Genomic DNA, 111,567 nt, shown 5'->3' on the forward strand with positions numbered 1-111,567 from the left:
TAAGATGCAAGTGGCTAATTAATGATGGAAAAGTATGTGATTTAAAGGATGCAAAGTGAATGAATCATGAATCATTGTGGATGAAAGGTGGAAGTGCATGTGTTGATGACTAGGTTAGTGGGTGGAAATATGAAAATGGCATATAGGAATGGGAGCTCATGGTTTGAATGTGTAAAGTGTGTGTGAATGCATGTGAAGATGCAATAAATAATGCATGTAGGGTTTAGGAAATAATGAAGAAATGCATGTGAGATGTTTGGAAAGGAATAAAGAATGAATGGTGGAAATGTGAGTGAATGATGTGCATGTGTGAGAATGCATGTGAGATGTTTGGAAAGGAATAAAGAATGAATGGTGGAAATGTGAGTGAATGATGTGCATGTGTGAGAATGCATGTGGAATTAAGAGGAGTATGGAAGTGAAATAAATGAATGATATGTTAAGTGATAAGTGAATGATATGTGGTGAGTGATAAGTGAATGGTTTGATAAGTGATCAATGAATTAGTTTAAAGGGCTAGGGTTTAAGTACATAGAATGGGCCTAAAATAGGTTGGTTTGTATGGCATAATGTGTTTGATTGGGCTAGAGCCATTGTTTTGTGTCTTCAAGTGCATACAAGGCCTTCAAATTCGTCCATCCTCTTGGCTCCATGGATAAGCTATCCAATCCATGCCCAAAAATGCTCCAAATGGCCTCAAAATGCACTTTCTTGCTCCCTAGGCCCTTAGAACCTGAAAACACACAAAAGAAGCATAAAGGACTAAAATAACGAGAGAAACATAACGTAAATGCACGAGAACAAGCCATTTAAGTCGCATGAATATGCTCCTATCAGGTTTCCAAAGAATTATGAACTTCAGGTTCATATGTTCTTGTAGACAAACACAAATCTATATACAGAAATATGCAACACGAAAAATATGCAAATAGATCTTCAGGGTCTATTATAATAATTGAATTAATTATTTGACCTTTGGGCCAAAATTAAAGTGTGGGTAAAAAAAATTATAAAACCCATAAGGCCTAAAAAATATAGGCAATTAAACTTGGGGCCCAAAAATATGGACCAAAGTCCACTGGTGGGCTGAGAAAATTTAGGTCGTGTAGCATAAGCCCAAGAATTGGGTTAGGGTAAACATATGTGGGCTGCAGGCCCAATATACCAAAGACACAAATGGGTGTGGTTTGAATGTGACACGGTGCAAGTGCACCGATACACCAGCTACAGGTTGGGATCGAGTGCTTGTGGGTACATGGATGCACCAACCAAAGGTTGGGATCCAATGTGTCGTGGTGCAGGTGCACCTATGCACAAGGGGCTTTAGCTGCAGGTAGAGACCTGGTGCGGCGTTATGCACGAGGACACTAAAGCTCAATGTGTTGGTATCACATGGGCTTAGGGTGAGTAGCAGGGGCCTAGGTTCATAGGCCCATGGAATTTTTTATTTTTTTTTAGATTATTGCTACAAGTTAAATGAGTCCAGGCCCAAAGGGATGTGGGTCAGACCAAACATTAATCCCAGCTATGCTAGGTGTATGCATCGGAGGAGATGATCGGTGCTGCTGCTTTTGGCGGCCGTGTTGTGGTTCAGAGAACTCGGGGCAAGTCACATGGGTCGACGATGACCAAGGTGGTGAACGGAGAAGGTTAATCTCGACGTTCAAGAACCAAAACCTAGAAATTTTAAATCGGATTTTCAAGAAATTCTGATGAGATTCAAGTAACTCTCGATCCAATTTTCATCAGACGATGACAGTGACCAAAGGCTCGACGTGTTGGCTGCATGCTATGCCTGCAATGGTCGTGGACAAGGATGCCATTAATGACGTCAGGTTATTCTGGGTTGCAAAGCCTAGAGCTTTCGACTCCGTGGATTGGTTCACTCAGGAAGCCCGACGACCTGGCTTCCAGCCGTCACACTCGGGGTTCCCAACGAAACCCTAATATTTTTTTTTTCAATTTCCAGATTATAATTCAATGCATATTCAACATATAATTCAATGCATGAGCAGATATTTGATGCAATTCATGGCAATATCAACTCACATAATTCAACATTTATGGATATAATGCATACACACTTTATGTAGAATCTAAAATTCAAAAAACGTAAAGTTGGGTCATGCATTATGGTGAATGTTCATGCTATCAAGGGTGCAAAAATATCGAGATAAAAACCGTTGTTTTGGAAGAACTTGATTGCGTGATGATATTGATGAATCGGTTTGATGTAGAAAGCTTTCACGTCAGATTCCTAAGCGCAACGGTATGAGTGTGCTAATAACGTGCTGTGGCTTATTTTAATCTGATAGGGAGAGAGGGGCGAGAGAGAGAGAGAGAGAGAGAGAGAGTAAAGAGAGATGTGTGTTTGTAGGGTTGTGTAGAGGATGTGTTATTCCCCTTACGCAGTGCTTTTATAACAAGGGAGGAAAGAATCCTTCTACTCCAAGGAATACAAGTCATAATATAGAAGAATAACTAGTATAAAATATAATTTAGAATTTACACAATCATACTTAAATACAAAGTTTATAACAGTTTTTATTTTATTTGATGTTGCTTGTCATAAAAATGATATATAAATATAAGGAAATTTTCTTAGCGCTGCTTTAATTTAATGGATAAATAAAAGCGATTGGCTCCAATTATTTTTAAGGTAAATCGGTCTAGTTATGCGTAAAACAAATTAACATTCGGGTGCTTTCGAATCCCGATGAGAAAAATTGTATTAGGCGGGGCTTTTTTTTCCAAATAATTAGAATCACCTATAACATTTGTTTTTGGTAAACACGACAAAGTGTCTTTCAAGGATGAGCAACAGTTATGGCGGACGGGTAACCGTGATTATTTATCCATAACTGTTTATATTTGTACTAGCATAATCGTTTATAAACAGTTAACTATACTCATAATCGCATATCTATTTAACCGTAACCGTTTAATACCTGTTTACCCATTTACCATTTTCAACCAGTTTATCTCTTTTGTTTTTTTTTTTTTAACCATTACTCCTTTTTCATTCGTCTACATGTTTTTTAACAACTTGAAAATTGAAAAAAAATTGTCATAATTTTCTCTTCTTTTTTTTTTTACAATTAAACATCGTTATAGGTAACATTCATCATACATTTCCGTATTTTAATTTTTTAAGTCCTTATACCATTCCAATAATTGAAATAATAGTTTATGGATGATATTTTTAACTGTTATCAATGTAGGTAATATAATATTTGCTAAGTATTCTTAGGTTATGAAAACTGTTTAGAAGATGGTATTCTTGGGTTATTTTACCCATAATGTAAAGTATTAACATAATATATACAATGAGCTACATTATATTATAATTAGCTATATAAACCATGCACTATAGTCAATAGCATTGATTTAAGTTTTGTCCGATAGAGAAAATGGTTAATAGAAGGATTACACTTGTTGACCGTGAATCATGTCTTTTCGGCAACAATCAAAAGATGCAACATTCAAATTGAAGAGATGTGATTGTTCGGTTAATAACACAACTTCCCATCCCTTGTCAAACAGCCGCATATATATATAAATTTATTTTTAAAATATTCTACATTACATATATAAAATAAATGGGTAAACGGTTACCCGTTTATAACCTCGGTTAATAGCCATAACCATCCATTTAAATTTCACGGGTAAATGATTATACCCATAACTGTTTATTTATGTAAACGGTTAGTCATAACCATAACCGTAAAATTTAAATAGGCGGGTAACCGCAGTTACCTATAACCGCGGGTATTTTACCCATTCCTAGTGTCTCCATACTTAAAGGGTGGGTCTAATCTCTGCTCGAGATTCGGCTTGCCTCTAGCCACAAAGTGCTCTCAACTGGTTCCGAATTCCTGCCAGAAACGCACCAGGAAATCGCCAACTGAAGGTGCCAATTTGTAAATTGGACCACATCTTGTGGTTAGTCACCTACAACTTGTGGTTAGTCATATAGAGTTTAAATTGATATTTGAATCCACATGGCAAGAAATAAATTAAAAAGGTAAGTAGAGAAAGGTAAAAGGGACGGGTAGCTAACATCCCTCTAAACATAATATTGAACCCCAAGCAAAACAAAGTCCAAATAGACAACCCAGACAAAAAAAACAAAGCACAAAACAGCTCGCAGCAGCCTGCACCACAATCGCCATCGAAGCACTGCAACCGGCTACCGTGCACCACCATCTCCAGCAAATGCCAGAGATCTAGCCAACCGACACCCCAAAAGTGATGGAAAAGAAAATGCCAAACGTCCTCCATCCAGCACCAAATTGATCTGAGCCACATATTGAAAAAACTAGTGGTCTGAGCCACAAATTGAAAGAAACCAGGGAGAAAGAGATCCCACCAGTAACATTGCCAATAAAGGCATACACAAGGAAGGTGATGTTGTGATCACCGGAGCCAAAGCTATACGCACCTTTCCAAGGGTTCGCAACAATTCGCGTGAAGACAAAGTGACTGCAGATCTGGAATGATGCGAGATCGAGGAAGGCCAGAGCCAGGTGGGGAGGATAGGATGGGGAATGAAGAGAAACATGGAGGTCAACAGGAAACATAGATTGGATGAAGAGGGGATCATAACTTAGGGCAAAAGACGAGGTAGATTGGGGCAAAACAACAAAAAAGCATTTTCCCACTAAGTGAGGTCGGCTATATGAATTCTAGAACGTCATTGCATTCGGTTCTGTGTAGATTGGGGCAAAACAACGGGGACAAAATGCAGGGCAACGAGCACACAGAAAAAAAAAAAAAGCAGGAAACGGCCACCGACTTTTGACAAGGGTCAGCGACGGAAGAGGGAGGAAGAATTTGACAAGAGACTCTCACAAAGGGGGAGCTTTAATTTGTTGTTAGATTAAACCTGTTTAGATAGGTTCACAAATGAACACAAACTTTGGAAATAAAAATTATAAAAAACTTTCTATTTGGACCATATCAAAACCATTCTACAATCGGAGTGGAAATGTGAACCGAGACTCGTATATGAATATGTGTCAACAAGTGTATCAGTTTTGTGTGTCCAAGTAACATTATCTTTGAGAAAAAGATTAGCTTCTAATGGACCTAATATATAAATAGGTATTTTTGAAGAACTCCCATATACCAACTAAAACCATGACATTTCAAGGTGTAGGTCAATGTATTTGAAAACTAAGAACCAAAATAGTATAAACTTTTCATAACTTGTTACACAGAAAACGTATTTGAAATAATCTATGAGGTTCATCCTGTGTTAAAATAGACGATAACAAGAACCAAGCAGTTCAAACCCGATTGTATGCAACCGATTTGCTGAAAAGTTTGCGAATGTAAACGACTTGCAAGGCACTCGCAGCAGCTAGCGCAAGATACTCTCCCACTGTATACAACACAACCCGCCTCCTTGTGCTCTCATTTGCTGCGACAGACACAAAAAAGCATGTGATCAGAATCATAAGATGGTGCCAGGTTCTAAAACATGAAAGATCTACCACATTATTTTGTTACTTAGTACTGAGACGAGCTAAAAAGAAGCAGGTTAGCTATGGACAAATAGTTGTGAGAATCCGTTAACCCTAATAATGTAGTTTTGCAACCCAATATGCCGCATGTCCATGGCAGCAGTGACACCATGGAATCAATTCATGACCCTCATTTTGCTGTTACTGAGAGTTTTTGACTTCATAAGACGTGCACACAATCAAAAAGTTGAATATCACAGAAGTACCTAAGCAGGTTAATGATAGATTGATGTTTTAAAATGTTCTCAATGACGTGCTGCCAATATGTTTTCATACGCTGAATTAAGACTTGAAACTTTTAGCTAACACACATGTTGAACCTACTGCGCACAAATTCTTCAGTTTTGAACACTCAGTACATACTTATTCAGCACTTGATAATTCCAAGATAACCCTTTCAATCCTATCAAAAATCACCCAGAAGACATTTGACAAGAGGACATCCTAGATATTAAAATTCAGGAAATACACAAATGTCTCACAAAAGAGAGAGGATCCCATTAACAAATAAGGCATAAACCTAACTGCCAGTAGGATACGCTGATATAGCATGACTCTATCATTGTTAACTTTCTTTGGTAAAGAGAGAAAGAAAACTTACTATGACGATGTCGAACATCACGTGCTTTCAAGTACTTCTGCTCTAATGTAACTGACTCCAATGCTTCTCTAAGCTCAGCAATTTTAACATTTATTGGGTCTAGATGTTCTGCAACAAACCAACATCTAATGGTTAAAAAAACCGAAGGATGGAGATACTATTGAAAGTCTAGAACATGTTACTGAGATCAACACACTTCAACAAGCAATTCAGAGTACTTGACATTCAAAGGCAAAAGCTATTTTCTTTTTGATTGTCAAGGCAACAAATTACTTCAAATTGCAGCACCACAATTGAAAACGGAAACGAAAATAACATAACGAAAACTTATTGACAAAGCTTTTCACAAACCATCTTTGGCAATATTGTGCTCGTTGGGAATATGACCAACATGTATGTTAAAAGAAACAGTCTCTGGTGTTGAGTAAGGATTGTGAAAACAAAATTTGTACATTCCGCTTCTTGGGGCTTTAAACTCAAACTTATCACCAGATGTTCCCTTTGAAGTGTGCACCGTATTATCCCCAGGAGATGTCACCTGCACAAAATACCAACATCAGTCTTTTTTTCATCATTGGAAAAGTTTACTTGCAAGAAAAAGCACCTACTGGCTACTGGTACAGCCTATGAAACAAGTAGCATACTATAACAAAAACTCGTGGATGTTAAGAAAACAAAATTTCTAGAATAGTTATAAAAGATGGACAGCCTTTCTTGGTCCATTTACAGAAAGATAGTTGCATGCCTTCAAATGCTTAGTGATTCCTCTCAACCTACAAACTCTAAGAAAAAGATACGGAAACTGTTTTCCAAAGACCAACATCACGAATAGTCTACTAATCAAACTCCAATCTAGCCAGATAAACCATTTCCTATGCTCTTAGGCAACACCCAACCAACACTAAGCCATGGGAAAACAGATTCCCAAGCTACAGCGTAGAGAATAAGCATGTATTGAACTGACTCTTCTGAATTCTTACAAACAAAAAGCTGACCCCTTTTTGTCCACCAATGTCAAAGTTTATTTATTTGAACAAGAACCTAAACCCATTTTGCTTACAAGGAAACATGGGGCGACATAAATATTAAGTAAAGTATACCCAACAGTGAAACATAGTAAGATCAAAATTACTTGCAGCTGAAAACTAATAATTCTAATAACCAACATTAGGAATTTGGTAGGGCTAGGCCCCCAGGTGGTTCAAAGCCCTACACACCACATCTAAATTTAAAGTTTATAAACCAAAGCCTCACAACCATATGTTGACTGCAGTACTATTATAAATGTCCTATCTTGCTTATAGTTGAATAAATCTAACATTACTTTGAAGGTTAGAACAATAAAATTTGACATAAATTTCAACTCAAATGCCATAATTCAAACTGAAATTTAACTTACCACTTTCATGAAATTACCACAGATTATCCCTACTAAGCACACCTGTAGGGATTACTACGTGTAGCCATCTGCATTGTGATCCACTACTCAATTGATTTGGAGAATTAGACTATAGCGATACAGGCAGACAGCCAGTGTAGCCCTAATTTCAAAAGTACTCCAAGACCTTCCCCCGGTTCTCATAGTTTCCTAGCTACTTGAACTATTCCTACTCGAACTATTCCCTACTTCATGGATGATGCTACAAAGACTTAAAAAAGATCAAACCTTTGATCAATAGTCTTATCAGTTATCCATATTTTTCGATTCAGGGCTTGAAATTCGATACAATAAACTATGAATATCAAAGAATCTTCACAATTGGCGTTGGACTTACAAGCATCAAGATTGCAGCTTCAACTACCGCATTAGTTAAAAAATCAACACTTTCAAAAAGTTCTAACAAATTTTAATACCAAACAATTTGAAAACTACAATCTAAACTCAGATCCTTTCCACACCAAACAAAACCCCCGAAAATTATTCCCTTCCATAAACCCTAAAATCCCAAATTGGCTAAATTTCGATGCATTTGCGGTGTAGCGATAACAAAAAAAAAAAAAAAAAAAAAAAAAAAAAAGATCTCACGATTAAATCGAGGCCGGGATGATCGGCGCCCCAGAAAATATCGTGATCGACGACCACGAAGTTGCCCGAAACGGTATCGCCTTCGTAAAGCACGTACTCGTACACGCATTCAACGTCGTTCACTGTCACCGATAGCGATGCGATCTTTCCGACGAAGCTCACCAAAAGAAGGCCAATCAGCGTCAAACCCCTCGCCCTTCCCTCCATTTTTTTTTTTTTTTTTTTGTCTTTTCTGTTTTCGGGTCTGAAATATTCGAACTCCAAGACGACAGCTTGAAGTTGGAGGAGGAGAGGGGAAGGTGGTCTATGCGTAGGTTTTCAAACCATTCGCGTTTTTGGTTTACTGACGTCCGTGAAAACGCAGACTGATACGTGGCGTTCGACTATACGTCCTTGACACGTCGCTCGTTCCACGTAAGCAGACGAATCAACTTAGTAGGAAAGATGGGATCCAATTCCAACTTGGAAAAGGATCCTCTCCGGATCCATTTTGTGAAGATCATAGGGATTCTTACATTTTAGAAATTCATCGTGCAGTCAGTTTTCGTCAGATATTATTTGTGTTTAATTTTAAATAAAAAAGTTAAATGATTTTTGACCACACGATACACGATGAATGATTAAGATATGAGGATCTCTAGGATTCCTATAAAGTGGATCCAGAAGGGATCCAATTCCAACTTGGTATTATTTAGCCTGTTGGGTTTTTTTTTGGTAAATTACACAAATTACCTTAATTATTGGGTCAATCATAGTTTCATATCTCACTTTTAAAACATTTTAATGTCATACCGCATCTTACGAATTTGTTACAATATCAGACATTCGTTAGGTTTTCTGTCAATCTCTCTATTAAATTCTGACGTGGTATGAGACGGAGCCCACTTCATATTCCAATTAGATCAAAAAATTAACTAAATATTAAAAAATTAAAAATCAAATCATTTAAATATGACTTTTTTTATTAGCACCCCACATAATGTTGAATACACCTCACATTGAAATTTAATATTAAAGGATTTATATACTTTACTATGCAATGACAATTTTGACCTTATAAGATTTTTAAAAAATAAGAAATTTCTAAATACACACCAAACCACTTTTAAAGTATTATTTATCTTCTTCAATTCTCAAAACCCCCTTCACCCTCCATTGTGAAATAAAATTTTAACCACTGAAACTAATTGAGAAAAAATATTTTTTACGAATGAAACATGAAATCGATGTTTTGGAAACATCTCATGAGGTAAGACTCTATATTTTTTATTTTTTTTAGTGATTTCAATGACATATATTTTGTTGTGTTCAAGCTCTTAGAAGGAATTTAAGGTTGTATGTCATCTCATTCCAAGTGCCTGCAGTCATGGGTTGTATCTGCACCATGGTCATGCAGAACCCTCCCAACAATTTCAAGAGAAAATAATCAGCATAAGACATTTGTGATTATTTTTCTCCTTCGTTTCCCCTTTTTATTGGGTTTTCTCATACCCTCCATACTTTATGCATGGTATTTTCATGCATTCTCATTTTTGAGGTCCGAGTTATCTGAATATATGAACGGGGAAGTCTTCTGTAGTGAGTCTTTATATACAGTGAGTATTTTGTAGTCAAAATCCTTGACAGTTGAACACTTTGAGATGCAGACACCAATTTGCTCCTTAACTTACTTATATCTCTTAGTTGATCGTTTGAGTACCTAATTTAGAATGCCGATAAATTCCTACAGGCCATCAAACCTTAGTTACTCATCCCACTCCCTTATTCTTCTCTTCTCTACCCAGAAACAAACAAATTTTGAAACAAAAAAAAACCCAGAATTTTTTTTGTAGGTGATCGATTCCGTCGATTCTCTCCCCACTCGTCTCTTCTCTGTTGGCCGATTTTGCCGTCACTTCCCCCCCCCCCCCCGGCGCCGCCGCCGGGGGCACGTCAACATCACTCCCTACCTCCTCTTCCGATCCCTAAACCAAAACCCAGAAAAATCTAATCGAATCCGTTCTTCTTCGACCCCAGAACCCAAGCATAGCTGTCTCCCATCCCCTGAGCCAAAACCCACAAACCCTTGAGCAAAGTCCAAAGCTTTCTCGGAAACAGGCAAAGTCGAAATTTAGGACTGGGGGCGAGGTAGATACTGGGACCGTGGACAATGGCAGTAATGGTAGAAACTGAGGCTGTGGGAGACGGTGGTGATGGTGTCGTGGACATTGCTATGGAGATGATTAATGCTAAGAATTTGAAATTTAGGGTTAAGGTTTGGGTGGAATTGGGGTGCTTTGTTTGAAATTGGTTACAGGGATTAATTTGGTTAGGGTGATGGATGTGTAGGAGGAGGGGGATGGGGAAGGGGAGGAGCGTCATGGGAGGGAGGTGGAGATGGAGGAAGAGAGGGCATGGGGTTCTGGTTTTGGCGGTGAAGGGAGGTTGGGGGGACACAGATGGATGGGGAAGAAGGGGTGTAAAAAATTAACTAAACATTTAGTTTTTAATATTTAATTACTTTTTAATATTTTATTAATTTTTAATAAGGAGTGAGCACCGCCTCAAGCCATGTCAGCATTTAACAGAAGAATTGACTGACAAACTGACGGAAAGTATGATATTGCAACAAATTCGAAGATAAGGTATGACATTGAAATATTTTAAAGATGGGATACAAGACAAAAAGGGAATACCCAAGCTATCTTAAAAAAGCCCAACCCAAAGCCCAAATTTTGATACAAAGCTCCAGAATGTTCCAGATTGCTCCCACTATCGTAACAATTTTTCCCGATCAACCAAAACTGATTTCCCAAATCGACACCACAACTCCCACCAAGCAACATTGTAGAGATGAAATGAAGTGATACCTCGTATCCCAGCCATGAACTCCACACCGATCTCGGTCAAAAATTGAAAAAAAACACGTGGGATTACCACAGACAACACTACAAACAAAGGCAGACAGAAAGAAGGAGGTGGTCGTGTAAACACTCGACCCGACGTCATCGAAACTCTACACACCTTCTAAAAAAAACGCATCAAAATGTGTTGAAAGCTGAATGCAAATTGGATCAAAAGAGGTCCAAGAAGATGGACGCCCATAAAGTATAACGGACTAGTTAAAACGGTAAAGATAGATATGGAGAAAGGAAGCAAAAGAAACCAAAGGAGGAAGCAGAAAGAAAGCATCCAGATCTTCCACCGACCCTCGCTACGGCAAGGGCTGGCAGCAACAGAATCGACAGGTTGGAAGCTACTCACACTAATGGTGGGAAGGACTCTAAAAAAAAAAAAGAGAAAACCTCTCACACTAGTAGAGAACAGAAAAAAAAAAAAAGTTGACATTTAGGGCCTATTGGGTTTTCATTGTGGGATTGGCCTTTGGTTGGAACTTTTGGGCCAGTTTAGATGTTGTTTGTCATCTGGAGACGGTTTATATGACTCAAACTTGGGTTGGGCTAACTCGAATTTAGTTGAACTCAATCCAAGTTCAAGTTGAGTTAAGGTAATCTCTATGGGTCAGGTTGAGGTTTTGCTCAACTGAACACAACTCAGACCATAAATTCTATACTACGAACACTTAAATTAATTGTTACATAGATAAAAAGAGGTTATTTTAATCCGCCTAATACTCGTTTCAAACAATGAGCTTAGATTGTGAAGGCGAGAAGGTCAAGGTAGGGTTTAATGGTTCAAACCCGTCCAATAGCCCGAGTTGCATGCATCCCTATTTTGTGCCTATGGATTCACTTGTTTTTCCAATTTACATAGTGTGGCCATACGCGTTCTCTTTCGTCATGCATGCAAAATGTTTCATTATGTGATGGTCATGTGAGCAAATTTCTTGGTGTACAAAGAACCATTTCTCTCTCTATATATATGTTTTCAAAGTCAACGGTTGGATCTCAGTAAAACAACAAAGTATGTAGTGCAATAATATATTGAATAGAAGTCTCTTCTTGTTTCCACTGACGGAGCCACGTTAAGGGCTACCCTGGGTTATAACCTAGGTAGCGTTCGGTGAAAAATAAAAGGGTTTTTGAACATTAGTCCTTGCAAAAGATTTAAATTTAAAACAAAACCTGGTGCTAGATTACATATTCAATTTAATCCCTTGAAGGTACTTTTATCAAAATTTATATTCAATTTTTGTTATTTAATGTGTATTTTTATTTAATCTCTCTACATTAAATTTTAATTTTATTAATATGCACATATTTAGTTCTTTAATTATAAAAGAACATAAATGAGAAAATATTAAAAGAAATTTGTGATACAAAATATATAAATACATGATTGTACTGTGCCGAAATATATATAATTGACTTTTTTTGTACCTACATGATTGTACTGAAATATGTTATAATGAACCTAAATGTATTATATTGAATTAATGTACCTAAATATCAATACCGAAATGTATGTACTAAACTGTATGTACCGAAAAGTATGTATCGAAATATATGTACCAAAATATATGTATCGAAATATACGTACTGAAATATATGTACCGAAATATATGTACCGAAATGTATGTATCGAAATATACGTACCAAAATGTACGTACCAAAATATAGGTACTGAAATGTATGTACTGAAATATACGTATCGAAATGTACGTACCCAAATATACGTACCAAAATGTACGTACCGAAATATATGTACCGAAATGTACGTACCAAAATATATTATATTGAATTAATGTACATAAATGTCAATACGAAATGTATGTACCAAAATGTACGTACTGAAATGTATGTACCAAAATATAGTATATTGAATTAATGTACCTAAAAGTCAATACTCAAATGAGAGGTATTAGGTTTGAATTTCGTGGATGACAATTTCGATACCAAATTAAGTTGTCCATTGTGTGGTTTAGCCGAACCACCTTCGCCTTAATGTAAAAATATATCGTTGTACTAAAAAAAAAATAAAAAAAAATAAAAAAAATAAAAAACCTCCAATGTGTGTATCAAAATGTATGTACCGAAATGCATATATATGTTTGTATCGATGAATTAATGTACCTATATGTTTGTATCAATAGATATACCGAAATATTCAAATATATTAATGTACCTAAATGAAGAACATACAAAATTGTTATCAGACTATATATTATAAAAAAAATTAGTTGCCTAAATGTAGACATTAAAATATTATGATAAATGAAATGAAAATTAAATTTAAATGTAATTAATACATTAAAATATGAATAAAAAGATAAATAAAACATCAAAATATAACTAATAAATGAGATGATTAAATGTACTAGGGACTAAAATTGATTTTAATCTTACACAAGGTCATAGTCTAAAACTTATCTTTTTTAAGGATTAAAATTAAGTTTTCTAAAAAATAAAATTTGACATGTAGTTTTTATTGATTTTTTATTCTAGCCCACTATATATATTTAGTCATTGATTCAAAATCTCTCGGTTTGATTATATAAAATTATGTAATACAGTTTACAGACCATTTCTTTTTCTTACATTCTTTTTTTCTCATCGATTTTTGTATATGTACAAATTTGGATTTGTTTGAATTTAAACACGTTTTTGTTTAATAACGAAAATTATTGGCTCATCTTGTCAAAATTTTCTTTAGCTAGTTGATAATGTGAAAATACAGTATCATGTTTATTATTATTATAATGATTTAAATCTTTAAGCTGGCCCACCTAGTGAAAAATTTCTGGTTTCGCCATTACTTGCTTATTTAGTGAAGTCGATCTCTGAAGAATAAAGAAGAATTAAAGTTCAAGAGGAAGAAAAATAGACTCATAAATTGCAGGAACAAGTTAAAGAGCTCATGAAAGAATTGCAACAGACCGAGTTGAAATTGTATGAATTGGAGTCTGATTTGATGACGTTGAATGAGTTGATGGCTGCGGAGAAGAAACAGAAGAGGATTGTGAAATCATTGAGGGAAGTGGGCAAGCCAACAGAAGCACTAGGGCGGCTGCTGCATTTGCCAAGCTGCTTGTTAACTTGTATAGTTTCCTATAATTTAGGATTCCGTAGTTTATGATGGATCCCGTGTAATCTGGGAGAAATCTCTTTGTAATCTCTTGTAATTATTCTTCCTTATTTGATTAGGATTAAGGCTGTATATTATACCTCACCTTGAGATGAATGAAAATAACTTCAAAGCATTCTCTTGCGGGCGGTGTGATAACTGCGCTATGCTTCTATGCATATTATGGAAGCAAAAATTGGTAGGCATTTGTGGCTAAACTGGTCAGCATGTCAGCATCTCTTGCATTGTATGCATTGTTTTTCTGTACGAAAGTATAGCAGAGAGAGTTTGCACATAGATTCGGTCATAGTTTGGATCATATTTTCGTTATCTTTTGTTTCGAAATTGGTAATATCGGTGTTTGTATTTCCACAAAACTGGAGAAAAAATTGTAGTAGATGCAACGTGAACACTTGAAACAAATATAAAGCTTGTGTCTTTGTATTTTGGGGAGCTTTCTATTTTTCATAAATATATTACTTACCTGAAATCTTTAAGTATGATTAGTAAACGCTAAATAGCTTGTCCTCACATGAGACAGTTATTTTAACTTATAATAACAACATTTAAGAACAGCTGTCTTGAGATTATTATTATTTTTTAATCATGTTTCACATCTTTGCTTACATTGCAAGTTTATGAATTGGACATTTTCAACATAAAATATAGAAAGTTGGGTTTTTATAGTCTATTTCTCTCTCTCTCCCATAAATCAAGAAAAATAAATAAAATCATATACTGCAAGTTGCTTCCAATAAATCAAGAAAAAAAAAGTAAACAAATCATTTAAAGTGGTTGTATCTGGTGTCTGCACTGCATAGTGGTGCCCTCCAGTTAGTTCTTCTCTTTTACATGTAAGCAGCAACCAGCAATAACCCAATTTTTCATTACAGAAGTACCTCTCTGGGTTCGTTGAGAATGGAGGACAAGTCACAGATTCAAATCCCACTAGTTAAACTAGGTAGTCAGGGCTTGGAGGTAAGTGATTAAGGTTTTTTTTTGTTGTCTCGTATTAGTTTCTGTCAAGTCAACTACTTACATAATCAAAGGCTAATTGCAGATATAATCAAGTGAACTAGTTACATAATCAATGGAAATTGGTCTTTAGTTGTAGTGATTAAGCAAAAAAAAAAACTTACTATTAATTCATTTCTCCTCGTTGGGTTTCATTTTTTTCCTGCACTGCAGGTTTCTAGACTGGGTTATGGATGTGGGGGACTATCTGGGACATACAATGGCAACAAAGCTCCGCTCTCTGATGAAGCTGGATGTACAATTATTAAGGAAGCATTTGATAGGGGCATCACCTTCTTTGATACTTCAGATCTTTACGGCCTTAATCATCACAACGAAATCTTGCTTGGAGCCGTAATATTCTTTCTTTATTTTTTTTTCTTTCCATATTTGAATGAAAGATGAGATTTGATGAGCTCTAGCACTAGGACATGCCATCTAAAAGCGATATAAGTTTGTTAGAAAAATACTTTTCAGATCATTTACTCTTCTTGTACTTTTAGGCTTTGAAACGGCTTCCTAGAGAGAAAGTTCAATTGGCTACAAAATTTGGCATTGCCATGTCAGGAAACTATGACTTTCGGGTGAATGGGAACCCGGAATATGTGAGGTCATGCTGTGAAGCTAGTCTTAAGCGGCTGGATGTCAGCTACATCGATCTCTACTATCAGCACCGCGTTGATGTTTCAGTGCCAATTGAGGATACTGTAAGCATCCAGAGACTTTTCGCCGTTCCATTTTTCATCCTTTCTATCCAAATATCTTTATATGTTGATGGATATCTGTTTGGAACGAATTATCTTTTTGGGAGGAAAGATGGGGGAGCTTAAGAAGCTGGTAAATGAAGGAAAAATCCGATACATTGGTCTGTCAGAAGCTAGTGCTGACACAATAACTAGAGCTCATGCTGTTCATCCCATCACTGCTGTGCAAATGGAGTATTCTCTGTGGAGTCGTGAAATCGAAAATGAGATTATTCCCCTTTGCCGGTTTGTTACCTTTCACCTATCTGAGTTTTACAATGTCAAGTACCACAAGTTTATTTTCCTAGCTAGGTGAAGATTGATGTTTTCAAAATCTGAGGGGAAAAAAATTAATATTAATCTGTATCACACCTTACAGGAAACTTGGAATCGGGATAGTGTCATATAGTCCACTTGGTCGTGGATTCTTCGGTGGGAAGGCAATTGTAGAGAGCTTGCCTGAAGAGAGTTTGCTGGTATGTATGACTTCACTTGTATATAGAGATATAAATACACACACACACACACACACACACACACACACACACACACATATATATATATATAGAGAGAGAGAGAGAGAGCAACAAAAAAAATGTATATATATATATATATATATATCAACATAGGTTTGGGATACTTATTTTGTTAGAGCAATCACCCTTAACTCCGAACTCACTTTATTGTGGTGGTGTCCCAGTATACACATCCGAGGTTCAATGGCGAGAATTTGGAAAAGAACAAACTACTGTATGGCAAATTTGCCAGCCTTGCAACACAGCATGCCTGCACTGCTCCTCAATTAGCTCTAGCATGGCTTCTTCATCAGGACAATTATAATGTCCCAATCCCTGGTATGATTACATCTTACAGTACTCTCTCTTAAACATAATGCTGTTCTCTTACTCTTTGTTATTGATTATGGATTTTAAACACTACAGTACAGATATTTCAAGTGAATCATAAAATTAAAAAAAATACTCAAGTTCGATTTTGATTATATGCAGGGACAACTCAAGTTAAGAACCTTGATATCAACATTGGATCGTTGAATGTGAAGCTTACGGATGAGGACTTGAAAGAAATTTCTGATGGTGTGCCCAGTGATGAAGTTGGTGGTGACCGAGAATTTGAACTTTTTGCAAAATATGTCTGGAACTATGCAAATACCCCATCAAAGTAATCAAGTTCTCTGTGCCAAAAATGAAGAAAGTACTCAAATTTATCTTTCTGGTTTGCATAATTGCACTTGCACCAGTGGAGATGGAGATCCCTCGGTCTCGCTTCTTTTCTTGTGTTGGCAATTTTTTATGTCTTCTGCTTCATCTTCTTCAAGTAATTAACTTTTAACCCTGAGTGTATGATCTATATATCAATCGGTCATCGTTTGCTATTTCTATTTGCATGCTAGCAATGATGTTAGCACTTCCTCTGTACGCCAATCTCCTTGTCTCTTTTTCTAAAGTCAATCTATCTCCTTACGTTATGTCTCCTCTATGAAAGGTGGGGTTTTTCCTCTGAATATAATGCCCTTGCCGTTATGTTTCTTATCAACCTACCCCATCCTAATCGAACTTTTTCTATCAAAATTTCATCTTAGGGATCTAACAAGCTTGAATGCATTAATACGATGATCTTATGGTTTAGAACTGAACATAATTGGAATAGGAAATTCGATTTGGACTGAAGTTGAATATGCCCACTTGGATGATTTATACAATTCCATCTAACAGAGCATTTCAATGGTCAATGCTTTCGCCATTCGCTTCTCAGCAGTAGTTATGTAACAGCAGACCTGGAGTCGCCTCTTTTTAAGAAACAGTGAAGTTGGTTGGTGAGAACTGAGAAGTAAACATGTTAGGTCATCTCCAATCGAAGGGTTCAGAGGGTCAGAGGGTCGAAAATAGCCCAACAACAGTCTTCAACCGAGGGCTAGGCCAGAGGACTGTGGAATCTGAGAGGGCCCCACGGAATCGGAAAAGGGTAGAGGGCTGGCCAGAAAATTCAATTTTCCTGTCGGTTAACCAACAAGAATGCTTAAGAAAAAAATTCAAATGCAACGGCTAGCTGACGTTAGCTAGACGTTGCATTTGAATTTTATTTTATTTTTTTATAGTTTTATTATTATTTTTTATTTACAAAATTTTTCCTATAATTTCTATTTTTAATATTTTTTTAAATTCTATTTTTTTTCCTATAACTTTTATTGTACAAAATTTGTTTCTTTATTTTTTTTAAATTCCATTTTTTCCTATAACTTCTATTTCACAAAATTGCTTTATTTTATTTTAAATTCTATTTTTATCCTATAACTTCTATTTCACAAAATTTGTTTCATATTTTTTTTTAAATTATATTTTTTTCCTATAACTTCCTAAGCCATTATACAACATTAAATTAAATTAAGTAACATGAAACAACATTAAACAATGTGAAATAATATTAAATAACATTAACCAACATACAAATTATAAAACATAAAAAAAACATTTAACAACATGAAACTTAAACAACATTTGAAAAAACATTTAACAACATAAAACTTAAACGCCTACTTCATGCTTTTTTTGGCCTAAAGATGTGCAACAAGATCATGTTGTAGGTACTTGTTTGTGGCACGAGAACGTATCATTCTATAGCGCCTCATGTACTCATTTATAGAGATAATACTAGTTCTTGGATTGAAAGGCAAATTAGGCCCATCATATATTTTTGCACGAGCCATTCTTGACCTATTTGGATCTTCTTAGTCGTCATTGGACTCTCCATCAATATACCCATCTCGTTCATCCTCCACTATCATATTGTGTAATATGATGCAAGACATCATGATGGAGTCCAAATTTTCTCGACTCCACCCTCTTGCTGGTTTGCTAATAATTTTCCACCGTGCTTGTAGAATACCGAAAGCTCTCTCAACATCTTTCTGGTATGCCTCTTGGTGTAAGGTAAACAACTTTTCTGTGTCATTCCTAGGGTTTGGAATTGCTTGGACAAGTGTCGCCTATTTTGGGTAGATGTCATCTGCCAAGTAATACCCTATATTGTATTGACGGTTGTAGATGTAGTAGTGAAGTTGAGGTGCTTTACCTTTCATCAAGTTATTGAAGAGGGGTGAACGCCCAAGAACTGTAATGTCATTTTAGGATCCAGGGACTCCAAAGAAAGTATGCCAAATCCATGTGTCATATGAGGCAGCCGCCTCTAATACAACAGTTGGCTTTCTCGACTTTCCACTAAAGCCTCCTTGCCATCCAGTGGGATAATTTTTCCAATCCCAATGCATGCAGTCTAATGACCCTATCATGCCCGGAAATGCACGGTCTTCAGCTTTGCGAATGAGCCGATTCAGATCTTCTTGATTTGGCTCGCGGAGGTACTCGTCTTTGTAAACCTGAAGAATTATGTCACAGAATTGTTGAAGAGTATCAAGGCATGTAGACTTAGACATACCATGGGTTTCATCCATCGAATCAGCTGGGGAGCCATAGGCTATCATTCGGAATGCAACAGTAACCTTCTGATAAGGTGAGAAATCAGGGCGGCCTGCTCTGCCCCGCTTTTGTAGAAAGTATGGATTGACTTGCTGGACATCATGAAGTAAACGCTCAAAGACATGACGCCTCATCCGGAAGCGACGCATGATATCCTCTTCTGTGTACACCGAGTTGGGGTTGAAGTAGCTGTTCATCAGATTGGCATGCGACATCGCTCTGTTTCGTGGTTTGTAAGAGCGACCAGCAATAGAGCCACCCCATTAAGGTTGTTCCTCAGTTGGCTGACACACCATGGCCACAGCCATGGCTGTTGCTATATTTTATTTGTTGCGTTTTACTTAAACTTCTTCATCAGACTCCTCATCTTCTCGTCTCATTTGCTCCCATTTTTCTTCTAATTTGGAATTGGATGAAAACCCCCAATTGGAATCCAAAGAGGATCCAAAGTTGGAATTCATTACAAACTTGAATTGAAAAAGATTGAATTGAAAGAGATTGAATTGAAATAAATTGAATTCAAAGTTGTGTGAATTATAGCCCAATATCCACCCTATTTATAGCAAAAGAAAAATTCAAATCCAACGACTAGCTGACGTCACTTAGCCGTTGGATTTGAATTTAAGTTGTAGTTTTTAAATAATAAATTATGTTTGGCCTTATGGCCCTTTGGGCCTCGGTTGGAGGGCGTTTTTTGTGGTAGGGCTAAAATGAGACCTCTGGCCCTCTGGCTATCGGTTGGAGACGGAGGCAAATATGGCCATGTACTGTTCATTAAAATATTAATATCTTGGAGAATCTTGGAGGGCCAGGAGACGAAGACAAATATGGTCTTGTACTGTTCATTAAAATATTAATATCTTGGAGAATCTTGGAGGGCCAGATGGCTAAAACGAGCCTCTGGCCAGCCCTCGGTTGGAGATGCCTTTAGGCCATCTCTAACCGAAGGGTCCAGAGGGTCAAAGGACCGAAAATAGCCCGAAAACTGTTTCCAACCGAGGGCTAGGCCAGAGGACTGGCCCCACGAAATCGGAGAGGGCTGGAGGGCTGGCTGCATTTTTTTTTTGCTTATGTTGGATTTCCTGTCGGTTATAACCGACAGGAATTCTTTGAATATTTTTTTAATAGTTTTATTATTATTTTTTATTTACAAAAATTTTCCTATAACTTCTATTTTTCATATATTTTTTTTCCTATAACTTTTATTTTACAAATTTGTTTCATATTTTTTTTTTTAAATTTCATTTTTTCCTATAACTTCTATTTCACAAAATTTGTTTCATTTTATTTAAAAAAAAATTTCCTATAATTTCTATTTCACAAAATTTGTTTCATATTTTTTTAATTCTATTTTTTTTTCTATAACCTCCTAAGCCATTATGCAACATTAAATTAAATTAAATAACATGAAACAACATTAAACAATATTAATAACATTAACCAACATTAAAATTATACAACATAAAAAAAAACATTTAACAACATGAAACTTAATCAACATTTAAGTTGTAGTTTTTAAATAATAAATTATGTTTGGCCCTATCGCCATTTGGCCCTCGGTTGGAGACGGTTTTTTGTGACAAGGCTAAAACGAGCCATCTGGCCCTCTGGCCCTCTAGCCATCGGTTGGAGACGGAGGTAAATATGGCCCTGTATTGTTCATTAAAATATTAATATCTTGGAGAATCTTGGAGGGCTAGAGGGCTTAAACGAGCCCTCTGGCCAGCCCTCGGTTGGAGATGGTCTTAGCGGCCGGAACACATACGTGAGCTAGTTTATCATTTAAGAACATCATCCAACTGTGCTTTGGAAGTACTATTTTCATTACATTGTTTAATTAGTTTGTTCAATAAGCGATAATTTCTTTTCTTTTCGTCTCATTTTTTTCTCTGTAAATGAATATTTTTGAAGGATTACAAATAACACAAATCATCGGATGAAACATCATACGTAATTTTCATGCCCCAATTCTAATCTGGACCTGGAATTTTCAATTAAGAACAAAACTAAAGATTTCTATACAAAAATTGGAGAGAACACAATATTCTTACAAGTGCCTTGTAATCTTCAATATATTATGATAAATAAAATAAAAATGAAAATTATATCAAAATTAATTAATAAATAAAATAATTAATATATTAAGCGACTAAAATTAAATTTGGATTTTACTCTTGATTTTAATATCAAAGTCAAGTTTCGATTTAAATTACACCGGACCACTTGCCCAACAGATCAAAGAGGTGTATGCCCCAAAAATATAAGATAAAAAAGAAAGCGAAGACCTTGAACAAATCTGGCCTCAGAAATTACTGACTGCTACATAGTGGTGTCTGCAGACGCCACGTCTCTCTTTCCACCATGTGTCGACAACAAAATCCACGTGGCCAGTTAATAGTGGGAATGGCAATTGAATGACGTCGTGCCAAAATATCAACCGTTCATGAGCTTCCCCCACTTTGGCCATTGCACTATAAAACGCCGCTCAAGGCATGCAAAATTAATACACGAACTTCTTCAAACTAATTAAGCATTCAAAAGTTTCCGATCTCCTCTGTGTTGATCTTTGATTAGGTTATTTTAATTGTATTACATATAATGGCTGCATCAGCTACCATGCAATCACTTCTAGCTAACTCAGTGGTTTATGGAGCTGGAAAGAGCAGATCAGCGAGAGTCATCCACCTTGTTCCTGCTAATAGGTACCGCCACATGGTCGTACGCTCCACGGCCGAGGTAATTAGTAATTAATTCTTCAATTAACATCTGAATACTATATTGTACAATATCGTATCTATTCACGTGCGAAGTTAATTTGATTAATTTTCTTTGATTTGCAGAATGGTCAGGAGGAGCAACCGTCTTCTACAATACCAGAGGCATCCAAAACCCCACCACCACCTCCTACACCTACTCCTTCTCCTCGTCCTCCCAAGAAGGTTAGCACTAAGTTTTCAGATGTGTTTGCATTCAGTGGGCCAGCTCCGGAGAGAATCAACGGCAGACTTGCAATGGTAGGGTTTGTTTCAGCTCTGGCAGTGGAACTGTCCAAGGGCCAGGATGTGTTTACTCAGATCTCCGATGGTGGAGTTTCATTGTTCCTTGCCACTAGTATCTTGCTCTCAGTCGCATCCGTGATTCCTCTTTTCAAAGGAGTCAGCGTGGAGTCGAAATCAAACGGGATCATGACGTCTGATGCCGAGCTCTGGAATGGAAGGTTGGCTATGTTAGGTTTGGTTGCTTTGGCCTTCACCGAGTATGTGAAGGGAGGGACTCTTGTTTGATCAGGTCCTAATTAATACGGGTGTTATGTAACTTAATTACTCCTTGGAATAGCTTTCCGCATATGTAATTAGTGTTTACCAATTTTTATAAGAATGTCAAATTTTCAACCCATAGACATAATCTAATCGATAATATTAGAGAGAAAATTTACAAATTAAATTATTTTACTAATAAAAATAAATACATTAATCGATATTTATTTAATAAATTAATCAGTAATATTCATATTTGGTTTGTAAATTTAATTTGAAATTTTAGTATTATTTTTATTTTTGTGGACGTTGTATCATTGGGTATAAAGATAATATTATCAATTTGTTTCAATGAGAAAATTTAAGATTACTAAGGGATTTTATAATAATAGAAGTTTATTATCTAGAATTTGTGAATTTTTTTCTTTATTTAACTTAGAAGAACAATAAAATTGAAACGGAATTTGTTACTTTTATTTTCATGGAAATTTAAAAATGACGTATTTACATGAAAATTAAACTTGAGACTTGGGAGTTCCAAATTTCAAGTTTTTTTACGCGAAAATTTTAAATTTTTATGTGTGAAAATTTAAATAATAAATTTTATGCATGTCAATTTATAAATTTTGATTTTTAATAAAATTTCAAGTAATTTTTTTTTTCATTCAAACATAATGTAAGGCTCTAGCTTAATTTTGGGAAATTAATTTGGATAGAAATTTGTCTCTTATCAAAAATCAAATGCGGATGAAAAAAGCAAAATACATATTTCCTATGAGTTTCAAATTACTTTTTCTTGACAAGTTAATTAATAGTGACTTAGAAAAGTCCTACCATTATATGTTAGGAAACAGATTTTCTTGGGATTTTTTCCATTAAAACCATCAGATTTAGTAATCTGAACTTTTGAAATTTCATCAAACGACTAAAAATTATTATAACTTTTAAGAGATCAAAACAAATAGACCGTTGAATGAAATTTTAAAGATTTGAATCACTTGATCCAATAATCTTGATGGATGAAATCCGGAGAGGATCTCTTTCCATATGTTAAAGGCCAGTTTGCGTCAAGAATCGTCAATAATACGGTTTTCAAAAAAGGAATCGCCAATAATATTGTTATATTTGTGTGACTAATGTATAGACCTAAAAATTATTGATCCGCATGGGAACAGCACATGGGCATCTAAAGAGTACTACCGGTGTGAACGTGACATTGACCTAACACTTAAAGAGACAGCTCATGGTCATGTACAAAGTACTGGTGTGAAGTTGGCCTAATTGCCTTCTCTTTGTTATTATCCTACTCCTATCATCAAAGAGGGTTGTGGAAAGTTTGAGTAATTGTGACGAGTTTTAGTATGTAGACAAGGAAATAAAGAGAAAATTGTCGTACTAATTTTTTAATTTTAATTCAATTAAAGTAATGGTTTTTCAATTAAAATTCATGATTATTAATCCCTTAACTCATCAAAATTTGTAATTATGGTCATTTTCATCAACCCAGTCAGAATTTTGTTAAAATAAAGTATATTAGAAGGACCATTACGGTAGTACCAATCAATGTAATATAGAAATATGTCACATTAGCTCTCTCTCACCAAAATCCATGAAACTAATAAAATCAAAGCTAAAAAATGCGATACCAGCATGACATCCCTTAGTTAAACTTTTATGTCTGCAACTCGTTACATCGTAAAATTTGAACGTAATTCCTTCTGTTGTGCATGCAACTTGTGCCTTGCTGCAATATTACACTGAAAATATAAATAAATAAAAAAGAAAGGAAGAAGACAGAAATTTAACGGGACCTCAGAATCCCAGCCGACTGAGACGATGTGGTGTGTGCAAGGAGCCACGTCCCTACCCTAACATACCACCGATTATGCCCACAGTGCTGTCGTTGCTATCAAACAAATGTAATTGTATGCAAGTGCAACTGACTGTATGTGAATAAGCAAGGTAGTATTTCGTATATACGTACATAATCATCCAACTTTTTCTGACGAAAATGAAGCAAAAGATTCGTTGACAAAGGGCAATTCAGTCTGCTCCTACAAATGTCCTCTAGCTAAAATTAAGCTTCAAAAGTGCTCCTCGACCGAAAAAAAAAAAGCTTCAAAAGTGCTCGCGTGGCCCCGTGAAACATCGGTCCTCCTTCTCAAAAGATCAAATAAAGCGAAGAACATGTGATAGACCCCGATGAACAGTAATAAGCCAAATACATTTCCACCTCTAAAAAATGCATTGGCACAAACGATCTCCACCTCTACCAAAAACGTTGGCACCCAGCCCATTTAAAATATTATTAAATTTTTTATAAAATAATAAATAAAAAAATAGTTTTAATTTCGGATATGATTTTTAACCAATCTCATCACACCATGTGTCATTATCATAATAAAATTATATAAACTCACCAAATAAACTTAACAAAAAACACTAAATAAACTAAGAACTTTATTGTTCCACCACAAGCTCCTTTTAATTATCTTGACCTTGTTGCAATTCCCATTGGTGCTCAGTCAAATCATTTTGACGGGTACAGTGCCAATATGGCTCTTGCAATGAAGTGTACCACTCACGATCAATTCATTGTAACGTCCATCCCGTTCCAATGGCTCGTGTTGCATGGGATCTTCGGTGGCGTCATGAACACTATAGATAAGTGTTGTTGAGTTGTTCATTGTGTCCGGCTCGTATTCGTCGACGACATCATAATCATACTCATCTTCCACAATCATGTTGTGGAGAATGATACACGTCATCATGATAGATCGAAGTGCCTCAACATCAAACATTCTGGCAGCTGACCGGACAATTGCCCAACAAGCTTGCAGGATACCAAAACAACATTCTACATCTTTCCTACACCCCTCTTGACATTTTGCAAAGTGTTTTTCTTTTTCACTTTGTGGATGTGAGACTGTTTTGACAAACGTTGTCCACCTTGGGTAAATGTCGTCTGCAAGGTAGTACGACATTTTGTATGTGTGGTCATTCACTGAATATATGACTCTGGGTGCTTTTCCTTGCAGCACTTCGCCGAAGACTGGAGATTAGGCAAGGACATTTAGGTCATTCTGATCTCCTGGAACACCAAAAAATGCATGCCATATTCATGTATCAAATGAAGCCACCGCTTCCAAAATGATACTTTTGGCTCATTTTCTGTCTCATACGCTCCTTGCCATGCAATTGGACAATTTTTCCAGGTCTAATGCATGCAGTTGATGCTTCTAATCAAGCCAGGGAAGCTTCACATCTCACCCTTCCTCAGAAGCCTTCGCATGTCCATTGGCGAGGGTTTCCGGAGGTACTCATTGGTGTAGAAGGCTTCAATTGCAGAGCAAAACCGCATCAGGGACACTAGTTTTTCCCATCCTCGCGATCCCATCCACTAAATCTACAGATGCTCCATATGCAAGCATTCGCAAGGCAGCTGTAATTTTTTGCTCAGGAATAAGACCTAGAACATGAAAAGCATCCTTTTTTTGCACAAAGTATGGATCATGGTTGCAAAGCACTCATGATTTTGTCGAACAAACTTCGTTGCATTTTAAAACGACGTCTAAAAATATGATCACGGAATACGCTGTTGGGAATAAAATAATCTTCCAAGAGATCTTTACCTCGCCTTTTCCTTTTTCTATCGAAGTTTGCGACACGTCTGAGTTTGGTTATCTGATCCATAACTTCTATGACACGGAGGGAATGTGAGGCCATTTGCCTTCTATGGTCATCTTCCTTATCCTCCTCCATTGTGAAAGCCTCATCTCCACCTCCATCTCCCTTGAGATTGACCAATTCTTCCTGCTGTGCCAACAATCTTTTCTGTTGCTCCTCAAACTGTTTATACACTCTCCTTGAAGAAAACATTGTAAGAACTCAAGATTTGAAAACGATGAAGATGGATATAGGGATGTAGGGTTTATATGGACAAAAAAAAAGAAAAAGGATGAGGTTCTTGGTATTTTTTTTCCACACAAAAAGTATATGAAAGCTTTGGTAATTGGGTGAGGGTTAGGTATTTATAAGAAAAAAATTAATTAATTATTTTTTAACATTTTTTAATTAATCTTTTTATAAATTTTAATTTAGTTTATTAATCTGGACCGTTGGATTTGAAAAAGATTCAAATCCAATAGCCTATACGTTGACACATGACCAACAGGCATAATTCTAACTGTTGTCCTTTTTTTTTAAAAAAAAAATTTATGGGGGAAAAACATGGACCGTTGATCTCTGGATCGGACGGTCCAGATCAAGCCAAGTCACTAGCTGTTGGATTTCAAATTCAAAATTTTTTGACCGTTGGAAATCCAACGATCCAGAAACTAGCCACTTAGTGCGCCTGCACAAGCGGGCCCGCCTCTGATTTCTTGTCGGTGACGTGCACTTGGTGCAAAAAAAAAACAAAAAAATGCCATCCAACGTCACGTTGGCGTCAACTTGACGTCAAATGACCCATCCTTTTACTATGTCAATTCTAGGCCAGCTTGTGGCCTGGCTTGGGCTAGGTGCCAGCCAATTAGGCTGGGATGGAGCAAAAAAAAGGGCATTTCGATCCATTTTTTGGCCTAGGTGCCAGCCTAAAGGGCTAGGGTGGAACTGCCTTTAGTAGTGCTTGGAAACAAATTATTTTTATAAATTATTTTGTTAAACAATGCGGTAACCAACTTGGATCGGAAGGGCATGTGTTAGTGTTACTTTGGGACTGATTTAAAAAACAATTTAGAGGTTACCTGGGCCAGTACGCCTCTCCATTTCAGATCACAGGGGCATGTGTTCCTTTTTCTAATCTAAAAACAAGTTTGCTGCAACTTAGTACTATGGTCTAATAGTTTTCCTCTTCACTTGTAAGTTAGAGGTCTTAGGTTTGATTATCATCAAAGGAAAATTTAAACCATATTATTGCTTGCTGATTGTACACAGTATCATTTTTTAAAAAATAAAAAAATAAAATAAGTTGCCAACTTAGGACATTGATGACTATCTAGATCATAGAATTTACCAAATCTCATTTTCACTTATTTATATTAAATAAAATTAATGCTAGATAGATTATCTATTTAAATCTTCATACTATGTAAATCATATGACGTGGTTGTTAATGCTTGAAAAATCATATGATGTTGTTGTTGATGATTAAATTATTACTTAAGTATTGATTAATGTATTTATTTTTTTATTGGTGACACATCACATGGTTTGCAAATTTGGTTTAAAAACTTGGTCTAACTAACATTACTTAAAAAAGAAATGCTAGCAACATTTTTTTTTAGATTTTCTCATTTTCATTTCTCATCCTCTAATATTTTATGATGATTTGAACCATCTATTTTTTTATATCACTCTATAAATATTTTTACAAAAAATTAACTAAATCCATAATCACATTTGTTGGTTAAACAATAAAATTATGATAATATTAATTAAAAATTTAGATTTATTTTTGACATAGTAGATCATTAAATGATGACAGTGAAAATATGATTTTCATTATTAACAATGCAAGAATTTAAAAATTATAAAGGACAAAGCAGAAAGAGAAGACCATCGTTTAATGATCTACTTATAAGGTGGAGATTGGTAACATCCCCTTATCAAATGCTTTATGCTTAAAGTTCATATATGTTAACACATGTACTAGTACCCAGAAGTTAATCGTCGTATAAAACAGTAAATAGTTTCAAAAGGCATACACGCATATTGCAATATAGAAATTAAACTTGGAGCTAATTCATATTAATTGTGTGCTTGTGCATATAGCTACACTACACTGAAAATACTAGAAAAGTAAGGGCTTGTTTGGTATCCTATTTGAAATTTTTTATAATTTCTCAAAACATTTCTTAAGAATTTTTCTTGAAAACAATTTTCTTTAAAACTTAAAAACTTGTTTGGTATGCGATTTAAAAATTTTAAATTTTACAACTTAAATTGGACAAAGAAATATAAAAATAGAGAGTTGAGAGAGAAAGAGGAGAGAGGAGGAAAGAAAGTAAAAGATGATTGGAGAAAAGAAAAAGAAGTGAGAGGATTGGAGGAGATAGAGAGGAAGAGGAAGAGGAGTAATAGAAAAAAAACGGAGAAAATAATGAGTGCGGATTGGAGGAGAGACGAAAAAGGTAAAAAAAAGAAAGAAGGGTAGAGAGAAAGAAGAAAAGAAAGAGATGGCTTTGGAGTGAGAGGGGAGGAGGGAGAGAAAAAAAAAGATTGAATTTAAGTTTAAAAACTCTAAAAACTCATTTTTTGTGTTTTTAAAGAATATACTATATTTTTGAGTTATTCTTGAGTTTAGTTTTTAAAAACAGTCATACCAAACAAGTTTTTAAGGCCTAAAACTTAAAAATTGTTTTTTAGTTTAAAAAATTAGATTCAAATAGAATACCAAACATGCTCTAAAAACCTTAAAAAATTAATGGGAGCAGAATTAATTCTTGACTTGTTCATTTTGCTGTGTTTGGGGAGCCACGTCGCTGAGATCACCATATATGGACTAGACAACAGATAAATTGCCCACAAAGCTCTCCAAAACTATCAGACAAATGCAAATGATGAGAGTAGTCATGATCCATGATGAACAAGCAAAGCAATACAACCATCCAACACCAAAACTAATCAAAAGCTTCGTTGTCTAGTGCAATTGTGTCTGCTATTACATATGTCCTCTAGTTGAAACCTTGAAACTAGTGCTCGTGGTCCCGTGCGGCATCAGTCGGTCCTTTTCCTCCCCTATACAAAACTTTGAACAAATGTAACCTCAGAAATCACTGCCTAGTACATTGTGATGCATACTTGTGGCACGTCTCTCAAACCACTATGCGTAGACGAGAGAATCCACGTGTCACAAAATTTACTGGAAAGACAAATTAATTAGAGACATGTTGCCAAAATATACACTGTTCATTTTGAATTTTCTACTCTCATACGTCTAATAAACTAAATCTGACCTCCTAATTTTGTACATATAGAGTATATCTATTAATTTATTCACTATAACAATATTGAGCCTAAAGATATAAACCTAAAGATACAACTAAAATGGCACAAAAGGTGGAGACGTACACTAAGCACACAATAATGAGTATGGATTAAGTGCTCGATAAAATGCCTCACTTAAAGTTGAAAAAATAGTTAGGGCATTTGGAATTTAACAATGACCTGTAGCCACCATTGCTTAGTTAAACCCCTCATGAACGCTATTTCTAGCTTGGCATCTTAAACGTGTTTGCATTATAATACCAACGTTGATGACCATGAACGTCTTATTAAAATGTAGACATAAATTATCACTAGCGTACGTCATGATAATATACAACATCTTAGTCCCTTATGTCCTCCTATCCTAAAGTATAACAATGTTTCAACATGATTTTAACATTCAAGGTGTGAGTTACAACATCGATAAGGTTACATATAATCCAGTAATTTAATTACACAAAATGACGTTAGTAATACTATAAAAACGTTAACATTTACCCTCTAGACGCTGCATTAATTTACTATAAATATAAGATATTATACTTGAACGTGATTGCATTGCACTATAAATGTTCAAATTTAATAATACATTTGGAGGCATAAATGGACTAAATCCAATAGGAGAAGGACATGTGAACTTTGAACTCAATACAAAGGTTTTATCTTCGACATTGTGAGCAAACCACATGGTACCTCAAAGGGCCTGGCATTTTTCGGCCCCATAGGTACTGGGCTTTCAAGTTAGTTACATATATATCAAGATACCCTTTGGGCCATGATATCCCAATCCTAACACCATGCCATACCCGACCTAAGGTGGCAAAAAGAAGACTCTTTTAAGTCTCCCTTGAGTGTCCTGCGATACAGGACAATTATCTACCAAAGACCTTTGAGACTATTTGTGAGTTGTCTGTGGAGAATGGTCTGTATCACACTAGCACAACACAGAGGTCTACCTATTATGGCATACAACCTCCCTTCCTAGCTGCATGTGAGGGTTTACTCTTATAAATGGTCAAGTTTCAACAGGAAAACCGATAATCGCCACTTACTACTCAGAATTCTCTTTGTTTTATTTTCTCTCAAACTATTCGCTGACTTAGCCATCGGAGACCCTTTGGTGGACACCTTCCCTTTTTTCTTGAGTATTCGTCAATGAAACTAACGGTGAGTCTTCTTTGGTACGTTGAGTTTCATCAATTCAACCTTGAACGAAATTTAGATTTAACAATACCAATAAACTTTTTTTTTTTTAATTAAAGAGTATTGTAGACTAACTCATCCCTATAAATTTGGTTGAATTAAATTTTTTTTTTAAGCTCGAGTATATTGTTGAACTAAAATAATCAAACAACAAACCAAACCCTGTGTGCGACGTTGTAGTGTGTGCAAGGAGCCACGTCTCTTATACGTACCATGCACCTTGTATATATGGGAAAGGGATCATCTCCAGGTCCTTTCCACCAAATCCACAAAATCCGTCAATCCGGGCTCTTGAAATTTGGTCAGGGGCCCGTTTTAAAAGTTATAATAACTTTAACCGTTAGATCAAATTTCAAGAGTCCGAATTGGTGGATTTGGTGGAAGGGATCCGTAGAGAATCCCTTTACGTATATATGGATAAGACCAAATGCACAAAGCTGTCCTAGCAATCAAACAAATACAATTATGCAAAGTGACTCAAAGAGTGAACCACCAAGTACTCATCTAACATTTTTCTTGCGGACGAAACTAAATGAAGCATAAAGATCCGTTCTCTAGTGCAATTGTGTCTGCTATTGCGATACAGTGTCCCCTAGCTGAAAGGAGTCGTGGTCCCGTGAGACATCTTTCCCTTGCTCAAAAGATCATAAAAATTTGAAGACCCGACAAATTAATGTGACCACAGGATGGTCACTATTGGCTTGATAGTAATGTTGTATGTTCTGCAGCCATGCATGTACATCGGCCTCTCATTCCTTCAAGAGAAGTATACTTCTTTTTATTCTCTTCTCTAGTCATATAATTACAGCTACACAATGCGTGTTTCAATTTTTTTTTCTTTTTTTTCTTTTTTTTTTTCTTCTCGCAGACGTGGTCAAGTGTCACTGGATAAGTAAAAAAGTGATGAGGTGCCAAACTATACACCGCTTAAGGAGCTTCCCCCACTAGGGCACCATTACCTTATAAAAAGCAACCAATCTAACTTTGATATCAAGAAGTAAGAACAAATTACATCTCCAAAAGCTTAAAGTTTGATCTTTTTGTTAGTGTTTAACTAAGAACCAAAATACATATATATACAATGGCTGCATCAGCAACTTTCATGCATTCAACATTCCTAGCTAATTCCTTGGCTTATGGAGCGGGGAAGAATAAATCAGTTAGAATGAGCCACCTTGTTGCACCAACTGTGCACAGCTACCCTCAAATAAGGATATGCTCAATGGCCAAGGTAATTATTCTGTTCTTCTGTCTTCTTCTTTATTTGGCTTATATATGTGCATCTTACACTACATATAGTTACAAAATAATGATACGTACTATGTCTGATTTATCATTTGTAGGATAGCCAGAAGAAGCAACCATCTACAGTTACAGAGGCATCAAAAAATTCACCACCACCACCTCCTACACCTTCTCATTCTCCCGGCAAGGTATTGTTTTATTAAATTGTCTAGTGTTACTTGAATGGATCCATTAATTATTTATATGCATTGTCTGAACTATTAAAAGTTGAACAAATATTACCTTACGCGCGCCAATTATGCATTTCTACATTTAAAAGTTTAAAACCAAGATAATGGGTCTTTATCAAAAGACCTACGGCATGTTTGTCTGTCCAGAATATTTATCCAAAGCAAAGAAGTTCCATATCAATATGTTGTTATTATGGCGTTCGCACATGGATAATATGCGACAGGCATCTCATAGCAGGGATTTTTTTTTTTTTTTTTCCAGGTTAGCACAAAGTTTTCAGACTTGTTTGCATTCAGTGGGCCAGTGCCGGAGAGAATCAACGGCAGACTTGCAATGGTTGGGTTCGTTTCAGCTCTGGCGGTGGAACTATCCAAGGGTCAGGATGTGTTTGCTCAGATATCCAACGGTGGAATCTCATTGTTCCTTGGAACTAGTATTTTGCTATCAGTGGCATCATTGATTCCTTTATTTAAAGGAGTCACCGTGGAGTCAAAATCAGATGGGATCATGACCTCAGATGCTGAGCTCATAAATGGACGGTTGGCCATGTTAGGTCTCGTAGCTTTGGCCTTCACTGAATATGTGACAGGCGGAGCCCTAGTTTAGGTCTTAATCATTTTGTTAGGATGCTTTTTGGCTTAATATATATATTTTTTTTTGGCATGTATTTAGTGTTTACAGATGCTTATAAGAATAATGTTACGTTTTTGTACCAAATAATCCAAACATATTCTTAATTTTAGCAAGCATAAATATATATATTTAGATGGAGAAAAAAAAAAGTTTTTTGTAAAAAAAATAAAAAAATCAATTTAAAGAATAGTTACATGCAATAACTTGATAGTGGACGGTATTGAGATGATGGTGCCATTAAAATGGTATCTCTGGTACAAATTTTCTCCTGTCAACATGAGTATACCTAGAGAGGAGAGAAAAATTACATACCTCCACATATGCCACGAAATTACCTTCATAATAGACACAAACATATAAAGAGGGAGGAGCTATGCATATGAACGAAATGCATTCTTTTGGAACGAGAAAATATTCATTACTAACCGTAAATACAAATGTAAGTATAAATCCAAACTTAAAAACACGTCCCCGCATTTCTTAACGAAAGCAATTCACAAGAATCAAATGAATGTTAGAGGGAAAACAGACGAAAAGAAAATACTTAGCAAGAGTGTAGTACATCAATTACAGCTATTTTGTTTTCTGCTATCCAACTCTTCTTTGCACTCTGCATTTCCTCTTCCCTTAATTTCGAGAAATACTGCTTACCAATAGCATCAAGCTCCCTCTTTAGCGCATCATACCTATCTTTGTCGGCTAGAGACAACTCCGATGAAGGTTTCCATCCGGGTACAAGCTTCACAATCGAGTTATCAATTAGCTCAGCTACGACAGATACATCCTCATGTGAAAGATCAAGTTGCTCAACCATCTCCCAAGCAATTGAAATCACAGTATCAGAATCGAGATAGAACTCAAACCTGATATTCCTCACAAGACCACATGTATCAGCAATGCGCAAAGTTAAAGACACTGTGTTATCGGGATTTTTCCCCGCTCTTAACCTGAACTCATTATTCTTAGAGAAACCATGTAACTCCAGCACTGACGAGTTAGATGCGGGCTCTGGCAAGTTAAACAACTTTTGTAGTTGTGAAAGATCACAGCTGGACTCATTCAAGTTGTCAGTTGCAAGGATTGGATCTTTCAAGAGTTCTGCCGCAGACAATCTCATAGAAGCTGTAACTAGACACTTCTCTATGAACTGCTTGATTTGAGGATTGTCTACTTTACTGAGGGAAGCAGGCTTTACACCAGAGGTAACCTTTTTATAAATTTGCGCCAGATTTTTACATTCACTATAAGGGTATTCACAAGTCACCATCTCTAGCATGCACATGCCAAAAGAATAGATGTCGACTAATTCATTGTAATCCTCGTCATAAAGCTCTGGAGCCATGAATTCAGGGGTGCCAATTATGCTATGAGCAGTAGGCTGCTGCATGACAATCGCCAATCCGAGATCTCCGATTTTCAGTTCTCCATTAAATCCATTGACAAATAGGTTGTCACACTTCAAATCTCTATGAATAATTGGAGGATTATGAGAATGCAGATAGTCCAGACCTCGAAGAATCTGTCTAGCCCAATTCTTGATGGCTTTCATATCGACATTCTTATGCTTATTTCGGTACTGCCTCAAGCTCCCGGAAGTGAATAACTCTGTTATCATGTTGATGGTCATGTTCTTATCATCCACCCAAGAGTTATGGAACTGTACGATGTTTTGATGTTTCAGTGACTTCAGCAGATGAACCTCCGAATACAATCTTTCCACTTCTTCTACTCCTTTGATATTCACTTGGCACCAAGCTACTTCGACTCCTTCGACTTCATCAAATGCCTTATATACAGTCTTGAATGCTCCCCTCCCCAACACTTCGTCATACCGCAAGTATCTCCCAGTCGGATCTTTCTCCACAACGCCAGCATCTTCCAAACCACTACAGGAGTCCATAACCTTAAATCTCCGCAAAGGAACAATATTTTCTTTCGTTCCTCGGAGAAAAGACAAACGTATCTCAAAAACTCTATCGATCAAAGCTTCTAGTTCTCAACACCAACCGGAATCAGATTAAGACGGTGCATGCTCAAAAAACGCCTCCCAAGCCACGGTGTAGGAATCAAACGCTGATCGAAGACGAAAACTGCATCCCATAAACCACATGTCCCCGAATTCTGTACCAGAATTTCGGCGGTTCGCGGCGGAGCTCCCCGTTGTTAAAACTATCCGAGACTTAGCCATGGCGCTATCTGCATCCCCAAAATCAAATGCTGAACCACGAAAGTCTCAAAAATCTCTAGCCGAGAGGCAAACTACTTGATTCAAAACCCTAAGAATGCCCTAAAAACCAGAGACTGAATGACGGAGAGAGCGAGAGAGATTAGAGATGAAAACCTAGCGATTGGAATTGGGAGAGAGACCTGTTAATTAATTATGTAGGGTAGGGGGAAACATTATATATTGTAGTTTGATTAGGGTTTCTCGGAATTTCAATTTTTTAGGACTTCTACTTCTAGTGGTACTTGTACTTGCACTTGTGCACCAAACTCATGGAGTTGGATTAGGGTTTTTGGGAATTCTGATTTTCGAGGACCTCGATTACTGTGTATTTGGAAACAATTATTATTACCATAAGGATAATGTTAGGAATACGAACTTTTGAAAACTAAATGATGTTAGTTGTTGATGATTGAATTATTATTTAACCGTTAATTATCATGCTTATTTTTTTTTTATTGGTGACATATAATTTAGTTTACATATATAGTTTATAAATTTAGTCTCATTATAGCGTTACCCTTATTATAAATGATCTAGATTAAAGAATTTAGCAATTCTCATTTTCACTTATTTATAAAAAAAAAAAAAAAAAAAAAAAGAGTTTACTGCTAATTTTCCCCTTGAACTTTTTGCTTAGCTTTCGATTTCCCTCCTAAACTTTTTAATTGGAAAATTAAGGATTTAAAACTAATTTTTTTGGCTGATTTCCCCATACCATTAGTTTTTCATAGATTTCATCCAAATTAACGTTAACTCTTATCACATGCACACCATGTGACACTCCTTTGAGGACAAAAGCGTCACTTCACTAGACCTTCAGACACAAAAGCTATAGAATCACACATATTTTCATAAGTCGACATTTTAGAAATCTAGGGTTTTCAATTACCTTAAAGAATGAAGCAACCGAAGTACATTCACATGTTGTGCACATACTTTTATTAAACAAAAATTTGGATGAAATGAATGAGAAACTAATAGTAGGGGTGTAATCGGCAAAAAAATTAGTTTGAGTACTTAGTTTTTCAATTAAAAAGTTTAGTGGGGAATTCGAAAGTTCAGTAATGCAGTTTTTCAATTAAAAAGTTTAGTGGGGAATTCGAAAGTTCAGTAATGCTAGGGAAATTGACACACCTCGACCCGGAATATCCATTAGGATCCCAAATCGAGGCGTGCTGGCCGACACCAGGAAGGTGACGAAGCCATAAAGTGTGATAATGTATAAAATGTGAATAAATTAAAATCTAAAAGTGCTTAAGTACACGAGTGCCCGGTGAGCGGGTCTGGACCCATTTCAGGCGTGATACAGAGCATAGGTATAATACAGTAAGGTAAGATAATGATTATACCATCAAAAGAATTCGCCTGTACTGGGAAGTGCCACAAATCCTCGTTGATATGGAAACTCTGCTGCTAGTACCTGGAGAGGTGCATAAATAGAAAGTGTGAATGAGTGATCGAAACTAGGATTTTCAAAATCATTTCCATTATCAAAGGTAGTAACCCCTCGCCGTAAAACTCAAATAGTTTCTAGAAAATCATACTATGTATAAGTATGAAATCAAATGTATAACAATAGTAAATCCAACAGTATACCACGACATAGCATCTCATTAGCAACATAAATAATCATGTGTTTGATAATCCATACTAGCATGCAAGTCGGAAGTCACCTATGGTGACATGTACGATTGCACCCATATCTCCTCAATCAATGCTAACACATAAGTCGGAGTCACCTATAGTGACCTATACGACTTATCAATCTCTCATCAATTAATGCTAGTCAATAGCTCAATAACATGTTAGCCAATAACTCAATAACATGCTAGCTAATAGCTCATCAACATGCTAGCTAATAGCTCAATAACACGTTAGCCAATAGCTCATCAATATGCTAGCCAATAGCTCAATAACATGCTAGCCAATAGCTCATCCATAAGTATACCTGCACACGAGTCGGAACCACCTAAAGTGGTATGTACGAAAATAAGTATGCTCAAGTACTATGATCACGTGAAGGCTGTGCGACGAATCGTAGGTCACCTATGAGTCGGAAGCACCTAATATGGTATGTATGACAGGCTGGCACCTACCTTGGATTCAAGGTGAGTGTGTGGTGTAGGAGGTAAACAATCACGTGAAGGCTAGGCTCTGGCCACGGGCGGGAGCACTAACACCGGGGTGCAGGTTTATGAGCTCAAATATATCTCAACATAATTATACTCACTACTATCACTATCATCAACATGTACTCACCTGAAGCTTACCTGGTTATCCACAACATCATTTGGTACTTCAAAGCATTCACAATAATTAGGTTCAGGTACTATACATATGAATATGCCATGATGTAAATCTAAAATTCAACCATATTATAATATTTCCAAATATAAACATATATACAAATGGCATGAAATGCATAATTGTAACACCCCACTCCCGAACTATTTACTTTTGAGAGTAATCATCAGCGATAAGTCTAAATAGACACTAATTAAATTAACTATCAGTACTTACCTTTCCTTACTTCAATTTCTTGATTCTTTACATCTTAATTTATGACCAACATTTAACTACCAAAACCTAAGGTTAAATCTCACATTTTTCACCAATCTCCCTCACACTACTCAATTCCTCAAACAAGGCTATTGTCTCAATTATTTAGTCTCATTTATTATATGGTTGCATCTAACGTCTCGTTAGACTGCCTACGTACCCTAAACAGGGATCAAGCCATTCGTAGTTCACATTAATTATTTGCATGTGACATGCATAAATCAATTTAGAAACATTTGCAGAACTATCAATTATATACATATGATAAGAAGGAAAAGATCCACTCACTTGAAGTCCACGCTATGATTCACTAGCACGTACATCAAAGCGTCCCGAACGATTGGCGCCTATAACAATTATCGAATCATATCTCAAAACTCATATCAATAGGATACGTAATTCACATAAAACACATCTTTAAGGACATTCTAAAATAGTTTGAGACCCATTGATCACAAGTCAACTGTCGATCAAAGATCGACAGTAGGGTCTACAACCCTGTATAACTTGATCCAAAAGATCTGCATATCAGATTTCCAATCTGTACTTCCAAAAATCCACATTATGCTTCTAGAATAACATACTAAAATTTAATTACGATCCAACGGTTGGATCTCTGCCAATTGCCCAAAACCAAGTGACGATTAACATTTATTTTACGAACTTACAAATCCAATTCGGGAAGATCCGTACATCAAATTCCCGATCCGTAAATTCCGATGGTCCTTAAATATTATGTATTATAATGTATCCAAGTTTGGTGATGATCCAATGGTCGGATCATCAATTCATGCAAGGACCTCTTAATGGCCAACTAGGTGGTCAACTATGAAACCATATTAAACATCACAATTTTACTAAACGGATGTCAATTATGCAATCGGAGCTTCAAAAGTAGCCTAGGAAGGTCAGGTGGAGTCTCGGTCCACGTGCCGCCACGGTTCGCCGGAAAATTCCACTATTTCCAAAAATTACCAAAATTTACAGGAATGAAGATCTCAATGAGTAGAGTAACTTTCATACCTGTGACCAAGGCCAAACTTGCTCCGATGCCTCCACCACTGCCTCGGCTTTGTTCCTGGATTCTAGGGGAGTGTTTTGGTAGTGGTAATTGAAGGAGGTGGTTTCACAATTGGTAGAACACAAGCAAGGATTCTTATGGCACCCACAATGCGGATTACCCAGTTTCAAGGCCAAATTCTCTCCAATTTGGGCTGAAGTAGGTAGAGGGAAGAATTCTAGGATGATTCCAAGTGATGAAGGGTTCTAATTTTCCAGAGAACCACCGGAAAATGCACCGGAATTAATGGTGCCGTCGAGTCAACTCGAAATGGAAAACCAGGTAAAGGGATCCGGTGTATCCCTCTCCCTACTTTCCCCTCCTGTTTCCCTCTTCTGGTTGGTCACTCACCTTCCTCTCTCCTCTCCTCATTTGGCCACTCTCTCCTCTCCTCATTTGGCCACTCTCTCCCAGTTCCTCCTACTTTCTTCCTCTCTTCTCCTTCGCTGCCATCAGGCAGCCATTCCCTTTTTCTTTTTTTTCTTTCTTTTCTTCTTCTTCCTTCTTAAAAAACTAAAAAAACATTAATAAAAAAATTTATAAAAATATAAATAGTAACTAAAACAAAGTACTTCTCAGGTTTACAGTTCTGTAAAACTTTAACCGTAACTCCAAATTCACTTCTGCTTATGCCTACGTGTCCGTATCGTCGAGTACTACAAGAATACTTAAAAGGAATATCTCGTATGTCTCACTATACGTTGGTCAACGAAAGTCAATACCCTTGCCTCAAGGGCATTTTCGTAAATTTATTCTTTTAAAATTTATAAAATAATAAAATTTGGAACGGGTTGTCACAGAAATCATCCATTTAAATTGTATTTTGTAAATCATATGACGTGGTTGTTGATGAATGAATTATTACTTAAAAGTTGATTAATGTGCTTATTTTCTATTGTTGACATATCACATGGTTTAAAAATTTGGTATACCTAATATCAGCCAAAAAAGAAATGCTAGCATCACACTAGCACAACACAGAGGTCTGCCTAGTATGGCCTACAGCCCCCCTCCTAGTTGCATGAAAGGGTTTACTCCTATAAATAGTCATGTTCCAACATGGAAACCGATAATCACCACTTACTACTCATAATTCTCTTTGTTCTAGTTTTTCTCAAACAATTCGCTGATTTAGCCATCAAAGGCCCTTTGGCGGATGCCCTCCTTATTTCTTGGGTATTCGTCAATTAGACTAACAGTGAGTCTTATTTTTTTTTTTTTAAGCTTAAGTATATTGACGAACTAAAAAAATCAAACAACAAACCAACCCTGTGTGCGACGTTATAGTGTGTGCGGGGAGCCACGTCTCTTATACGTACCGTGCACCTGGTATATATGGTCAAGACCAAACACACAAAGCTGTCCTAGCTATCAAACAAGTGCAATTATGCAAAGTGACCAAGAGAGTGGGCCACCAAGTACTCATCTAACAGTTTTCTTGCGGATGAAACTAAATGAAGCATAAAGATCTGTTCTCTAGTGCAATTGTGTCTGCTATTGCTATACAGTGTCCCCTAGCTGAAAGGAGTCATGGTCCTGTGAGACATCGTTCCCTTGCTCAAAATATCATAAAAATTTGAAGACCTGACAAATTAATGTGACCCCAGGATGGTCACTACTGGCTAGATAGTAATGTTGTATGTTCTACAGCCATGCATGTACGTCGGCCTCTCATTCCTTCAAGAGAAGTATACTTCTTTTTATTCTCTTCTCTAGTCATATAATTACAGCTACACAATGCATGTTTCAAGTAAGTTATTTTTTTTTTCTAACAGACGTGGTCAAGTGTCACTGGGAAAGTAAAAAGTGATGAGGTGCCAAACTATACACCACTTAAAGAGCTTCCCCCACTAGGGCACCATTACCTTATAAAAAGCAACTAAGGTGCTCAAACCTTGATATCAAGAAGTAAGAACAAATTACGTCTCCAAAAGCTTAGAGTTTGATCTTTTTGTTAGTGTTTAACCAAGAACCAAAATACATATTTATACAATGGCTGCATCAGCAACTTTCATGCATTCAACATTCCTAGCTAATTCCTTGGCTTATGGAGCGGGAAAGAATAAATCAGTTAGGGTGAATCACCTTGTTGCACCAACTGTGCACATCTACCCTCAAATAAAGATATGCTCAATGGCCAAGGTAATTATTCTATTCTTCTGTCTTCTTCGTTATTTGGCTTATATATGTGCATCTTAAGTACATATATTTATAAAATAATAATACTAATTACGCACTATATCTGATTTATTTTTCATTTGTAGGATGGTCGGAAGAAACAACCATCTATAGTTACAAATGCATCAAAAAATCCACCACCACCACCTCCTACACCTTCTTCTCCCAGCAAGGTATTGTTTTGTTTAAGTGTCTAGTGTTACTTGAATTGATCCGTTATTTATTTGTTGTATTGTCTTAACTATTAAAAGTTTAATAAATATTACCTTACTCATGCTAATTATGCATTTGTGCATTTAAAACTTTAAAATCAAGATAATATGGGACTTTGTCAAAGGAACTACAAGTTTGTATGTCGGTATTGATATAAGTCCAATCCAATTTATTCGAGAGCAATACACGAATATTCATCCAAAGATTAAATTTAGCTACCCCAATGTATATATGCACTGCTAAGGAGTTCCATAACAATATGTAGTTACTGTGGCATTCACACATGGATAATATGTGACACGTATCTCATAGCAGGTTAGCACAAAGTTTTTAGACTTGTTTGCATTCAGTGGACCAGTGCCGGAGAGGATCAACGGCAGACTTGCAATGGTTGGGTTTGTTTCAGCTCTAGCAGTGGAGCTATTCAAGGGGCAGGATGTGTTCGCTCAGATATCTAATGGTGGAGTCTCATTGTTCCTTGGAACAAGTATTTTGATAACAGTGGCATCATTGATTCCTCTATTTAAAGGACTCAGCGTGGAATCAGAATCAGATGGGATCATGACTCCAGATGCTGAGCTCATAAATGGAAGGTTGGCCATGTTAGGTCTCGTAGCCTTGGCCTTCACCGAGTATGTGAAGGGCGGAACCCTAGTTTAGGTCTTAATCATTATGTTAGTATGCTTTCTGGCTTAATACTTTATAGCTTCTCACATGTATTTAGTGTTCACAGATGTTTATAAGAATAATGTTACGTTTTGGTACCCCATAGTCTAAACATACTTTTAATTTTAGCAAGCATAAATATTATGAGCTATTTACATGGGGAAGTTCTATCTTGTAATCGGAAAAAAAAAAAAAAAAAAACAGCACCATCATTCAAAGAATACGTACATGCAATAACTTGGTAATAGACAGTATTGAGGTGATGGTGCTACTAAATGGGGTCTCGGATACAAGACAAATTTTATCCTATCTTTAAGTATGCCTAGAGCAGAGAGAAAAATAACCTCCACATGCGCCACGAAATTACCTTCATAGTAGGCAAAAGAAACACTTTTTTGAAACAAGAAAATCTTCATTACTAACCGTAAACGCAAAATGTATGTACATGGCCAAACATTTTCTGCTATCCAACTCTTCTTTGCACTCTGCATTTCTTCTTCCAATAATTTCGAGAAATTCTGCTACCAATAGCATCAAGCTCCCTCTTTAGCTCACCATACCCATCTTTGTTCGTTAGAGACAACTCCAATGAAGGTTTTTCCCATCCTCGCGATCTCATCCACTAGATTTGCAGTTTTTCCCGTCCTTGCAATCTCATCCACTAGATATGCAGATACTCCATAAGGAAGCATTCGCAAGGCAGTCGTAATTTTTTGCTCAGGAAGAAAACCTAGAACATGAAAAACATCCTTTTTTTTGCACAAAGTATGGACCATGGTTGCAAATAGCACTCATGATTTTGTCAAATAAACTTCGTTGCATTCTAAAACGACGTCTAAAAACATGATCACGGAATACGCTATTGGGAATAAAATAATCTTCCAAGAGATCTTTACCTTGTCTTTCCCTTTTTCTATCGAAGTTTGCGACACGTCTGGGTTTGGCTATCTAACCCATAACTTCCATGACACAGAGGGAATGTGAGGCTCTTTGCCTTCTATGGTCATCTTCCTTATCCTCCTCCATTGCGAAAGCCTCATCTCCATCTCCACCTTCCTCGAGATTAACCAATTCTTCCTGTTGTGCCAACAATCTTTTCTGTTGCTCCTCAAACTGTTTATACACTCTCCTTGAAGAAGACATTGTAAGAACTCAAGATTTGATGAAGATGGATGTAGGGTTTATATGGACAAAAAAAGAAAAGATGAGGTTCTGGGTATTTTTTTTCACACAAAAAGCATATGAAAGCTTTGGTAGAAAGGATGAGGGTTAGGTATTTATAAGAAAATTAATTAATTATTATTATTTTTTATAAATTTTAATTTAGTTTATTAATCTGGACCGTTGGATTAATAGCCTATACGTTGACATGTGGCCAACAGTCATACTTCTGACCGTTGTGCTTTTTTTTTTTAATTTATGGGGTAAAAACATGGACCGTTGATCTCTGGAATATCGAATGGTCCAGATCAAGCCACATCACTAGCCGTTGGATTTCAAATTCAAAATTTTTTGACCGTTAAGAATTCAACGATCTAGAAAACTAGCCGTTGGAAATCCAATGGCCCAAGATTGGCCACGTGGCCTCCCGTCAGATTGGTTTAGTGCGCCTGTGTAAGCGGGCTCACCTCTGATTTCTTGTCGGTGACGTGCACCTGGCGTAAAAAATAAAATAAAATGCCATGCAACGTCACGCTGGCGTCAGCATGACGCCAGATGAGCCGTCCTTTACTCTGTCGATTATGGGCCGGCCTGCGGCCTGACTTGGGCTAGGTGTTAGCCTATTAGGCTGGGATGGAGCAAAAAAAGGCATGCCAATCCATTTTTTGGCCTGGGTGCTAGCCTAAAGGGCTGGGGTGGAACTGCTCTTAGTAGTGCTTGGAAACAAATTATTTTTATAAATTATTTTGTTAAACTAATGCGGTAACCAACTTAGATCGGAGGGGCATGTGTTAGTGTTACTTTGGGACCAGTTTAAAAAACAATTTAGAGGTTACCTGGGCCAGTATGCCTCTTCATTTTAGATCACAGGGGCATGTGTTCCTTTTTCTAATCTAAAAACAAGTTTGATGCCACTTAGTATTATGGTCTAATAGTTTTCTGCTTCACTTGTAAGGTCTTAGGTTTGATTATCGTCAAAAAAAAAATTTAAACCATATTATTGCTAACTCATTGTATATAGTATCGTTTTTTTTTTAAATACAATAATAAAATAAGTTGCCAACTTAGTACATTGATGACTATCTAGATCATAGAATTTACCAAATCTCATTTTCACTTATTTATATTAAATAAAAGTAATGCTAGATAGATTATCTATTTAAATCTTCAGTAAATCATATGACGTGGTTGTTAATGCTTGAAAAATCATATGATGTTATTGTTGATGATTAAATTATTACTGAAGTATTGATTAACGTATTTATTTTTTATTGGTGACACATTACATGATTTGCAAATTTGGTTTAAAAAGTTGGTCTAACTAACATTATTTAAAAAAGAAATGCTAGCAACATTTTGTTTTTTTAGATTTTCTCCTTTTCATTTCTCATCCTCTATTATTTTATGATGATCCGAACCATCTATTTTTTTTTATATCACTCTTTATAAATATTTTTACAAAAAAATTAACTAAATCCATAATCACGTTCGTTGGTTAAACAATAAAATTATGATAATATTAATTAAAAATTTAGATTTATTTTTGACAGAGTAGATCATTAAACGATGACCGTGAAAAATATGATTTTCATTATTAAGTAACAATGCAAGAATTTAAAAATTATAAAGGACAAAGCAGAAAGAGAAGGCCATCGTTTAATGATCTACTTATAAGGTGGAGATTGGTAAGATCCCCTTATCAAATGCTTTATGCTTAAAGTTCATATATGTTAACACATGTACTAGTACTCAGAAGTTGATCGTCGTATAAAATAGTAAGTAGTTTCAAAAGGCATACACGCATACTGCAATATAGAAATTAAACTTGGTGCTAATTCATATTAATTGTGTGCTTGTGCAATAGCTACGCTACACTGAAAATACTAGAAAAGTAAAAACCTTAAAAAATTAATGGGAGTAGAATTAATTCTTGACTTGTTCATTTTGCTGTGTTTGGGGAGCCACGTCCCTGAGATCACCATACATGGACTAGACAACAGATAAATTTCCCACAAAGCTCTCCAAAACTATCAGACAAATGCAAATGATGAGAGAGTAGTCATGATCCATGATGAACAAGCAAAGCAATATAACCATCCAATGCGAAAACAAATCCAAAGCTTCGTTGTCTAGTGCAATTGTGTCTGTTATTACATATGTCCTCTAGTTGAAACCTTGAAACTAGTGCTCGTGGTCCCATGAGGCATCAGTCGGTCATTTTCCTCCCCTATACAAAACTTTGAAAACTATGAACAAATGTAACCTCAGAAATCACTGCGTAGTACACTGTGATGTATACTTGTGGCACGTCTCTCAAACCACTACGCGTAGACGAGAGAATCCATGTGTCATAATATTTACTAGATCTGTTGCCAAAAAATACACTGTTCATTTTGAATTTTCTACTCTCATATGTCTAATAAACTAAATATGACCTCCTAATTTTGTACATATAGAGTATATTTATTAATTTATTCAACAATATTGAGCCTAAGGATATAAACCTAAAGATACAACTAAAATGGCACAAAAAGTGGAGATGTACACAAAGCACACAATAATAAGTATGGGTTAAGTGCTCGATAAAATGCCCAACTTAAAATTGCATTTGGATTTTAACAATGACCTGCAGCCGCTGCTGCTTAGTTAGACCCCTCGTGAACGCTATTTCTAGCTTGGCCTATTAAACGTGTTTGCACTATAATACCAGTGTGATGCCGATTTTATCCTTACTTGATTTGTTTAATTTCGTTTGGACCCTTTTTACATGTGTTGTCATCCGTGCTGCCTTTCGCTTTTCCTCTATTCTGGACTCTTCTGCTCCATCTTTTCGACATGTTTATCGTCGATGGTGCTTCTTTCCGATCGTCTCTCTCCCCATTCTCAGCTTTTGCTTATTCTAGAACATTGGGTGTTTTTTCTCCTCTTTCATGCTGCCTGTTGTTGTCGGGTTTTTCTCGCCGATTAACTACGGCGGTTTTCTTGCTTCACATCGCTCTTACCCATGGTCGTTTTCTTCCTGGAAAATTTTCCATCCTCTGCTTTTCCTTCTATATATGGACTCTGTGATTTTCGTTGTGGTTGTCGATCTGGGTTAAATTCGAATCGTTTTTTTGCCTGAGCGATCTAACGTTCTTTGGTGAGTTATTTGGTTTTCTTGCCACATGGGATTTTAATATTTTTTTTTTTTTGTTTTTTCCGTGGTTTACGTGTGGTTCTCTGATGTGTTTTGATTTTTTATTTCAGGAAGAGAGGATACGATCAAACGCTTACTGGTGAGTTTTTTTATTTTTCTGATTGTGTGTGATTTAATATTTTTTCAAGCTTTGGGTGTACTTTTCTGATCTGCTTTGATTTTTAGTTGCAGCAGAAGTTGTTACTCGAATTTTCCAGTTTTTCTCTGCGGCTTTCCAAACTCTTTATCATCAAGGTATATAATTTTTTTTCTTTTTCCTAAAGGTAAGCGAATTTGGTATTTTTGGATTATATTAGAGTTGAAATAGGTTTGATTTCAATAACTTTTGGGATTATTGAATTTGTATTCTCTGTTTGGTTTTCTGGTTATTGAGTTTGGATAGGAATTTGAATTTGATTCACAAATTTCTGATAAACCCCAACAAGAAATTTAGGATTGTGTATTAGGGTTTTTAACTTCTGTGTTTTGGGATTGTCATCCTTTGTGTTTTGGAATGGCCATGAACATTCTCCGGGAAAAGTAATGCAATCAGCAATTCACATTTAAAATTTGCATTTTCTTTGCCCTCTCTAATGCAAATATATTTTTGCTAATTCATTGGTTTTTTTATTTTTTCAAATTTGCAGTATTATTTTGAGGGACGAATATGATTTGGTCAAGTTCATCAAGCTGGTGCAACAAGCAGGTCTATTTGTTAATCTCCAGATTGGCCCTTATGTTTGCGCCGAATGGAACTTCGGGTAATTATTTTTGTTACGAATATTTTGTGATTTTTTTTTTTTTGATCTTATGTAATTATGCTTATATTCATTACTCTGTTTTTTGTTATGTTTCTGAAACAGGGGATTCCCAGTTTGGCTGAAATATGTCCCCGGAATCGCTTTTCGAAGGACAATGAACCTTTCAAGGTAGGATATTATAAATCTTCCGTTTACACCAATGCAATTTAATTTTTTTAATAAATAATTTTGAAGCTAAATTTAATTTCTAATTATCTGTTATGATAAAGGCAGGGAAGCTGTTTCAAACTCAAGGAGGTCCTATAATTCTTTCTCAGGTTAGAAAACTGGTCGAGTTTTTAAGTTTTTCTGTGAAATATTGTTAGAATCGCTTTTCGTTGATAGAAAAAGCTTTTAGTCATTTTATAATCAATCTCAAACATGGCGCCAGTCTTTTAACTTAATAATCTGTTTGTTGCTAGCTTTTAGTCATTTTAGAAAGATGATTATAATTTAGTTGCTCCAAAGATAAAACATGGATTTGTTTATGAGATCACACATTTCTATACGGGTGAAGTAAAACATCACACAAAATTGTCTTACTAGCCGCTCATTTGTTCTTCAGTAGCAGAGCACAACAATTTCCAAGGAGTTATCAATTAGTTCAGCTACGACAGAGACATCTTCATGTGAAAGATGAAGCTGCTCAACCATCTCCCCAGCAATTGAAATCACAGTATCAGACTCGAGATAGAACTCAAACCTGATATACCTCACAAGACCACATGTATCAGCAATGAGCAAAGTTAAAGACACTGTGTTGACGGGATTTCTCTCCGCTCTTAACCTGAACTCATTATTCTTAGAGAAACCCTGTAACTCCAGAACTGAAGAGTTAGATGCGGGGTCTGGCAAGTTCAACAACTTGTGTAGTTGTGAAAGATCACAGCTGGACCCCGTCAAATTGTCAATTGCAAGGATTGGATCTTTCAAGAGTTCCACCGCAGACAATCGCATAGAAACTGGAACTAGACACTTCTCCATGAACTGCTTGATTTGAGGATTGTCTACTTTACTGAGGGAAGCAGGCTTTACACCAGAGGTAACCTTTGCATAAATTTGCGCCAGATTTTTACATTCATTATAAGGGTATTCACAAGTCACCATCTCTAGCAAGCACATGCCAAAAGAATAGATGTCAACTAATTCATTGTATTCCTCGTCATAAAGCTCTGGAGCCATGAATTCAGGGGTGCCAATTATGCTATGAGCAGTAGGCTGCTGCATGACAATCGCCAATCCGAGATCTCCGATTTTCAGTTCTCCATTAAATCCATTGACAAATAGGTTGTCACACTTCAAATCTCTATGAATAATTGGAGGATTGTGAGAATGCAGATAGTCCAGGCCTCGAAGAATCTGTCTAGCCCAATTCTTGATGTCTTTCATATCGACATTCTTATGCTTATTTCAGTACTGCCCCAAGCTTCCGGAAGTGAATAACTCTGTTATCATGTTGATGGTCATGTTCTTATCATCCACCCAAGAGTTATGGAACTGTACGATGTTTTGATGTTTCAGTGACTTCAGCAGATGAACCTCCGAATACAATCTTTCCACTTCTTCTACTCCTTTGATATTCACTCGGCACCAAGCTACTTCGACTCCGTCGACTTCATCAAATGCCTTACATACAGTCTTGAATGCTCCCCTCCCCAACACTTCGTCATACCGCAAGTATCTCCCAGTCGGATCTTTCTCCACAACGGCAGCATCTTCCAAACCGCTATAGGAATCCATAACCTTAAATCTCCGCAAAGGAACAATCTTTTCTTTCGTTCCTCGGAGAAAAGACAAAAACGTATCTCAAAAACTCTATCGATCAAAGCTTCTTGTTCTCAACCCCAACTGGAATCAGATTAAGACGGTGCATGCTCAAAAAATGCCTTGCAAGCCACGGTGTAGGAATCAAACGCTGATCGAAGACGAAAACTGCATCCCATAAACCACATGTCCCCGATTCTGTACCAGAATTTTGGCGGTTTGCGGCGGAGCTCCCCGTTGTTAAAACTATCCGAGACTTAGCCAAGGCGCTATCTGCAACCCCAAAATCAAATGCTGAACCACGAAAGTCACAAAAATTTCTAGCCGAGAGGCAAACTACTTGATTCAAAACCCTAAGAATGCCCTAAAAACCAGAGACTGAATGACGGAGAGAGCGAGAGAGATTAGAGATGAAAACCTAGCGATTGGAATTGGGAGAGACCTGTTAATCAATTATGTAGGGTAGGGGGAGACATTATATATTGTAGTTTGATTAGGGTTTCTGGGAATTTCAATTTTTTAGGACTTCCACTTCTAGTGGTACTTGTATTTGTGCACCAAACTAATGGAGTTTGATTACGGTTTTTGGGAATTCTGATTTTCGAGGGCCTCTGTTACTGTGTACTTGGAAACAATTATTATTAATGTTAGGAATACTAAATTTTATAAACTAAATGATGTTAGTTGTTGATGATTAGATTATTACTTAAATGTTAATTATCATGCTTATTTTTTTTTATTGGTGACACATAATTTAGTTCACATATACAGTTTATAAATTTAGTCTCATCAGCGTTACCCTTATTATAAATGATCTAGATTAAAGAATTTAGCAATTCTCATTTTCACTTATTTATAAAAAAATAAAAAAGAGTTTACTGCTAATTTTCCCCTTGAACTTTTTGCTTAGCTTGCGATTTCCCTCCTCAACTTTTTAATTGGAAAATTAAGGACTTAAAACTAATTTTTTGGCTGATTTCCCCATACCGTTAGTTTTGCATAGATTTCATCCAAATTAACGTTAACTCTTATCACATGCACACCACGTGACACTCCTTTGAGGACAAAAGCGTCACTTCACTAGACCTTCAGATATAGAAGCTATAGAATCACACATATTTGCACAGGTCGACATTTTAGAAATCTAGGGTTTTCAATTACTTTAAAGAATGAAGCGACCGAAGTACATTCACATGTTCTGCACATGCTTTTATTTAACAGAAACTTGGATGAAATGAATGAAAAACTAATAGTAGGGGTGTAATTGGCAAAAAAAATTAGTTTGAGTACTTAGTTTTTCAATTAAAAAGTTTAGCAGGGAAATCGAAAGTTCAGTTAAAAAGTTTAGTAGGGAAATCGAAAGTTCAGTAATGCTATGAAAATCATCCATTTAAATCGTACTTTGTCAATCATATGACGTGGTTGTTGATGAATGAATTATTACTTAAATGTTAATTAACGTGCTTATTTTCTATTGTTGACACATCACATGGTTTGACAAATTTGGTTTACCTAATATTAGTCAAAAAAGAAATGCTAGCATTTTTTTTCATAGATTTTCTTCTTTTTCATTTCTTATCCTCTAATGTTTCATGACGATCCGAATCATCTATTTTTTAGATCATTCTTTAAAGATATTTTTACAAAAATTAACTAAATCCATAATCACGTTTGTTAGTTAAACAATGAAATTATGATATTGCTAATAAAATGGTTAGATGATTTCTATTTTTATATATTGCTAACATAGCATATCATTAACGATGAATCCGAATCCTCTGTGAGAATCCTGGAAGTCCATGAATCGTGTTCGTTCATCGTACATCGTGCGGTCAGAAATCATTTTAAATTTTTTTTATTTAAAATTGAACACAAACAGTACTTGACAAAAACTGATCACACGATGTATAATGAACGGACACGATTCATGGATCCCGAGATCCTCATAAAGAGGATCTGGAGGATACTGTTGGATTAACAATGGCCGTGAAAATATTTTTTTATTATTAAATAACAGTGCAAGAATTTTAAAATTATAAAGGACTTATAAGGTGAAAGTTGGTAACATCCCCTTTTCAAATGCTTTATGCTTCAAGTTCATATATGTTAACACATGTACTAGGACCCAAAAGTTAAACTAGCTAGTCGTCGTATAAAACGGTAAATACCTTCAAAAACGCATACACGCATACTGCAATATAGAATTAAACTTGGTGCTAATTCATATTGATTGTGTACTTGTGCATATAGCTACACTACACTGAAAATACTAGAAAAGTAAAAACCTTAAAAAATTAAGGGGAGCAGAATTAATTCTTTGACTTGTTCATTGTGCTGTGTTTGGGGAGCCACGTCCCTCAGATCACCATACATGGACTAGACAACAGATAAATTGCCCACAAAGCTCTCCAAAACTATCAGACAAATGCAAATGATGAGAGGGTCATGGCCCATGATGAACAAGCAAAGCAATATAACCATCCAATCCAACCTTTTTCTTTTTGGCGAAAACGAATCAAAAGCTTCGTCGTCTAGTGCAATTGTGTCTGTTATTACATATGTCCTCTAGTTGAAACCTAGAAACTAGTGCAATTGTGTTTGTTATTGCATGAGGGTTTACTCCTATAAATAGTCATGTTCCAACAGGGAAACCGATAATCGTCACTTACTACTCATAATTCTCTTTGTTCTAGTTTTTCTCAAACTATTCACTGACTTAGCCATCAAAGGCCCTTTGGCAGACGCCCTCCTTATTTCTCGGGTATTCGTCAATTAGACTAACAGTGAGTCTTATTTTGTCAGTGGAGTTTTGTCAATTCAACCTTGAACAAAATTTACATTTACAATAATACCAATAAACTATTTTTTTTAAATTAAAGAGTATTTTAGACTAACTCATCCATATAGTTTTGGTTGAATTTTTTTTTAAGCTCAAGTATATTCACGAACTAAAAAAATCAAACAACAAACCAACCCTGTGTGCGACGTTATAGCGTGTGCGAGGTGCCACGTCTCTACGTACCGTGCACCTGGCATATATGGACAAGATCAAACACACAAAGCTGTCCTAGCTATCAAACAAGTGCAATTATGCAAAGTGACCAAGAGAGTGGGCCACCAAGTACTCATCTAACATTTTTCTTGCGGATGAAACTAAATGAAGCATAAAGATCCGTTCTCTAGTGCAATTGTGTCTGCTATTGCTATACAGTGTCCCCTAGCTGAAAGGAGTCGTGGTCCTGCGAGACATCATTCCCTTGCTCAAAATATCATAAAAATTTGAAGACCCGACAAATTAATGTGACCCCAGGATGGTCACTACTGGCTAGATGGTAATGTTGTATGTTCTGCAGCCATGCATGTACGTCGGCCTCTCGTTCCTTCAAGAGAAGTATACTTCTTTTTATTCTCTTCTCTAGTCATATAATTACAGCTACACAATGCATGTTTCAAGTAAGTTTTTTTTTTTCCTTCTAACAGACGTGGTCATGTGTCATTGGGAAAGTAAAACAGTGATGACGTGCCAAACTATAAACCGCTTAAAGAGCTTCCCCCACTAGGGCACCATTACCTTATAAAAAGCAACTAAGGTGCTCAAACCTTGATATCAAGAAGTAAGAACAAATTACGTCTCCAAAAGCTTAGAGTTTGATATTTTTGTTAGTGTTTAACCAAGAACCAGAATACATATTTATACAATGGCTGCATCAGCAACTTTCATGCATTCAACATTCCTAGCTAATTCCTTGGCTTATGGAGCGGGAAAGAACAAATCAGTTAGAGTGAATCACCTTGTTGCACCAACTGTGCACATCTACCCTCAAATAAGGATATGTTCAATGGCCAAGGTAATTATTCTATTCTTCTGTCTTCTTCGTTATTTGGCTTATATATGTGCATCTTACGTACATATATTTATAAAATAATGATACTAATTACGTACTATATCTGATTTATTTTTCATTTGTAGGATGGTCAGAAGAAACAACCATCTATAGTTACAAATGCATCAAAAAATCCACCACCACCACTTCCTACACCTTCTTCTCCCAGCAAGGTATTGTTTTGCTTAAGTGTCTAGTGTTACTTGAATTGATCCGTTATTTATTTGTTGTATTGTCTTAACTATTAAAAGTTTAATAAATATTACCTTACTCATGCTAATTATGCATTTGTACATTTAAAACTTTAAAATCAAGATAATATGGGACTTTGTCAAAGGAACTACAAGTTTGTATGTCGGTATTGATATAAGTCCAATCCAATTTATTCGAGAGCAATACAAGAATATTCATCCAAAGATTAAATTTAGCTACCCCAATGTATATATGTATTGCTAAGGAGTTCCATAGCAATATGTCGTTACTGTGGCATTCACACATGGATAATATGTGACACGTATCTCATAGCAGGTTAGCACAAAGTTTTCAGACTTGTTTGCATTCAGTGGGCCAGTGCCGGAGAGGATCAACGGCAGACTTGCAATGGTTGGGTTTGTTTCAGCTCTAGCAGTGGAACTATCCAAGGGGCAGGATGTGTTCGCTCAGATATCCAATGGTGGAGTCTCATTGTTCCTTGGAACTAGTATTTTGATAACAGTGGCATCATTGATTCCTCTATTTAATGGACTCAGCGTGGAATCAGAATCAGATGGGATCATGACCCCAGATGCTGAGCTCATAAATGGAAGGTTGGCCATGTTAGGTCTTGTAGCCTTGGCCTTCACCGAGTATGTGAAGGGCGGAACCCTAGTTTAGGTCTTAATCATTATGTTAGGATGCTTTCTGGCTTAATACTTTATAATTTCTCACATGTATTTAGTGTTCACATATGTTTATAAGAATAATGTTACGTTTTGGTACCCCATAATCTAAACATACTTTTAATTTTAGCAAGCATAAATATTATGAGCTATTTAGATGGGGAAGTTCTATCTTGTAATCGAAAAAAAAAAAAAAAACAGCACCATCATTCAAAGAATACGTACATGCAATAACTTGGTAATAGACAATATTGAGGTGATGGTGCTACTAAAATGGCGTCGCGGATACAAGATAAATTTTATCCTATCTTTTGTTAACAATGAGGAATCAAGAAATCAACAAATACAGAGAGAGAAAGCTTCAAAACAATTATCTGAAATACTTCACTTTTCTATTTCTTTCTTCTTACTTTGATAAATACATCCTTATGGTATTTATAGCTTATACCATCCTTTACATTTGTAACTAACACTCTACCTCAACTAATCATCATATGACACTTGTCATTACACTAACCATTCTGTTGTACACTAAACACATATTACAACCTATCATTCCCCCTCAATCCCATGCTTGGAACAACCAAGCATGAGATTGGAACAAAAATAGTTAAACTGAGGAGAACACAAGCCTTTGGTTAAGATGTCTGCATACTGATCAGCAGAAGCAACAAACTGTAGGTGAATAGTGCCTTGTTGAACTCTTTCACGAACAAAATGACAATCAATTTCAATGTGCTTAGCTTTAGAATGAAGAACTGGATTAGTGGCAAGAGCCATAATTGAGATGTTATCACAATGTAGGGAGGGAGCATCAGAACAGGACACATGTAAATCCTGAAGAAGCTGTTGTATCCAGACTACTTCAGCAGTTGTAGTGGCCATGGCTCTGTACTTAGCCTCTGTAGAAAACTGACTAACAGTATGCTGCTTTTTAGAACTCCAAGAGATGGGATTAGACCCCAGAAAAATCACAAAGCCAGTGGTAGACCTCCTATCATTGGGGTCACCAGCCCAATCAACATCAGTATAGCCCAATCAGTATCATTGGGGAAGTTCTATCTTGTAATCGGAAAAAAAAAAAAAAAAAAAAAAAAAAAAAAAAGACAACACCATCATTCAAAGAATACGTACATGCAATAACTTGGTAATAGACAATATTGAGGTGATGGTGCTACTAAAATGGCGTCTCAGATATAAGACAAATTTTATCCTATCTTTAAGTATGCCTAGAGTAAAGAGAAAAATTACCTCCACATGCGCCACGAAATTACCTTCATAGTAGGCAAAAGAAACACTTTTTTTTTGGAACAAGAAAATCTTCATTACTAACCGTAAACGCAAATGTATGTACAAGGCCAAACATGTTCTGCTATCCAACTCTTCTTTGCACTCTGCATTTCTTCTTCCCTTAATTTCGAGAAATTCTGCTACCAATAGCATCAAGCTCCCTCTTTAGCTCACCCATCTTTGTTCGTTAGAGACGACTCCGATGAAGGTTTCCATCCAGGTACAAGCTTCACAATCAAGTCATCAATTAACTCAGCTACGACAGAGACATTCAGTCATCTGTAGGTGGGCTAAGGAATTCCCACATGTAGCATTGTTGTTTTTAATAATTATGATATTATTTCTTATTTTGCCTCAACATTAGTTGACTTAAGATTTGTTCATTATCTCTGCAGCACAAAGGCGACCTTAATAATGTAATGAGAGTACAATATCAACTGTACGGTAAATGATACTCTTTTTCTTTTCTTTTTTTTTTTTTTTTTTTTTTTTTTTTTTTTTTGACCATCTAATATATTTAGTGTAATTTTTACCATAAGTATAACCTTTGTTTTTAAAATATAATTCATTAATTTTGGTAATCAGCATACTTAAACTTAAATGTGATATATCCGTTTAGTATTTTTTTGTACAGTGATAATACTCAAGTATATTTTACATCATATATCTTTTGAAGAACATGAAACTATGAAGAAAAAAACCCTAATTAATCTGATTATGGGGGTTTTGTTTTATATCAAAATATTGCGGCAGAAGCCACACTTTGAAGAGTTCATGCTGCACAGAAAGATGAAGAAATGCCACCCGTTGAGTCCATCATTACTCCACTGGAGACAGAGCTTAAGCTTGCTGCAGGAGGTCTGTTGTGTAATATGAGCCCTTTAATTTTGTTTTAAGACAGATAGGGTTGAAAAAACTTTATGTAGTATTTTTGTATCAGTTTTGAGTGTCTATTTTGACTTCCATAATTGGTCTGTAAATGTGAGATATAGAGAATTCAATATGTATTTGGTTTCTACAGTGTTAACGGATTTATCGACTCATTTATTTACATGAATTAATAATTATAATGAGTTAAATTGTTGTATACCTTATGGATGTATTGCTTTCTTAGGTAACCAAGTTGCAGGATGACAACAGAACACTTGACCGACTTACTAAATCCAAGGTGGCTGCTCTGCCCGAGGCCGAGAGAACTGATCAGATTGCTTGGGCAAAAGCATCCTTGGTTGACGATCTGCAGGTAAACCTTCCATTTCCATATGAAGTTTGCATTTTTGTTATTTCTGAAATTTGAGTTTTATTCTTTCTTATTAATGGTAATTATATGATAGAAGAATTGGGATTAGTTGTTGATTTATGGGGATTAGAAAATATAAGCGAGTGTGTGACTGAGTGAGGTCGTTGTCATCAAGGACCTAAGAACATGGAAAAAAAGTGATGGAACTGGAAAGAAGAATACCAAATGAGGCACTGATTTGTTGAGGTATTTATTTTTGCTTGGAAAAAAATTGAGATATTGTGGATTATTACTTACATATATAGAACTATAAGCTTTTGAGATTAGGAGACAAAACCCACAAATTCAAATCAGACAAAAAATAAATTAAAAATTTAACACACTTAAAGATCAAACTCCAAAAGGGTGTTAAAAACAAGGCTTATTTGATCCATTGAGTGTGAAAGTTTTGAGCTTTGAAGAAGCAGAGGAGGAGAGTTGTTAACCAAACAGCATTATCCATGTATTAGGATGTTGACCGTAGGCAGGAAAAATCCTTTTTTGACACCATATCCAGAGGAGTTGATTAGACTGCTGTATTCTATAACTAGCTTTGAGAAACAACTTTAAGCTTTAGATGATGTGTTCTCATAACCTCCTGCTCTGTAAACGATTTGTGTAGGTTTTGGAAGTGGTGCTACTAAACCTCATACACCCCACAATCAAGTTGTTTACACCTGAACTCATGATAAAATTTATGGATCCGACATGTATGTATACGTATTTATTTTCTAATAGTGTTCAGATTTTCACTTGGTTTTTTTTATTAATTTGTGGACCAATTTTAGTTGCTAATCATTGTTGTAAAGGTTAATTAGTCCAATTACTTGAGATGGGTGTGTTAAATTGTGGTTACGGTTTCAAACCCGCAGCAGAGCGCGGGCATCTGTGCTAGTATAAGCTATTTAGAAGGAGAAGTCCTATCTTGTAATCGAGAAAAAACAGCACCATCACCCAAAGAATACATACATGCAATAACTTTGTAATAGATAGTATTGAGGTGATGGTGCCACTAAAATGGCGTCTCGGTTACAAGACAAATTTTCTCCTATTTTATGCCTAGAGCGCAGAGAAAAAACCTCCACAGGTGCCTCGAAATTAGCTTCATAGTAGGTACAAACATATAAAGGATGAGGATCTGAGGGTATGGAAGAATTTTTTTTTTTGGAACCAGAAAATATTCATTACTAGTTGTCATTTGGGAAACAGTTTAGGGGGAGGATCTATCATCCATGGAGTATCTGCTTGATAATCATGCTCATGGTCGTGCTCCTGCTCCTGCTTCTTGTCATTGTAATACTTAAAAGATGGACGAGCGTAGACTATAATTTGAAAAGATGGGGAATTGAATAAATAGGGACAGAAAATTTGAAAACATGAAATTGCAGCGGTCAGATTAACTGTATCATGTCCTCGGTACGGCATTACTACAAAAGGAGACAAAACTTGGTGAGAAGTAGAATTCTGTTAATAGGTAGTATAGATTACATTGGAGATTTGGATTTCGGAATACGTTTTCGTATAAGAGGTACTAGTGTTGCAAACATATAAACAGAAAAAGAATGACAAGAATACATCTTTGCTACTATTTCACGTATCTACACATCCTCCGGAAAGCCTCAGCGTCTCTTGCAGCATCGTTATGTATCACATCTACGGATCAACAAAGACTGCTTGCTTCGCCGACTCTCCATTAACACGATCGCTGGATTCCACTTCATAATCACTCTGTTTCTGCACAACACCAAATACTTGTTACTACAACGATAATCCAACACGCCGATGGAGAGAATGGTAAGAGGGTGAGTCAGCTAAAGGCAGGAAAACAAATCCATCTCAATGTTGAAAATTTCCCCCTCTGGCAATATATGCAAATCATATTCCATGCACACAAAATATAAGCATATGAGGAGGCCTGCAGGTATGTACATACTTCGGAAGGAGGATCAACTGTAAACAAATTTATGGATCGAGGGTTGAAACCGAGCGTGCTGAAAACACATGAAAGAAAACAGATGTCAGTTAAAGAGACGACCCAAAGACAACACCTTATAGGAACTGTATTCAACCCGCACGGGATGCAAAATGGATAACAAGATTCATAATTTAATCGATGAATATCTAACATGTTCAATATTTACACGGAAAGTTCTGCACTGAAAATTTGACAAATATACAACCTATTTCAAATAAGGACAGAAAGGGGAAAAATGAGCACGTTGTTGCTTTTTAATTTATTCCTCTATAAGGAGAGAAGATAGTTTACCAGCGAGATAGAACTAGCTGCCACAGGTACGGAATAAAGAACTCCTCCGGATGACTCTCTTGTTCATATGTGAACCGCAACTGAGTGAACATCTGAGAAAAGATTTTTAGGACATTTTAAACAATCTCCAGGTAGCAACCGTGCACTTCGGCCACGTTATTCAACAATCAAAATTTCTTTTTTCATTTCTTTTCCTTTTTTACCTTCATCCCTTCACCCCGCCATGATCTGCAATTAATTATTATGACTTGGAGTACTTTCTCTACTGACCATTCACCATCCGTATTCTGGGCATCCATGCGGCTATTGAAAAAATCTAACACCTACAAAGCCAAACAAAAAGTACAATTCAAATGCACTAAGAAAACATGGTCCAAGTAATCACCAAAACTTGCCTATTAATTTGAAAACAGGATAAGCTACAAGTTCTGTAACATACAGTGTAGATGTTTTCAAGCAGCTCGCTGAAGCGTGGATGATTCCTGAAAGGCTGAAAAACCTCCTGCCTGTGCATTATTGCATATACAACCTGTCCATTGCATACAGTGAGGAATATGGAAAACAGAAAAAATTATAAAGTGATAGCATTAATCATTTTGTGTGAACAATATAACACTAACACAGACAGACCCCTGCTAGTGTACATGCGAGTACCTCAGGATTTCGTGGCAAGGCATAAGTCAAAATTGCATTTAATATTTCAAGAACTAGTCTCAAGAAGTCGGTATATATATGCATCTCTGTTGACTGCAATAGGAAAAATTCTAGCTCAGTCGACAAAAGAATGGGAAAGGGTGTCAATGATAAGTTAAGGAGTGTTGTCATTACTGTATCATCTGCAAGGCCATTTCCTTCAAATGAGTTGCCTTTGGCTATTCGCATCTGATTATCTCGCACTTCTGCTAATTTGTTATACCTAAATCAAATATTACACAGAGAAATATTTTAAAAACTTTTAACAAAAAAAATCATGCCAGAAGTGCATGAAAGAATAACTTTGTAAACTACAAAACAAGTAGAAATGAAAAATATAAAGCTCATGGAGAACAACATAAAAGGTCATACTTTCGAGAGAGCATATCAAAAAGGCTGACCAATCTCTGGGATGAGTATGCACTCAAACGGTGGACATGAGGTGCCATGTTTGCCAAAGTTGCCAGACAAGTTGTATGGAGATAAACATCCTATTACAATGTAACAAACCAAACATGTTAGGAAAGTTACAAAATCTTCAAAGAAATGATGCCCATGATCATACCACCCAAAAACTATTGTCATGACTTTGTTAAAGTATTTAAAAGCTTAATCTCGAGGTCTTACATCCAACTAACATAAATATAAAGTCATATAAGCAATCTGACAATAACACTTGCAAGAAAATTCATGAAAATTCACTGTGACAATGGAAAGATGGATACCCGCAACTTCGATAGGTTATACTGCACTGTCCGTATCAGCGTAATGACCATTAACGAACCAAGAGATGTTTGATGGAGGAGACGTTCTTTATACCAGGGAACACTAGGAAGTATCTGTTCACATGATAAATACATTAACAGGAGGCCTAATGAATAAAAGTCTAGTGCTGGCTACCACAGGTGATCCTTACCAATTTGTGAATGCTGGCATTAAAAGAAGAATCCTGACTAAGTATGAGAAGAATAATAAGCAACATGTAGATTTGATTAGATGTCCTCTTTGGAGCATTGTATAAAGCTTCCAGTATAGGCATCAACTGTCCATTTCAAAAACATATTAGCATCAAGTTTCATATCAATGTAGAAGCAAACTTGATGACGCAAGGCATTTACAAACAGAAATGACTAGTCCAAATAGCATGAATCAAAATTGGTAAATCACTACCTATGAAATATCTCCAAAGTCTAACACTCAAGGACATAAGTTGAAAAACAATATCATCTTAATAACTTTTTTTCATGACAAGATAAGCTTCTGTTCCATACCAGTGTATCCAAATCAGTTCGCACCAAGACATACTCCAGAAAGCCAGCATTCCCTTGCAACAAAGAGTAAAGCAAAAGAGCAGCAGCCTCATCAGCCAAGTACCTGCAGAAACACAACAAAATTGTTAGGTGATACTCAAAAAACAAAAGGGGGAAACAAACTTGGAGCAAGGTTGAAATAAGGAATAGAGATTAAATCTGTTTGAATTAAGAGTGAGAGATTTTTTTCCCCTACCACAATAAATAAATAAATAAAACTAACAAAAATATTTGTCCTCTCCCACACCACTAAGATCTTTTTAAACCCTAATTTGGTGTCTGCTGTATCACACTCAATTGTCAACAATCTTATTATCTACATAATAATGCAGACAAAGAATTAGCCTATACTTGATAAAATAGTAAATCAAATTTAAAAATAAAAAGTACACAAGAAAAGAGAGCGACTCACATCCCAAGAGCATCGAACAGAGACGCAAAAGGTAACCTCAAAACTGGACCAACATGTACATTACCCTCAGTATCTGCACGATCAACTGCAAGCAAGGAACATATCTACTCAAGTTATGTGAATATGCCTTCGAAATAAGATTACGTAAAGAGACAAACAAGAAAGCATTTTACATTCAACATCTGTTGCATGTTCTAAGGCCTTGCAGTAAGGGTTGTCAGAAAAATGTGTACTCCCTTTCAAAAGGGAATCTGAAGCAGTTGTATCATTACTTTTATCTGTAATTGGTTCAATGCCCTCAACACATTTACGATAATGAATGAGAATAAGTAGCACGTGGAGACTGCAGTCTGCCAACAGACTTCTTGAGCCTTCACCGCTAGAACTGACAAGAAAGTTGAATGGCAATAACATGAAATTTGCTGCAAATCAAAAAATTGACATCAACAGAGAGAAATTTAAGTTTCAACATTTCCCAACCGGTAAACAATCTTTATATAAGTAAACAGTAAGCTTTAATAATGCATCAAGGATACCGCCATACCAGCTGCAGAACCAACTCTTTGTAAAACACCAGGCTGACTTCCTTCAGAATATACAGAATAAGATGCACTATTTAGGGATATGGAAGGTCCTGAAATGTAACTGAGGAGCAGTCTACGGACAACCACGAGAACCAAAGAACTTTCCTGAGCATTGAAGAAGTGGTGTAAGATAATTGAAACAACAGGAAATTTGGATGAAACATAACGCAAGAGTTTCATCAAGTAACCTGAGACATTGCTGCATCGATGAATGGGTTCACATCTTCCGGTCCTGGAGATGGCCCGGAAAGAAGCTGAGTTGACATCGCAACCAGCATGAAGTTAAGCAGCTCCAAATGAAGGAGGTATGTATCAGGACTTGTGACAAAGATGATATATAATCAGAAAAAATACAACATAATCTCAATCATAAGGAACAAGTGGGTGCTTGAGGATGTACCTTACATCTATTGACCCAATAAAGCTAAGCACACTATGCATAACAAATTCCTGAGTGTTTAAATCTGCAAAATTGATATACAAAAATAACTATAGATTTATGTTGTGATCAAATATATCTTATTTTAAAATCAAATGAAGCATAACCCAGGTAATAAAGATAACTAAACAAAAAAAAAAAAAGTAACATAAACATAATTGAACTTGGAAAGATGGTAGAGTAGAAAAGATAACCAAACCAAATAAAAGATGAAACATAAACCTAATTGGACCAGGAAAGAAGGTAGAGAAGGAAGGCAAAAACTTCTTCAAAAGCTCATTGAAATCCTCCACAATCCAGCTTCTCTAACCACCACCACCACCTGCGCTCACCTCTCTTCTCTCTCTGAAGGAAGGCAAAAACTACTTCAAAAACTTCTCTCTCTCTCTCTCTCTCTCTCTCTCTCTCTCTCTCTCTCTCTCTTAATTGGACTCGGAAAGACAGTAGAGAAGGAAGGAAAAAACTTCTTCAAAAGCTCATTGAAATCCTCCACAATCCAGCTTCTCTAACCACCACCACCACCCACGCTCGCCTCTCTTCTCTCTCTGAAGGAAGGCAAAAACTTCTCTCCCCTAAACCCTCTCTCTCTCTCTCTCTCTCTCTCTCTCTCTAGGTTCTAGTTGATTCGCAAGACCATAGGCTATCATCAGAATAGGAACGAGAGTAAAACAACCCTTTCACCTACCAAGTCTCGTGACACAACGAATTAATTTATGACGCAATTTAAGCTGAACATTCTGATTTCGTGAAGATTTCATAAGAAAATCATAAAAAGGGCCTTGATACAAACTCATTCTTGGATTGATATTAATTATAGCCAACAGAATACCAAGTGAAGTACCTTTTGTAATATCAGTTGGCATTGGTTCACTTTCATCAAGGGATAAATGCAACTCTTCAATCTTCTCATCCTTCGCATTTTCAATGAAGTACTTTAGAAAGATGGATGAGATGTACACTGCATTTACAGCCTTCATATAAACAATAGAAGGCGCACCAGAAGAGGTTGAAATCGATTCTTGCAAACACCGTGCCATGTGGATCAAAATCTTTGCAAGATGCCTGGTACGATAGTTGTTTTGTGCTGCAAATGAGGGAAAATGAGATATGGAAACGTAGAAAAATTATAATGTATATATGAAATATTTAACATTAAAACAAAGAGCCAAGATAAGCACTTGCATATAAGCTAACAGATGGTCAACTGGAAATGCGTTTAAAATGGATTCTCATGCACATTTCTAGAACTTACAGGAATTATGGGTGCATGTTTGGTACGAACATAGTCAACAATCTCAAGATTCAAGAAGCCATGACCAAATAATATCAAAACTTTACATAACCCTTTTGGAAAAGAGGGAAGCACAGTAACAAAATCATTCAATACCTAGCAGCAAATCACAATTTTTAAGATTTTGTGGAAACCTTAAACGGTCACGGCTGAGGTCGTGTGATATATTTGCAAATTTGCAATTATTGACAGGATTTGAATTCTACAAAATCTCGTGTTCCCACAAATGGGTTATGGGTTTGGATTCACTAGAGTTCATTCTTTGGGCAGGGTTATTTAGAAAATACTTGAGAAAGTCATCTGAAAAAGTGTCCAAGTAACTGCTCAACTTATTAACCTACATCTAATATTTCAACAAGCTTAGCCCATAACTGTTTTAAGTTCCATGTACATATTTAACTTTCAAAATGATCTAATTTGATGACATAGGTGCTTTGACATTCTGACGAGAAAACATTCAGGTAGTGAGCAGCATTGTGGCTGATCTAAAATAAATATTAATAATTTAATCTACCCCAATATTTCTATATACACTCGTGCAGAAGTTTGGGCAATTCTCTACTTCACTTACTAATGGATAGAAGGAGTGATTGGTTGTATTGCTAAATGCAATTGAACTGTGGCTAGATATTCCTTTGCTCAAAACTTTATAGCCCTTATCAGTATCTACTATGGAAGAGTGAAACAGATAGAAAGATTAAATGACTTGAAAATCAGGCTCTCAGAAAGAAAAAGAAAATAAATAAAATGAACAATACCTTGTTTTTTACAACAATCCTCCAGAATTCAATATATCAAAAGACCATTGGTGATGGAGGAGCATTCAATAAATTAGATTTTTTCTACTTTCTTATGTGTGAGGCACATTAACCTTGGAGTGATTCCAAGGTACCTTCGGTGTGATGCCAGAATTTTTTTTAATTCTCTATTGGAGGGATCCCAATACACCTTCGATGTGATGCCAAAGGCGAAAGTGACTCAAGTGAGTCCGGATCTTCTTCTATATTCCTATCTATTTCTACTGTCCTACATCAATTGGGCAGCTCCCAGTAACCCACAGATAGTGTTTTCAACAGTCTAAGGACCAGTTGAACAGAAAGCCTCTTGGAGAAAGATCCTATGGCCTTGGTGTAACACAAGCTCAGAATAAAGCAGTTAGGTAAGTGTAGGGAGTCTTTAAAGGCCGAATCTCGAATCAAAAGGTATTTGTACACAAACGTATTCATTGTATAAAAAATAAAAATTTCCACACAGCAAACAAGTTTTTCTCCACTGATTTCTGCCCCAAGATAGTTGCTTTTTTAAGTAATTATTGTTCTCTGTATAGTGGATTAAGTAATTCTGGGTCCATTGGAGGACAATTAACTGTCTTTAACAACGGTTTAAACTAACAATGAAAATCTGTTAACCTAAGTTGATCCTAATCCTTATTAGAACATTATTAATCAATATCCAAAACTACAAACCGACGTAGTCATGCTTCGATTTGATCAGAAATAATGCCAATGCCGCAGATAACTGAACCCTAATTGCACTTTTGGCGCACAATTAATCAAAGAGAGCATTTTGTTATATAAAAACCACGAGAGAGAGAGAGATTGACGAACCGAGAGTTTGGCAAGCTTGATGAACGCGGTCAGGCTGCCAGTGTAGATTGAGAGGGAGTTGGAGGAGTTTGTTCCAGAAATCGGAAGATAACGGAAACGACTCGTCGCCGATGAAGGTGCTAATCAGGTACTCCACCGTTTCAAGTGGGCGCGAGGCGGAGCTGGTGCTGCTGCCCCATCGCGGCGTAGAAGGCACGGCTCCCATTACAACAAATGCAGAAGAGTCGTTTCGAATGCGCCGAGTGAAGTAATTGAACCGACGACGACTAAGATCAGAGGGCCGGCGAGAAGATCTCGGAGGTGCAATTGGTGGAGGTCGTCGAAGGGGATGGCATTACAGAAAGGGTTTGGGGTTTGGGGGTTTGGATCTTCAGAGGAGATTGAAATCGAGATATGAGGCGTTTGATGCGGTGGAGAAGACGAAGGAGGAAAGGGGTGCTTGAAAAGGAAGGTGCAGCTGTGCCTGTGCCGGTGCCTGTCTATGACTTTGGAGCAATTTTCGGTTTTCGAAAAACGACGTCCTAATTTCATTTATTTTCTTTTTTTCAATCCTAATTTCATTTTTCATTGAATTCCCTTTTCTACCCTCCATAATCAAAATTTAATTTACAAATTTTTACCCCCAAAATATTTGTTACCCCGTAGAATATTTTTCTTGTGAAAAAATACCATTTACGCCTTATCTTTCCAACACACTTAGTTTTGACATGTCCACGATTTTGTTAAGTAAATATCAACAAAAATAGCCAAAAAGCTTACGATTTCAAACTTTATTGTGCAAGGTAAGAAAATTAAAATCTCATGACTAATTTAAAAAAAAAAAGACTCCTAACTTGAAAATTGTAAAAGAACATTAGCCCAATAAAAAAATATGCCGTGCATATAGATGACCCACGTAGACGTAGGTATGAATAAGCTTTCATCTTGGTTTTCCTCCGGCATTTATACTATCTCATTATTTCCTTAAAGATAACGAGGACATAAACAAATTGAGACACATATTACTCTCTTTTTACTTAAATCTCTCTAAGAATAGACAAGTTCTCTCAGTTTTTTATTCATAAGAAATTGATTTTTTTTTTTTTTGGAGAGGAATAAGTTCAAATTGATCATTCAGTATTGTCTTGTTTTATTTTTTGAATAGGCCTTCGAAGAAAATTCGAATAAGTCCGAATTGAGAGACATGTTGTCTTGTTTTATTTTTCAAATAGGTTTTTGGAGAAAATTCGAGTAGTCAAAAGTAATGGCATTTTAGTCATTCCACATATATAGCTTGGAAGGAAGACTTTTGACACCAAAATTGCTAATTCCATGTTTGAGGGTTTTAGGCAATATTTTGTTCAAAAACCATGACTTCAATCGGCAGGAAATTCTCTCTTTACCAAAATTAAAATTTTAAGTCTGTCTCTGTCAATCACCATTCAGCAGTAGTGTACAATTCTCATATAAATTAATAGTTTTTTGTTTTTTTGTCAAAATTAATTAATAGTTTTTTTATTAAGATTAAACTTTGATAGGGTGCACAACGTGGCACCAAATTAATGTGCACCATGGGAAACCATGACCTTTGGCTTGGGTGATCCAAGACTAAATCATATTTGGCTTAATCAATAATCATTCATACTTTTTTAACTTAAGCTTCATGGGTTTGATGGTAATTGAAACTTAGTTTCTACATGTATCACATTTACGAATTACAATTTTCTACAGGGATTGTATATATAGAGCTGGAGTATACATGCGAGTCTCACCTTAAGGGATAACATAATTATTAGGGTTTTTATCACAAATAGTCCCTAAAATTGATCAAACTCATCACTTTGGTCCCTCACTTTGAAAATCAATCAGTGTCGTTCCTGACATTTACTACCCCACATCAATTTGGTATTTCCGTTAAGATTTCGTCAATTATTCTATTAGTTTGTATGTGGGACCCACAAATCCAATGAAATTGTAACACGTGGATTACACAAAATAAGGGCTTTTATTGCAAATGGTCCCTGACATTGATCCAACTCCTCATTTTGGTCCCTGAGTTTCAAAGATCAATACATTTGGTCCTTAACTTTCACTATCGCACATCAATTTAGTCCTTCCGTTAAAATTTCATCGATATTTTTTGTTTGTGCTGATGTGGTCCTACTAATCCAATCCTATGGCTCTATATGGATGAACTATAAGAAACTATTTTTTTTTACGAGTGAACCAATGGACGAGTATTCCGTGCTGACATTTTTCTCACATCCCACAACCCCAATTAGAAAAGAAAATAAAAATCAATCTAAAATGGATAAAATTGAATCCAAAATCAATTCAAACTTGATAGGATTATAACCAACCAAAGAGAATGAATAGTAGTTTAGGAGGCCAAGTAGTTTAATGGTGTTATGGTGCCTTCCTTTTGTTTTTTAGCATACCCTGATGAAGACGACGATGACTTTTTTTTTCTTTTAGTTTTGGTTTTAATTTCTTATTTTACTTTTAGTTTTAAATCTTAAAAAAAATAGTTTCTTATAGTTAATCCACATGGCGCTATATGATTGGATTAGTGAGGCAAAAAATATTGACGAAGCTTTAACGGAAGGATTAAATTGATGTGCGGTATTGAAAGTCAAGAACCAAATTTATCGATTTTTGAAACTCAGGGACTAAAATGAGGAGTTGGACCAATGTCAGGGACCATTTGCGATAAAAACCCTTATTTTGTGTAATTCACGTGTCACCATTTCATTGAATTTGTGGGTCCCACATACAAACTAACAAAATAGTTGATGGAATCTTAATGGAATAACCAAATTGATGTGCGGTAGTGAATTTTAGCGACGACATTGATTGAATTTGAAAGTGAGGGACCAAAATGATTAGTTTGATCAATTTTAAGGACCATTTGTGATAAAAAAAAAGCCTAATTATGATTGATAAGATTGTTGTAACACATTTAGGTTGTCAAAGGTTAGAAGTCTTTGAATGTGTTGATCAAATCGTCACGTGATATCACTAATTCACTTGTTACAATATCATTAGACCACCTAATTGATATTATATGGACCTAAGACACAAAATTAATGAAGCAAGTATATAATTATAGTTTGAGTGCATTTATGACATCAAGGGACAGTCACATTGAAAAATAAGTCATCAAAAAAGTGTTTATCAACTAACTCTAATCGTGAATGTAGACAACACCGTAGCCATATAATTAAAAGTGTAATAAAAAACCATTTCACTTGTTAACTAACACTTCAAATACGGATTCAACATGCCACTAATGGGTCATTTATTGTCAACAACTTAACTAGTAAGTTAGAACTTTGATCACAAAAGACGTAAGTGTCATTCAATAATATTACATTCTTCAACATAAATAGGGTAATTATATTGATGGGTTGGACTTGTCTTGATGGTTATTGAGGAATGGTTTCATACCAATCATAATAGATAAGTGTTGGAAAATGTTGATGAAAGGGTAGGGATTGAGAGAGCCAAACCAGTGGGTAGGATGATGACATAGTGGGCAACCTAGGGTTTTCATTGAATGGGATTAAGATCAAGTTGGGGTGTCCGTCGGTGGCTAAGGACGAGCTTTCTAAGATGATGTCATGGTAGGGCCTTGTTTAGGAAGAGTCTAGAAGACTTTGTTATATGATTGAGGGACACTGCCGTTGGATTTCATTTGAATTTGAAGCTGCCAACGTCCTCTGACGACCCACCACCAACGAAAACGAAATCTCAACCCTAAACAAATAAACAAAAGAAAAAGTTGGACAAGCCAATTACAGAAGCTAATTTGCTTAATTAGTATTTTGGATTGTTTTGTTTAGTGCTTTTGGAAAGCATTTCAATAATATCTTTATTCAAGTTGCTTATGCTTTTGGTTTTTGATGGATCCATATTATCTTTAAACTTTTTTTCTTTTCACAATAGTACAAAAATACAAACGAAATCTAAATATCACAAAATTATTGCAATTTGACACGCGTGAATAAACTTAATTAATTAATCTTTAAAATTTTGATAAGTTGTTCTTGTGTAGTATGTGTGACTATGATTTGCAAGCAAAATATGAATATTTTATATGTAAGACTCCAAAAATTATTATAAAATTCAAATGCACCAAACACTAAAATTGCTTCTTTTTCTTTCTTATTTTCAGCAGTTATGTAGCATATGGTATTGCCAAAGTTTTGTTTCATACCCTAACTTTTTCCAGAGACTCTTCACATCAAAGTAGGTGAGAACCACATTTTACAGAAAAATACTGCAAACTCAGCTTATTTTGTATTTTTTTTTCCAGGCAACTTACTTTGTAACACTAAAAGAATGTTACAATTAAGAATCATTTAGAGTATGACAATTGAAAAAATGATGAGTTTAATTTCCAAGTGAAACTCTTGTAAATAAGAGGTCTTAGGTTCGATTCTCGACAAATACGAATTCGAATCAATTATAAGGTTTAACTCACTCTCCCACCCTCTTAGCACTATAGATTATATGCGAATGTATCCAAACTTATCAATGTCAGAGTGTTTTTTCTAATTGTTATTTCTTCAGTACAAAAGTTTTTTCCTCAAAAGTCTTTCGAAACCCTTGTCCGTCAATTCAAAGTAGATATAGCCCAACATCCATTGGAATTTAGTAGATGCATAACCAGACTACAAGTACTGTAAGTGAAAATTCCCCTACTTGTAGAGCTAACAATTTTCAACGCTACTCACCAAATATTAGTTTTGTTTGTTAGGTTGGAAGGTTGACGCAAAAATTGAAAATTCCAAATGGCCAAAAAAGTTGGCGATACTCCAAACTCTGATAGTCTGATTTCAAACTATTTGACTGATTCTTCATAACTAACAGTCTCTAGAAACTAGAACATCCCTCCATACATCTCAAAGGTTTTTATTTATTTTTGAAAGGATCATGACATTCCCATGTCTGAGATCATCCAAGTTCAAGACCATTCACATGCACAACACTGCCACCCTCTAGGTCTCTGGGATGTGCCCCCATTCACATTAACTGGCATGTATAAAGACTTACGGACCTCCACGGCCTGTTCTGTTTGATCGTCCTCAAATTTCATGTGCTTATTCAAAAAGTATGCTACTGCACCTAATATATGAGTTTTGGTGAGAAATGGAGGAAGGCCTTGGTCATAGAGTCTCTCCAGTGGCAGAGGATGATCAGGGACCGCATTCGAAGACACAAAGCTTACTGGGTCTTGATCAAGATTCAGTTTTTGTGTATAATGCAGTCATTGATCATCCTCTACCTGTATATTTTTGTTTACGTTATATTATATTCAGTTGTCAACTTGTTATGAACATCTTCACTAATATATGAGTGGAAAAATAAGATGGATGAGTGAGAATAACACTGCCTTTTGCTTTCTGATACATAAAATGTCCCGTGTGGAAAAAGGTTTTCGATCGCATGCAAAATAATGGCGTAGAGACCCCAAGGAGGAAATGTGGTAAATTCGTCACTTGTGAATTATGTATCCAAATTCCAAAGGCCATGCAGCAAAGGAAAAGATCTGCATGTTGGGCCTTGGGCCTCAACTGCTTTGTAAATGTCAGCCCAATAACTAAACACATTTATTTTTCTCACATCCCTTCTTATTTTTTAATACTTAATTGGTATTCTACTATTTAATCTTCCATATATACCCTTCCTACTTTTTGATGGTAATTAATGAAAGATTAAATAGGGAGGGGTATATATGGAAGATTAAATAGTAGGATACCAATTAAGTATTAAAAAATATGAAGAGATGTGGGAAAAGTAGTTAAGGGTGTGTGAAAATCACAACCCTTTCTAAATTGAGTTTTTGTCACAAAGTTCTTTTAAATTGATCTAATTCCTCATTATAGTATCTGAAGTTAATAATCTATCAATGTTGTTCTTGAACTTTAGTGTCACAAATCAATTTAATCATTCCGTTAGAAGTAGATTGAGATGTACATAATGCGTGGACCCACAAGTCCAATTAAGGGAGGTCATGTGGATTAAAAATAATAAAAAATCAATAACCAAAGGAAATTTGAAAATAATAACAATAAAAAAACTGAAAATTACACCATTCCTCCTGCAAAACCCTCATGCCCATTCCTCGACTCCCTAACTTGCCGCCGCAACATTAACTACCATCACACACCTCTCTCTCTCGTGTTCCCGACCGCCCTCGTCAGCGGCCATACCCAAAACCCCTCCCGCCTTGCCACTCTAACATAACCCAGCTACCCATCAAAACCAAAACATCAATAACCACACAACCCAGCTACCTTTCTCTCTCATCTCCCCCTTCCACCTCTCTCTGCCTCCTCTTTCTTCTTCTTTCTTTCTCCACTTTGTTGCAAGGGCTTGTGGCATTCATCTTCCCTTACACCTGATGTCTTGAGTTTGATTTTCATTTTCTTTAATATCGCGAGGATCAAAAACAGAAAGAAAAATAAAATATTGAGACTAGTTTCACGTCGAACATGTTTACCATAATCAAGGTGAAGAAGTATTCAAACTTGTCGCTTCTTTAAGGAGATGTATTCAATTGAAAATTTGAGAAATTTTAATAGATTTATAAAACTATGAATTTTTATAGAGTTTAATTGATTTGTAGAGATTTAATATAAAATTTTAATTCAATTCTCTCGAAATATCATGGGAAGATGTGAGATTTATGGATGCTTAAAATACACTACAAAATCTCTCCAATTCCCTCTAATTCCTCAATTTTCTCAAATTCTTTAAAATTAATTTCTAATTGAATACACCTAGAATGTTATAAATTTCTTTAAAATCCTAATTGAATACATCCGGATTTCTAAAGATTTTAATAAACTATCTTAAAATTCTAATTGAATATACCTTGAATTTCAGATAATTACTTAAAATCTTGATTGAATACCCCTAAATTCATTAAAAGAATTAAAATCTCTCAAAATCCCAATTGAATACACCCCTCTCTTAATATTGGAAAGACTAATATCAAGTAATTAGTATAATGTGAAACGTATATTAGGGTTGAAAGCAGATTTTACGTAAAATGCAAGGATCGAAAGCAGACTTTCGTTATAAATGTAGCTCTCGGAAACTCATTTTCAGATCACTAATCAAACCAGCATAGAGTTTTTAGGTAGAGATACGAGTGAGTTTTTTACTTTCCGCCCTATCTATGTTTCCAAACTCTTGTCGTTATGCAGTTACTAGAACACAACCATGTAATGTTACTATCGACGTGACAGTGTTACGAACTCAAGAAAAGTCACTCCTCTTGCGATAATGCCAGCTACACTCCTCATGAACATCACGTGGAGCCTTATCGCTTTCAGCAGACAATTGCAGCATTTCTGTGTCTTCCAACTCAATTGTAGATGTTGCACCACAACATTTTCTGTCACTTAAAGTAAGCTAATATTCTAAAAAAAGAAAATCCCTTTGGCCCGGAAAGAGAAGAGGAGAGATATTGCCAACCCATATCTTTAACAACCGCACATGTATAATAATATGCTTCGTGATGCTAGGCTGTTGGTTCCCCAAGCTCTAAGAAAAGATCGAAACCATAAAACGCAAGCAGTACAAGCGATTAATGGGGTGGGGAGATCGAACATAGAGCCCGTATGCACAAGTAAATACTTTTACCCACTTGAACTACAAGTCCAAAATATTTTGCATCAACCATCATCTAACACCATAAGTAAACTAACATGGTTACTCTTTTATATATATGTCATGTACTCTTGGTTGATTGGTTGTAGACTAACAATATTGTTTCTAAAACCATCAGTAATTGATAAGTCAATATTATATTACATATTCTATCCTAATCTTAGTTTATTTTGGTTATTATTTTGGAAGAATGTTGATACTTTGAATTATTGATCATCGTTTTCAACTATCTAATTATCTTAATGCTCGATCACCATTAGAATCTTTAGAAAAGTAATTTGATGCAATTTTGTCCGGAAGGTTCCCTGAAATTGACGCTGGCTTCTTGTGATTAATAATTATAATTTCACTTAAGATGAACACCACATCTTAAGAGTTGCATGGTTTTACAAAGGATTTTCACAAAACATAATGAGTCTCTCATGTTCATATTTGATCTGAACGTCTAGATGGATTGCATGTTAGATATACGTTCTATGTTGGAGGTTCTAAGTAGAATATATATTTGGAAAACATAACCTTCAAAGTGGCATGTGTAGATCATAAGTAATTGGTAAAAATACATAGGATAGCTAGGTGATGGCGGAACTTTAATGCTTTTATAAATTGGTATTTAAAAATTCTTTTCTTTTATCGTATTAATTTTGAGCGAATTTACTATTTGTTTTTAATTAAAATTCGTTTTTAATATTACCCAAATTCAAAATCTCCTTTCTAAATTTTTAGTTTTAATTTTAAGTAGTTAATTAGGAAGTGCTCTTACGTAAATATTTAACTAGTTCTTATGGAGAACGACATTGCATGAACATCTATACTACAACACCATTGTACTCTTGCAAGTATTTTGTGTAATTTTAACCTTCTTCTCGTAGGTAATAAAAATCCTATCAATAATCTAATAGTTAATTAACACAAAGCAATCATTTTATTATGTGTGTGCCCCCTTCAAGATGCAATTTAGATTTCGAGGTTTTAAACGTTTTCGTGAGACCACCATGTATGATGTTTGAACCCCCTTCATCGAATGATTAATGACAAATTGTACTCTAGGGAAAATAAAACACACATGACATTGTTAAGGATTCCATGAAAAACTGAATTTCTAGGGTCATGAGTGTCAAGATCAATGAGTGATCAGGAGAAATACATACCTTTGGTTTTCAAACACTAGCTGGAATATTTTAATCAGATCGATTGTAGACGAGAAATGAATGGAAAGCAGTGATACAAGACAACCAGGAAATTCAAGAGATCCTAAAAGGAACCTAACCATAGGGAACTGTTTGCAGTTGAACAGTACAGCTTCTCAGTATTCATGTGTTCGCCTTCACTCGGTGCCAACATGGAAACGAGCAAGGAACTTGAAGATTTCTTGAATTATGAGGGTCTCAAACCCAAATTCTTGAAGAAAGTATGTATATATAAGAAGCTCATCGCCTTCTTTACTTGGGACTGGGAGCCAAGAAACCAAGCTCCTCAATTAACACATCGACATCTTCCTCATCTTCTTCTTGAACACCAAGCAAATCAATTTCTTCATCAATACTCTCATTGAACAAGTCTTGCCAAAACCCCTTATCCAGGTCTTTGCCTCTACTCTCATGTTCCTCTTCTTTCTCTGTACATTCTTCCTCACCAAGGACGTTTTGGGTTCCGCTTACACCCGGCATATCCATAGCAAATTGGTCCAACTCCGAAACTTCAAACTGATCAGAAATATTACCATATTCTTGCGGTTCAACTTTAACAAAAGTCTCTCCTCCAACTTGGCCTAATTCATCCACCTTAACATTACTAGGGCCTTGCTCAATAGTCCGCCTTCTCTTCTTGGTAATCGATTCCTCAAGTTCTTTCCTAAAGTCGGTCTGCTGCGACAATTGTTGTACAAAGTTGGGATTCTGCATTGCCTTTGCCAAGAAACTCAACATATGTTGCTGTTTCATTTCTGTCCTTTTCAGTCTGTCTTCCATTCCTTGGATATAAACTCTAGTAGCTTGCTGTTGCTGTCTAAGCTTCACTAGTTCCCCCATTAGTACCTGTTTATCGCGCCTCAACTGATCGATCTCTATGTCCAATCCAAACCTTCCAACTTCAACACAAGAGTCCAAAGTTTTTTGTGAAGACTGAGGAAGATGGGATGCCTTCCTTCTCCTGATATTCTTTAAAAGATGCTTTTTCCCTCTGAGAAACGCTTCATTAGCAAACTCCCATCTATCTGTATCAACCTTCCTAAATCCCTACATTAAGTAATCAAAAAATTTCTTCATGACCACAACATCCGTGTGAAGCTTTAGATCCGACACATCCAACGGAAAAGAAAGCAATAGCAAAAATAAAGCAAAAATAAAAAATCAAACAAACAAAACTGATCTATCAGATTATGATATAAAATTTAATATACATCATAAGCAATAGCAGCTCCCTTTGTATTAGTATCATTCATATTTTATACATTGGTTTCTGCACTTTCTCTTTTGAAGCCATTTAAGAAACAATATGTCCACATTAAGTAATAACCCCATTAAACAAACACACAACAAGGACCCAATTAAACAAATAAAAATGACATGTTCTAGCTGTTTCAAGAGCATGAATGCATAAAGTAGTCAGATCTAGAGAACCCCACAAATATGTATAGAATATAAAAATAAAAATAAATTTATCTAAGCAATACTTTAATCTAATCTAAACTACGAGAAGAAAAATTCGAGTTTGAGTGTAAAAGAAGAGCACAGTGCTCTAATCAACATGGCTACACTCGGGCTCAGGTTTGCAAGCCTTGCAATATTCAAATAAAAAGGGATGCTAGAGAGTGATATATACTTACATAGGTGTTGAGCTGCCTGACAAAGCTGGAGAAGTTGTTATGCTTGAAGTATCTGGGGAGAAGACTCATGGCAAAGCTATTGGGATCCAAAACAACAAAGCTGTTGTTGTCTCTACTCCATGAAACTATGTGATTGGTTGATGGGTCGTCGACGATGTCATAAGTTTTGGTGAGAAATGGAGGAGGGCCTTGGTCATAGAGCTTCTCCAGTGGTAGAGGATGATCAGCGACCGCACTTGAAGAAGAAAAGCTTACTGGGTCTTGATCAAGATTCATTTTTTTGTCTATGTATAGTAAACTTTAGTCACTAATTACTGATCTGGGTTGCTGTCTTTTGTTCTTTTTTTTTTTTTTTTTTTATGAACAAAAAAAGTGAACTTTCTGGTGGCAATGGAGACTGGAGTGTTTGTTCAAATGGGTTTTGGGAATGCAGGTAGAAATATTATTATAACAAAGAAATATTAGTATAGGTAAACTTTGAAAAAAAAATACAGAGAAATGGTTGAGAGAGAGAGAGAGAGAGAGAGAAAGCTATCTGGTTGCTATGGAGACGAAGAAGCCCAGAGACCGGGAGCTTAAGAAACAAGAAGGCAGCTGGGTTTTTGTGGTTTTAAGACAACAGGCAACTTGGAGAGTTGGAGATGGGGGTACCCAACGATTTCTAAACGGGGGTAGTAGTGCCTTTTTGCTTTTTTCCCATTTCTTCCCTTTCTCTTTTTTCTTTTTGGCCAGACAAAGATTTGTTGGATTGGATGAAGAACAATGATAGTCGATAGATGTCATACATGACCTCTTTTGAAATTTTTTTTTTTTTTTTTTTTTGCCAAATTTCTTCCTCACTCATGAAATGACCATTAATGTTATACAGTGAGTAGGGATGAAAGTAAAGGAGGGTTTAACCGGCAAAGATTCGGATCCAAAAAGAAGCGATATCAAGGACTTAGTTAAGTTCGATTTTCCTTTTCCTTGCTAATAAAAGATTTGAATCGAATTGATTTGATTTGAGCTCAAACGAATTGGAGTTTGAATACACTCAAACTCAATGCTTGAAATTTTTTTTACCTTTGTTGTTTGAATAATCACATACCGCTCTACTCAAAAGTCAAAATTTAAACTTTGACAAATATTTATTCTTGTCTAATATTTATTATACTATGGTCGAAAATCTTTTTTCATCAAATAATCTAATAACATAAAGTTATAGATGACGTTTGTTTTCATATGAATGTATGATTTAGATTCAACGTACTCTACAGTTACTTTAATCACTCTAGTTACTTTCAACCGTCCTCTCTTTAAGCCATTGTAGGGGATCAAATTTCAAGTTGAATCCGCTCAAGTTGGATTACTATTTGTGAACTTCACTTTATAAAGAATACATTATATATCTAGAGCATTTTTTTTCAATGAAAAATGGCAGTCATAATTTAAGATATTTTAATCCGTCCCAAGTGCTAATGTTCTTTTCCCTTTGGGGAAAGTCATTTGGCACGTCAGATTTTATCATAGCCAATGATAAAGAGAGTGGTATGGAGTAAGCATTTAAATAAGGTTTATCAATGAGTTTGCCTCATGAAACTAGTTTTGTCTTACTTTTTCATTTGCAATTGTTATTTTCGTCTCATTTAGTTTTAATTTACCATATTGTTATCTATTATGTCAAATAGACGTTAATATAAAAGTTAGTAAAATGGTGATATAATTTTTTTGGACTATGTGAGTTATGGGTTAGGAGAGAAGCAAATAATGGATTGTGTTTCAAAATTTAATTTAAGCTACTCATTGAATTCAACGACTATAGCTACAGCTCGAACCAATCGGCAAAAAAAAATCATCTACAACAGAGATATACGGTGGTTTAAATTAGAGTTGTCAAAATTGAATTGAGATTGTTTTAGTATCAGGAGGATCCTGAGGATTTTCCAATCACATTCGTTCATTGTACATCGTGCGGTCATAAATCATTGTAAATTTTTTTATTTAAAATTGAATATAAGCAGTACCTGATAAAAACTGGCCACATGATATACGATGAACGGATATGATTGGATGATCTCTAGAATCCTCACAAAGAGGATCCAGCGAGGATTCTCTCTCGTTTTAGTAGGCATGTTAGCAAAAAATTGTGTCAAAATTGAAATGTTTGTACTATCCTTTAATTTAATTCTATTTAACGAAATGGATTACAATTGAGTAAATTAAGACTAAGTAGTCAAAAATAACAATTTAAAAAAAAAATGAGACAAATATTAGTTTTAAGGGACAAATTAATTAATAAACCTTTAAATAACAGAAATGTTTTCAAACAATAGTATGATTGTACTTTATGAATTTAAAATTAGAAGGTTGGAGAACAAGCTGTGGGATTTATCTTGATAAAAAATATATTTGTGGATTTGATTTCGTTGGTCCTCCTATTTAACCAATAAAAAATGGGAGTTTGGAAGGTTCTTCATATGGGTGTTTTGGTATAACCCTATAACTGGAACCCATTATACATGTATACATGAACACTTAATATTAAAGGCCGACTTTTTTCCATAAAGCATATTACAAACAAGCAAGATCACAACAAAACTTTCATTAACAATCGAGACCACGTCAAAGTCACCGCTAACAAATGAACCATTTAGTTACGTTTTGATGAGTGAACTTAAACATAAACATAGGGTAAACTTTACAGTGTACAAAAACAGCCGACGTGTAAATTGTAATTGGGTTGAAAGAGATGGTGAAGATTTCATTGCAACTTGGAATTTCTGCTGCTCCGAGTTGAAAATGATTCACGTAAAAGTTAAACCACAAAAAAATAAACAGTTTAGGAGACCAATTGTGATTAAACAAGTGCTTAAAATAAGTAATATTTTAAGGGGCTATAAGATGAGTGTAGAACTGCATGGAATATAGACGACAGAAATATAATTTCAAAAAGCAGATTAGGACAGAAAAGTGCGATCAGGGGGTCCATTATCTAACTTTAATAAGAATCAAATTTGGTGTTGAATTATTGCACCAGGATCCGGTAACCATAATGTGATATCCGGTTCTTTGTCATCACGTAATCTCACTCAAGAAATACGAACACTCGGGAAATTGCTAGACAGAAACCAAAAAACAAAAAAAGTCATAATTGACAACTAGGAATAGTAGGATCGATTCTAAAGTCAAGCACAATTCAAATCCAAATTTTCTTTACAAGTGCAACACTGGAGAGAAAGTGACATCACGTGCACCAGAAAATAATCGTAATTACTTAAGTTACAAGCTCATTAATCGTAGGTCCGGCAGTTTCTGACACGACATGAAAACGATACGAAAATAATGAGTTTCGGGTCAACAGCATAACTAATCAGGTCATTATTAGGTGACCCATTAATAACCCGTGGGTAACCCGTTTCGACCTGTTAAAAAAAAATATTTTGATAATTTTAAAGTTTAATTACTAAAAGATTTATTATAAAATGCAATTGTGACATCCCACATCGTCCAGGAGAGTGATCCTTATGTATATATTCTCATCCCCACCTAGCACGAGACCTTTTGGGAGCTCACTGGCTTCGAGTTCTGTAGGAACTCCGAAGTTAAGCGAGAAGGGGGCTAGAGCAAATCCCATGATGGGTGACACTGAGAAGTTGCTCGTGAGTTCCCAAAAACAAAACCATGAGGGAATGGTAAGCCCAAAGCGGACAATATCGTGCTACGGTGGTGGAGTCGGGCCCGGGAAGTGGTCCCGCCCGGGCCGGAATGTGACAATTTGGTATCAGAGCTTAACCCTGGCCGTGGTGTGCCGACGAGGACGTCGGGCCCCTAAGGGGGGGGTGGATTGTGACATCCCACATCGCCCAGGAGAGTGATCCTTAAATGTATATTCTCATCCCTACCTAGCACAACGCCTTTTAGGAGCTCACTGGCTTCGGGTTCCGTAGGAACTCCGAAGTTAAGCGAGAAGGGGGCTTGAGCAATCCCATGATGGGTGACCCACTGGGAAGTTGCTCGTGAGTTCCCAAAAACAAAACCGTGAGGGCGTGGTCGGGGCCCAAAGCGGACAATATCGTGCTATGGTGGTGGAGCGGGTCCGGGAAGTGATCCGTCCCATGCTGGGATGTGACAGCAATAGCCATATTAATATATACAATATATTCTATATTATATATATATAGTTTTGTCTTATTATTCTATATAAGTTTTTAAAAAAAAGTTTTAGTCATTATTTATTTTTATTTTTATTATGAGAGTTCCTTATTATCATTACTAGGATAAATTTTACTTAACATGTTGTTGTCCAAAATTAAAATAAACTGTTATAGTATTTGTATAGCCAAGAACTAAGAAGACATACATACAAGTATAAAAAATGTGAAAGAATATATAAACATTCGTGATTCATCATTATTCATGCACGAGTAGATAATGGTTATACTTACATTATCGTTTAGATTTTTAAAATCCTCCGAACCCTCATGAATAATGTTTTTTATTTGAGGGCAAAATTAATAATAATTATTTTAGAAGTGTAAAAAATGTAAAAAAAAAATATACAATCACTCATAGTGACAAACTTTACAACTTTCATGAAGGGGTTAGCTTCGAATTCCAACAATATAATCCATAAATCTTAAATTTATATTTAACCATCGATTGTCATTTACGCTTTATTCTTCTTATTGAATTTCATTTTTTTAATTTTCTTGTTTGAAAACATGATCATCTAGCGGATGTAAGAAGATGAACAGTTTAGATCTTTGATATCACATTTCGATATTTACAGTTAACTTAAATATGAGTCGATGTCATATAGTTTGTAAAAACTTTATAAACATCAAGTAATATTTTCACTAACCGTAAAACTCTGAATATAATATCAACGATCCAAATCGTTCATCTTCTTGCATCCTCTAATAGATGATGTTTTCAAAAAAGAAAATATGAAAAAACAAAATTTGATGAGAACAATGAAGCGTAAATGTAAACAACAATCAACGGTTAAATTTTGATCTATGATTTATATGATTATAGTGGCGAATTTCAAAGTTAAATTCTTAATGAAAGTTGTAAGGCTTGTCATTATGAGCGTTTATATATTTTTTCTATATTTTTTACACTTCTATATTAATTAAAAAACTATTAAAGACTTTACTTAAATAATAGCTGTAAGATAAATGAAAGTAAATTTGTACCGTTGGATTCTATTTCACTTATATTATTAGAACTTTTTTGGACGAAAAAACCCCTTCTCTATTCCAATATTTTCCAATTTTACCATTTGATCAATTTAGGTAAGTGAAAATATACTTAAAAGAAAAATGCGTTTTTATGTTTTGGATGTGACAATATGATATGTATATACTTATTTAGTATTATGTTTTTCGTTTGATTATTTATTGGTTTAAAATATATTTTCCTTAACGGGTAACGGGTCGGGTCACATTACCTGTTAATATTATCGGGTCGATTTCGGGTCGGGTCATTTTACCCGTTTATTTTAACGGGTATTGCACGACACAACCCGTCAAAATATCGAATATGACACGAAAACGACATGAATGCCAGGTCTAAAATTTAATCGTACATTCCTCTAGTTTCCAACTCTGCATTATCGAAACCAAGTGAAAGCCTCCTCAACTTCTATAAGCATTTGGAAGAAGCTAAATCAAAAGGATAGTATTCAACCCATGTTTTGGATCATTTCAATTTGCATGTCAAGTATTAACCAGTTCTAATCCATCCTATTTCAACTCAGTAGAAAGCCCCAAAAGAAAGCTTTTGTTGTTTTGGGCTTCCGCTAGGCAGCCAAGAACCACTCAAAGTGACGATAAGTTTTTCTGCGCAACCATCACACAATCACGTAATACTATCAATCTATTATATTGTGTCTATAACGTATTAATCTGCCATCCACCTTTATAGTATGTGAACTAATGTCGCAACAATTTAACCATCACACGAAAAAGTTTCTCCAATGTCGCGAGTTTGGCCACATCATCGAAACCATTGAAACCCACAACGCAAGTACATGTCATAGCTTCCAAATCTGAATGAGGTGTTTGGCTGAATCAGAAACAAAAAGGAGCCAACACCTACCTCTAGCATGCCAGGGATGAAAGGTTGGGCTGGAACCATAAACACACACAATATAACACAATAGAACTATATAATTATTAAATGTTTAGAGAGTTATGTACCATACATAAAGAACATCTCGTAAGATACTCGGAATTTATTCGAGTTTATGGAAAGGCCAGCACTACTACAACACAACTTAACAAGCATCACAAAGCCACAAGTTATACATCCCAGACAATACAATCATACGTATCTTTTTCATAGCCAATACCGTATTTCGTTATTTGTAAACCCCACATTTAGAAACAAACGCCATATTCTATGCCGCAGCGTTAACTGCATGGTCACCAGTTTCCTTATGCACAAAAGCTTTAAGATACTCCTCCCTGCAAGGAAGGTCCCTTTGTGAGAAGACTCAACGCCTATCGGGCATTCTATCGCATGCATGAATGGAAGTAGGTAAGTCCAAAATGTAGAGAAAGACAGAACCATACCTTGCAGGAAGATGATCATGAGGACGGTTAAAGGGGGTCCAAACTGGATCGCCAATAAATAGACGCATTGCCTACATCAAACATATGTTTTTTAGAACATCCTTTAATTTCATAGATTAAACACTATAAGGTAAATTGTGACTTCTTAATTGACACTACACCACAGACACAGACGTAAAAACAGTAATGCCTGGCATCTCGAAGGCACATGAAATCATTATTGTCGTCTACATTACAATTAATGCACTTTGGTGAACTAGTCCATCAAATGCCATATCAAGTGCTGATGTCTACCTTAGTGTTATGTGACAGTGCTTCAACTACTTAGGTATCCTTTGTCACAAGTTCACTGGGAAATCACGATGACAAAGTACACACCAATGAATGATAGGGAGGCATAAGATGAGACAAGATTTTGTTTTCTTACAAAAGAAAAAAAAAATTGAAGCAAATAATGGAAGATCACATCCTGAACCCTCATCATCGTCCCATAAATAATATGCTTTTAAAAATAGTCGGTGCCACAAAATGTAGAAGTGTGTCTTCATACAAGCGTAATGAGACTCCACTTAACTGGAGAAAAGAGAGAAGGGGAAAAAAACAAAAAGTGGTCGTTAGAACATTTTGGCGCTATGAACTAATACCTTTATGTAGTTGTTTGTGTCCAAAGTGAATCGGTGATAAATTCCAGCAGGCAAAATAATCATTCCCCCCTTTTTCAGCCATACGCGAATCCAACGTTCATCGCGGTCCCTAACATCAAAATAACCTTCACAAAAAAGTACACAATCATTAATCAAAAGAGGTGAGTAAAGAAGGGATAACATACTGCGATAAAGTAACTAATCCTACCACTTCCATCCACAGCATATCGAATTTCCTCATCAGTGTGAAGATGTTCCTCAAAGAAATTTTTTATCTTCTCCTCATAATTAGGAAGCTTTTCAGGGCAAACCTCACAGAAGTCCTACAAGAGGAAAACATTATCCGGTTAAATATACCGTAAAACCATGCAGAAAGAGTTATTGTGACTTTCCATATTCACAGTTCCCATAATCTGGACTATAAACGGGAAGGGGAAAATGGCTGAAAACATTCCAAAGTGTGCATTCAAAAAGGGTCAACATTTCTAATAGTCGAAAGAAACAATCATTTTCACAAGATACCGGTGAATTGTGATCAATGGACAAAACTTGACATTGTTGTGAATCAGTGCCTTGACATAATGAACTAAAGAGTTTAGGTACATGACAAAATGAAATTAAAAATATAGAAAAGAAAAACGTAAGTTAGTGTGACAAACCATGTAGGAGTAACCACGTTCTTCACGAATCTTCTTCAACTCCTCATCTGTTTCATAGTTATCAGCATCTAGACGCCAGCTGAGCACTCCAAGCTCTGCAAGATAAACATAATTGCTCGCAGGAAGTTAAATACTGGACCAATTATCATCATCCTTATTGTCCCAACCAACTGGAATCAAACTACATTTTACATTATAAACAGTATCCCCTGCTAAACCTAAGTTTTATAAATCTTTTCGCACTCTTTCCAGATTAGTCTCCGCATGCTTGGTATTTTACCTTTTACATTAACTAGCATCATTTGGTTAAAAATGCATCTACTGGTCTGCTTCGTATAAATTAATACCACCTAAGCCTAGTTCATCTTATTTCATCAATTACAGATGTCGCTCTCAAGGTTTCTATAATACATTGATTTTTAAAATCTAAAACAAGCATTATCTGTTAAACAAATATTTGTTTCCCAAAAAATGCTTACCAGCAAGTTGGTCCAGGGATACAAATTCCTTGGGCTCCTTGTGATGGGGGAGCCTCTGGTCTTCATCACTATCATCCATGTACCATGCTTGGATGACTTCTTCTCTAGGATCCTGCATATGACAACATTATGAGAATGATATCCTGATCACAAAAATGCATGTTTTTTCTTTTCCCTCTTTATTCCTACAAACAGAATAACATTGAATGTAGCATAGAAAACCCCAAGATTCAGTACCATTGAACCGAAAACGTGTCTAACTCCCAAAAACATCTGAACCTAATGTGTATCCTCTCTGTTTAATTCTTTGACAATCACATTTCCAACCCTTTTAATCACAATTTTAACAATCAAAACATACCCATTGGCGGGGTTGCCGCCATAGCCAAAAAAAATTGTACCTAGCTGCCTTTCTATTACTACTTCAATTCAACAAAATTACTTTCAAGCAATATCTTAATTCCCACAACTTATCACACAAAGATAAACAGGTAATAACTCAAAATTCAATATAATCTACTACTGGAATCACCTTAATCACCCATTAATCCAATCCAAACACATAAACAACAGAAAATAATCAACAAATGATGCATTAAGCTTGAATCTTTGACCAAGAAAATATAATTAAACCAAAATCAACAAACACAACAGAAAATTATTCAGAAAATCTCACTTAGGAGGGTGCATTCAATTGAGAATTTGAGAGACTTTAATGGATTTATAAATCCATGGATTTTTATAGAGTAATTAATTTGTAGAGATTCCATATAAAATTTTGATTCAATTCGCTCGAAATCTCTCAACGAATTCTCATGAGGAGAGGTGAGATTTGTGGATGCTTAAAATACACTACGAAATCTCTCCAATTCCATCTAATTCCTCAACTTTCTCAAATCATTTAAAATCCATTTCTAATTGAATACACTGAAATTTATAAACTTCTTCAAAATCTTAATCGAATACAACCGGATTAATAATAGGTAATAACTCCCAAGAAAATATAATTAAACCAAAATCCACAAAGACAGAAAATTATTCAGAAAATCTGACTTAAACAATTAATCATCGGTTCAGTTTGCAATAAGAAAATTATCCGGGAAAAAGATAGCTCTTTTTTTTCCCGGGAAACAAGACAGCTCGAGGAGAGAGATAATTGGGATTTGGAGCGTACGCTTTGGGAGCCAACCATGGCTGCTGCTGATGTTGCTCTGCGTTTTGGCTGTCGATACGATTCCGGAACAATCTGGAGTGGCCTTACGCGTGGTCTTTAAACGAAGCTCGGAGGATGAGATGAAATGACGAAGATACCCATCCGATGTTTACGCATACAGAAATTATGTGCCTTGTCCAGGTTAATTGAATTTGACAATTTGTTGGGCCGCGTCGCCGTTTTGACGTTTCAAAGCTTCGACATCTACCGGTGGAGGCGCATAAGGGCTAGAGTCGTCTCAGGACTATCCCGACTTGAGAAAATAAGATTAGTATTACACTTATTTTTATTGCTTTGCGTCCCTTCTCAACACTTTAAACAAATTTAATCATTATCTTTTTTTTTCATCCAACAGATCTCATCCCAAATTAAATATAATATTTCTAATACTCATCATTCACTTTTAAATTTTAATTCAAAAAATCGTCTAAATTTTAAATGAAATAACAACACCGAATGACAGTTTTTTGGATGTCAAAATTTTACTCATCTCTCATTGAAAAATCGAATTGGCACAAGTCCAAGGCTTGTTTTCAGCCATGACAGATGAACTCTTAGCAAAATCTCACTTTATCCCTTATACTTTGTTTTGTTGCATCTTATTTAGCACTTTTCATTAACTCCGTTGCATAAACCATTAATTTGCTAATGTGGCATGTACATTCTAATAATTTTACTCATTACAATAAATAAAATAAAATACAATAATATAAAGAATAAAATGTAAAACTAAAACAAAATTTCAACCACATGTAACAGATTATGTGACAGAGTTAACAGAAGATGATAAAACGAGACAAAATAAAGTGCCGAGAGTAAAATGAGATCGAAAAAAAAAAAAGAAAAAAAAAGTGTGATTGTAAGCTTAACGAGAAACACTTTAATAATTAAATGAAAGGAAAATCCCCTCCCCCAATCAACTGTTAATGTCGGGTTGAATAATAATTGGGTGCAATAGCAATTGAGTTAAGAGTTCAATAGCAGTTTAAGTGTTTTCTACTATGAAATGAAGTTGTACAGCACAAAATTTTTATGCACTTTAAGTTGTTCGAGTATCATTTTCAAATCACCAACACAAGGTAAAGAACTTGTAGGGGAATTCGATATTTTGTGAATTTCATGTGTTAGTAAATCAAAATAACACCAATAACCAAACGTTAGTGCACATAAAAGAGGCTAGGAATCAAAATAATTCCAATTCGCATTTCATGTAAGTGCCCGTGTCAACGGAGCTTAGTATCCTAAAAATAGTTAATTAGAAACTCATGTTACAGGTACCAGATACATGCACCGTTCGAGAAATAAGCAAAGTGGTCAAATGACATTACATAAGCTATAGGAAACTAGATTGAAGCTCTGCCCAAAGAGGCTCTTTAAAGTGGAAACCTAAAAACTGCAGGGTAAGCCGGAAAATAATACATTTTTCCGATGCACCAACTGAGCCGCGATTTTTCTGCAAATTGCGACACATTTTTGCCAACTTTAGTTGGCTAGCTTATAAACAAAGTGATGGTAAATTACATAGAACTCTTCTTCATGGCAACAAAACGTTGAAGGAGTCTCCTTCAACTTGTGCAATAAGCTCTCAGCACGGAGAATGGTACCGCATACACTAATTACATACATAGGGAGTTAAAAAGGATATTGCTGCTTGCAGCTCTACATCTCGACCCTAATAACATGGACAAAGAAGAAAAATCCCGATGATGAAAATATGATCCTACAAATTACAAAACTGATCAAAGTCATACCAGTCCAAACTGAGAATCCTCCTCCTGATAGGCTAAAGTCTGGAAAAACTTCATGGTCGCAGAGCAGCCCAATCATACAAAAACGCAGGTCGCTAGAAGCCAGTTAAATTAGTTTCTTCTTACCCATCCTGTGAGGTATGTCACGGCGCTAACTTAGGGTAAGGGGTCCTCAACCATATCCCAACTCTTTATGACCTGGAAATTGTCAAGTCTGGTGTTCCAGGATATCTGCATAACAGCCAGCCCGGGAAAAACAAAACAAAACCAAACAACCTGTAAATATTTTATAATCCAAAATATTGTCACATAAGATCATCTGTTTCTGACTTCAATCCTTCAAATACCATCACATAACAGAATTCGGCATCCAATCTACCTGATAAGTCAATTTATGTTTGGTCGCAAAACTATAAAGGTTAAATTTGCAAAGAATTATGAATATGAATATCAAATGTCATAGAATATACAAAGGAGGAACTTTATGGCTCACCCTTCTCGTTTAGGTCAACAGGAAGACAGCGGAACTTTGGCTGATTTTCAGCTGTCTGTAGCAGCCCAGGTTGGGGTGGAGAGCTTGTGCCATACTGACTTGAATTACCATTTGAGGTATGCGTCCTGAGTTGACGATTCAAGTAAACCTCCAAGCTAGTATTCGATCCAATATTTTTCTTAATCTTTAATTTTTCCCTAGTAGAAACATGAGCAAAAAAAAAAAAAATGGAGGAAATGAATAGGACTTAGGAGTTTTAATATGCAACAGATGATTTTAGTAGTAGCAAAGAATAGTTTCTACCCGTACGTACCTGTCTTTTCGCTTTTCACGGTATCTCTGCAACGAGACTTTTCTGTTCGCCTGACCCTCTGCATCTTAAGAATTACCACCGAATGTTTCAAGGAAAAGAAACTAGTAAATTTAATACAGCAAACAGTGAAGCTTCTTTAACCAGTTAAGCCTCTAAGACCTTTTCATCAGAATCCAACAGCAAACAAAGGAGTCATGTTAAGGTAGTGACTGCAGCATAAGCAATGGGAAAGGAAAGTGACAGACTGACAGGGAGCAGTATCAGTAGTGAACGTACATTTATGGTGTGTATGGATGACGAACTGTAAGAATTCATGGAACTTGGGCTAAATTTGTTAGGACAGCACTATAAAAATCAGATAGACGGAGTTGAAAATGACTAGACGCAATACATTTGGGTACTTTCAGGTGTCATTGAAAGTCCTTTTTTTAGCATCTTTGTAATGTTTTAGTAGTAGCTTTGTGTGATTGAGTAGTTCATTGGTAGTGAGTACATTTTTTTAGTCTAAATTTCCTTCGTAAATTAAAGTTCCTCATTCGGACTTAGCATGAGAGATGAGTCTTTCAAAGGAGCAAGTGACAGATGGAGTTAGAGATGTTACAACAAACAGTTAACAGTGGCAGTTTCTTTTCGTTGGCCTGAGGTGACAGCAAAATTGGTTGTTATTTGAATCTTGTGATAGTAGTGTAAATGCATTAACCCTCCACTAAAATACTTCTGTGAAAATAATACATCTTAAAGTTACCCCACTTCTGCAAATTAGCATCACTAACTATGATTTCAGTGTTATATTTTGCTTTACAGCTTTATGAAATAATTAAATTTCCCCCCAAATACTCCTAAGGGAAACATACACAGCGAGGAGAGGGGAAAAAAGGAAAAGAAAATCTAATTAACAGTTTTACATATAAGAAAATATGACCTTCCACATACTCAGTGAAACTAATGTATGGTTAGCATCTATAAAGATTTATATCTTGTTTTTTTTTCTTTTTAATCTAGGATATTGAAATGCGTAGCCTTGGAAACCATATGACTTGCACCAATAAGCATATTTCTGTTTAAGAACTGCATACTTTTCACCCAAATAAGTGAGAGGAGATAAAATTTTGCAAATCACACAAGCAACTTCTGTAGTGGTACACAAATACTGAACTTACCAGGATCACGAGTGTTGTTCCCTTTCTCCCAGTACTGCTGTGTATATTCACTGATCTTCTCTGTAAAGTTACCTGAAACTATCAATTATAGCCATTGATCCATTGAAATCAATTAAATAACCACCAGAAACTCAAAAGCTATAACCCTCTACCACAGGTTTTTCGACATTGTTGACTGTCAAGGTCTCTATCTATCAGTAACTACAACAGCAAAAACCCTTTCTCTGTGACTCCTAATTAATCGAGACCCAAAACTGAACAAAGATCTAAGCTATGTTTAGTGCGGCACCCATAGGAAGATTAAGGAAGTTGAATAGAAAATTCTTGTTTCAGCAAGCTCAATTTTGGAGGAATTTAAAAAAATTAAATTTAGTGAAATCACATTGTTCCATGAATGAAAGAAGACGATGCTTAGAACCATACCTTGGATCTCATTTCCATTCACTATGTGCAGTTTTAACTAAATGTCAATTACATGGCTAACTACATTCCAACTAATGTAGTAAGAATGTAAGCTAAGAATTCCTTCTGCGGAAATACCTGTTTGCATTGCCTGAGAAATTGTTGCACTAGGAAGGGAAAGGACATCTTTATCGCCTGCAGTCTGAAATTGGCAATGTAAGGATCTTGCTGCTGCAGCACCACCAAATTGATTGTCCAAAAGCAAATGGTTGGGCCCTGCTGCAAGGTGCAGGATTGCCCGTGCCTGCAAATCCATATATCCCTGCATTGGAAGGCTTATCTCAAGGTCTCCATTCAAAGAGAAAGCTTCATTTACCTTATCAGGTGGCACTCCATCATATACATTCACCTTGCCGCTGTAGAAAATTGTCATTTTCCTAACTGATGCATCAGTTGTACAATGATTTCTGCGACCACAATTTCAAATGCTTTCCTTTAGAACAGTAGTATAAATATATCACATGATTGATTGCATACAATGTTCTCACCACCCCCTACACATTCATTTTAATTATAAACATACTTTCCAATCTTTCAGCACAAACAGCAAATTATTTGCATCATTTGAAATAGTTATAATCAAGAAATTGCAGTATAATGTTCCACAAAACAAAGTAATCTACTTTGGCTCCATACCCATCTTAAGGAACACAGAGAATATGCACCCTAACCGCAAAGTCACTTGAGTTAAACCTTTAATACGTATGTAATCAACTGAAGCATAAGCCGTGATCCATGGAGAAAAGATAAGCCTGCCACAAATTGGTAAACACAGTGCCACCTTTATCGTGTGGGGCTTCTTTAACACCTATTCGGGCAACGCATGAAAACAAGAATCCACTTCAAAATCTCTTCCACAAACCCATTTCCCCTTCAATCTACTAAGCTCAAATGACCATACTAGACTCGATATGGATTCCCGAAGGACAAAGCCTACATTATGAAGCCGGAGTCTACTAATTTGAGGAATTTTTATCCTGAAAATTGCTTCAATTAGCTAAATTAGCACACTTCACTACCACATTGTGCTTAACATACTCAAACTACACCAATCAGTAAAATTCAGCTAATGTCCGTGTATTATAGCAAGTCAATAGAGAGTTTTGAAGAAGATCAACCTGGGACTGATGGCCGCGGTATCCGCATAGACCCGCGGGTCCTCGGGAGCTGGTTTGGACGGTTCATTTCTCGGATGCGGCGCCAATTCGTCAGCGGACACCGAAGCCTGGACATCAGGGCTCGCTTCCTTAGCTGAATCAGCGGAACTCGAAGCCGCCTGTACACAGAAAACTTGCAATCAAACAAGTGGTAAACATAAGGGAAAAGATTACTGTAATTTTCTCTCCCGTTTTTAATTTCTCGGGAAACAAACACATACGAAAGTACTGACGCGCTGGGTGGTGGCGGTGGTCGTCTGAGGCAAAACGACAATCTTTCTGAGAGCTCCGGCGCCGGAATCGTCGTTGGGCTCCAGCAGCGCCTTGAGCGAAATAACCTGCTGGATCGCCTGCGATTTGTTCCAGGAGGGCCGCCGCATTCCTGTACGGACACGTGGTCACCACATTTTTTAAAAATTGCCGGAAAAAAAGGCGAATTCCTCGTCGTTTAATTAATTAATTTCGACAATTAAATATAGTGTGAGGAGTGCGCTGTCCCGTGATTTTAGGCGAACCGGAAAACATGGCGATGGGGGGTGGAGGGGCAAAAGTGGAAATTAGCGAAAAAAGAGAAGAGAAAGGGAGGACCTTTTTCTTTGAGGTATTTGCGGCAGTCTTCGCGGGTGAGCTGGGAAATGTCATCCTCGGTGAGCTGATTGAGGGGCTTCTCGAGAATGGAGCGAAACGTCGTCGTGGGGGCGTTCATGGCGGGAATTTCTCCGCCGGAGGAGGCGGAGGAGGTCTAGGACTAGGAGCGTGATCTGGGCGGGTGGGTAATTTCGCGGGAGTTGGGAGGGCGAATTAGGGGGCAAAAGGGCAAAGGGCAAAGTGTGAGAGTGGGGAGTGAGCAGTAGGCGCGGCGTCTCATACAAGTCATAAGTCGTGTGGTGACGAGTTAAGTGCTTTTGTGGGGGAAGGGGATTTTCGGAAGCTGCGTTTCACCCTAGACTGCCACGTAATTCTTTGTCCGAATGATTCTTGACCAAACCCTTTGATTTTTATTTAATTATTATTAAATATTTAAGGATTTTTTTATCACAAAATCATTTTTCATTATGTTATTTAGTATTACGGTCTAGTGATATTTCTCTTTACTAATAAGTAAGAGGTTTTTTATTCTTGCCAAAGGCAAATTTGAACCACATTATTGCTAGCTCATTGTGAGGCTTAGCTCACTCTCCCACCCCCTTACGGTAGATAATATCGTTTGTTCAAAAAGTAATAATCAACTTTCATTATGATAAAAACTAGTAAACAAGTGTAACGAGATTTTACTATTGTAAACTACGTATTTGTATTAACGAGATTTTATATTATTTTCAGGAATTTATATTAAATTTAGATTTTAATTAAACTAATTACAAAGTTTAAATTTTGGTTAATAATTATTAAAAATTTGTGGACTTTACAGGGCCACACTAAGTATAATTGGATAGAGCTCGATCCTACAAGCATGTAGGCGAAAACCGTTCGTGAAATGGTATTGAAACGAAGAAATTAGAGACGTTTTAGTTGTCAAAATAAAAAATAATAAATAAATAATAGAAGTTGCCAGATGGCAGCAGGAGACAGGGGAAAAGAGAGAGATGAGAGAGAGAAAATGAGGGAGGGTGACCAATCAGGAGGGAGGAAAGAAGGGAAATGAGGGAATCAAACCCTTTCTTCGACCCGCCGACCCAACCCAACCATATCTCCCTATTTCAGCCACCGTCGATGACGGGACCGATGTCATGTCAATCCTCACTTCGAACCCAGTCGATCACTTCTTCCTTCAATTTCACCCAAAAACTAACATGATTTAGCCGTATTTCACTATGAACAATGTCGGTGCAGCTGAGGTTCCTTGGCGGCGATCTGCTATTTCTGAAACCAACTTTGTCGACCACCACCCCTAATATACTCTTCTCAATCTCAGGAAAAAAACCCATGCTTTGTTGAGGTGTCGAAGTATGTTTTGAGGTCGAATCGAGAACACCCAATTATAGGGATTTTCAAGGATAGAGGCCAATTTCAGGTGTTTTCTGGGCGAATTGAATTGCGAGCCAGGTATGAAAGTTATTCCCCTTGATGAGCTCTACATTTCTTTAAAATTTGGTAATTTTTGGAGTTAGTCGAAAAATTGGGTTTCCGTTTGTCGAAAATTTCCACATACAGTGACACGTGGGCTGTGGGCCAACTCTGTCTTTCTAGGCTAAATTCGATACCCCGAATCTATATGTGACATTCGATTGATGAAATCCCGTTGTTTGAACATATTTTCGTTAGAAGCTGCCACTTGATCATTATAACAATAGACGATCCAACCGTTAGATATTTACCAAACTTTAATATGTTATTATACGTAATATTTGATGACCTTAGGACCTTATGGATTGGAAATCCGGTGGGTGGATCTTCATGATTGATCTACTAGGGTTGATTTTGATCAAAATGTTCTTGATCGTTCTTGAATACTAAAATTAATATTACCAGAGACTAAATAGGGCTTAGTGAGCCTATAACGGTTAGTGAGCTATCTCAAGTAATAAATACCTCAGTTTACATGTATAGGACGCCTTATTGTGATATAGATGTGTATTTATCTTTTTGATAATATGAATGACATCTAAAGTAACTATTATGAAAATGTGAGACTAGAATCTTATTAGAAGTATTCCAAAGAACTTGTATGCTTGTGTGGCATGTTAGTTAGTGGTCATGAGAAATTGATAGTGCAGGCGATTATGTTGTAAATCATAGGGTTGAGATAAGGCTAAGGAGGTTGTGTGTTGGTCTAACTGCACCATGTAGCAATGGTACATGGATGGTCCTGCTTGGTATATCCGCAATAAGGGACCATATGTATTTCATGGGTGATCATGCTTGGTATATCCGTGATAGATGATCACCGTCTGCACGATTAGACTATGTTTATGGTTCTGGTTGGTTTATTCGCAATGAGGGACCATACGCATTTTGTGATCATGCTTGGTATATCCGTGATGGGTGATCACTACCTACACGATTAAATTATGCCTATGGTTCTGTTTGGTATATCCGCAATAGGGTACCATACGCATTCTAGGGGTGATAAGGATTAGTTGGATTCTGTTGAGTGGTCCAGAATCCCTACTCTTGCTCATTTCCATAAGGTTAGTCTGACTCTAGATTCGAGTGAATAAGAATTGCTCATAATAGACATTGTGTTTATAAATTAGATTTATCATGTTATTACTTGAAATCCATATAGGGAATTATGTAGAATTCCTTTATTAAATTTCGTGAATTGATATGTGATCTTATTGATTTATTAACGTAGTTAAATGTTAATATCGTGCATCTTTGATTCTTGGGATTGATTCGTTTGAGTGATTGTGGAATGATGTTGGATATGATTGTTATTACTATGATCAGATTCGTTGACCAATGTGGCTAGAGAATAATATTGTGCTAAGTTGGTTGTTCTTTAAGATGTTGCATGCTATAAATTGCGGTATTATTTTGAAACATAGTGATTTATAAGATAGATGAAATGGAAATCTTGATTGTCATATGGGTTTGTTATGTATCTCTGAATCTAGTAATTCATACTTATCAAGTCCTAATAATTGATTGAGGAATGCTATGTCTTCATGTTAAAACGCATTGGGATAAATGTCTGAGTTTAGTGAATGGTGAACTGCGAATGGCTTGATCCCTTCTTAGGGTACGTAAACAGTCTAATGTTAAGGTTAGATGTAGCCATGCAATAAAAGAAAATCAATGCGTGGTTAAATCATAGATTGTGTTTTGGATTTATCTTGGAAGTGAGACATGATAGATAAACAAGAATGTGGTGACGTCACATGTCAATCTTAGTCGTATGTTGGGATCGGGGCATGACAACAAGGCCCAAAAATGACCAGATAAACAAAGGCCCAAACAAAATAAGAGCAACAATCCAAAATACAACGGGAGACCTACACAAGCTTAGACCCAAAGGCAGCAGAAAACAGACAATAAAAAACCTTAATCTCTAACAGTAAAGACCACATTGATGCCACTGACACATCCTCGGAGGAAGCCAAACTTCAAACCGAGAAAGTAGACACCAGATCCAAGTCATCTTCATGAACCCCTGCAAATATATACAAACAAAGTATCATAGGGGTAGAGAATGAGGCTAATGGGTATGTAAAATACCCAACACTTGACCTCGATGGGGATTCGGCATAGGCATGCCTGTTGGGGGAAGGGAAGTGAAAGAGGGAAGTAGATTTCGTATCCTATTCCTGTTCGGAGCTTGCCTATCCAAGTACATGATGGGATGGGGATGGAGTATCATAACTAAAAAGGATGGAGAACAAAAACTTAAAAGACAAAAAGCAGAAAAAGTAGGCAAAAGATGTCGGATAAGGGGCATGAAGCCCAGATCTGAGACAAGCTCATGGGATATTTGAGACCCAACTCAGCGAAAATTAAGATAAACTAAAAAAGGACCAGGAATAAAACGAAAGAAGAATACTAGAAAAATGAGAGGAAAATATGGATGCAGGGAAGGGGATGGAGCAAAGGAAGTAAGAGGGGAGGAAAAAGAAGAAAAAGGCAAATGAGGGAATGAGGGAAGGATAAGGGAAGAAGGAGAATGGAAATAGGAGGAAGTAATAGGTTGCTGCCTACTCGAGCAAGACCAAGGGGCAGCGGCTGAAAGTTGAAGCCGGAGAAGAGGCTATAGATCTAGGTTTCTAGAGAGAAAATGCGTTTAGTAATATGAAATTATACGAATCTTTCTAAACCCTAAAATTTGGGCAGCTTGAGTTTTTCTTTTGTTGCTAGCTAGTGTTAAATGTGAATACGTAAGAGAGGGAAGCCCTAACCCTAATATAAATATTTAAGGATTAAGTGGTGGTTTTGGGGTTAATGCTACTATAGAAGGAGAAATATTTCAGTGTGTTAGGAACACAACTCATAACGTCAAGTGTTATAATATAATTTTGTTAAAATTATATTTTTAAATTTTGGAGTAATTATATTATTACATTAAATGTAGGTCTTATTTCCGGTACATTGAAAAACCTTTCCTGTTAAAGGGCTCAAGGATTATATTAGTGAGGGATGAGGATTTTGTTTTACTCCCAATCCCAAATGGGAGGATAGTATCATTACTACCCATCTCCTTTTATAATGTAAAAGGTAGGTTCTAGGTCTAGGATGTGATTTATCAATAACTTGTTTTTGTAAGGACTTGTGGGCAAATAGAAGAGGTGATTTCCATGCCATGAACACAGGTAATATAATACACAATTATTTTAATAAGAGTATTTGTAGTTGTACGTCTTGCTCGGTCTTTAGGATTAGATTGGTAAAGAAAGATATTCAAGTATATTGAGCATAGAGGTGAATGATTTTTTATTTCTTTCCAAAACACCGCAACCAAAGATTTGATACCAATTGAATGTGCAATGATGTGAATGTTGTCTCACATTTAAAATATAAGAAATTTTGCAAGGGTTATAAAGAATTAGGTTACTTTTTCTATTGTCAATTGGTTTTAAGGTGAAACCTTAATTGCTTTCATAGTAGTAGAGCAAGTTGGCTCGCGTCTAAAATGTAATGGCATGACCATGCGTGGGCCACACACAAGCTGTTGTGTAGGATGTAAAGTACTGTTCAACATTGAAATATGTAATAAGTAAACCTTTTCAAAGTTTTTAAGAAGCTAAACTACTCCAATATGAACTGTTTAAAGGAATTTAAAATTGCTGCAAAGTAATTGTATATAGGAGTGGGATTATCTCCCCTCCTATTACCATCCCCTTCTACCTAATCCTCTCACACTCTTCTTTTTGTCTTATTCTCTATATAAAAAATTCAAAACAAGATGTAAACGTTATGGATGCAAATTTCTTCCTCCTTGATCTTGGACAAAATTGCACCTACAAAACAAATAAAACATTTGGTCAAGGCCAAGAGCCTCACGCGCCCACGATGAATGGGGGGAGGGGCTTTGGCCGAAGAACCTCTGATGCCAAAGTTAGAATTTTGAGAGAAAAATGTTTGGGGAATTTTTGAGTGTTTAGCAAGAGTCAAGAACTAGGTTTTTAGAGGAAATAAGGTTGAATATATAGTGCATGGGCGATCCCCCTCTTGAGAAAATGTGGCCGGCCCTTTGGGGTATTTTTATGTGAAATTTGTGATTGAATTGGTAATTAATGGATTAATTAGGAATAAATCTATTAATTAGCCAATTAACTCAATTTATATAGAATGCTTTGAAGGTTATAAAATAATTACCTTGTGGAAAATATAGGATGAGGATGAGTGAAATAACTTTCAATTTGTTACCTATTTTGGGCACTTTTGACTTGATTGTGGGGTGTTTGTCTACTGATTTGTCTACTGATCACGTGTAGGAATTATGGTGCTCCTCAAGGGTAATTTTGTCATTTTTGTCCAAAAATCCACGTATTGCCTCTTGATTATTTTTTACTCCACAAATACTCCCACACCTATTAGGCTCCTCGTAACAAAGGGCAGCAGGTGTAGAGATCTTCTTGCTTTAGGAAACGTATGATTGTTTCCTATTTTGATGTTGATTCTCTCTTTAATATGAAATTAGATCATTCTAGGAAAGGGAAATAAATTTCTCTCAAAGCCTATTTAAATCCACCTTAAGTGGGTTATTAAATCAACTTTGAATAGCGATTTTTTCTACCTTACAAGAGAGAAAGCTTAGAGGATATTTGTTCCCCCTCCTCTAGCAATCTTCTACATCTTGCCCATGCAAATGATCGTCTTTCGTTGCTTTCTTCACCTTCTCCACGCTGCACCGAGGTAAAAAAAATTAATTTTCCTTGTCTTCTTTTTGGATAGTGCTGTCATGGGGCAGCCGTCGGGGTGGTGCGGCAGGTCGGCTGGTATGGGCCAGGAGCAGGCTTAGCACGGGCCGAGGATGTGTTGTGGTAGGAACCACTGCTTGGGCTGCTCGACTTAGCTAGAGTCAAGGGTAACTTGCACGGTTGGGGCCACGGATTGAGGCATTGAGGCATAATGCTAGGCGAGCCGCATGGTTTATGTTATTTGGGCTCTTGGACTTGACGGGGGCCAGGCCGGCGATAAAGAAAGATGAGGAGGTCGAAGTGCTCATGGGCTACTGAATGTTGGGCATGCAGGTCTCTTGCCTACTGGTATGAAAGAAAAAATGAAGAAAAAACCAGTATGGGTTGAGTTTCCTTATTGAGTACCGTGAATAGCGTTGGCTGCTTAGTTCTCTTCGTCGAGAGAAATGTGGGTTGCTCCTAAGAGAGAAGGTAAAGAGGATCAAGGCGGATACTTTGGCTCATTTGATCGTTATCATAGAGCCTACTGTGAATGAAGGTGGAAAGAAAAGATCTTCCCCGTCTGCTCAAGAGATGCTGGTTAAGAAAAAATGAAGACTTCCTCTACTGCTCTTGAGGGTCTACTTACTGTCGAAAGGCCTATGATTGACATAACTTCTTCCAATGGGAAGAAAAATGAGGCTGCTGGATCTGAGCCTATGGTGCCTGCTATGTCGAGAATGGCTAATTCGATTGCTGATAGTATTGCTTAGTGTAGAGGTCTTATCATGCCCCCGGTGCTAAAGTTTGTGCCAAAACATCTGTTGAGAGCTAAGTCCGGTTCACATTTGGAAATGCTTGCTATTATGAAAAGCGATAAGGTCGACTCTGCTACTAAAATGGCATTAAGGCCCACTCTCTCTGCTGCTGAGACTGATTCGCTTGCTGGGAATGAGGAGACTGCTCGTATGGACAGCTGTGAGAAATCCACTGAGCCTGCTTCTGGGGAAGCTGCTGAAATATGTGTGTTCTTGAAACCAGATCTGCTTGAAAACATGGACGCTTGTGCCAAGTTTGTTGATGACATTAAAAAGGTTTGTTTACCCAAGTTCCTTTATGAAATGTACGACCCAATATAGAAAGACTGTTCTGCTTGGTATGATACATATATAGCAATGCTGCCAATGAGGTGGTGAACACTATGGCAGCTGAAGTTTATTCCTCGGCCGGGAGATCAAGAGATTGGACTCTGAGCTCGTTGTTTTGAAGGGGTCTAATATTTTTACCCCCACTTCTCTGCAGCTTGAGACCGCTTGCTAAGAGATTGTTGATTTGAAAACTAGGCTTGACGCAATCCAAGTTAAGTATGAAAGTGCAGAGAATGAGATTGGATGTTACATACCTTAGATTCAAGATCTTGAGTTTGCAGTTTCTGAGCTACATTTCGTTACTTGTGCAAAGGATGAAAAGTTGATTGCTGCTTATAATCAAGTTCCACTTCAAGAGAATCGTCGATAGGCTTAAACCCCAAGTGTTGGAACTTCAAGGTGTACTGAAGATCAACGAAAGTCTAAAAAATGAAGTGGATGAGCTGCAACGCGTCTGTGTTGGTTTGCTCGAGGAGAATGAACAGCTGAAAGGTGAGAATGATAGGCTCGAGGTTTCAAAATCTTCTCTATTTCTCTGGAAGACTTACTTGCTTTTACTTTTGAGGCTTCCATTGGTGAAATGGTTGAAGAAGTTCGTGCCCAAGCTAGGGCATTCGGGGGTGAAGCGTTAGATGATGCCTCTGCTAAAAGCGTCGCTGCTGCTGAAGGTGTGGTGACCGAGTAGTCGTGGGATGTCCAAGCTGCTGAAGTGTAGTCTTCTAGGTAGCTTGGAGGATTTTCTTTGTTTTTCCTTGTAGCATTTGTTTTTCTTGAATTCATTCGGCCTTTGCAAGTTGTTTATAAACATGTTTCATTCGTTTTTCTTCATATTTGCTTCTTTTGTTCATGCTTTAACCTTTAGACTTTATAGACCAGTGGCAGACGTGCTACTTTTCTATAAGCAGACATGCCTATGCAGCCGTATATGTTGGTGTAGAACTTTGCAATATTGTTAGCTATAGGGTTGGCAGCCGGATGCCTTACTTACAAAAACAGACAAGTCTGTGCAACCACAAGGCTGTTAACCTTGGCTTTCTCCAATTCCGTAGGTTGTGTAACAAGTATCACAACACTTTAGGACTTGGTGTAAGTTGTTCCGCGCTTGGCAGAGGTAAAGCTTATTGACTACGTAGCATGTCCGTATTGGATAAAGCTTCGTATATGCACGCTAGCTTGTTTAACCTTTCAAAAGAATGTGCAGTTGTATAAGTCTAGCGTGGCTTTACTGCTCGAAAGGCAAGCCGTAGACAGTCTTCTGGAAACCGTAGGCTACTTTAGTGCACTCAGTAGCAGCTTTAGGGTTCCAGGGTAGCCATCCATCAGATGTACTACGTAATATGCCCCATTCGACTCTAGGGCTCGGTTCCTCACGGATTAGGCCAAAAGACCCAAAATCCTTCAATTAGCTAAGCCTTGAAAAAAACCATTGTGGCTACTTCTAAGAATCCATGCGCAAGCCATCGTACATCTAGTTATACTAGGGCAGCCAGGCTTATCCACGTCTGGATATTCAGAGTGTAGAGTTTATCCTTCCGTCTTGGAGAGCTGACCCATGTGGGTGTTGTGGAATTGATTTACTTTCTCACACTAGAGAGCATAGTTGGTCCCCTAGGAGGCGCAATTCCTGTGATAATTCCTTAAGAAGGGCGCGGTCTTCTTTTGAAGTGCATGAGTGATCAGTTATTGTAAGCATGCAGTCGAGCCAAGTTGTGATTACTTTTGAATTCCTCATTGAAAGACGAGCGAAACAAACGAGAACTTAGCTATAAGGTGGGAACTGCATAACAACTGGATAGTCATTGGCTTGTGATGTGGTACTCGTCGAGCTGCTTGAGTCTTCGGGCTTTGCTGTAGTGGGAGGTCATACATGGTACTTCCTTAGATTGTAGGCGCTCAACTGCTTTTCGATCTTTTTGTCGTTTCATGGTGGTAAGGGTGTAATTACTCTTGTCGTCTACTCTGCTGATCTTATACGGACCTTCCCAGATGAGATCTATCTTTATAGAGCCTTCTTTGTGGGTAGTGATGAAGGCTTTTTTTAGCACTAGATCTTCGAGCTGGAACTGCCTGATCTTGGCATTTTTGTGGTAGCTGGAGAGCAGCTGTTGGTGGTAGGTTGCGATGCGAGTCATGGTCTGCTCGCGTTTCTCCTCTACCATATATAAGTTTGTGGCCATCTCCTTACTGTTATGCTCAATGCTTGGTAATAGAGCAATGATACTTGGCTTGATGACATTGGGATGAATGATTGCCTTTGAGCTAAATGCTAAAGAGAAAAGAATCTCACCGGTTCGCACCTATTGATATCCGGGGAGTTCGTCTGGCCATTTTCCTTCTTATTGGTGAAGGATTTCTTAAGGCAGTCCAAAATCATCTTATTGGATGCTTCGGCCTGCCTATTGCCTTGAAGATATCTCGGCATAAACATGTGCTACTTGATGTCATACTTTTGGAAGAACTTCGCCATATCTTTGCCCACGAATGGCGGGCCGTTATCGGTGATGATGGACTAAGGGATACCAAATTGGCAAATGATGTTCCTCCATATGAAGTAATCTAGTTCTGTTTGATTCATGGTCGTCTTGGGCTCTGCTTCTACCTAATTGGTGAAGTAGTCGGTTGCCACGATCATAATGCCATTGCCCCTAGTAACAGGCGGCATAAGTCCTACCAGGTCGATTGCCCACTGCATAAACGGCCAAAAACTCGTATGTGGGTGTAGCTCGCTAACAGGTAGTGCTGGTATCGGCTTGTAGCGTTGGCAGCAGTCGCACTTTTGTACTAACTTCTTAGCATCTTGGTGCATGGTAGGCTAATATCAACCTGCGTTAAGAGCCTTCTATGCTAAGGATCGACCTCCAGAGTGATTTCCATAAACACCTTCATGGATTAAACTTACAACGTTTAAGTCATCGGGATGCGTTAGACAGCGGAGATGTGGTTCAGTGTAGAATCTTCGGATAAGAATGTCATTCCACATGTAGTAGCATGCTGTCTTGATTTGGAGCTTCCTAGTTTGTAATGGAATCTTGCCAGTTTGGAGTTGTATTAACCTGTGACACCTCGGCTGTCAACTTCGCCTTTATGTTTGGCTTGTCTAGATATTCCTCCGGGATAGAGCGTTTGAGTTGGTGGTCGAGGGTAGAGCCTAGGTCGGCTAGTGCATCCACGTGAGCATTGTTTGCCGTCAAGTCTTTTGTCATTCGGAGGCCTGCTAGTAGAGTCTTGTACTCTGTTTTGTTGTTGGGTACTTTGAAGCCTAGAGGGATCGCCTGTTAAGGTATCGAATTGTCTAGGATGACAAGGACTACGCCTGATCTCGAACATTTGTAGTTGGATGAGTTGTCGACATGCAAATTCCAGAAGTTTCCATCGTGTAAAGCAGGTGCGGCTAAGGCATGCTTGGCTACCTTTGGGGCGACATTGGGCCACTCTATTGCATTGTGAATGCATGGTAGGGAGTCGTGGAGCTGGGGCCATGTTACAAGTAGCAGGAGATGCTCAACTGTTTGTATTAGATCATTCTAGAGCTAAATTATGGAGCAAAGGTCGGCTAGGGCCGTGTGAAACGCAACATAAGGCAGTGCTTAATGCCGGTACATGTTGCTCCTATGTAAAATCTTTTAGGGCAACGAGGATAAAACTTGCTTCCGAGTGTGTCATTCTAGTGTTCGTCTTCTCTTGGCATGTCTTTTGGGCTGAGTTGTTGTGTTCGTTAAAAAACTTTGCATCTGCCAGGGTCTACGCCTTTATCATCGCGTGTCTGGATTGGGCGGAATAATGTGTCAAGAAGATGACTGTGTGCGTTTGAAGATAAAACTTGAGCTTCGAGTTGCAACAACTGTCGCTAAAGTTAGCTTTTGAATTTCTGATAGCATCGATGAAAACTTTTGAACTGTGGAATATAGGTAAAAGGGCCCTCAGCTCTTCTCGTATGATGGTAGAACTTATTGCTGCTTCAGATACCGTCAAACATGTGAATAAGTCATCTTTTATTTCCAGTTTGGATAGTAGGGAGATGATGTTGGGTATTTCTTCAAGTCTTTGAATGTGTATCGGCGAGCCTCGTCCCAAAGTGCATGTTTCCCTACCAGAACGAAAGAGTTTGCTAGAGTTAGATCTTCTGTCATGATCAATTTTTCGAATAGCAAGTGGTCTGTTAGAAGTCCTTTTTGGAAGGCTGCTCTAGCTATCAAGTCGTTGCATCCGACTATCCTTGCCTTATCTTTTTTGAACTTCTTCATATAATTGTATAGCAACTCCTTTGGGTTCTTCTTGACATTGAACAAATGGTCAAACTTTTTTTTTATTGAGCGATATGATGAATATTCCTTGGTGAAAACCAAAGAAAGTTCGTCGAAACTCCGGATGGATTGTGGCGGTAAGGTGTAGAACCAATCTTACGCCTGGCTTTGTAGAGTGGTGGCGAATATCTTACACATGAGATCGTCGTTGATAGAAGATCATTGCGCTTTGGTAGTGCTTTAAGTGTCTCTATGGGTCTTCATCCCCTTTGAAAAATGTGAAATGTGGCATGCTGAACTTGCGTGGAGGCTCTGCTAGCTCGATCTTGTCCATGAAGGGTAACCTGTTTATGTTGGTCATGTTTCGTTGTAGTGCTTCGTCGATGACCTCGTTGCATTAGAAATTGGGCAATCATTTGGTCAAGAGTCTCTCTACTTCTTCCTGAATTTACCTTTGTTAGGGTAACGGAACTCTCGGCTATCCCCAACTGTGACTTGCTCGTCTAGGCTGCTCTTCCATTTGTTTGGTTCACGCATACTGTGAATGCGATATGTATGGTACGTTCCTAGCAGGTGAACGAGTTCTTCGCAAGCTGCCAACTGAACTTGAGTCGGATTGAGTGACTGCTTCTCTCCGTCCGTCGTGATGCCTACTCCGATGTGAGGTGGATGATGCTTCTTGCGAGCTTAATAGCGAATGAACACTTCTCTAAAAGGTTACTCATGTTGACTATCGGAGTGTGACCCCAACCGTGTATGTATAATTGTCTGTGGGCCTAGTCGAGAGTGCACGCTCCTCTACCCACTAAGACAAAAGTATAAGCTATAAGCTATCTCGGGGGCCCAATCGGGAGTGTACACTGCCTGAACGCTCGGTTCGTGGCTGGTCGAGTGGTTGCTTGCCGGGACGCTACTGAAGAGGTTCTTTGTCTGCCCTTGTCTTACTTAGGGACACCTTGTTTGGGGCACGTTGTATTTCGGTGCGCTGCAAGAGCTGGTTCACTAAGGCCTTCTATTGTGCGAGGGCGTTCATCAACTTTATGACTTGTTGAGACAAGTGTTGTTCTCCATTTGGGTCAGAATAGCTTGGAAGAAATGTGTCTCCTTGAGCAGTGGAAGTGTGGCTAACTCCTGGCGTCAGATATGAGTTGGGAAATGTCAAATCCGCAGAAAAATGGGGTGAAAATGCTCCCGGTTCGATCATTGGTCTGAAAATTTAGAGCCGGGATGGTAGAACCAATCTTAGATTGATTTAGGCTACTTGGAAGGCCACATGAGCAAGTTGGGTTATAAGAGTGGGCTGCTCGGCGGGAGTAGGCTGGGCCATAGGAGTGGGCTGCTCGGCGGGAGTGGGCTGCTTAACGTGTGGCGCACATGGGTGCAAAGCTTAGGCTCGGCTTGACAATGCGTTGGGATTGAAGTGACATGGCTTGGGCCATGGCCTTGGTGCCATGAGCCTTGGCTAGCACAGCTCGGGCCATGGTGGTGAGACCATGAACCTCGCCGCGGGTGGCTACCATGGTGGCCATCGTGGTGGTTCCTACAGTGGAAACTCGTGGTAGTGGTACTGCTCCACTTATTGTCACATTCAGCCTTGTGGATCACCGCAATCCCATCTCTTGAATATTGAAATTTTCACTTGTTGAATTTTCTAAATTTCTAGCCATTGTACTTCTCTTTTACGTTTTATCAAAGAATGTTTGCAAATAAAAAATTCTAAAAACAAGAACGTACGAAAAATCTACAAATGGACAAGAAAATATAAAACCTTGGATGCAAGAGTTTTCTACGAGTGTGGGACTCAACTCTCAATGAAAGCACCAATTTGTGGATGCAAATTTCTTCCTTCTTGATCTTGAACAAAATTGCACCTACAAAACAAATAACACATTTGGTCAAGGCCAAGAGCCTCACGCGTCCATGATAAATGGGGGAGGGGGGCTTTGGCCGAAGAACCACCGATGCCAAAGTTAGAATATTGAGAAAAAAATGTTTGGGGAATTTTTGAGTGTTTAGCAAGAGTCAAGACCTAGGTTTTTAGAGGAAATGAGGTTGAATATATAGTGCATGGCCGGTCCCCCTCTTGAGAAAAGGTGGCTGGCCCTAAGGGGTATTTTTGTGTGAAATGGGTGATTTAATTGGTAATTAATGGATTAATTAGGAATAAATCCATTAATTAGCCAATTAACTCAATTTATATGGAATGTTTTGAAGGTTATGAAATAATTACCTTGTGGAAAATATAGGATGAGGATAGATGAAATAACTTTAAATTTGTTACTTATTTTGAGCACTTTTGACTTGATTGTAGGATGTTTGTCCGCTGCTCGCGAGTAGGAATTGCAGTGCTCCTCAAGGGTAATTTTGTCTTTTTTACCCAAAAATCCACGTGTCGCCTCTTGATTATTTTTAGCTCTACAGACGTGGTGTAATCACAACCGTTTAAATAGGAGGGGATGAGGAGAGAATCATATTCCTTGTGTATACGTAGCTTTTTAATCTAGTATAAGCCACAGTTCGTGTACAATATACAGTCAATGCCTAGTGATTCAAATAAACTTTCTCCTGTGTCCCATGCATCTTAGCTTAAGAAACATATTAACAAAGCTGTAAAACCATTTCCTTAAACACGTTTATAGTGGGTGGGTAAGGAATTGTTAAACTTTGGGTGAGGAAGCCAATTGCCAATTTATCTCAGTAAACAAAAGCTTTAGTTCAAGGGTTTTGATCACCTGCACTGCCAGAATATTTATGCAACTAGAGAGGATTGATTTTTCAATTTTTCAAGACCACTCAATTCATTTCTTGAATGTAATATTCCTTGAGGACGAACATGAAACATCTATAGCAAAACCAAGGCAACACATCAAACGCAGTGTGTGTGTGTGTGTGTGTGGTCGAAGCAGCTATACACACACACATTGCAGCAGAAACAAAAAATAGGGCAGCTCGGGCAAGAGACCAACATATATGTGTGTATATATACAGCAGCATACCCAGTAGCTATATAGATACAGGCAACAATCAGGATTAGCTGAATTAATTAGGTGTTGAAGAAGTTAGTTAATTAGCAAGGTTATGTTGATTTTGGTTAGAGGTGGATGTAATTAGTATTGTAATTATCTCTCATCTCCTGATCATAAATATTTGACATCAAGAAACTGCATGCATACATTATATATAAGCAATAATTCGTAACAAATTTCGTCCATACTGAAGAAAACAAATTTACAGAGGCTTCTTTTGAAATATTTATAAATAAAAAGATTCTGAAAAATATAAATTCATTTCAAATTCAACACCAAACGACCCCTGAATCATTAATTCAGTACTCTTCACACCACGGCATTGCAAAAGTTCTCATGCAGCGAGGATATATATATCTCATAGTCGATATAAGAGAGGAGACACAAGTGCAAGCAATCATCAATGGCGATTTTTTTTTTTATTTCGAAATATCCCAACGCAGTGAAGTGTCCCTTTCTCAATTTATATATTGTACGTGCAGTATCTACATTGTGTAATCAGAAGGGTTGCTTCCTGCAACACCCAACTATTTGATAGACTAACCACCGCGGAATGGCCCAATTGTTGAGACGAATCTCAAGTCTGTATTTCACACGGTACGTCCTGTTTTCGATTCATGATGTTATTTAGTTACAAAATTGATGGCCAAGAGGAGGTTGAAATGTCTTTGTGAGTCTTTCTGGCTCCCGAAAGGGTGGATTGCCATGACTAAATCATTAACTGATCCCTTTTTGTATGGGAAAAAAAAACAAAAAAAAAGGTATTTTTATATTAGCACCCCACAAAATGTTGAATGCACCATATATTAAAATTTAATATTAAATAACTTATTTATCCTACTATGCAATAACATTTTTGACCTTATTAAGTTAAAAAAAATAAAAAATTATATATACACCCAAAATCACTTTTAACGTATTATTTATCTTCTTCAACTATCAAACCCTCTTCGACCCTCTATTGTTGAACAAAACCCTAACCAATGAAACTGCAAACATGTTGATTGAGAAAAATTATTTTTGATGAATGAAACACGAAATCGATGTTTTGGAAGCTTCACATGAGGTAAAACTTCATATTATTTATTGTTTTAGTGATTTTGACAACATTGATAATTATTTAATCTTGCTTTTGATACGTTATTTAAGATTCTATGTTCCTATTCATCTTTTAGGGATCACAGAGATTACATGAAGAATTAAACACCTAAAATTACCACCAAATATTAAAAACAGACGACATGGGTTTTAATAGTGGAATTGAAAACAACTCACATATGCTTTAAATCCCAGGTGGCATTTTTTGTCAAAATTTTAGTTTGCATTTTTTGTCTAAATTAAAAGTTTTATAAGATTTGAGAAATGTGAGATGTATAGAAAATAAGGAAAACTAATGAAAATGGCTTGAAAACTTTGAGTTTTAATGATAAGGACAAAATAAAGGGTAAAGTGAATTGTACTAGGATTGATTTTTTAGTATAAAAATATAGTTTTTCGTTAAAGTAAACAATACCGTAGGCTTTTCGTTAAAACTTCCGAAGTAAAAATGGGGTGCATATAGAAAATGTAAGGTGTATATTAAGAATGTGGGGTATGAGGGTATTATGGGGAAATAAATGGGGTGTATTAAGATTATTTTTAATTAAAAAAGTAAATATGGGATGTATTAAGTTTGTAAAGTTTATTCAACAATTTGTAGAATGTTAATATAATAAGCCAAAAAAAAAAACTATTTGATAGACTATATATACTCCTAGTACTACTGTTTAAACGTTAACCTAGGCCCTCACCAACCCATAATAATTCAAGGGCCCAACAGGACTTGTAGGCCTCCCTAGTTTCTTTTCCTCTTTTTGTCCGCAGTAACCTCCAAAAGTGAATATTAACAGGTAATTCCCTAAAGGGAGATTATACTTACACATTCAAAATTACTTCTTCATACTTTTTTAATTTTTTTTATCAAGTGTTAGTTGTACGTAGAAAATGTTAAAAAATTTAAAAAAAAAATATGAGATAAGTAATTTGAAATATGTGAATATAATATTTCTTCCCAAAATAACGTTGCTCCACTCCTTATAATTAACAGGTATTTTTTTTTTTTTTTAACAAATTGTGATGATGTAAATCGATGTGTTTGGTCAAAGTTGGAGAAAACTTCCGTACGGACGTTCCAACCAAAAACATAAGATCCTCATGTATCATAGTCTCACGCACACTTATGGCAAGGCTCAAGAGCATTCCGTGTTTGAGCTGTACTCAACCATGTTATCCGCAAGCCAGCTCCTACAAAAGCATAAAAAATTCCTATATTTTTATCTCACACAATCCCATATTAATTTCAACTCATTCAAAATTTACCGTGATAAAAAAGCTTATCGAAATTCATCTCGAGAAGTTGATAAATTTTCACATGGGTGGCGTTGTGAGTGCGTGACATAACATTGATCAAAGAAACCCTGGTGAATTGCTTTGTCCAACAAAAACAAGTGAGGCGGCAAATTATTCCGAGTCCTCCCTCCCCAATGTAGCTAGTTTTTTTGCCTTAAACGCAACCAAACCCAGAACCCATAAAATCACTGAGCTAGATTCACCGACCTTACGGCCTTTCCTATCCTATCTGCTAAGACACCTGGCTGAGCATTGGCGCGCACTTACAAAAAGATCGTGGGGTTTTGTTTAATTCAACAGGTCATCTTTCAGTCAACTTTTTTTGACAGAAAGTGTGTTCAGTTTCTAAGACTATCTTCAATGGTCGGACTAAAAGCTAAATTTTTTAGCATGAAAATTTTAATTTTTAGCTCAGAAACAGTTTTTTTGTTCCAACCATTCTAGCCTAAAATTTTAGTTCGGGATTATTAAAGAATGAACTTAGGCTATTTTTTTTGTTAAATTAAATTTTAAAAAAAATAAATAAATATGTAGACTATCGTAAATTAATTTTATGAACATTTTAATCTAAAAAAATTTAAATTCCTATAAATATTGGGTGGAGTCCACTCTGATTTCTGAGCTAAATTTTGGGGGAAATTTGGCATTAGTTTAGCATTTAGCATTTAGCCCAAAATTTCCCCTTGGGTTGGAGTGGGGTTGAGGGGAAATTTTGGGGGATAATTTGGCTTTTAGCCCACCATTGGAGTTGGTCTAATGAGAGTTCGAAATTACTCTATTTTTAAGCTATTGTAAAGTTTTAATTTTTTTTTAATAATAATATGTCCCATTTATTTTTTACTTATTAAGATAGCTAAAGTTTAACTATAAAACTAATTAGTAATATAAGAAGTAACTCAACTTATTTATAAGCTCATGCAATGTCTTTTTTTTTCCATTAATATGAACTTCATTCTTAAGATGCTTCTTCATGTGTGCCGAATTTTTAACATAACATGTGGACAACACAACAGGAGGATGAAGAGCGCGTGTAACCGTTTGGCTTCATACAAAAGACAGCATACTTTGATACCATGAAGAGATTTAAAATTACACCATAAAATTAGTTGGCAATATAAAAAATGTCACATCTCAGACTCGACTCCGCCGTAACACGATATTGTCCGTTTTGGGCTCTGCCCACACCCTCACGGTTTTATTTCTGGAAACTCACACGAGAACTTCCTAGTGGGTCACCCATCCTGGGATTGCTCTCGTCCGAGCTCACTTAACTTCGGAGTTCTGATGGAATCCAAAGCCAGTGAATTCTTAAAAGGCCTCATGCTATATGGAGGTAGGCATGTACATATAAGGCACATCACCCCCTCTTCGTTGGTCGATGTGGAATGTTACAATCCACCTCCCTTAGAGACTCAACATCCTCATCGATAGGGGTGGGCACGGTGCGGTTCGGTGCGGTTCCACCCCTAAATTGGAACCGGAACCGAAATATATTAACGGTTCGATTTGGTGCGGTTCCACTTAAATTTATGACTAGAACATTACGGTTCGGTCTACACCGGTTCCGATTCGGTTCTTGCCGGTTTACGGTTCCTAATAATAAATTATTTGAACACCAAATCATTATGCATTCAAATACATCTTCTAAAACTGATTACATAAAGTTGCATACAACACATCTTTTTTAATGCAAATGTCTTTGGTAGTGGCACCAAGTCAACAAAAAGAGACAACTAAAATACATATGCACTGGTCAATCAGTCAACAAACAAAAAAATGATGAAACAAATTGCAAGTTTTCAGACTTCAGAGAGCAAGCAAGAAGCAGCAGCTCCTGTACACAATTTTTCAACCTATTTTTCAACCTATTATACCATGACATGTATGTGTATATATAATTTATTTATTTATTATTAATAAAACGGTTCGGTTCGGTTCGGCCGGTTCTTGGTCATTCGAAATCGGAACCGGAACCGGTTTGAACGGTTCGGTTCGGTTTTTCACTCAAAGTTGACTTTTCCGGTCAACACGGTTTTTTTCGGTTTTTTTTCTTACGGTTCGATGCGGTTTTGCGGTTTGGCGGTTTTTATGCCCACCCCTACTCATCGACACACTCCCACCACACGACAGAGTGGCTCTGATACCATTCTGTCACATCTCAGTCTCAACTTCACTGTAGCATGATATTGTCTGCTTTGGGCCCCAACCACGCCTTCATAGTTTTGTTTCTGGGAACTCACACGAGAACTATCTAGTAGGTCACCCATCCTGGGATTGCTCTCGCCCGAGTTCTCTTAACTTTGGAGTTCCAATGAAATCTGAAGTCAGTAAGCTCTCAAAAGGTCTCGTGCTATATGGAGGTGGGCATGTACATATAAGGCATATCACCCTCTCTCTGTTGGTCGATATGGGACGTTACAGTAAATTCTATCACATTCCAGTCCCGACTGCACCGTAACATGATATTGTCTGTTTTGGGCCCCCGTCACGCCCTCACGGTTTTGTTTCTGGGAATTCACATGAGAACTTCTCAGTGGGTCACCCATCCTAGGACCGCTCTTGCCCTAACTCGCTTAACTTCAGAGTTCCGATGGAACCCGAAGTTAGTGAGTTCCCAAAAGGCCTTGTGCTATATGAATGTGGGCATGTACATATAAGGAACATCACTTCCTTTTCATTGGTCGATGTGGGATGTTACAATCCACCCCATCACTTCCTTTCCATTGGTCGATGTGGGATGTTACAATCCACCCCACTTAGGGGCCCGACATCTTAGTCGGCGCACTTAGACTACACGGCAGAGTGGCTCTAATACCATTCTGTCACATCCCAGACCGGCTTCGCCGTAACACGATATTGTCTGCTTTGGGCCCCTGCCACGCGTTCACGGTTTTGTTTCTGGGAACTCACATGAGAACTTCCTAGTGGGTCACCCATCCTAGGACTACTCTGGCCCGAACTCGCTTAACTTCAGAGTTTCGATGGAACTCGAAGCTAGTGAGTTTCCAAAAGGCCTCATGCTATATGAAGTCAAGCATGTACATATAAGGCACATCACCCCCTCTCAGCTAATCGATGTGGGATGTTACAAAAAATAACTCAACTTATTTATAAACTTAAGCAAAATCCATCATATTATAGAATTCATAACATTTTTTACCCATACCACACCAAATATGTATTATTATCATTTTATTAAAAAAAGAAGTCTATGTCAACAAAAAATGTGTAGCTATGGACCCTGCCATGTTAGGAATTGGAATAGAAAGATGGAGAGAGAGAGAGAGAGAGAGAGAAAGCAATAATGGTGGTGGTGTGCATAGGAGGGGCTTTAGGGTTCAGCCTTGACTCAGATGTTCCGTGTTCGTCCCGTACAGGACAGCATCCCCTCCCACTCTCCTCCACACCGGTGGTCTCACCCATTTACCCCAAAACCCACGTACTTTTCCAAATATCACATTTCTGCCACTCTCGCTTGTTGCTCGAGACTTTGACTCATAATTTTGTGTAAACTGACCAATTGTCCATAACCAATGATAATGTCATTCAACTTGCATCTTATCAAATGTATAACATAATAAGTATAATAACTTTACCACAAAAGCATTGGAGACGTTAAAAGTGAAACAATTCAATATAAATTATATTTAATTTTGTCAATTCTCATATGTCAAAACTTTTGTATTCTTTAACGTACTCTCTCGTATGAGACCACCATATAGTGTACCACATGTATAGTTAGTTTTGGATTGGTCATTTAAGCAGAAAAGAAATGGCAAAGTCATACAATTCTGCATTGGACCACTACTAATCACACTGAAATTATTTCATAGCTTGCATGGGTTTTTTTTATCAAAAAGCCTTCCATTTCTTGTATCCTTCACCATGTAATATCACGCTTACAAATAGAAGAATT

At 36.7% G+C, this 111,567-nt stretch overlaps 14 protein-coding genes across 16 annotated transcripts; 5 read left to right on the top strand and 9 right to left on the bottom strand.

Moving 5' to 3' along the window:
* Positions 1 to 4,979: 4,979 nt before the first annotated feature.
* Positions 4,980 to 8,445, bottom strand: LOC137737296 (transmembrane emp24 domain-containing protein p24beta3-like). Its single transcript, XM_068476738.1, has 4 exons — positions 8,153 to 8,445; positions 6,478 to 6,664; positions 6,127 to 6,234; positions 4,980 to 5,422 (listed from the first exon to the last, which is right to left on the bottom strand). Exons 1-4 carry the CDS (start codon positions 8,357 to 8,359, stop codon positions 5,289 to 5,291), a joined length of 636 nt encoding a protein of 211 aa, XP_068332839.1. The 5' UTR covers positions 8,360 to 8,445; the 3' UTR covers positions 4,980 to 5,288.
* Positions 8,446 to 15,073: 6,628 nt separating this feature from the next.
* On the top strand, positions 15,074 to 17,246 carry LOC137737062 (perakine reductase-like). Its single transcript, XM_068476414.1, has 7 exons — positions 15,074 to 15,133; positions 15,344 to 15,523; positions 15,673 to 15,876; positions 15,986 to 16,158; positions 16,292 to 16,388; positions 16,613 to 16,766; positions 16,920 to 17,246. Exons 1-7 carry the CDS (start codon positions 15,074 to 15,076, stop codon positions 17,093 to 17,095), a joined length of 1,044 nt encoding a protein of 347 aa, XP_068332515.1. The 3' UTR covers positions 17,096 to 17,246.
* A 1,808-nt stretch (positions 17,247 to 19,054) lies between these two features.
* LOC137736135 (uncharacterized) lies at positions 19,055 to 19,621 on the bottom strand. Its single transcript, XM_068475461.1, has one exon. It carries the CDS (start codon positions 19,619 to 19,621, stop codon positions 19,055 to 19,057), a length of 567 nt encoding a protein of 188 aa, XP_068331562.1.
* Positions 19,622 to 21,907: 2,286 nt separating this feature from the next.
* LOC137737063 (early light-induced protein 1, chloroplastic-like) lies at positions 21,908 to 22,802 on the top strand. Its single transcript, XM_068476415.1, has 2 exons — positions 21,908 to 22,142; positions 22,247 to 22,802. The coding sequence occupies exons 1-2, from the start codon at positions 22,005 to 22,007 to the stop codon at positions 22,688 to 22,690; spliced, it is 582 nt and encodes a 193-aa protein (XP_068332516.1). The 5' UTR covers positions 21,908 to 22,004; the 3' UTR covers positions 22,691 to 22,802.
* Positions 22,803 to 31,861: 9,059 nt separating this feature from the next.
* LOC137737064 (early light-induced protein 2, chloroplastic-like) lies at positions 31,862 to 33,049 on the top strand. Its single transcript, XM_068476416.1, has 3 exons — positions 31,862 to 32,084; positions 32,197 to 32,286; positions 32,591 to 33,049. The coding sequence occupies exons 1-3, from the start codon at positions 31,935 to 31,937 to the stop codon at positions 32,933 to 32,935; spliced, it is 585 nt and encodes a 194-aa protein (XP_068332517.1). The 5' UTR covers positions 31,862 to 31,934; the 3' UTR covers positions 32,936 to 33,049.
* A 392-nt stretch (positions 33,050 to 33,441) lies between these two features.
* LOC137738236 (serine/threonine-protein kinase WNK8-like) lies at positions 33,442 to 35,418 on the bottom strand. The gene has a single exon (XM_068477868.1). It carries the CDS (start codon positions 34,860 to 34,862, stop codon positions 33,507 to 33,509), a length of 1,356 nt encoding a protein of 451 aa, XP_068333969.1. The 5' UTR covers positions 34,863 to 35,418; the 3' UTR covers positions 33,442 to 33,506.
* A 5,262-nt stretch (positions 35,419 to 40,680) lies between these two features.
* Positions 40,681 to 42,041, top strand: LOC137737065 (early light-induced protein 1, chloroplastic-like). 2 transcript variants are annotated; one of them, XM_068476417.1, is made up of 3 exons: positions 40,681 to 40,950; positions 41,073 to 41,159; positions 41,512 to 42,041. In XM_068476417.1, exons 1-3 carry the CDS (start codon positions 40,801 to 40,803, stop codon positions 41,857 to 41,859), a joined length of 585 nt encoding a protein of 194 aa, XP_068332518.1. In that variant the 5' UTR covers positions 40,681 to 40,800; the 3' UTR covers positions 41,860 to 42,041. The 2 variants fall into 2 exon arrangements, with proteins under 2 accessions (XP_068332518.1, XP_068332519.1); XM_068476418.1 differs by having other exon boundaries at positions 40,683 to 40,950; positions 41,515 to 42,041.
* A 5,521-nt stretch (positions 42,042 to 47,562) lies between these two features.
* On the bottom strand, positions 47,563 to 50,095 carry LOC137736137 (serine/threonine-protein kinase WNK8-like). Its single transcript, XM_068475462.1, has one exon. It carries the CDS (start codon positions 48,388 to 48,390, stop codon positions 47,563 to 47,565), a length of 828 nt encoding a protein of 275 aa, XP_068331563.1. The 5' UTR covers positions 48,391 to 50,095.
* LOC137736138 (serine/threonine-protein kinase WNK8-like) lies at positions 48,412 to 48,741 on the bottom strand. Its single transcript, XM_068475463.1, has one exon. It carries the CDS (start codon positions 48,739 to 48,741, stop codon positions 48,412 to 48,414), a length of 330 nt encoding a protein of 109 aa, XP_068331564.1.
* Positions 50,096 to 52,368: 2,273 nt separating the features above from the next.
* Positions 52,369 to 53,626, top strand: LOC137737066 (early light-induced protein 1, chloroplastic-like). Its single transcript, XM_068476419.1, has 3 exons — positions 52,369 to 52,613; positions 52,736 to 52,822; positions 53,178 to 53,626. Exons 1-3 carry the CDS (start codon positions 52,464 to 52,466, stop codon positions 53,520 to 53,522), a joined length of 582 nt encoding a protein of 193 aa, XP_068332520.1. The 5' UTR covers positions 52,369 to 52,463; the 3' UTR covers positions 53,523 to 53,626.
* Positions 53,627 to 57,542: 3,916 nt separating this feature from the next.
* On the bottom strand, positions 57,543 to 65,194 carry LOC137737024 (uncharacterized). Its single transcript, XM_068476368.1, has 18 exons — positions 64,699 to 65,194; positions 62,642 to 62,884; positions 61,762 to 61,825; positions 61,550 to 61,679; positions 61,322 to 61,466; positions 60,951 to 61,199; positions 60,778 to 60,862; positions 60,327 to 60,429; positions 59,972 to 60,097; positions 59,781 to 59,894; positions 59,428 to 59,546; positions 59,191 to 59,278; positions 59,017 to 59,109; positions 58,802 to 58,891; positions 58,566 to 58,685; positions 58,363 to 58,454; positions 58,030 to 58,087; positions 57,543 to 57,830 (listed from the first exon to the last, which is right to left on the bottom strand). The coding sequence occupies exons 1-18, from the start codon at positions 64,901 to 64,903 to the stop codon at positions 57,750 to 57,752; spliced, it is 2,205 nt and encodes a 734-aa protein (XP_068332469.1). The 5' UTR covers positions 64,904 to 65,194; the 3' UTR covers positions 57,543 to 57,749.
* Positions 65,195 to 73,470: 8,276 nt separating this feature from the next.
* Positions 73,471 to 75,793, bottom strand: LOC137738410 (heat stress transcription factor A-6b-like). Its single transcript, XM_068478047.1, has 2 exons — positions 75,185 to 75,793; positions 73,471 to 74,594 (listed from the first exon to the last, which is right to left on the bottom strand). The coding sequence occupies exons 1-2, from the start codon at positions 75,458 to 75,460 to the stop codon at positions 73,800 to 73,802; spliced, it is 1,071 nt and encodes a 356-aa protein (XP_068334148.1). The 5' UTR covers positions 75,461 to 75,793; the 3' UTR covers positions 73,471 to 73,799.
* A 5,525-nt stretch (positions 75,794 to 81,318) lies between these two features.
* On the bottom strand, positions 81,319 to 84,856 carry LOC137736434 (acireductone dioxygenase 2). The gene is made up of 7 exons (XM_068475700.1): positions 84,698 to 84,856; positions 83,524 to 83,635; positions 83,045 to 83,139; positions 82,594 to 82,708; positions 82,386 to 82,510; positions 81,742 to 81,812; positions 81,319 to 81,633 (listed from the first exon to the last, which is right to left on the bottom strand). Exons 1-7 carry the CDS (start codon positions 84,713 to 84,715, stop codon positions 81,567 to 81,569), a joined length of 603 nt encoding a protein of 200 aa, XP_068331801.1. The 5' UTR covers positions 84,716 to 84,856; the 3' UTR covers positions 81,319 to 81,566.
* A 912-nt stretch (positions 84,857 to 85,768) lies between these two features.
* LOC137737436 (protein TIFY 4B-like) lies at positions 85,769 to 90,924 on the bottom strand. Of its 2 annotated transcripts, XM_068476901.1 has the most exons (9): positions 90,658 to 90,924; positions 90,303 to 90,451; positions 90,031 to 90,188; positions 89,229 to 89,319; positions 88,991 to 89,156; positions 88,451 to 88,510; positions 87,291 to 87,354; positions 86,978 to 87,174; positions 86,723 to 86,863 (listed from the first exon to the last, which is right to left on the bottom strand). In XM_068476901.1, the coding sequence occupies exons 1-9, from the start codon at positions 90,773 to 90,775 to the stop codon at positions 86,790 to 86,792; spliced, it is 1,077 nt and encodes a 358-aa protein (XP_068333002.1). In that variant the 5' UTR covers positions 90,776 to 90,924; the 3' UTR covers positions 86,723 to 86,789. The 2 variants fall into 2 exon arrangements, with proteins under 2 accessions (XP_068333001.1, XP_068333002.1); XM_068476900.1 differs by lacking the exon at positions 86,723 to 86,863 and adding an exon at positions 85,769 to 86,715 and having other exon boundaries at positions 88,451 to 88,528; positions 88,991 to 89,319; positions 90,291 to 90,451.
* Positions 90,925 to 111,567: the final 20,643 nt, after the last annotated feature.

Source organism: Pyrus communis, chromosome 6, assembly GCF_963583255.1.
Source record: "Pyrus communis chromosome 6, drPyrComm1.1, whole genome shotgun sequence".
Taxonomy (NCBI): domain Eukaryota; kingdom Viridiplantae; phylum Streptophyta; class Magnoliopsida; order Rosales; family Rosaceae; genus Pyrus; species Pyrus communis.

Excerpts from the sequence above, each read along its gene's own strand:
- LOC137737296 (XM_068476738.1), bottom strand. The coding sequence starts at position 8,359 with ATGGAGGGAAGGGCGAGGGGTTTGACGCTGATTGGCCTTCTTTTGGTG. Across the intron at positions 6,235-6,477 it reads GCACAATATTGCCAAAGATG|AACATCTAGACCCAATAAAT; the intron begins GTTTGTGAAAAG and ends GGTTTGTTGCAG. Across the intron at positions 5,423-6,126 it reads TGATGTTCGACATCGTCATA|CAAATGAGAGCACAAGGAGG; the intron begins GTAAGTTTTCTT and ends TGTCTGTCGCAG.
- LOC137737062 (XM_068476414.1), top strand. The coding sequence starts at position 15,074 with ATGGAGGACAAGTCACAGATTCAAATCCCACTAGTTAAACTAGGTAGT. Across the intron at positions 15,134-15,343 it reads TAGGTAGTCAGGGCTTGGAG|GTTTCTAGACTGGGTTATGG; the intron begins GTAAGTGATTAA and ends CCTGCACTGCAG. Across the intron at positions 16,767-16,919 it reads TTATAATGTCCCAATCCCTG|GGACAACTCAAGTTAAGAAC; the intron begins GTATGATTACAT and ends GATTATATGCAG.
- LOC137736135 (XM_068475461.1), bottom strand. The coding sequence starts at position 19,621 with ATGTCGCATGCCAATCTGATGAACAGCTACTTCAACCCCAACTCGGTG.
- LOC137737063 (XM_068476415.1), top strand. The coding sequence starts at position 22,005 with ATGGCTGCATCAGCTACCATGCAATCACTTCTAGCTAACTCAGTGGTT. Across the intron at positions 22,143-22,246 it reads TCGTACGCTCCACGGCCGAG|AATGGTCAGGAGGAGCAACC; the intron begins GTAATTAGTAAT and ends TTTGATTTGCAG.
- LOC137737064 (XM_068476416.1), top strand. The coding sequence starts at position 31,935 with ATGGCTGCATCAGCAACTTTCATGCATTCAACATTCCTAGCTAATTCC. Across the intron at positions 32,085-32,196 it reads GGATATGCTCAATGGCCAAG|GATAGCCAGAAGAAGCAACC; the intron begins GTAATTATTCTG and ends TATCATTTGTAG. Across the intron at positions 32,287-32,590 it reads CTTCTCATTCTCCCGGCAAG|GTTAGCACAAAGTTTTCAGA; the intron begins GTATTGTTTTAT and ends TTTTTTTTCCAG.
- LOC137738236 (XM_068477868.1), bottom strand. The coding sequence starts at position 34,862 with ATGGACTCCTGTAGTGGTTTGGAAGATGCTGGCGTTGTGGAGAAAGAT.
- LOC137737065 (XM_068476417.1), top strand. The coding sequence starts at position 40,801 with ATGGCTGCATCAGCAACTTTCATGCATTCAACATTCCTAGCTAATTCC. Across the intron at positions 40,951-41,072 it reads AGATATGCTCAATGGCCAAG|GATGGTCGGAAGAAACAACC; the intron begins GTAATTATTCTA and ends TTTCATTTGTAG. Across the intron at positions 41,160-41,511 it reads CACCTTCTTCTCCCAGCAAG|CAGGTTAGCACAAAGTTTTT; the intron begins GTATTGTTTTGT and ends CGTATCTCATAG.
- LOC137736137 (XM_068475462.1), bottom strand. The coding sequence starts at position 48,390 with ATGAAAGACATCAAGAATTGGGCTAGACAGATTCTTCGAGGCCTGGAC.
- LOC137736138 (XM_068475463.1), bottom strand. The coding sequence starts at position 48,741 with ATGGATTCCTATAGCGGTTTGGAAGATGCTGCCGTTGTGGAGAAAGAT.
- LOC137737066 (XM_068476419.1), top strand. The coding sequence starts at position 52,464 with ATGGCTGCATCAGCAACTTTCATGCATTCAACATTCCTAGCTAATTCC. Across the intron at positions 52,614-52,735 it reads GGATATGTTCAATGGCCAAG|GATGGTCAGAAGAAACAACC; the intron begins GTAATTATTCTA and ends TTTCATTTGTAG. Across the intron at positions 52,823-53,177 it reads CACCTTCTTCTCCCAGCAAG|GTTAGCACAAAGTTTTCAGA; the intron begins GTATTGTTTTGC and ends ATCTCATAGCAG.
- LOC137737024 (XM_068476368.1), bottom strand. The coding sequence starts at position 64,903 with ATGGGAGCCGTGCCTTCTACGCCGCGATGGGGCAGCAGCACCAGCTCC. Across the intron at positions 60,430-60,777 it reads CTGTTCGATGCTCTTGGGAT|GTACTTGGCTGATGAGGCTG; the intron begins GTGAGTCGCTCT and ends GTGTTTCTGCAG. Across the intron at positions 58,088-58,362 it reads CAGCTAGTTCTATCTCGCTG|CACGCTCGGTTTCAACCCTC; the intron begins GTAAACTATCTT and ends ATGTGTTTTCAG.
- LOC137738410 (XM_068478047.1), bottom strand. The coding sequence starts at position 75,460 with ATGAATCTTGATCAAGACCCAGTAAGCTTTTCTTCTTCAAGTGCGGTC. Across the intron at positions 74,595-75,184 it reads TCAGGCAGCTCAACACCTAT|GGATTTAGGAAGGTTGATAC; the intron begins GTAAGTATATAT and ends TACTTAATGTAG.
- LOC137736434 (XM_068475700.1), bottom strand. Across the intron at positions 83,140-83,523 it reads ATCCCTGGACCAACTTGCTG|AGCTTGGAGTGCTCAGCTGG; the intron begins GTAAGCATTTTT and ends TTTATCTTGCAG. Across the intron at positions 81,634-81,741 it reads CATGATCATCTTCCTGCAAG|GGAGGAGTATCTTAAAGCTT; the intron begins GTATGGTTCTGT and ends CCTTCCTTGCAG.
- LOC137737436 (XM_068476900.1), bottom strand. The coding sequence starts at position 90,775 with ATGAACGCCCCCACGACGACGTTTCGCTCCATTCTCGAGAAGCCCCTC. Across the intron at positions 88,529-88,990 it reads TTCTCAGGCAATGCAAACAG|TTTCAGGTAACTTTACAGAG; the intron begins GTATTTCCGCAG and ends TATAATTGATAG. Across the intron at positions 86,716-86,977 it reads TGTTGACCTAAACGAGAAGG|ATATCCTGGAACACCAGACT; the intron begins GTGAGCCATAAA and ends GCTGTTATGCAG.